Below are 144179 nucleotides of genomic sequence, written 5' to 3' on the forward strand. Positions count from 1 at the left end.
TCTAGTATTTGACAATGCTTTTGGCAGTTCATGATTCTGTAGAGTTTCAGCCCACACATACCACTCAGCATTCCCTATCAGGCATGACTAACTGAGTATCATCTACCAGGTGTCACGATTGTCGTAAGGAGTGGACCAAAACGCAGCGGGAAAATGTATACTCATCTTCATTTTTTATTTGAAAAAACAAAATAAACACGTATACAAAAACAAACGACTCCAAACAGTCCCGTCAGGTGGAACAACCACTAAACCAGGAAACAACTACCCACAAACCCCCATAGAACAAACACCCCTATAAATAGGACCTTCAATCAGAGGCAACGAGAAGCAGCTGCCTCCAATTGAAGGTCAACCCAATAAACACCACATAGAAATAGACCAACTAGAAATAACATAGAAATACACTAACATAGAACATAACCCAAACAACCCCGAAACACCCTAAACAAACACCCCCTGCCACGCCCTGACCAAACTACAATAACAAACAGCCCCTTTACTGGTCAGGACGTGACACCAGGCATGACTATCTGACTATCAAATGGACAATAAACCCAAGCATTCTTCCAAAGTTGTGACAAAATGGCTTAAGGACAACAAAGTCAAGGTATTGGAGTGACCATCACAAAGCCCTGACCTCAATCCCATAGAACATTTGTTGGCAGAACTGAAAAAGTGTGAGCGAATAAGGAGGCCTACAAACCTGACTCAGTTACACCAGCTCTGTCAGGAGGAATGGGCCAAAATTCACCCAACTTATTGTGGGAAGCTTGTGGAAGGCTACCCAAAACATTTGACCTACGTTAAACAATTTAAAGGCAATGCTACCAAATACAAATTGAGTGTATGTAAACTGCTGACCCACTGGGAATGTGATGAAAGAAATAAAAGCTGAAATAAATCATTCTCTCTACTATTAATCTGACATTTCACATTCTTAAAATAAAGTGGTGATCCTAACTGACCTAAGACAGGGAATTTTTTTACAAGGATTAAATGTCAGGAATTGTGAAAACCTGAGTTTAAATGTATTTGGCTAAGGTGTATGTAAACTTCCGACTTCAACTTTTCATTGTCTATACTGAACAACAACATAAATGCAACATGCAGCAATTTCAAAGATTTTACTCAGTTACAGTTCATATAAAGATATCAGTCAATTGAAATAATCTATTGATTTCACATGACTGGGAATACAGATATGCATCTGTTGGTCACAGATACCTTAAAAAATGAGGTAGGGGCATGGATCAGAAAACCAGTCAATATCTGGTGTGACCACCATTTACCTCCTGCAGCGCAACACATCTCCTTCGCATAAAGTTGTTCAGGCTGTTGATTGTGGCCTTTGGATTGTTCTCCCAGTCGTCTTACATGGATGTGTTAATTTCCTGGATATTGGCAGGAACTGGAACACGCTGTCGTACACAACGGTCCAGAGCATCCCAAACTTGCTCAATGGGTGACATGTCTGGTGAGTATGCAGGCCATTGAAGAACTGGGACATTTTCCGCTTCCAGGAATTGTGTACAGATCCTTGCGACATGGGGCCGTGCGATATCATGCTGAAACATGAGGTGATGGCGGCGAATGAATAGCACGACAATGGGCCTCGGGGCCTTGTCACGCTATCGCTGTGCATTCAAATTGCCATCCATAAAATGGAATTATGTTTGTTGTCTGTAGTTTATGTCTGTCCATACCAAAACCCCATCGCCACCATCAATCAATACATTTTTTTTTATAAAGCCCTTCTTACATCAACTGATGTCACAAAGTGCTGCACAGAAATCCAGCCTAAAACCCCAAACAGCAAGCAATGCAGGTGTAGAAGCACGGTGGCTAGGATAAACTCCCTAGAAAGCGCAGAACGTAGGAAGAAACCTAGAGAGGAACCAGGCTATGAGGGGTGGCCAGTCCTCTTCTGGTTGTGCCGGGTGGAGATTATAACAGCACATGGCCAAGATGTTCAAATGTTCATAGATGACCAGCAGGATCAAATAATAATAATCATAGTAGTTGTCGAGGGTGCAACAAGTCAGTAACACAAGAGTAAGTGTCAGTTGGCTTTTTCATAGCCGATCATTGAGAGTATCTCTACCGCTCCTGCTGTCTCTAGAGACTTGAAAACAGCAGGTCTGGGACAGGTAGCACGTCCAGTGAACAGGTCAGGGTTCAATAGCCGCAGGCAGAACAGTTGAAACTGGAGCAACAGCACGACCAGGTGGACTGGGGACAGCAAGGAGTCATCATGTCAGGTAGTCCTGAGGCATGGTCCCAGGGCTCAGGTCCTCCGAGAGAGAGAAAGAAAGAACGAAAGAAGAAAAAAAGAGAGAGAAAGAGAGATAGAGAGAGAATTAGAGAGAGCATACCTAAATTCACACAGGATACCGGATAAGACAGGAGATATAACAGACTGACCCTAGCCCCCCGACACATAAACTATTAAGGCATAAATACTGGGGTTCACAATGTTGACATCAGCATACCGCTCTCCTACACACTTCCATACACATGGTCTGCGGTTGTGAGGCCGGTTGGATGGACGTACTGCAAAATTCTCTAAAATCAAGGCAGTTAATGGTAAAGAAATTAACATTCAATTCTCTGGCAAAAACTCTGGTGGACATTCGTTCAGTCAGTATGCCAATTGCACACTCACTCAAAACTTGAGACATCTGTAGCATTGTGTTGTGTGACAAAACTGCACATATTAAAGTTGCCTTTTATTGTCCCCAGCACAAGGTGCACCTGCGTAATTGTCATGCTGTTTAATCAGCTACTTGATATGCCATACCTGTCAGGTGGATGTGTTACAAATTTTCTGTGTAGGATTAGCTTTGTCTGGCCTCAAATTGGGTGGCAAACAAACAAGTTCACTTCTGGATTCCAGTTTGACGTGTAAAGCATATTAGGAAAAATAAATGATACATTTTTGGATAATTCAGGAAGTAAGCATATGTTCTCAGTCTCTAGGAAGTAAATGTCATGGTAATTTCTCTCCCACTGAGACAGAAAGGACAGCTTCTCAGATCAGAGAGACAACACAACTGTCTCTTTCGCTCTTGCTCTCTCTCTGTGCTTCTCTCTCTCTCTCTACTTCTCTCTCTCTACTTCTCGCTCTCTCTCTCTCTCTCTCTCTCTAGTTCTCTCTAGATCTATCTCTCTCTCTGCTTCTCTCTCTCTCTCTGCTCTCTCTCGCTCTCTCTGCTTCTCAGTCTCTCTTCTCTCACTTTCTGGCTCTAGTTTAAACTCAGTAAACTGTATCGTCTCCCTGTAGACCGTGTGGGTGGGGGGTAAGGAAGGATGCTTCTGTCACCTCGTCTCAGTCGGGTAGAGGTACAGCTGAACCCACTTACACACACACACACACATTCACACATAGTGAGAACACATGGTGTCTGCCAGGAGAATGACATTAAATTAGTGCAGAGAAAACAAGCTTTAGAGATTTTCTTGGAAAGAGAGAAAGGATTATGTGGCTGGACAAGTGTCAAATATTAAGAGGAGGAAGAGGAGGAGGAGGAGGAGGAGGAGGAAGAGTACCAATGTGTAACAGTGTCAAATAGGAGGAGGAGGAGGAGAAGTAGGAGGAAGAGTACCAATGTGTAACAGTGTCAAATATTAAGAGGAGGAAGAGGAGGAGAAGGAGCAGGAGGAGGAAGAGTACCAATGTGTAACAGTGTCAAATAGGAGGAGGAGGAGGAGGAGGAGGAGGAGGAGGAGTTAGTGTCATAGGAGGAGGAGGAGGAGGAGGAGGAGGAGGAGGAGTACCAATGTGTAACAGTGTCAATTAGGAGGAGGAGGAGGAGGAGGAGGAGGAGGAAGAGTACCAATGTGTAACAGTGTCAAATAGGAAGAGGAGGAGGAGGAGGAGGAGAAGGAGGAGGAAGAGTACCAATGTGTAACAGTGTCAAATAGGAAGGAGGAGGAGGAGGAGGAGAAGGAGGAGGAAGAGTACCAATGTGTAACAGTGTCAAATAGGAGGAGGAGGAGGAGGAGGAGGAGGAGGAGGAAGAGTACCAATGTGTAACAGTGTCAAATAGGAAAAGGAGGAGGAGGAGGAGGAGGAGGAGGAGGAGGAGGAGGAGGAGAAGGAGGAGGAAGAGTACCAATGTGTAAGTGTCAAATAGGAAGAGGAGGAGGATGAGGAGGAGGAGGAGGAAGAGTACCAATGTGTAACAGTGTCAAATAGGAAGAGGAGGAGGAGGAGGAGAAGGAGGAGGAAGAGTACCAATGTGTAACAGTGTCAAATAGGAGGAGGAGGAGGAGGAGGAGGAGGAGGAGGCGGAGGAGGAGGAGGAGGAGGAGGAGGAGGAGGAGTACCAATGTGTAACAGTGTCAAATAGGAAGAGGGGGAGGAGGAGGAGAAGGAGGAGGAAGAGTACCAATGTGTAACAGTGTCAAATAGGAAGAGGAGGAGTAGGAGGAGGAGAAGGAGGAGGAAGAGTACCAAATAGGAAGAAGAGATGGAGGAGAAAGAGGAGAAAGAGGAGGAAGAGTACCAATGTGTAACAGTGTCAAATAGGAGGAGGAGGAGGAGGAGGAGGAGGAAGAGTACCAATGTGTAACAGTGTCAAATAGGAAGAAGAGATGGAGCATGAGTACCAATGCTCCTGAATCCTAACTTTAACCATTGAGGGGAAAAAGGTAAACTGACCTTGAATCAGTGCCTGAAGATACACTTTCTGTCAAAAACTCAATTTAGAACTTGACCCAGATCTAGGACTAAATTCCCATGCCCCCAAATCCTAATTTTAATGATTAAATAAAAAAATAAATGAAGTGAAATTCCTTTCTTGAAAGCTCTAAACCCAACAATGCAGTAATTAATATCAATGTAAAACTAACAATAACATAAGGTAGAACAGAAACACAGCGCTAGCAAAAGCAGTCCTGTAGCATAATCTTTGATTCTGATAACAATTTCTCAATGGAGCAAATCACGGGTACTTCATGATTGAACTTCAGCTTGTAGACAGGAAGCAGGAGTTCGGAGTCATTATCTGGTTTGCTGAGTGTGGGGGGATGAGGGAGGCCCTTGTGTGCTTGCTTGTGGGTAGAGTAACAGTAGTCTAGGACTTTACCGTGCCTAGTGGCGATGGAGACGTGTTGATGGAAGTTGGCTATCATGTGTTTTAATGACATAGAATTAAATTAGCCGGCAACAGGAAAAGATCTGGGTGCAAGTTTTCCTGCTTGTTCATAGCCTCATGCAGTTCGTTAATTAAGCGCCGGCTTGTTATTTTTCTTGTCCGGTTGAATGTATACAACAGTCACGATAACAGCTGAAAACTCCCTCGGGAGGTAAAAGAGTCCTAATTTGACCATTGGGTATTCCAAGACGGGTGAATAATGGCTGGAGACTTCCGCTGCGCTGGAGTCAATACACCATTTGTTGCTGATAAACAGGCAAACCCTTCCCCTCTCTATATTTCCCTGACTCCACTGTCCTATCCATTCAGTAAATGGAGAATCCATCAAGTTGGATAGCCATTCGAGGGGGTTATCTTGTCCCGAAAGCCATGTTTCAGATAGCAGAGAATTTTGCAGTAACGAGAGTCCGGTTGGGAGCAAATCCTCAATCAGAGGTCATCCATCTTGTTATTAAATGACCAATAGAACGGAGGGACGAGGTGGCCGGTTTCCCCCATCTCCTGCGTCTGTAACGCTGGCGTTTCCTCTTGGATTCTCACGAAGATTTGGTGGGAATTACAGAAAGAGCTCAGGGCAGATGAGTCGAAGTCTAAGCCAGAATTGAAGTAAGTAACTGCCAATCTGATGTTCAAAAGTAATTGTCGGTTGTAAGAAATGATCGGGGAAACATTTTCTTAAAATGAAATCCAAATAAACGCCAAAGAATCACAAAATTACAAAGTTGGGTCGGATCAATGGTGGCCATACAGTAAGACGCCATCTGTTTAAATCAGTTAATAAACAACCTCTTCGATAGCAATCACAAATCCAGGCATGTTCAAAATCAATATTATCCAATTACCATTTTATAATAGCGGGGGGAACCGATCTATTTACACTATGTTGAATACATGCAGAATATGTCTGTCAGTTTTGTCACTAGGAGCTACCAACACATTGATTGCATCCCAAATGGAACCCTATTCCCTATGTAGTTTTTGACCAGGGCCCTATGGGTAGTGCACTACTTTTGACCAGGGCCCTATGGGTAGTGCACTACTTTTGACCAGGGCCCTATGGGTAGTGCACTACTTTTGACCGGGACCTTATGGGTAGGTACCTACTTTTGACCAGGGCCCTGTGGGTAGTGCACTACTTTTGACCAGGGCCCTGTGGGTAGTGCACTACTTTGGACCAGGGCCCTGTGGGTAGTGCACTACTTTGGACCAGGGCCCTGTGGATAGTGCACTACTTTGACCAGGGCCCTGTGGGTAGTGCACTACTTTGACCAGGGCCCTGTGGGTAGTGCACTACTTTGACCAGGGCCCTGTGGGTAGTGCACTACTTTGACCAGGGCCCTGTGGGTAGTGCACTACTTTGACCAGGGCCCTATGGGTAGTGCACTACTTTTGACCAGGGCCCTATGGGTAGTGCACTACTTTTGACCAGGGCCCTATGGGTAGTGCACTACTTTTGACCGGGACCTTATGGGTAGGTACCTACTTTTGACCAGGGCCCTGTGGGTAGTGCACTACTTTTGACAAGGGCCCTGTGGGTAGTGCACTACTTTGGACCAGGGCCCTGTGGGTAGTGCACTACTTTGGACCAGGGCCCTGTGGATAGTGCACTACTTTGACCAGGGCCCTGTGGATAGTGCACTACATTGACCAGGGCCCTGTGGGTAGTGCACTACTTTGACCAGGGCCCTGTGGGTAGTGCACTACTTTGACCAGGGCCCTGTGGGTAGTGCACTACTTTGACCAGGGCCCTGTGGGTAGTGCACTACTTTGACCAGGGCCCTGTGGGTAGTGCACTACTTTGACCAGGGCCCTGTGGGTAGTGCACTACTTTGACCAGGGCCCTGTGGGTAGTGCACTACTTTGACCAGGGCCCTGTGTGTAGTGCACTACTTTGACCAGGGCCCTGTGGGTAGTGCACTACTTTGACCAGGGCCCTGTGGGTAGTGCACTACTTTGACCAGGGCCCTGTGGGTAGTGCACTACTTTTGGTCCTGTGGGTAGTGCACTACATTGACCAGGGCCCTATGGGTAGTGCACTACATTTGGTCCTGTGGTTGCCCTATAGGGAACATGGTGCCGTTTGAGATACAGGCCTCCTTCAACATTACTTTGCGTGTGACACATTGAGGACTGGGGCCCCTGACATAATTAAATCAATAGGAGGTCATTTAAACCCTCCATCTCACTGCATTTCACATTCATTTAAACCCTCCATCTCACTGCATTTCATGTTCATTTAAACCCTCTATCTCACTGCATTTCATGTTCATTTAAACCCTCCATCTCACTGCATTTCATGTTCATTTAAACCCTCCATCTCACTGCATTTCATGTTCATATAAACCCTCCATCTCACTGCATTTCATGTTCATTTAAACCCTCTATCTCACTGCATTTCATGTTCTACCTCATATCCATCACATTCATTTAAACCCTCCATCTCACTGCATTTCACATTCATTTAAACCCTCTATCTCACTGCATTTCACATTCATTTAAACCCTCCATCTCACTGCATTTCATGTTCTACCTCATATCCATCACATTCATTTAAACCCTCCATCTCACTGCATTTCACATTCATTTAAACCCTCCATCTCACTGCATTTCATGTTCATTTAAACCCTCCATCTCACTGCATTTCATGTTCATTTAAACCCTCCATCTCACTGCATTTCACATTCATTTAAACCCTCTATCTCACTGCATTTCACATTCATTTAAACCCTCTATCTCACTGCATTTCATGTTCTACCTCATATCCATCACATTCATTTAAACCATCCATCTCACTGCATTTCATGTTCTACCTCATATCCATCACATTCATTTAAACCCTCCATCTCACTGCATTTCATGTTCATTTAAACCCTCTATCTCACTGCATTTCATGTTCATTTAAACCCTCCATCTCACTGCATTTCATGTTCATTTAAACCCTCTATCTCACTGCATTTCATGTTCTACCTCATATCCATCACATTCATTTAAACCCTCCATCTCACTGCATTTCACATTCATTTAAACCCTCCATCTCACTGCATTTCATGTTCTACCTCATATCCATCACATTCATTTAAACCCTCCATCTCACTGCATTTCACATTCATTTAAACCCTCCATCTCACTGCATTTCATGTTCATTTAAACCCTCCATCTCACTGCATTTCATGTTCATTTAAACCCTCCATCTCACTGCATTTCACATTCATTTAAACCCTCTATCTCACTGCATTTCATGTTCTACCTCATATCCATCACATTCATTTAAACCCTCCATCTCACTGCATTTCATGTTCTACCTCATATCCATCACATTCATTTAAACCCTCCATCTCACTGCATTTCACATTCATTTAAACCCTCCATCTCACTGCATTTCATGTTCATTTAAACCCTCCATCTCACTGCATTTCATGTTCATTTAAACCCTCCATCTCACTGCATTTCACGTTCATTTAAACCCTCTATCTCACTGCATTTCATGTTCATTTAAACCCTCTATCTCACTGCATTTCATGTTCTACCTCATATCCATCACATTCATTTAAACCCTCCATCTCACTGCATTTCATGTTCTACCTCATATCCATCACATTCATTTGATATGTAGTGGATCGACAGAGGCTCTGGACACAGAGTTAAGAAGGACATTTACCAACTCTGTACCTGTGATTCAGACCTGCACCAAGGAGGATGTTTTATATCGGTGGTGTACAATGGGGAGTTTTGTTTACATGTGTAAAAATTGCTCTATAAACGCTATCTCTAGCTTTTTTTTGTGAGGAAGATTCTCATCAAGACATTCACGTTAAAATGTCACTTTCTTTCACTTTCTTGAACTATACTGAACAAAAATTATAAATGCGACATGCAACAATTTCATTTTTTTTTTTTACTGAAAATACAGTTTGTATAAGGAAATCAGTCAATTGAAATTAATTCATTAATCTATGGATTTCACATGACTGGGCAGGGGTGCAGCCATGGGCGCAGCCTGGGAGGGCATAGGGCCATCCACAGCCAGTCAGAATGATTTTTTCCCCCACGAAAGGGCTTTATTACAGACAGAAATACTCCTAAATTTCACCAGCTGTCCGCAATCCCGCAGGTGAAGAAGCTGGATGTGGAGGTCCTGGGTTGACATATTACACATGGTCTGTGGTTGTGAGGCCGGTTGGACATACTGACAAATTCTCTAAAACAACATTGGAGGCGACTTACGGTAGAGAAATGAACATTAACTTCTCTGGGCAACAGCTCTGGTGGACATTCCTGCAGTCAGCATGCCAATTGCACGCTCCGTCAAAACTTGAGACATCTGTAGCATTGTGTTGTGTGACAAAACTGGATATTTTAGAGTGGCCTTTTATTGTCCCCAGCACAAGGTGCACCTGTGTAATGACCATGCTTCTTGATATGCCACGCCTGTCAGGTGGATGGATTATCTTGGCAAAGGAGAAATTCTCACTAACAAGGATGTAAACAAATTTGTGCACAAAATTTGAGAGAAATAATACATATTTTATTTCAGTTTATGAAACATGGGACCAACACATTACAAGTTGTGTTTATATTTTCGTTCAATATATATTTGTTAGTAATGGCTGGTTATCTAATGCTTGTCAAATATCTCCACATTGATTGACAGCTGTGGTGTTGGAATCTACAGGCCAGCCTACAGTACTTAACATGTATCCATGTAATGTGGAATAGAGAGACTTGGCCCTACTGGCCCCAGTCTGTCAGTCTCCTCTGGGGGTAACTCCAACCCCTGTGTGTCTGACCTCACCAGCCCAAGGACAGCAATGTGCCTATTGTTTTCCCCACACACACAAACTGTCACACCCTGATCTGTTTCAACTGTCCTTGTTATTGTCTCTAGGTGTCGCTTATTTTCCCCAATGTATTTCTCCCTGTGTTTCCTGTCTCTCTGTGCCAGTTCGTCTTGTATGTTTCCAAGTCAACCCAGCGGTTTTTCCCGTTCTCCTGCTTTTTGCTATTCTCCCTTTTTTCTAGTCCTCCCGGTTTTGACCCTTGCCTGTTTCTGTACTCTGTACCCGCCTGCCTGACCATTCTGCCTGCCTTAACCAAGAGCCTGTCTGCCAATCTGCACCTCCTGGACTCTGATCTGGTTTTGACCTCTTTGCCTGTCCACGACCATTCTCTTTGCCTCCTCCATTTTGGATTATTAAACATCTAAGACTCCCAACCTTCTGCCTCCTCTGTCTGCATCTGGGTCTCGGCTTGTGTCACGATACAGACACACATCAGAGTAGTGTAGAATTAGTTCAACGAGAGCAGTCTGATCTGAAGAAGACATTTTTTTTAATTTTAATACTACTAATACCTTTGTTGTTGTACAAAAATGTCCTCAAAATGATGGGAAGATAATAATTGTCTCTCTTAGAAATGAAAAGGTACAGTCAGTGACTTCACATCATTTAGTCACATGGATTATCCCTATGACCCTGTACGTCTACGTGTATTTATTTACCGTAGTTCTCTTTGGAGGCCTATTTCTGGTGCTAATAGCCTTCTATAGCCCCGTTTAAACATGGTCCTTTGTCCTGATCTTGTCTACATTCTGAACTATGTTAGGTCATACCTCATCATTATGGTATGCTTCATACTCATACTATCATAGGACTCTGGTCAAAAGTAGTGCACTATATAGGGAATAGGATACCATGTGGGATTCAGATGGGCTTTGTTATGTCATCCTTACTAAATGCTTTGTACTCATACTCAAAATCATGTTGTTAAATCGTCATGGTTCTTTTGAGCCATGTTGCCTGTAGCCAATCATCTTGTAGAAGAGGGCAAGATGTATCTCAGAGTAGCCAATTATCTTGTAGAAGAGGGCAAGAAGGATCTCAGATTAGCCAATTATCTTGTAGAAGAGGGAAAGATGGATATTTGAGGAGGCTGAGATTGCAGACACATTACTCAGCTAACACGTTTGGATCTGTGGAAGTTATGGGAATGTATGTTTTTGGTTTCACAAGCCATAGGTTTCCTGACCGTCCAAGCACAGATAAGATGCATGGAAATACATTTTCTTAATGAATGCAAACACATTTCTTTTTTTATTTTGACACGAGACCAGTGAGATTCAAACCTGTAATGTTGTGTTCCCTATTCATGGAATTAGTCCACTGCGCCACCAGGATAAAGCTAACAACACATAAAAAGCTGTTCATTTTAGTCTATTCAAATAGACCCCATTTCAAAGAAAACAAGCACTCATTTTAATCCTTGTGTGGTGGTCAGGTCTGTGGGACCCATTGGCCTTGGCTCATTGGCTTTGGCTCATTTTCTGTGAAAAATATGTAAAATAACACATTTTCATTGAGTCCACACTGTGCACCCCCCTACACATTTATATTACATATGTGGTGTTCTGGTCCACTGGACCCCTCTACACATTTATATTATATATGTGGTGTTCTGGTCCACTGGACCCCTCTACACATTTATATTACATATGTGGTGTTCTGGTCCACTGGACCCCCCCTACACATTAATATCACATATGTTGGACCCGAGGGACCCGAGGGTAATAAAAGTGTAGGAAAGTGTGTGTGTAGGTGAAAACAAGAACAAATTCAACAAAAATGCTTGCTGTGTGCCTTCACTCTGTCTTCTTCCTCCCTGGACCTGCTGTTTCAACATAGCACCATGAACCTGTCTGTCTCCCTGCCTGTCTGCCTGTCTCCCGCTTTTCTCGCACTCTTTGCCCTTTGTAGTGTGTGGAACTACACAATGTCTTGCGTGAACCTGCACAATGTAAATATCCACTTCGATAACCGGGACACAAGACCAGCTTGGCGGCAGAGAGACAAGCTAGCTGCAATCTGGTCAGTTTGGGACAAGTGGGTGGACCGCCTTCCCCTGTTTTACAACCCTGGTTCCAACATTACTGTTGATGAGCAGCTTATGCAAGACAAAGGAGCTGATCGTGGACTACAGGAAAAGGCAAGCCGAACAGGCCCCGATTAACATCGACGGGGCTGTAGTGAAGCAGGTCGAGAGTTTCATGTTCCTTGGTGTCCACATCACCAACAAACTATCATGGTCCAAACACACCGAGACAGTCATGAAGAGGGCATGACTAAACCTTTTCCCCCTCAGGAGACAAAAAGATTTGGCATGGGTCCCCAGATCCACAAAAGGTTCTACAGCTGCACCATCGAGAGCATCCTGACCGGTGTGGCAACTGTTCAGGATCTGACCGTAAGGAGCTACAGAGGGTAGTGCGCATGGTCCAGTACATCACTAGGGCCAAGCTTCCTGCCGTCCAGGACCTATATAATAGGCGGTGTCAGAGGAAAGCCCATAACATTTTCAGAGACTCCAGTCACACAAGTTAAAGACTGTTTTCTCTGCTAAGGCACGGCAAGTGGTACCGGAGCGCCAAGTCTAGGACCAAAAGGTTCCTCAACAGCTTCTACCGCCAAGCCATTAAACTGCTGAACAATTCATAAAATGGCCACCGTACTATTTACATTGACCCCCCCTCCCTTTTGGACACTGCTGCTACTCGCTGTTTATTATCTATGCATAGTGACTTCACCCCCACCTACATGTACAAATCACCTCAACGAACCTGTAGCCCCGCACACTGACTCGGTACCGGTACCCCCTGTATATATCGTTGTTATTGTTATTCTTATTGTGTTACTTTTAATTAGAATTTTTTTACTTTATTCTGTTTGGTCAATATTTTCTTAACTCTTCTTCAACTGCATTGTTGGTTAAGTGCTTGTATTTAAGAATTTCACGATAAGGTCTACACTTGTTGTATTCGATTTTGTTTGATGCCATTTAGGGGCTGCTGCCCCCTCAGGCAGTACACACCATCTAAACCCGCAAAATATGGAAACAAGATCTGGGCTGTCTTTTGATGCTGCTTCATCATATGCGTGGAACTTGCAAGTGTTTACGGGGAAGTCAGATGGAGGAGCCCCTGAGAAGAACAAAGGGATGCAGCTTGTCCTGGACGTGACACAGGGACTCCGTGGCCACAACATCACATGCAATAACTTTTTTACTTCGCAAAAGTTGGGACAGGATCTCCTCAAGAGGAAGCTGACGATGCTATGAACAGTAGGACAAAAGAAGCCAGAGCTCCCACCTCAGCTGTTGAATACACAGAACAGGTCTATCAATTCCTCTAAGTTTGTGTTCACGGCCGACACGTCCCTAGTGTCCTACGTGCCAAAGAAAGTCAAAAAATGTGGTACTCATGAGTACGCTGCATAGGGATGGGAGAATATGTGGCCAGGAACATCAAAAAACTGAAATCATAATGGATGATTAACACAGTCTAGAGGTGTGTTGGGTCATTGTCCTGTTGAAAAACAAATGATAGTCCCACAAACCGCAAATCAGATGGGATGGTGTATCGCTGCAGAATGATGCGGTGGCCATGCTGGTTACAGTAAGTGTGCCTTTGAATTCTAAATCAATCCCTGATCGTGTCACCAGCAAAGCACCATCACACCATCACACCTCCTCCTCCATGCTTCACGTGGGAACCACATATGCAGAGATCATCTGTTCACGGTGGTTGGAACCAGAAATCTCAAATTTGGACTCATCAGACCAAAGGACAGATTTCCACCGGTCTAATGTCCATTTCTTGTGTTTCTTGGCCTGTGTGTGTGTGTGAGACGTTAGTCAAATTCCTGAATTATGTGTTTTCATAATTCTAGATTGCAGCCGACAGCAACAAGGAGAAGCGTTGCGATGTTTGTGGACCCAAGAAGGACAAGAAGACACGGTACACATGCTTCAAGTGCAAGAAATACATTTGCCACACACACACAGTACAACTCTATCTCTCAAATGGTGTGTAGACCAGCCTTGTTTTCAATGAGGCTCATTTATCATATCCGTAAAATACTGTATGTAAAATGTGCCCTTCCAATTTGTTCAGTTCAAAGCAATAGCCGTCAATAGTGATGAAAACCTTGTTCATTTATATTTGCTCAAGGTAACATGATTTATTCCACTTGTGTCTTTATTATAATTGATTTACTATAATTGAGCAGCTACAAGCTGCTCTCTCTCTATGGGGTTTAGCTACAAGCTGCTCTCTCTATGGGGTTTAGCTACAAGCTGCTCTCTCTATGGGGTTTAGCTACAAGCTGCTCTCTATATGGGGTTTAGCTACAAGCTGCTCTCTCTATGGGGTTTAGCTACAAGCTGCTCTCTATGGGGTTTAGCTACAAGCTGCTCTCTCTATGGGGTTTAGCTACAAGCTGCTCTCTCTATGGGGTTTAGCTACAAGCTGCTCTCTATGGGGTTTAGCTACAAGCTGCTCTCTCTATGGGGTTTAGCTACAAGCTGCTCTCTATGGGGTTTAGCTACAAGCTGCTCTCTATATGGGGTTTAGCTACAAGCTGCTCTCTCTATGGGGTTTAGCTACAAGCTGCTCTCTCTATGGGGTTTAGCTACAAGCTGCTCTCTCTATGGGGTTTAGCTACAAGCTGCTCTCTATATGGGGTTTAGCTACAAGCTGCTCTCTATATGGGGTTTAGCTGCAAGCTGCTCTCTCTATGGGGTTTAGCTACAAGCTGCTCTCTCTATGGGGTTTAGCTACAAGCTGCTCTCTCTATGGGGTTTAGCTACAAGCTGCTCTCTATATGGGGTTTAGCTACAAGCTGCTCTCTCTATGGGGTTTAGCTACAAGCTGCTCTCTCTATGGGGTTTAGCTACAAGCTGCTCTCTATGGGGTTTAGCTACAAGCTGCTCTCTCTATGGGGTTTAGCTACAAGCTGCTCTCTCTCTATGGGGTTTAGCTACAAGCTGCTCTCTCTATGGGGTTTAGCTGCAAGTCAAAGGAATACAGTGATCGTGTTTCTGTTTCCATTTTATATGTGAATTATTGTAAAAAAAAAATAATAATAATAAATAAATCTATGAATACAATGTTTTTAAAAAAGGAACGCGGTGACAGTAACCAACACGACTAGAACACTGACACAACCCACCGTTATGATGAAAATAAATCAATAAAATGTACAGACAGAATAAAGCCATGGCCCACCCATCGACTGAGCTACAGACATGCACAGAACAGAAATAAATAAAAAAAAATATGAAATTGTGTTCTGACCTCGAGAGACATCATCCATATTTATAAGAGCCTGTTACATGAGAGTATTATTTAGCATGTGTGTTTGTGTGGGGCTGGGTGGAGACGTGAACGATTCAGCCGAGACATTAGAGCGAAAGGTCAACCGCATGCAATCCACCCCTTTTCTCTCATCCATTCCCCCTGTTCTCTCTCCTCCATCCCCCAGCCACACAGTCCCTCGCTCGCCCACAACCCAGGACAGATTGCGTTTCTCCCCGACAACCCGGGACAGATACAGAAAATACACTGAATAGCTTAGCCTGATAAGAAATGTTATCAAATTAGCATCCAAATGGGTGTTAGTGTTTTAGGGTAATTATGATGATATCAATGGTGGTTATGATCAGTGTAGATAGTGTTTTCCGTTGTGAATATACACTGAAGAAAAAAATAAACAGGCAACATGTAAAGTGTTCGTCTCATGTTTCATGAGCTGAAATAAAAAGATCCCACCCAAAAATGTTTTCTTTCAAATGTCTTTGCACAAACTTGTTTACATTCCTCTTAGTGAGCATTTCCTCCTTTGTCAAGATAATCCATTGCCAAGATAATCCCTCCACCTGACAGGTGTGGCGTATCAAGAAGCTGATTAAACAGCATGATCATTACACAGGTGCACCTTGTGCTGGGGACAATAAAAGGCCACTCTAGTGTGCAGTTTTGTCACACTGCTCAATGCTACAGATGTCTCAAGTTTTGAGGGAGCGTGCAATTGGCATGCTTACAGCTTTTGGAGGCTAACTTACCTTGCTAGCTAACTGCTGAAGCTAACATCAATTCACTACCTAGGGAACTTTTTTTGTGACCAATCCATAACGCAAAATATTGCGAATTTCAAAGTTGATTGTCACCAAAAACTTTATTAATTCCCCCGCCTCACCTATCTCCCAGTCACCAACTGGTCGCTCGCGATCGACTGGCCAATCTCCAAGGCATTCCTAGTCGATCACTTAACATTTGTGAAAAGAAAACAACAATAAAGCCTTTCGTTCCTATTTTTATTTTTATTTGTTTTCATTTTGTGCTTTTGGTGGTAGGTGCACTTGATTCAGTAGCCCTAGTGCCAGGAAGGCAAAGTCTTCCCATTTTGAACCATTTCACATGAACTCCGCCCACCCGGCAGAACTCCACCCACCCGGCAGAACTCCGCCCATCCGGCAGAACTCCGCCCACCCGGCAGATCCAGAGAGCAGGTCCTGAGTACAAAGTGCACCTATAGGCCTACCACTGGCCAATCAGACAGCTCAGATCACCATGTCTGCAAAGGTTCCTCGGGCCATAGACTGTAAAAATAAACCTTGAACTCAAAACAATGTTGATAATGTGAGATTTCAAAACATTTAAAACCATGACTAAAGAGAGACAACAAATACAGCGAATGGCTGCTGTTTTTATGAGTAAGTTCATGTTTAGGTTGTTATTCAGCACTGTCAACACTTTGCTCAACACTTTTATAAGCCATAAAATGCATGTTCTCCCTACTTCCACTCACGCTACAACCAGCACTGCAGCTGCAATGAATGACTATAGCAAAGTGTTTTGATAAGCTTGCGTTGTTATTATTCGCAGCTTGTGTCTATTTTAATATTGAGGAATTTTTCACTTTCCCTGTTCATAGGAGTAACAACATTAATTGGTTCATGAGGCAGAAATAATGCTGTGCGACTTGAGTTTCGCCATCATCTGGAAAACTGTGTCCCCTTTTCTCAGCGGAGGGAGGGAGAGTGGAGGGACAGTGAAAGGCAACATCATGAGTCGGGAGTGAAACAGCCTCATCGCTTCTCCCTTTCCAGACCATCCGATGCAGGCCATCAGTCCACTTTTTTATTTTATTTTTTACAAATGATTATGCTCACTCAACTGTGCCTCACAAGTAATACACCAAATTATCTATTTACAGTTTGATCATTTACCATTTTTCTTTGTAAAACATCATTTCAAAATGGTCTGAGAACAACGACATCGGCAGGCCAATTCAAGCATAGCCAATATGCAGTGATAACCTGTTGGGGATAGGGGGCAGTATTTGTTTCCAATATGCAGTGATAATGCCTACTGCACCAACATCATTGCCATTGAACTGTTTTTAATTGGTTAAAGTTAAATAGAATTAATACATTTTTTAAGTCATTTTTCTAAAAACAAATCAGAGCGGTAGATCTCAGCATTTTGACTCAGAAAGAGATCTTGACTCACTGGTGACCACTGCTTTATGCAAATATTGTTGATCAGTACAATAAAATGCCCTTAATGGAAGCGAAACAGTTTGTCATCTGTAGCCTCATGAAATCAGCCAAAACATTGATGATATGATTGTATAATTGGTTCATTAAAGGAAAACTTCACCACTAGACACTGTTTGAAGTGTTTTTTCCGTTCTGTGTACATAATTATGAGTGTTGAGAGGGATTTCAGACATAATTATGGACCATATTTGTACATTTTCAATGAATGATGTCATTGCTTGATTGAGCCTGCTGTCAGATCTAAAAATGAATGTTTTCTAGCAATTATTTTGGCTTTTATGTTTCGCTGATTGCACAATTACGCGAGTAGCTAGTAGATATAGTTGTCCTTGTTCATTAAAGCCATTGGACTTGTCTCAACTATTTGTCAGGATATTGTAGGATATTCTAGGTTGACTCATTTTCTCTGGCATTGTAAAGACTACAGCCTGACGGGAGCGCTACTTCCTTGTCCAATTGTGTTCCCACCCGCTTTTTCGAAATGGAGGGTGGTTCTAGTTTACAGGTTCACAGGAGCTATGTTACCGTGCACTGTCTATCCGAGATGGCTAAATAATGGCTGCTTCTGATGAATCGTCTTGCCAAGAAGAGCTGGACCACAAAAAAAAAATGTGTGGGGGGGGGGGGGTGTTCATTTACACATGGACACAGTGTACATCCCGATTCACTGAGCCTGAATATACTGAAGACGAGTTGAGATAGCGAGAACAAAGATTTTCAGCCACCGCCGCCACTCCTGATCAGACTGACTGGTGCTGTGCCTATACAGGTGCTGTCCAGCAACGTTTACAGAACAAAACGGAACGTCTGCGCTGTAACAAATTAGATTGTGGACAGTTCTTACTGGATAGGTTCACTGCAGACTCCACTGTGTGTGTGTGTGTGTGTGTGTGTGTGTGTGTGTGTGTGTGTGTGTGTGTGTGTGTGTGTGTGTGATTGTGGGTGTGTGTGTGTGTGTGTGTGTGTGTGTGTGTGTGTGTGTGTGTGTGACAGAACATCAAAGTTTCGTTGCACATATGTATAGAGGGGAGCTGGAGACGTTCTTCAGAACCTCTGAGATAAACTGGCGACGGCAGCCTAGACCAGGAGGGGCAAACGGTAAATGAGTAAGTTATTTTGCTGTCGGTAGCTAGCTAGCAATATAAGCTCTCTTTTGACATGAGGCAGTGTTGTTCAGTACAGTATGTACTACCCAATAGAACTCCAGGCTGTATCACAACCGGCCGTAGGAGTCCCACAGGGTGGCGCACAATTGGCCCAGCGTTTTCCGGATTAGGCAATCATTGTAAATAAGAAATTGTTCTTAACTGACTTGCCTAGTTAAAAAAAAAGTTTAAATAAAATAAATTAAAAGTATAATTTCATGATCGATTTGGCCATAATGGGGCTTGCTAGTACCTCTACAAGCCACGCTAGTGAAGTTGAGCTAGCTAGCTTTGTTTGCTATACCCAAAATGTAGCAGCTAACGCTAACTAGCAGGCATCAGTGCCTCATTAGGATAAATATTTTGATGATGTTGACAGAGAGTAAAGGAATGACTTGATGACTCATATTAATCTTGTAGTAACTATACCTGTGTGTTGTAGCTAGCTAGCTAACGTGTTTCTGTGAGATTTCTCATATTCTACACCATGCTGATACAGTAGGAATACAGACAGTACACAACGATTGCCCATTCATGTGGAATAGCATTTTGTTACTCTCTTACAGACAATACCGCTTGGATACAAAGAAGTTGATGACTCTTAAGAGATGTGAAAGGTCCCATAACAACACTCTCTCTTTGTATCAAAGTGACTCTGAACACCTCACTGCACCACCCAAACTCATCACATGCCAGTATTCCCTTTGTAGAACTGCAGTATTTAATATAGTTTACATTTACATTTTAGTCATTTAGCAGATGCTCTTATCCAGAGCGACTTACAGTAGTGAATGCATACATTTCAATTAATTTCATGCGTTTTAATTTTTTTTCCTGCGACCAAAAACAAGCTACAAATGGACAGTACCAAAATAAATGATCTAATGATACTGCCTCTTCGCAGCAAAATCTGCAGAGCTGGGATGGTTGTATCCCCTATATATATATATATATATAGCAATATATATATAAAATCTCATTCTATTGGTTGCAAGAATTTTGTAAAATAATTTGAATTGAAAAACTCTGTTTTGAATCCAGCATTGTTTTGTGTATCAGTTCATAAACCATGTGCCATAGAATCGGTACAGTAAAAATCTCTTCTCAACTATTTTGCCATCTATACAGCACAACTGTAAAAAAAAATGTAAAAAAATAAAAGAAGTCCTCAAATGAAACTGGTATACATTTTTGATTTATCACAATTTTCTTTAACCACTTTTGGTCTTTTAATGCAGGGCCAACAGACAAGTTCCTTACTTTCTCCCCCTCCCAATTGCCTCTTCCATTTTTACGGTGTTCTGGAACATAGCCCTGTTTCTTTGTGTTCTGGAACGTAGCCCTGTTTCTTTGTGTTCTAGAACGTAGCCCTGTTTCTTTGTGTTCTAGAACGTAGCCCTGTTTCTTTGTGTTCTAGAACGTAGCCCTGTTTCTTTGTGTTCTAGAACATAGCCCTGTTTCTTTGTGTTCTGGAACGTAGCCCTGTTTCTTTGTGTTCTGGAACGTAGCCCTGTTTCTTTGTGTTCTAGAACGTAGCCCTGTTTCTTTGTGTTCTGGAACGTAGCCCTGTTTCTTTGTGTTCTAGAACGTAGCCCTGTTTCTTTGTGTTCTGGAACGTAGCCCTGTTTCTTTGTGTTCTGGAACGTAGCCCTGTTTCTTTGTGTTCTGGAACGTAGCCCTGTTTCTTTGTGTTCTAGAACGTAGCCCTGTTTCTTTGTGTTCTAGAACGTAGCCCTGTTTCTTTGTGTTCTAGAACGTAGCCCTGTTTCTTTGTGTTCTGGAACGTAGCCCTGTTTCTTTGTGTTCTGGAACATAGCCCTGTTTCTTTGTGTTCTAGAACATAGCCCTGTTTCTTTGTGTTCTGGAACGTAGCCCTGTTTCTTTGTGTTCTAGAACGTAGCCCTGTTTCTTTGTGTTCTGGAACGTAGCCCTGTTTCTTTGTGTTCTGGAACGTAGCCCTGTTTCTTTGTGTTCTAGAACGTAGCCCTGTTTCTTTGTGTTCTGGAACGTAGCCCTGTTTCTTTGTGTTCTGGAACGTAGCCCTGTTTCTTTGTGTTCTAGAACGTAGCCCTGTTTCTTTGTGTTCTAGAACGTAGCCCTGTTTCTTTGTGTTCTGGAATGTAGCCCTGTTTCTTTGTGTTCTAGAACGTAGCCCTGTTTCTTTGTGTTTTGGAACGTAGCCCTGTTTCTTTGTGTTCTAGAACGTAGCCCTGTTTCTTTGTGTTCTAGAACGTAGCCCTGTTTCTTTGTGTTCTGGAACGTAGCCCTGTTTCTTTGTGTTCTGGAACGTAGCCCTGTTTCTTTGTGTTCTGGAACGTAGCCCTGTTTCTTTGTGTTCTAGAACGTAGCCCTGTTTCTTTGTGTTCTGGAACATAGCCCTGTTTCTTTGTGTTCAGGAACGTAGCCCTGTTTCTTTGTGTTCTGGAACGTAGCCCTGTTTCTTTGTGTTCTGGAACGTAGCCCTGTTTCTTTGTGTTCTAGAACGTAGCCCTGTTTCTTTGTGTTCTAGAACGTAGCCCTGTTTCTTTGTGTTCTGGAACGTAGCCCTGTTTCTTTGTGTTCTAGAACGTAGCCCTGTTTCTTTGTGTTCTAGAACGTAGCCCTGTTTCTTTGTGTTCTAGAACGTAGCCCTGTTTCTTTGTGTTCTAGAACGTAGCCCTGTTTCTTTGTGTTCTGGAACGTAGCCCTGTTTCTTTGTGTTCTAGAACGTAGCCCTGTCTTTCATTTTTGTTAATTGATTTCACATGTGTTTGTTTCTCACCTGGTCTCATCAGCTCCCTATTCAGTTCGTATGGTTGTGAGGTATTGTTTGTTTTTGACGGCCTACCTGTGTATGACCATTGCCTGCGACCATGATTCCTGCGAAGGCTTAATAGACATCTGCCGCGCTCTGCACGTGAATCTACACCTTTTTCTCCCTGGGTATTCATTACAGATATCTTTAATGGTTTCTGATGCAGCTTGTCAGTACACTTGTATAAAATAGTTTATAAAACATTTCATCAAATTCCATTATATACATATGTACAACAGCTAGCAATATCTATACAAAAATGCAGTTGTGAATAAACTGGGTAACCTATATTACATCAGCTTGACTGAATATGGATGTTGTGTTGGATATTCCAGGCAGGTTCCAGAATGTTCTTCGGCTGGTGAACCTTGTCTTGTGTTGAGCAATGGCAGTTGGTTTAGCAGGCTTTGGCACTGTGGTGATGTTGGCAGGGATGTGGTGGAGCTGTCAATCTGGCTACTAGTAGATCACCGTCTTGTCCTTTCTTCGCTCCAATGCCAGGTGGACAAGCCTCTCCCTTAAGTGGTTCTGGGCTCGTACACTTCTTCACCCCCACCGATTTGACCTCGCAGATCATTTGTCTGTACTGCAGGTGTCCTGGAAAGACATGAAGACGGATCATGAGGATGCGTCAAACATGAAGACTGACTATGAAGATGTGTAACCATAGAATAAACTATTATTCATCTGTAAACAATAAAAGGGTACAGTATACTTATGTTTTATCACAGAGTCAATAATTGGGTATTGAGATGGGCTTTTAGCAAAGATATGAAAAGTCTGAGGGGGGCTTGAATTGTAGAAAGACTAGTCATTTATTGTTGTGTATGAGCACCTACAGTTGTGATGTTAAGCAGACAAACACTGCCAACAGTAGAGTAGAATAGGCTAGAAGATTATACTAATAGCCCCTCTCCTCCATGCCAAAGAACTGTCTGCAAGGGTATGAAAAGTTTGAAGAGCACTTGGCTTGCATATTGGTGATTTTGTTTTCTCAAGAGGTGATAATGCTTTCATAAATACCTTTTGGCTGTCCTTGCTTGTTTGCACCCACATTTTCATTAGGCTCCAGGATAGCAAGGTGCTCCTTCATGCCCAGGAGAATGCTGCCGCATTTACTAAGTGTCTCCAGTGCATATGGATCCGAGTTTTGGCGTTGAGAATGAACGCATTACAGTGAACAAGAAAAACACGTCAGAGCGGTTCTATCTGTTTCCTCAGGGTTTCCATTACACCTTTGCTACACAGCAAAAACAACACGTGGTTCACGAGGGAGCGTATCCAAGGACACAAGGCCTCGTTCCCTTTAGCAGAAGTTTCTTTTGGATACCTGTTTGAAAAGATATACGAGTGACTATTCAAACGTTTGTTTACAACACATTGAGCCGCCCTTGTTGATGATACTATGACCGAAAGCGATATGTGGAATTTCTGATATAATTTTTTTTTTTTAAGTCTTGTCAGTGCTCACCTTTTACTGTAAGCCACACATCTAGCTCATGTTGGATGTCCATCTTGCGTATACATTAGATGGGGAACGATCGGTTGTGACCTCATCTACTTTAGAGACCCCATATTGTCCCACAGCTCTGAAGCCAATTACCTCCATCACATCAAAGCTGGCTGCCTTCATGACCTGTAATGGGCAAAAGTTAAATAGAATAGAATTACAGGTGTTATAACACTTCATCTCATTGACCGTCATACTGTCAACTGTATTCATAGTACCTGTACCTGTATCAGTTCACTCTCATTGGCGCTATAAAGTAGATAATAGTATTATATTGAGCCCAACTTGGGAAATTGCTTTACAGTGCCTTCAGAAAGTATTACGGTTGTCGTAGAAAGGAGGAGCGGACCAAAATGCAGCGTGTGTGTGTCGTTCCACATTTTATTTACACTGTGAAACTATGCAATACATAAATAAACTGAATAACAAACCGTGACGCCAAGGTGAAACATACACTGACTCAAAGATAATCTCCCACAAACCCAGGTGGGAAAATACCCCTACTTAAGTATGATCTCCAATTAGAGACAACGAGGACCAGTTGCCTCTAATTGGAGATCATCCCAAACAAAACCCCAACATAGAAATACAAAACTAGACCCTGCCAACATAGAAATAGAAAACATAGAAGAAGAAAAAAAACTGTCACGCCCTGACCTACTCTACCATAGAAAATGACATCTTTCTATGGTCAGGACGTGCCATACAGTGCCTTCAGAAAGTATTAACCCCCCTTGTTTTACTCACATTTTGATGTGCCTGAATTTAAAATGGATTAAATTGATATTTTGGGTCACTGGCATAAACACAAAACCCCATAATGTAATTTTTACAAATGAATTAAACATGAAAAGTTGACATGTCTTGAGTCAATAATGATTCATCCCCTTTGTTACGGCAAGCCTAAATAAGTTCAGGAGTAGAACTTTTCTTAACGTCACATAATAAGTGGCATGGAGTCTCTCTGTGTGAAATGATAGTGTTGAACATGATTTTTGAATAACTACCTCATCTCTGTGGCAGAATGTTAAACACAGATTCAACCACAAAGACCAGGGAGGTTTTCCATTGTCTCTGGCAAAGAAGGGTACCTATTGGTAGATGGATAAAACAAACAGATATTGAATATCCCTTTGAGCATGGTGAAGTTATTAATTACACTTTGGATGGTGTATCAGTACACCCAGTCACTGCAAAGATTCAGGCGTCCTTCCTAACTCAGTTGCTGGAGAGGAAGGAAACTGCTCAGGGATTTCACCATGAGGCCAATGGTGACATTAACTTCTTTGGGATCAGTGTCCCTTCCACTGGACGGTTGAGCTAACCTAGGCTAATACAATTAGCATTAGGTTGTAAGTAACAAGAACATTTCCCAGGACATAGAAATATCTGATATTGGCAGAAAGCTTAAAACAGTTACAGAGTTTAATGGCTGTGATCGGAGAAAACATGATCCCAACATATGAAATGTCTGTAGAGATGATTGGCTGTCGACATGTCTAGCAGATCTTCATGAGCTCCATGACCTTGGACTCATAGACTAGACATTTTGTCTCTTGCTAGTCTCGTACACTATTTTCCTCTTCCGAGTGAAAACTTGTTCCCGACTGAAAGTTTTCATCCTACAGGATCCGTACAACGCACCAGCATCAACGGCAGCAGTCTCTAGGTCACATAGTAGTCAGTGATAAAACAACATTTTACTACTTTGTCCCCATCAATACACACTCAGACAAAGTACTATATCCACATACTAACCTTCACACACAATACCCAACAGACACCAGTCAATCACCCTCACCATCCCCTCCTTACTAATACCTCTACTTTTCTTCAATTCAGACTTCAAGCCTCCATAATCCAGTAAAAGTTGTGGCCTACTTATAAACACATCAACTATGAAACAAGACTAGACAGTGAACCATGTTTATTCCTATCTACAGTATATGTATTTTTCTTATCATGAAAACATGGAAAGATTTTGCAAATGTGTCTCTAGTTCCTTGTGCTGAGCTTGATGTTGATACAGGACTAAGATCGAATCGTACTACACCGGCTCTGACGCTCGTCAGATGTGGCAGGGCTTGCAAACCATTACAGACTACAAAGGGAAGTCCATGACGGGCCGCCCCCAGGTGGTAAGGGTAGGTAACAACATATCCCCATGGCTGAATCTTAACACAGGGGCCTCTCAGGGGTGCGTGCTCAGTCCCTTCCTGTACTCCCTGTTCACTCATGACTGCACGACCAAGCACGACTCCAACACCATCATTAACATTTGCTGAAGTCACAACAGTGACAGTGTGCTGTAGTCCTGTATCAACATCATACACAACCTGATCACAGACAACGACGAGACACTACCACTGTTCTCCGGCAGCTAACTGATGAAATGTAACCTCAGCAGCGTGTACTTGCTTTTGGTTTGCAAATCCAGGTATTGAGCACCACACCATGACTAAACTTTATGTCATGTCCTGACCTGACCATAGTAAGATGTGATTTTTTTTTATGGTAGAGTAGGTCAGGGCGTGACAGGGGGTGTTTTGTGTTTTTCTATGTTTTCTATTTCTATGTTTAAGTTCTAGTTTTTCTATTTCTATGTTGTTGTTTTTTTTGTTGGTTGATCTCCAATTGGAGGCAGTTGGTCCTCGTTACCTCTGATTGGAGATCATATTTAAGTAGGGGTTTTTCTTCCTGGGTTTTGTGGGTGATTATCCTTTGAGTAGTGTTTGTTTCTCTCTGCGTCACGGTTTGTTGTTTTGTAAATTCAGTTATTTATGTTTTGCAAAGTTTCACGGATTTAATAAAATGTGGATCTATAACCACGCTGCACTTTGGTCTGCTCCTTTCGACAGCCGTGACATATGGTGAATAATATAGCTAGTATTAAAAGGGTGAATAATATAGCTAGTATTAATAGGGTGAATAATATAGCTAGTATTAAAAGGGTGAATAATATAGCCAGTATTGATAGGGTGAATGATATAGATAGTATTAACAGATCCTTTAGACAGCCGTGACACTTTACATTTGTTGTCTACACAAAAACAGTTGTGTAAAATACTTAAGTACTTCTTAAAAGTAGTTTTTTGGGTATCTGTACTTTACTATTAATATTTTTGACTACTTTTACTTTTACTTCACTACATTCCAAAAGAAAATAATTTACTTTTTACATTTTCCTTGAAAGTACTTATTACATTTTGAATGCTTATAACAGGACAGGAAAATGGTCGAATTCACTCCCTTTTCAAGAGAACATCCCTGGAGGACTCACTAAACAGAGAACATCCCTGGTCATCCCTATTGCCTCTGATCTGGTGGACTCACTAAACAGAGAACATCCCTGGTCATCCCTACTGCCTCTGATCTGGAGGACTCACTAAACAGAGAACATCCTTGGTCATCCCTACTGACTCTGATCACTAACCAGAGAACATGCCTCTGATCTGGAGGACTCACTAAACAGAGAACATCCCTGGTCATCCCTACTGCCTCTGATCTGGAGGACTCACTAAACAGAGAACATCCCTGGTCATCCCTACTGCCTCTGATCTGGAGGACTCACTAAACAGAGAAAATCCCTGGTCATCCCTACTGCCTCTGATCTGGAGGACTCACTAAACAGAGAACATCCGCTCTGGATAAGAGCGTCTGCTAAATGACTAAAATGTAAAATGTAAAAAAAATTCTCAACTGGCGCCGTCTCGACTGGGGCGTTACAACTTCCTGAAATCGCGATGAATTCTGGATATTGTGGTAGATGGACCGTTTCTACCAGTGAGTTGAAGAAAATGCTCATATTTGCAAGTAGTGAGGAAAAATTCTAAATTTTAATGACATATAATATATGTTCATAACATATTATTAATGGACGTTCATAGTGATAGAGCATTCGTGACGTAAAGTGTCCCTTTAATCCATGTAAAGATATTGAACTCAAAAGTTCTGTCTGGATCAAGTGACAATTGTGAGACTTTGGCTAATAAGCCTTATTTTTTTGTTGTTGCCATGTTAACTTTTTTTGGTATCGTTTTGATATTATTTTGGTATCAGGTATCAGGATGGTATCGATACCGTGATACTAAACCTGGTATTGTTATCGAAGTCAAAATTCTGGTATCCTGACATCACTAAAATAGATCTTTTGCTTTGTCTTGTAATAAGTGAGGCTTATATACACATCCTGTAGATTTGTGTAATAAATAGATGCTTGGTCTCTGCTTGCTAACCCTGTTTATGTCATTCTAGGAGCTAGACAGGAAGTCAGTCGGATGCCATGACTACGGTGTCACAGCCATCGTTGTCCCCAAACTAGTGTTTCCCACTAAAGTCTGTTCCCCTAGAAAACGATCTCCTGTTAATCTTTGCTTCCTTACATTTTCCTTCCACCATCCTGCATTGTAAGTCTACAGACTTCTGGGTTAGACTGACTTAGAGTGTTTGAGGGAGTAGGGTTTGAGGGAGTAGATTTTGAGGGAGTAGTGTTTGAGGGAGTAGGGTTTGAGGGAGTAGTGTTTGAGGGAGTAGGGTTTGAGGGAGTAGTATTTGAGGGAGTAGTGTTTGAGGGAGTAGTGTTTGAGGGAGTAGGGTTTGAGGGAGTAGTGTTTGAGGGACTAGGGTTTGAGGGAGTAGGGTTTGAGGGAGTAGGGTTTGAGGGAGTAGGGTCCATCTGTAGGAGACGTAGTGAGCACTAACCTGAGCTAGTCTCTGTGTAAGGAGGCTATTCACCCGGTGCTGAACTAACACGGAGACTCCATAGCTTTGTGTGTCTGTGCCGATTGGTTTGCCAAGCAGTTTGGAGCTGTGTGTGTGTGGAGCAGGATGGAGCTGTGAACCCTGTCAAACCTCAATTCGCTGCTATTGATACATAGAGAATATGAACAGGCTGCTCTGATCCCGGCGTTCTCTCTCTCTCTCTCTCTCTCTCTCTCTCTCTCTCTCTCTCTCTCTCTCTCTCAATAATGTGTTCTCTCCACAGCTGTAACAGTACAGTAATAGAGGACATCCTCAGCTGTATCAATTACAGTACAGTTATAGAGGACATGCTCAGCTTTATCAATACAGTAATACAGGACATTCTCAGCTGTATCAATACAGTAATACAGGACATCCACAGCTGTAACAATACAGTACAGTAATACAGGACATCCACAGCTGAAATAATACAGTACAGTAATACAGGACATCCTCAGCTGTAACAATACAGTAATACAGGACATCCACAGCTGTAACAATACAGTACAGTAATACAGGACATCCTCAGCTGTATCGATACAGTACAGTAATACAGGACATCCACAGATGTAATAATACAGTACAGTAATACTGGACAAGAAAAGGGATAGACAGAAGTGCAGCAGTAGCCTGCGGGGCCACAGGAGAAGATGCTCAACCTCACAGCATCCCACATCCTCTCTCAGGGGAGGGTTTAGAGTGCAGCAAAGAGAACTCTGAGATGTGGGCCTTTTTTGTCCTTTACTGCAACACGGTTCAATAGCATCAGCCCTAGAAGACTCCTCCTGAAAAGAAAGTGGCTTCGAGGAAACGTAGGATGTATCCCTATGGGCCCTTGGTCTAAAAGTAGTGCACGACATATGCTGTTGGGTGCCATTTAGGACTCGTCCTTAGTTAACCTGAAATGGAAATGGGAAAGGTGAACTAGAGTTGAGAGACACAGTAGGAAGCTGTAAGGAAGCTGTGTCTGGGACATTTACTGTCATCTGTTCTGGAATGTGTGATGACTGAGTGTTTTTTAATTTTTTTTAGGTTTTCATTACATTGACTATATCAATGAGAGAGAGGGAGAGAGGAGAAAGAGAAAGAGAAAGAGAGAGAGAGAGAGGGAGAGAAATAGATAGAGAGGGCGGTCGAGAGAGAGAGAGAGAGAGAGAGCGAGAGAGCGAGAGAAAGAGAGAGAGAGAGAGAGAGAGAGACCTAGCTAGCACATTTGGTTCCTTGGAAGTTTTGGAAAGTATGTTTTTGGTTTCACATTGGTTGTGGGAATGAAGCCATATATACTGCTCAAAAAAATAAAGGGAACACTTAAACAACACATCCTAGATCTGAATGAAATAAATAATCTTATTAAATACTTTTTTCTTTACATAGTTGAATGTGCTGACAACAAAATCACACACAAATAATCAATGGAAATTCAATTTATCAACCCATGGAGGTCTGGATTTGGAGTCACACTCAAAATTAAAGTGGAAAACCACACTACAGGCTGATCCAACTTTGATGTAATGTCCTTAAAACAAGTCAAAATGAGGCTCAGTAGTGTGTGTGGCCTCCACGTGCCTGTATGACCTCCCTACAACGCCTGGGCATGCTCCTGATGAGGTGGCGGATGGTCTCCTGAGGGATCTCCTCCCAGACATGGACTAAAGCATCCGCCAACTCCTGGACAGTCTGTGGTGCAACGTGGCGTTGGTGGATGGAGCGAGACATGATGTCCCAGATGTGCTCAATTGGATTCAGGTCTGGGGAACGGGCGGGCAAGTCCATAGCATCAATGCCTTCCTCTTGCAGGAACTGCTGACACACTCCAGCCACATGAGGTCTAGCATTGTCTTGCATTAGGAGGAACCCAGGGCCAACCGCACAAGCATATGGTCTCACAAGGGGTCTGAGGATCTCATCTCGGTACCTAATGGCAGTCAGGCTACCTCTGGTGAGCACATGGAGGGCTGTGCGGCCCCCCAAAGAAATGCCACCCCACACCATGACTGACCCACCGCCAAACCGGTCATGCTGGAGGATGTTGCAGGCAGCAGAATGTTCTCCACGGCGTCTCCAGACTCTGTCACGTCTGTCACGTGCTCAGTGTGAACCTGCTTTCATCTGTGAAGAGCACAGGGCGCCAGTGGCGAATTTGCCAATCTTGGTGTTCTCTGGCAAATGCCAAACGTCCTGCACAGTGTTGGGCTGTAAGCACAACCCCCACCTGTGGACGTCGGGCCCTCATACCACCCTCATGGAGTCTGTTTCTGACCGTTTGAGCAGACACATGCACATTTGTGGCCTGCTTGAGGTAATTTTGCAGGGCTCTGGCAGTGCTTCTCCTGCTCCTCCTTGCACAAAGGCGGAGGTAGCGGTCCTGCTGCTGGGTTGTTGCCCTCCTACGGCCTCCTACGGCCTCCTCCACGTCTCCTGATGTATTGGCCTGTCTCCTGGTAGCGCCTCTATGCTCTGGACACTACACTGACAGACACAGCAAACCTTGCTACAGCTCGCATTGATGTGCCATCCTGGATAAGCTGAACTACCTGAGCCACTTGTGTGGGTTGTAGACTCCGTCTCATGCTACCACTAGAGTGAAAGCACCGCCAGCAGTCAAAAGTGACCAAAACATCAGCCAGGAAGCATAGGAACTGAGAAGTGGTCTGTAGTCCCCACCTGCAGAACCACTCCTTTATTGGGGGTGTCTTGCTAATTGCCTATAATTTCCACCTGTTGTCTATTCCATTTGCACAACAGCATGTGAAATGTATTGTCAATCAGTCTTGCTTCCTAAGTGGACAGTTTGATTTCACAGAAGTGTGATTGACTTGGAGTTACATTGTGTTGTTTAAGTGTTCCCTTTATTTATTTGAGCAGTGTATTTTCCTGACCGGTAAAACAGAACGTGAACATTCCACCTGTTCTGAGAAGGTTTATTTGTAGGTTGCAGGGAGGTTCTGAGAAGGTTTATTTGTAGGTTGCAGGGAGGTTCTGAGAAGGTTTATTTGTAGGTTGCAGGGAGGTTCTGAGAAGGTTTATTTGTAGGTTGCAGGGAGGTTCTGAGAAGGTTTATTTGTAGGTTGCAGGGAGGTTCTGAGAAGGTTTATTTGTAGGTTGCAGAGAGGTTCTGAGAACCTTGAAAGTTCACCTGGGATATTTTATTATTAACGCTCAGAGAACGGAAATGATAGATTATTTTAAAGGTTTCTGAATAACTGCCTTAAAACCAGGGGTTGGAACCAGTGTAGTTTGGTGGAAATTATCCAACCATTATGTAGAAATGATGTTGAATAATAATAAACTACATTTATCAATCTGACTCCGTTATTATGGGAATAAATGCGACAGGCCCTGTGCATCTCTGGAGGATCTAGGAAGAAAGTGAATCATTATTAAATCACCTCCCAGTATGACTATAATGAACATGTGTCTAACTTGCACGGTTATGCAATTATTAAGAGGCTAGATACTGATAGCTAATCCTGACTACCAATGTTCTAGCTAGCATTAATCTACTGTAAGTAAGCAGATCAGGGATGTAAAGTTAAGCATGCGCTATACATTTTACATTTTTTTTTCTCCTTTAGTGGAACCACAACTGCGTTGTCTCACCTTAGCTATGTGGATAGATGTCATTAACTACTACAAACAGACCGACTACATTATAGGCATATAGTCAATCAAAGAGTTACTCTGTAAAACGAGGAATACATTTACTCAATTAAACTAAACGTAATTTATTAGTCACAAAATAATGGACACTCAAACAATTCCACTGTACATGAAATACATGATACATTACAGTATAACACAGTAAATTACTATTCACCAACAGGGTTGATTTATTAACGTGGTTACACGTGTTTTAAGAATCACCTCTATGAGAAATAACTTGGTGTGTCTGATACAGGAGCTTGGTAGCAAAGTTCTCAAAGTATGAATTCACTGTCCTTTTAACCACATTCAACCAGGAACTCAGCCCCAACCTGAATGAACATTCCTTAGCACTTTGCTAGTGACGACAAAAGGCAGGAGCAACACACCCAGATTCTAATTTAATGAACTCAATTTAAATGTTATGAAGAGACAACAGATGATAACCAATTAACCAATAAACCCAACTCTCTATCAGCTCTTTCATCAGCTCTTTCATCAGGTCTGTATCAGCACTTCATCAGGTCAGGTCTGTATTAGCTTTTCATCAGGTCTTCATCAGCTCTTGAAACAAACAAAACACTACATCCATTTATTCAAGTCAAGTTTTCATTCATCTCTCCTGGCGTCAGTGACCCCAGAATTCCTGGAGTTTGCCATGGCAAACGTTTGACTCTCTCCTGTGAGATGCAAATATACAGCCATCCATCCGGACAATCCCAAATTTACAGCCATCCATCCGGACAATCCCAAAATATACAGCCATCCATCCGTACAATGCAAAATATAAAGCCATCCATCCGGACAATCCCATAGTGAACCAACATGCCAGGCTGGAGTCACCTTCATCACTTCGTCATCTTTCACATTTGTTCACTCTCTGTATTTTCCCAATAAACCGGTTCAGGGAACAGAACCAAAAACAACCACATTTTTTTAAGGGACAGAATCATAACCAGGAACGAATGTGATCCTTACTGTTCCGGAACATAACCTTTATTTTACAGCATGACAAATGGTTAATTTACATTTCAGACATTTTCTTTCAGTCCCACAAGAAAAAGTAACAAATGCCTATGAAAAGCCCTCCCACCGTCACTCAGAAACATCTTCCAGTATCTCTGCCTCCCAGCTGAAAGTCATAGCCAGTGTGTGTGAGTGTGTAGGCTACCTGCCCTCCGAAGCATGTACCCTACTGACGTTACAAGCGTGATTCAGAAGACAGGGAGAGAGATTTTTAATTAGAGAAAAATTGATAACGTTTTATTTTTTTTTATTTTTATGCAAGTTAAGGATACTTAAGGATACTTATAACGTATTTGCAGGGAGTCAGGAAGCAGGTGCACAAGGAGAGCTTAATAATAATAATACAAGGCAGAAAAACAAAACAGGAGAAGCGTACTGAACGAGACGAAACCAATACTGCCTGATGACTGAGGCTACTGAGGGATAAATAAAAGGAGAGTAATCAAGGGGATGATGAGGTCCAGGTGTACGTAATGATGGTACCAGGACCGGTAGTTAGTAGACCGGCGACGTCGAGTGCTGGAAAGGGGAAGCAGGCGTAACAGTACTATAGTCATTGAATGTATTAACTATAAAAAGGTAAGATGTGATTTTTTAAATTCTGGTGCCACTCTGCACACTAAATGTAATCGAACATGTAATCTACGTAATCCCCAAAGGTAATTAATTTCTTATGAGAGGGCCATAACCAATAACTAGTAATGCTGCATACTCAAAGAAAGATTAAAATATCACCTTTCTGGTAAAAAAAAAAATCATAAATTGCTAAGGTGTCTTCACTTTTTATTTATTTTAATTTAATTTGACCTTTATCACCTTTGAGGTCACAAGTTCAAGTACAAAACAGATAAAAACATGAAAATATGAAATATTCTGTATATTTCCTATTCAACATTAGTGTAACGAGGGTCGTACAAAGGGGACCAAGGCGCGGCGTGTAAAGTGCTCATATTTTACTTTAATGAAAACACTAAATCAAAACGACCGTCAACAGTTCCGTCAGGTTACAAGGAACAAAACAGAAAACAACTACCCACAAACCCCAAAGGAAAAACAGGATGCCTAAGTATGGTTCCTAATCAGAGACAACGATAGACAGCTGCCTCTGGTTAGGACCCAACACAAAGAAATACAACACATAGAATGCCCACCCCACACCCTGACCTAACAAAATAGAGAAATAAACCCTCTCTCTCAGGTCAGGGCATGACAATTAGGATCTCATATTAATATTTTCCATCTATGACAAAGATTTTTTTTTAAATCTATGAATTATTTTACATGAATGGCTTTAAATCGATGTCTGAATGTGCTACCATGATGAAACTTAATTTGTTGTGAAATATGTTATAAATGCATTTCAAATGTATAACTGCCTTAATTTTGCTGGACTCCAGGAAATATAGCTGCTGCCTTGGCATGAATAAAAATACAAACCACTTTCTCCTGCTGTGGTACGATGTAGTGATCGCAGGCATGTGTTTTGTCAGTGGCTTTGATGTAGGGTTCAGCCAGGAGTTGATGGACAGCCACGCTGGCTCAGAAAGAATACCACTGTGTGCGTGGGAACCAGAGCTATCACTCAATACAAGCCATTTCTATCTACTTTGTCCATTGATCAATTTATAAGACACCATGTCGGTCGAACCACACAGGTCCCTAAAACAGGGGACCTTACATATATGAATGTTTCTTTTGGTTTGAACTGGTTCAAAATGTTATTTTGGTTTGAACCGGTTCAAATTGTTTTTTTGGTTTGAACTGGTTCAAATTGTTATTTTGGTTTGAACTGATTCAAAATTTGATTTTGCTGTTCAGAACAGTGGAAAGGAACGAAACAAAGAACGGTTCTGCCACACTAACCCTCCGACACAGGAGCCCCTCCCAGTGGTTAGAGCGACGGGACAGTAACCGAAAGGTTGCTTGTTCGGATCACGAGTTGAAAAGGTGAAAAAAAAACGTGCCGTTCTGCCCTTGACCAAGGCAGTTAACACACACAGCAAGTGCTCCTCGGGCACCGATGATGTGGACATCGATTAAGGCAGCCTTCTGCACTGATTCTCTGATTTAGAGGGGTTCGGTTAAATGCCGAAGACACATTTTGGTTGAATTCATTCAGTTGTGCAACTGACTAGGTATCCCCCTTTCCCCGCTCTCTGTCTCTCTCTCTCCTTCTCGCTCTTAATTTTTCATTCACTTAGTCCCCTCCTGTACTCCCTGATCACCCATGACCACGTGACCGAGCAAGACTCCAACACCATCATTAAGTTTGCTGACGTCACGACGGTGGTAGGACCTGATCACCAATTACGATGAGACAGCCAATAAGGAGGAGGTCAGAGGCCTGGCAGTGTGGTGCCAGGACAACAACCTCTTCCTCAATGTCAGGAAGACAAAGGAGCTGATTGTGGACTACAGCAAACGGAGGGCCAAGCCAGCCTTCATTCACATCGATGGGACTGTAGTGGAGCAGGTCGAGAGCTTCAAGTTCGTCTGTGTCCACATCACTAAGGATCTATCATGGTCCACACACGCCATTACAGTTGTGAAGAGGGAATGACAATGCCTCTTCCCCTTCAGGAGGCTGAAAAGATTTGACATGGGACCTCAGATCCTCATAATGCTATACAGCTGCAACATATGGACTGGTTGCACCACTGCCTGGTATGGCGACTGCTTGGCATGCGAAACGCAAGGCTCTAAAGATGGTAGTGTGTATGCCCAGTACATCACTGGGGCCCAGGCTCCCTGACATTCAGGATCTCTATGTATGTCACTTCATTGCTAGTTATACCTGTCTACCTCAATAACCTTGTACCCCTGAACATCGATTCGGTACTGGTACCCCGTGTATATAGACAAGTTATCATTACTCATTATGTACAGTGAGGAGAAAAAGTATTTGATCCCCTGCTGATTTTGTACGTTTGCACACTGACAAAGAAATGATCAGTCTATCATTTTAATGGTAGGTTTATTTTAACAGGTAGAGACAGAATAACAACAAAAAAATCCAGAAAAACGCATGTCAAAAATGTTATAAATTGATTTGCATTTTAATGAGGGAAACCAATAATTCAAAGTTCTCAAACATAGGACTATTTTACACCATTTGAAAGATAAGACTCTCGTTAATCTAACCACATTGTCCGATTTCAAAAAGGCTTTACAGCGAAAGCAAAACATTAGATTATGTCAGGAGAGTACCCTGCCAAAAATAATCACACAGCCATTTTCAAAGCAAGCATATATGTCACAAAAACCAAAACCACAGCTAAATGCAGCACTAACCTTTGATGATCTTCATGAGATGACACTCCTAGGACATTATGTTATACAATACATGCATGTTTTGTTCAATCAAGTTCATATTTATATCAAAAACCAGCTTTTTACATTAGCATGTGATGTTCAGAACTAGCATACCCCCCGCAAACCTCCGGTGAATTTACTAAATTACTCACAATTAACGTTCACAGAATACATAACAATTATTTTAACAATTATAGATACAGAACTCCTTTATGCAATCGCGGTGTCAGATTTTAACCTGTTTAGGATGGGGGGCAGTATTGACACGGCTGGATAAAAAACATACCCGATTTAATCTGGTTACCACTCCTACCCAGTAACTAGAATATGCATATACTTATTACATATGGATAGAAAACACCCTAAATTTTCTAAAACTGTTTGAATGGTGTCTGTGAGTATAACAGAACTCAAATGGCAGGTCAAAACCTGAGAGATTCCTTTACAGGAAGTGGCCTGTCTGACCATTTCTTGAACTTCTTTTCCATCTCTATCATTTACTAAGGATCTCTGCTCTAACGTGACACTTCCCCGCGTCGTCCATAGGCGCTCAGAGCCCGGGGAAAAAACAGAATGTCGTCATTCCAGCCCCAGGCTGAAACACATTATCGCCTTTCTCAAGTGGCCGATCAAGGGACACTGGGCTTATGCTCGTGACCCGACCGCCCCGCCTTTGGGATTTTTTCCTCTGTTTGCCGAAAAGGAGATTCCCTGTCGGAATATTATCGCTTTCTACGAAAAATGTCGTAAAAATTGATTTTAAACAGCGGTTGACATGCTTCGAAGTACGGTAATGGAATATTTAGAATTTTATTGTCACGAATTGCGCCATGCGCGCGACACTTCTTTACTATTTCGGATAGTGTCTGGAACGCACGAACAAAACGCCGCTATTCGGATATAACGATGGATTATTTTGGACCAAACCAACATTTGTTATTGAAGTAGCAGTCCTGGGTGTGCATTCTGACGAAGACAACAAAAGGTAATCAAACTTTTATAATAGTAAATATGATTATGGTGAGTGCTAAACTTGCCGGGTGTCTAAATAGCGAGCCCGTGATGCCTGGGCTATGTACTTAGAATATTGCAAAATGTGCTTTCACCAAAAAGCTATTTTAAAATCGGACATATCGAGTGCATAGAGGAGGTCTGTATCTATAATTCTTAAAATAATTGTTATGCTTTTTGTGAACGTTTATCGTGAGTAATTTAGTAAAATGTTAGCGAATTCCCCGGAAGTTTGCGGGGGTATGCTAGTTCTGAACGTCACATGCTAATGTAAAAAGCTGTTTTTTGATATAAATATGAACTTGATTGAACAAAACATGCATGTATTGTATAACATAATGTCCTAGGGTTGTCATCTGATGAAGATCATCAAAGGTGAGTGCTGCATTTAGCTGTCTTCTGGGTTTTGGTGACATTATATGCTGGCTTGAAAAATGGGTGTCTGATTATTTCTGGCTTGGTACTCTGCTAATCTGAACATTATGCTTACGTTGTAAAGCCTTTTTGAAATCGGACAGTGTGGTTAGATTAACGAGAGTCTTGTCTTTAAATAGCTGTAAAATAGTCATATGTTTGAGAAATTGAAGTAATAGGATTTTTAAGGTTTTGAAAATCGCGCCACAGGCTGCCAGTGGCTGTTACGTAGGTGGGACGAATTCGTCCCGCCTAGCCCAGAGAGGTTAAAATAGCTTTTCGGCGAAAGCACATTTTGCAATATTCTGAGTAGATAGCCCGGCCATCACAGCTAGCTATTTTGACACCCACCAAGTTTGGCCCTCACCAAACTCAGATTTACTATAATAAAAATTGGATTACCTTTGCTGTTCTTCATCAGAATGCACTCCCAGGACTTCTACTTCAACAACAAATGTTGTTTTGGTTCCAAATAATCCATAGTTATATTGAAATAGCTCCATTTTGTTCGTGTGTTCTGGTCACAATCCGAAGGGTGACGCGCGAGCGCATTTCGTGACAAAACAATTCAAAATATTCCATTACCGTACTTCGAAGCATGTCAAACGCTGTTTAAAATACTTTTTTTACGCAATTTTTCTCGTAAAATAGCGCTAATATTCCAACCGGGCGACGTTGTATTCATTCAAAGACTGAAAGAAAAACATGGAGTCGTCTCGTGGACGCGCATCTCCAGTGTCATTGTTCCCTGCCTGACCACTCACAAAAACTCCTGCTGTTTTTCGCCCAGAGACTGCAGAGACGTCATTCCACTTTCTGGCGCCTTCTGAGAGCCAATGGAAGCCTTAGAAAATGTCACATTACAGCAGAGATGCTGTATTTTTGATAGAGATGCCACAGAAGGAGAACAAATTGTCAGACAGGGCACTTCCTGTATGGAATCTTCTCAGGTTTTGGCCTGCCATATGAGTTCTGTTATACTCACAGACACCATTCAAACCGTTTTAGAAAATTTAGAGTGTTTTCTATCCAAATCTACTAATTATATGCATATTCTCGTTTCTGGGCAAGAGTAGTAACCAGTTTAAATCAGGTACGTTTTTTTATCCGGCCGTGCAAATACTGCCCCCTAGCCCCAACAGGTTAAAGCCGCATTAGACAGGATTACCTACACATACTGCCCAGCTCAAATAGACTGAAGCGTGCTATATATATACAGACCAATCCGTACTCATCTCTCGACATGTCCAGCCCACTCATTATCTCAGCCAATCATAGCTAGCGTGAACGTTGCTGGATTTTTCTGTGGCTAAACCAATTAGGCTGTTATTAAGGCACATGAAAGTTCACATGTTCCAGAAGGCATTTCTGCCAAAAAAAACACACATTTTTATAAAAAGATTATGTTCAAATGGCTGTCGTGTGAAGTAGTGACCTGTGACATACGCCTAGTTCAATGAAATGGATCACATATAGTTTTTCTGCGGATTTCAGAATACATGGAAATCTGTCGCCAAACCTAACTACTGTGAGTGGAATGATCTTGTGTTTGATATGCAATTATATGCATTTTTTTAACTTAATTTGGCATATCCCCTGCCTGCCATACACCATGTCCCAATGGCACCCTATTTCCTACGTAGTTGGTTGGGAACTGAATAAAATAAGTGCCCTATAGAGGCAATTTGGTTCCGTTTGGAATGCCGTGAGTCTGTTGATCCTGTTAAAATTCCATTTGGAATGCCGTGAGTCTGTTGATCCTGTTAAAATTCCATTTGGAATGCCGTGAGTCTGTTGATCCTGTTAAAATTCCATTTGGAATGCCGTGAGTCTGTTGATCCTGTTAAAATTCCATTTGGAACGCCGTGAGTCTGTTGATCCTGTTAAAATTCCATTTGGAATGCCGTGAGTCTGTTGATCCTGTTAAAATGCCATTTGGAACGCTGTGAGTATGTTGATCCTGTTAAAATTCCATTTGGAACGCCGTGAGTCTGTTGCTCCTGTTAAAATTCCATTTGGAACACTGTGAGTCTGTTGATCCTGTTAAAATTCCATTTGGAATGCCGTGAATCTGTTGATCCTGTTAAAATTCCATTTGGAACACTGTGAGTCTGTTGCTCCTGTTAAAATTCCATTTGGAACACTGTGAGTCTGTTGATCCTGTTAAAATTCCATTTGGAACACTGTGAGTCTGTTGCTCCTGTTAAAATTCCATTTGGAACACTGTGAGTCTGTTGCTCCTGTTAAAATTCCATTTGGAATGCCGTGAGTCTGTTGCTCCTGTTAAAATTCCATTTGTAACGCCGTGAGTCTGTTGCTCCTCTTAAGTGCTATTCAGTTAAGTGATTATGCCAGAGAATCCAGTGTGTGGAGGATATATTGGCACGGGTGTTGTTAGGGTCGAGACGAAGTCGAAGGCCGGCAAACTTGCCGATTTATCATCCAAACAATGGCTTCGAGGGCATTATCAATTATACAGCAGGTTACCAACATATTCAAAAAAACGATTGACATATTTAGATTAATTTATTCATACTATTTCATTCTTTCACAACATATAGTCCCGACACAGATCTAGCTTTCTACCCAAGCCGGCTGGTTGTTCGTTCTATTGGTTCGGTTGCCAGAGACGCGACCCAGTCGTTCAGTCCTTTTGTTCTGTTTCTATGGACGTTAGTCGTTCCGTCTAAATGTTCCATTGTCATACTGGCTGTCAACATTCTTATCCCTTGCTTGCTAGCTATCCAACTACGGCTAACTTACAGTCACGTCAAACGTCGAAAAGATTAACAGCTTTAGCTGCATTTGTTTAAACTGTTTTCTAGTGACATTCTAGAAATCTAGTGATTTTGCCTGGAAGAGAAAATGTGCTCTCTCGTCAGGACACTTGTTCAGAGGAGCTAGCCAACACAATCACTTCAAACTGAAGCTGGAACGACAGCAAACTAACTGCACTTGGTTTTGTTTTACTTTTTTTCTTTGTATATTGCCATAAAAATTAAGCCAGCTGATTCATGATTTCGACTGGCTGAGAAACGCTTCCTGTTAGTCTCGTCCCAACTCCCGACACGTTCATTATTATGGGACAGCTGAAGATCGAATTTGAATATTGAAACAATGTTGCAAATGTCAGAGAGAGAATCTAAGGTTTATAAAAATCTCAGCTGCTGAAAACTAAATGTTAGTCTAATAGAAATGTGAGATAATGTCTAGATGCTTTTTGTAGTGGAGATCAAGTTTATAAATTGCCTGACTGGGCTGATGTGACAGTGGAATGCACAGTCAGATGGAACAGAGTAAATAGGCATTTTAACGTCATAGATTTAGCCGGTGGCAACTTGTAGAATAGACACCGGCTGGAATATGGTTTAACCAATCAGCATTCAGGATTAGACCCACCCGTATAAAACATTACATCCCAGTCTGTCCATCATTCCCACACCCCGCAGATGACAGTAAACAAATACTCACTTCCTCTTTCCCTCCCCTGCCAGCCTCTCTCTCTCTCTCTCTCTCTCTCTCTCTCTCTCTCTCTCTCTCTCTCTCTCTCTCTCTCTCTCTCTCTCTCTCTCTCTCTCTCTCTCTCCTTGGAAAGTCTCTCTATCTCTCTCTCTCCTTGGAAAGTCTTTATATCTCCTGGCAGTGTTTTCTGTGGGAGAAAGAGAAGGAGAGGGAGAGGTGGAGAGAGAAGGAGAGGTAGAGGGAGGTAGAGGGAGGTAGAGGGAGAGAGAAGGAGAGGTAGAGAGAGGTAGAGGGAGAGAGAAGGAGAGGTAGAGAGAGGTAGAGAGAGGTAGAGGGAGAGAGAAGGAGATGTAGAGAGAGGGAGAGGGAGAAAGAGTGAGAGAGAAGGAGAGGTAGAGAGAGAGAGGGCTGACATCAAGGTTGCCTCTTTTGGCAGAGACTTTAGCTTACTCCTCCCAGCTCAGATCCCGAACACAATTTAGGTGATTAAATCAACATCCTTTTATTTAGTGGCCAACAGTGCAGAGTTTACAGTGAATGCAGGGGAATGTGTCATAAGCAAAGCTATGCTTTTAAGGAAACTGTATTTCAGAGTTTGTTTTTATTAGCTTCTCTGTTTCAAATGTGTTTTCCTGTATATATCCCAAATGACACCCTATTCCCTATATAGTGCACTACTTTAGACCAGAGCCCTGTGGCACCCTAGTCCCTATATAGTGCACTACTTTAGAACAGAGCCCTATGGCACCCTATTCCCTATATAGTGCACTACTTTAGACCAGAGCCCTATGGCACCCTATTCCCGACCAGAGCCCTATGGCACCCTATTCCCTATATAGTACACTACTTTAGACCAGAGCCCTATGGCACCCTATTCCCGACCAGAGCCCATACGGACCAAACAAGGGCTGATATCAACCTTGCTGTCTCCGTAAAGGATGACATCACTGCTCCTTTTCTGTATTGAATTACATACATGTAATGTTGGATATACAACTAATCTATTCTAAATCTAGGGTATTAATTAATCTGATCTAAATCTAGGGTATTAACTAATCTATTCTAAATCTAGGGTATTAATTAATCTGATCTAAATCTAGGGTATTAACTAATCTATTCTAAATCTAGGGTATTAACTAATCTATTCTAAATCTAGGGTATTAATTAATCTGATCTAAATCTAGGGTATTAACTAATCTGATCTAAATCTAGGGTATTAACTCATCTGATCTACTGCTAGGGTATTAACTAATCTAAACTAATGCTAGGGTATTAACTAATCTGATCTAAATATAGGGTATTAACTAATCTGATCTACTTCTAGGGTATTAACTAATCTGATCTAAATCTAGGGTATTAACTAATCTAATCTAAATCTAGGGTATTAACTAATCTGATCTACTGCTAGGGTATTAACTAATCTAAACTAATGCTAGGGTATTAACTAATCTTCTAATGGTATTAACTAATCTGATCTACTGCTAGGGTATTAACTAATCTAATCTAAATCTAGGGTATTAACTAATCTGATCTAAATCTAGGGTATTAACTAATCTGATCTACTGCTAGGGTATTAACTAATCTAATCTAATGCTAGGGTATTAACTAATCTGATCTAAATCTAGGGTATTAACTCATCTGATCTACTGCTAGGGTATTCACAAGTCAAATCTAATGCTAGGATTTTTATTAATCTAATATCATGCTAGGGTATTCACTAATTAGTATTGACTTGTGTGTGCCAGATTCAAGAGGTAAAACCATGGTTGTTATGGCAGTTGCTATAGAACTGACATATACTTTGTGTCCTGCATAAGGCGGGTTGTCAAGGTAATGATTAGGTAATGATTATGGTGGGTATACGCCAATAAAACTAAGAGAACCCCACCAGAATGGTTCCATAGTGTTTCAAAATGGTTCCGGAATGGTTCCAGAATGTTTCAAAATGGTTCCGGAATGGTTCCAGAATGTTTCAAAATGGTTCCAGAATGGTTCCATAGTGTTTCAAAATGGTTCCGGAATGGTTCCAGAATGTTTCAAAATGGTTCCAGAATGGTTCCAGAATGTTTCAAAATGGTTCCGGAATGGTTCCAGAATGTTTCAAAATGGTTCCAGAATGGTTCCAGAATGTTTCAAAATGGTTCCAGAATGGTTCCAGAATGTTTCAAAATGGTTCCGGAATGGTTCCAGAATGTTTCAAAATGGTTCCAGAATGGTTCCAGAATGTTTCAAAATGGTTCCAGAATGGTTCCAGAATGTTTCAAAATGGTTCCGGAATGGTTCCAGAATGTTTCAAAATGGTTCTGGAATGGTTCCAGAATGTTTCAAAATGGTTCCGCAATGGTTCCAGAATGTTTCAAAATGTTTCCAGAATGGTTCCAGAATGTTTCAAAATGGTTCCGGAATGGTTCCAGAACGTTTCAAAATGATTCCAGAATGTTCCAGAACATTTCAAAATGGTCCCGGAATGGTTCCAGAACATTTCAAAATGGTCCCGGAATGGCCTAGCATGGCAAAACATGGTATTATCATGAACATTGAATACATAAAACAAACACTTGGGTATTTAATGTTTTCACAACAAGAGAACCGCTTCCAACTATCTACACTCTGATAGTAACATTGTCGAATGGCGTAAAAGCTGCACATCTAACAGCGAGACCTAGCTCTTTACCGTTGGCCTCTGTCTATTCCAGGACCAGCTATACCCCTTTATAATCACTTTGATAATTAACTTTTTTTAAGGGGAGGGACCTGGGTGAAAGATATATCCGTTTATGGTAGTTGACAAGGGACATTACACTAGAGACATTAGAACTGGCTTTCTGACAAACAGCCCATCAGACAATGATCAGGAAGTTATAGGAAGAACTTAGAGATGGAGGGAGGGAGGGAGGGAGGGAGGGAGGGAGGGAGGGAGGGAGGGAGGGAGGGAGGGATAGAGAGAGAAAGTAAGAGAGACAGACGGTCACAAACCCATTTCTAGAGGGCGAGAGGCAGGGCAGCAGACAGTGGGGCCGGCCAAGACTGGCTTCCTTTCCTCCTCTCCCCCATTCATCCGTTCTCTCTCTTAATCAGGACAGAACAGGCCACAATAAACAGCGGTGACATCAGAAACCTGATTACTAGGGGACTGCAGAGGACTCTGTCTGCGTACTAAAGAGGCCTTGTTCCTTCACACTGACAATCCCAAATGGCACCCTATTCCAAACATAGTGAACTACTTTTGACCTGGGCCTATGGGAATCCTATTGGCCCTTGTCAAAAGAAGTGCACTATGTAGGGAATAGGGCACCATTTGGCACAGCACCATCTCTGCTCTCTGTGAATTGGCAGGGGACCTGAGAGGCACATTCTGTTCTGTTCTAGTGGTCCTAATTATGACCTCTCCTAAACCACATCGACATGGCCACATTATGGATCTGAACATGAGTACTGATGACATGGTTATGGATCTGAACATGAGTACTGATGACATGGTTATGGATCTGAACATGAGTACTGATGACATGGTTATGGATCTGAACATGAGTACTGATGACATGGTTATGGATCTGAACATGAGTACTGATGACATGGTTATGGATCTGAACATGAGTACTGATGACATGGTTATGGATCTGAACATGAGAACTGATGGTGTATCCCTAATCTTCACTTTTGGTCTATCTTCATGATGAACATTATTGAAAAATGTAGATTTCCCACCTAAATGAACATATCCAAAAGTAATTATTATTAATCACGAGAAGATTATAAAAATAACTGGGAATGTTGTATAGTTCTAGAAAGGTCTGGAACTCACCTTTCTTGTAAAAAATAGTTCTACATTGCATTGAAGTAGTCACTTCTGAGGACACAAGCTCAAGTACATAGTACAAATTTTATAAAAAATATATAATATAAAAAAAACATATATTAATTGTTTTCTATTTTCAAGAATAATGGGAGAATAGGGCTTGAAATCTCTTAAATTATTACTAAAAATAGTGACAATCAAATTTTAAACAACTTACTACAATATTTCTCCTTCCTTGTAATTGTCAAATAAATATGATCACATTTAACAGCAATGTGGCTCCATTTCATATCTGACGATAGAGCTGGCCAGCCTCCTCTGTAACGACGCAGAACGACACCATTCACATTTCTTGCATACTCGGTACAACTTCAGCTTTACGCACAATGTGATTTTGTCCTTCTGTGACTAAGAGAAAGTGGTCGTGTTTCAATTCTACTAAAATATTTAGTGTATTTTTTTAATGTTTGAGAGCTGTAAAAACATTATAACCACAATTACTGAAATCGGGTGAGTATCCTCGACTGCAGGACAGTTTGAAGAGGTGTGATCAGACTGACTCAGGATGGGGGAGTCGTCACAGAGAGACAGAGCTTTATCTGCTGTTCTCTCTCTTTGATCCTGTAGAAGTCCTGCTGGAACTGCATGAAGATGCTCTGCACCGTTACTGTCCCAGACTTGTACACGTTGACAAAGGTTGTTTCAATTTCCTCAATGTCCAGTATTCTGAGTTTCCACCCTGGGCCAATACCCTCTCTAATGACATAGAGGTAGTGTGATCTTAGAGAACTGTGCAATGCCAGGGATGGTCTGTGTTAATATAGCACTGTGTCATGCCAGGGGATGGTCTGTGTTAATATAGCACTGTGTCATGCCAGGGGATGGTCTGGTTAATATAGCACTGTGTCATGCCAGGGGATGGTCTGGTTAATATAGCACTGTGCCAGGGGATGGTCTGGTTAATATAGCACTGTGTCATGCCAGGGGATGGTCTGTGTTAATATAGCACTGTGCCATGCCAGGGGATGGTCTGGTTAATATAGCACTGTGCCAGGGGATGGTCTGGTTAATATAGCACTGTGCCATGCCAGGGGATGGTCTGGTTAATATAGCACTGTGCCAGGGGATGGTCTGGTTAATATAGCACTGTGCCAGGGGATGGTCTGTGTTAATATAGCACTGTGCCAGGGGATGGTCTGGTTAATATAGCACTGTGTCATGCCAGGGGATGGTCTGGTTAATATAGCACTGTGCCAGGGGATGGTCTGGTTAATATAGCACTGTGCCATGCCAGGGGATGGTCTGGTTAATATAGCACTGTGCCAGGGGATGGTCTGGTTAATATAGCACTGTGCCATGCCGGGGATGGTCTGGTTAATATAACACTGTGTCCCAGGGGATGGTCTGTGTTAATATAGCACTGTGTCATGCCAGGGGATGGTCTGGTTAATATAGCACTGTGTCATGCCAGGGGATGGTCTGTGTTAATATAGCACTGTGCCAGGGGATGGTCTGGTTAATATAGCACTGTGCCATGCCAGGGGATGGTCTGGTTAATATAGCACTGTGCCATGCCAGGGGATGGTCTGGTTAATATAGCACTGTGTGCCAGGGGATGGTCTGGTTAATATAGCACTGTGCCAGGGGATGGTCTGTGTTAATATAGCACTGTGTCAGCCAGGGGATGGTCTGTGTTAATATAGCACTGTGTCATGCCAGGGGATGGTCTGGTTAATATAGCACTGTGTCATGCCAGGGGATGGTCTGGTTAATATAGCACTGTGCCATGCCAGGGGATGGTCTGGTTAATATAGCACTGTGTCATGCCAGGGGATGGTCTGGTTAATATAGCACTGTGCCATGCCAGGGGATGGTCTGGTTAATATAGCACTGTGTCATGCCAGGGGATGGTCTGTGTTAATATAGCACTGTGTCATGCCAGGGGATGGTCTGGTTAATATAGCACTGTGCCATGCCAGGGGATGGTCTGGTTAATATAGCACTGTGCCATGCCAGGGGATGGTCTGGTTAATATAGCACTATGCCAGGGGATGGTCTGGTTAATATAGCACTGTGCCAGGGGATGGTCTGGTTAATATAGCACTGTGCCAGGGGATGGTCTGGTTAATATAGCACTGTGCCATGCCGGGGATGGTCTGGTTAATATAGCACTGTGCCAGGGGATGGTCTGTGTTAATATAGCACTGTGATGCCAGGGGATGGTCTGGTTAATATAGCACTGTGCCATGCCAGGGGATGGTCTGTGTTAATATAGCACTGTGTCATGCCAGGGGATGGTCTGGTTAATATAGCACTGTGTCATGCCAGGGGATGGTCTGGTTAATATAGCACTGTGCCATGCCAGGGGATGGTCTGGTTAATATAGCACTGTGTCATGCCAGGGGATGGTCTGTGTTAATATAGCACTGTGCCATGCCAGGGGATGGTCCGTGTGGAAAATGAAATAGCTGATGGAGGGAAGCCATGGAGCAGGGGGATTTAAAGGCCTCTACATTTGGTTGGGGGGAGGCTGTGAAACTCTCCTGCCATTGTTGGGCTGAAGAATTTTCACACATCTCACTTCACACTTCAGTGCTAATTGAAGTGGCAGCCAGGTCTGTTCTGTCCTTGCAGCTCCGTAGCCTTATTTGTTAAGCTTTATATAACAAAATTACCTTGAGATTATAGTCTTTTACTTTTTGACTTCAGAAGTAGGTTCAGACTGAACCTCACTCGGTGTTGTGTTGGAGGTTATTTCCTGGTTCTGCTGTGTTTCTTCTGCAGGTTTTGGGTTTGTTAGAAGTATTTTCTTTCTCTCTTCTCCCTCCATCCCTAATCTCTTTCTCTCTACTTCTCTATTCTCCCTCTTTTCGTTTATGATGTTTATTCATCACCGTAATCACCTGCTTCGCCCTTAAGCCCGAGTGATTGATCGCAGGGGGGGGGGTGGGTATAGCGCTGGCCAGACCCTAATCTGCATCGGCCCCTAGGACTGAGTCCAGATGATTATGTTAATTAAACTCTGTGTCATTGGGAGACGCACACCTACAAGCAATAACAACACACACACACACACACACACACACAGAGAGAGAAACATACACAGAAACACACACAGACAGCCTCCCATTCAAAATGACGAGTTCTGTATCATCCAACCCACATCCTGATCCTACTCTCCTCTTGGTGATATTTGATATGTAAGTCAGGCAGCACACCCCCTGGTCAAAAAGAGAGAAAGAAAGGAAGTAGAAAAAGGGAGGTAGAGAGAATAGATTATTTTCCAGATGGACGGATGCCCAGACCGCTTGTTTTTTTGTTTTTTTTTGTAAATATTTGCCAATATTTTCCTAATCTCGCATAACTACTTCAGTGGCGCGTATCGAAAAGCATGTTTGCTATGCAAATCAGAGTTTTATAGTCAGGCAAAACGGATGGGTCTGGGGGACAGGCTGAAGGGTGTCTGAGTGGAATGGGGCGCATCAAAAATGGCATCCTATTCCCTAAATAGTGCACTAGGACTCTGGTCAAAATGTAGTGCATTATGTAGGGCATAGGGTGCTATCTGGGACACATCCATGGTGTGCAGTGGAATCCTCTTAGCCATCAACCCATCTCTCTTCTAATAAATTCTACTTCTCAATGTCTTGGTTATATTGTTATTTTCTGTCTTTCTCCTTCTGTCTTTATCCTCCCCTCTTTGTTCTCTCCTTTTGTGTTGCTTGTCGATCTATCGCTCCCTAGTTCCCTCTCATGGCCTTTCTTCCTCTTTCTCTCTCTTCATCACTCTGTTAGCAGATACAGTGTTTGACTATCCTCCTCCTCTCCTCCCTCCTCTCCTTCTCCCTGCCAGGCCATCCATGGGTCATTCTGAGTTTTACTGCCCGGATAATCTCCTCTCCTTCTCCCTGCCAGGCCATCCGTGGGTCATTCTGAGTTTTACTGCCCGGATAATCTCCTCTCCTTCTCCCTGCCAGGCCATCCGTGGGTCATTCTGAGTTTTACTGCCCGGATAATCTCCTCTCCTTCTCCCTGCCAGGCCATCCGTGGGTCATTCTGAGTTTTACTGCCCGGATAATCTCCTCTCCTTCTCCCTGCCAGGCCATCCGTGGGTCATTCTGAGTTTTACTGCCCGGATAATCTCCTCTCCTTCTCCCTGCCAGGCCATCCATGGGTCATTCTGAGTTTTACTGCCCGGATAATCTCCTCTCCTTCTCCCTGCCAGGCCATCCATGGGTCATTCTGAGTTTTACTGCCCGGATAATCTCCTCTCCTTCTCCCTGCCAGGCCATCCACGGGTCATTCTGAGTTTTACTGCCCGGATAATCTCCTCTCCTTCTCCCTGCCAGGCCATCCACGGGTCATTCTGAGTTTTACTGCCCGGATAATCTCCTCTCCTTCTCCCTGCCAGGCCATCCATGGGTCATTCTGAGTTTTACTGCCCGGATAATCTCCTCTCCTTCTCCCTGCCAGGCCATCCATGGGTCATTCTGAGTTTTACTGCCCGGATAATCTCCTCTCCTTCTCCCTGCCAGGCCATCCACGGGTCATTCTGAGTTTTACTGCCCGGATAATCTCCTCTCCTTCTCCCTGCCAGGCCATCCGTGGGTCATTCTGGATAATCTCCTCTCCTTCTCCCTGCCAGGCCATCCACGGGTCATTCTGAGTTTTACTGCCCGGATAATCTCCTCTCCTTCTCCCTGCCAGGCCATCCATGGGTCATTCTGGATAATCTCCTCTCCTTCTCCCTGCCAGGCCATCCACGGGTCATTCTGGATAATCTCCTCTCCTTCTCCCTGCCAGGCCATCCATGGGTCATTCTGGATAATCTCCTCTCCTTCTCCCTGCCAGGCCATCCACGGGTCATTCTGGATAATCTCCTCTCCTTCTCCCTGCCAGGCCATCCATGGGTCATTCTGGATAATCTCCTCTCCTTCTCCCTGCCAGGCCATCCACGGTTCATTCTGGATAATCTCCTCTCCTTCTCCCTGCCAGGCCATCCACGGGTCATTCTGAGTTTTACTGCCCGGATAATCTCCTCTCCTTCTCCCTGCCAGGCCATCCACGGGTCATTCTGGATAATCTCCTCTCCTTCTCCCTGCCAGGCCATCCATGGGTCATTCTGAGTTTTACTGCCCGGATAATCTCCTCTCCTTCTCCCTGCCAGGCCATCCACGGGTCATTCTGGATAATCTCCTCTCAGTCCTTAATTTGTGGCTTTTAACAAGCCTTTTATTTAATTACCTTGCGGGGGATATATTCACAGAATGAGTCACAAATGGCACCCTATTCCCTTTTTCTAGTGCACTACTTTTATCAAGGCCCTATGGCCATTTTCGGACAACCCCACCATAGCCGGCATAGCTAAAAATATTTAATTTCTTTATTGCACCGACCCTGGCCATTATTTACGACATCAGGCAAAGCAATTCAATGAACCCCAAACGAACCCGGCCAGATAGTGTTTTCTCCATTAGCTCCATGCGCTCCCCTCTCGATTGTCTCAGTAAATAAGAAGTATCAACTTCCATGGGCTGTATCTAACTGGGACGGCCACACCGCAGCACCTCCAAGTATCTCTGCCACACCGCAGCACCTCCAAGTATCTCTGCCACACCGCAGCACCTCCAAGTATCTCTGCCACACCGCAGCACCTCCAAGTATCTCTGCCACACCGCAGCACCTCCAAGTATCTCTGCCACACTGCAGCACCTCCAAGTATCTCTGCCACACCGCAGCACCTCCAAGTATCTCTGCCACACCGCAGCACCTCCAAGTATCTCTGCCACACCGCAGCACCTCCTAGTATCTCTGCCACACCGCAGCACCTCCTAGTATCTCTGCCACACCTCCAAGTATCTCTGCCACACCGCAGCACCTCCTAGTATCTCTGCCACACCGCAGCACCTCCTAGTATCTCTGCCACACCGCAGCACCTCCTAGTATCTCTGCCACACCGCAGCACCTCCTAGTATCTCTGCCACACCGCAGCACCTCCAAGTATCTCTGCCACACCGCAGCACCTCCTAGTATCTCTGCCGAAAGGAGCAGGTTGCATATTAAGGAAGAGAGATGAGGTGTGAATCACTTGCGATTAAGATCAGGTAATCACATTCAACGCTCCCTGTAATATCATCCCATGTCATTGTGCCTGAAATAGAGTACTATCTCCTCACACATGCATGGACCATTCTGTGGTACGATGCAACTCATCCAAATGGAAAGTCTGTAATCTGAGCACCCCTTCTTACCCCCTTTCCATTGGACCAGGGACTCCCCATTCATCTCATCCCACATGACACACTATTTCCTATTAAAGTGCACTACATTTGACCAGAGCCCTTTTAAGAATAGTGTGCCAATTGGGATGTAATGTATACATTTTCTTTGTGATCTCTCTCCATTGAGAACGTAGTGTCACAGAGAGAAACAACCAAAAGATCAAGGCCATTAATGTGTAGCTTCATGCCCAGACGTGCCCACAGGGATTTCTAGTACAGTCATGGAAAGTGTACCAAATGGAACCCTATTACCTATGTAGCCTTATGGGCCCTGGTTAAAAGTAGTGCACTACGAAGGGGATAGGGTGCCATTTGTGATGCAGACACTTTTATCTATTTAATTTATTTCAACTCAATTCCTTCTCTACCTCTCGTCTGGTATCCGATTCGCTCCCACGGTGGACCACTTCATCTCTTTTTGAGGAGATTGTCGAGTGGTCATTTCCCGTTAGGCCAATTGTTGTTGTTGTTGTTCCCCCCCCCTGCGACTAGCCTGTCATTGAGATAAAATGTTTACTATGTTCTATTGATCCGTTTACTTTATGTTCCTGTTCTTATATTTTACTATTCCTTATTGCTGTTGCGTTGTTGAGAAGGAACCAGGAAGTAAGCGTTTGGTAGGATGTGTGCACACCATGCCTATCTTGTACATACGACTAATACAACTGAAAGTGAAACTTGATAGGCATTACTCACATCAGTACGGACAGCTTGACTGAGACATGAGAGGTGTTGAGAAGGGGATAGCTACGCGAGAAATAGAAGGTAACTAGGGGTAACCATGAGTAACCAGGGGTTTCAGCCGCCTGCTACACAGCAGTGAGAAATACACTTGTTCTCAGGCTGGCTGGCTAGTTGGCTGGCAGACTGGTTGGCTGGCTGGCTGACTGGCTGGTTGGCTGGTTGGCTGGCAGACTGGTTGGCTGACTGGCTGACTGGCTGGCTGGCTGGCTGGCTGACTGACTGGCTGGCTGGCCGGCTGACTGGCTGGCAGACTGGTTGACTGGCTGGCTGACTGGTTGGCTGGCAGACTGGTTGGCTGGCTGGCTGACTGGCTGGCTGACTGGCTGGCAGACTGGTTGACTGGCTGGCTGACTGGCTGGCTAGCTGGCTGACTGGCTGGCTGGCAGGCTGACTGGCTGATTGACTGTCTAGCTGATTGATTGACTGGCTGATTGACTGGCTGGCTAGCTGGCTGACTGGCTGACTGGCAGGCTGGCTGACTGGCTGATTGACTGTCTAGCTGATTGATTGACTGGCTGATTGACTGGCTGGCTGACTTGATGATTGACTGTCTAGCTGACTGACTGGCTGGCTGATTGACTGGCTTGCTGGCTGACGGACTGACTGGCTGACTGGCTGGCTGGCTGGCTGACTGGCTGGCAGACTGGTTGACTGGCTGGCTGACTGGTTGGCTGGCAGACTGGTTGGCTGGCTGGCTGACTGGCTGACTGGCTGGCTGGCAGGCTGGCTGACTGGCTGGCAGACTGGTTGACTGGCTGGCTGACTGGCTGGCTGGCTAGCTGGCTGACTGGCTGGCTGGCAGGCTGACTGGCTGATTGACTGTCTAGCTGATTGATTGACTGGCTGATTGACTGGCTGGCTAGCTGGCTGACTGGCTGACTGGCTAGCTGGCTGACTGGCTGATTGACTGTCTAGCTGATTGATTGACTGGCTGATTGACTGGCTGGCTAGCTGGCTGACTGGCTGGCTGGCAGGCTGGCTGACTTGATGATTGACTGTCTAGCTGACTGACTGGCTGGCTGATTGACTGGCTTGCTGGCTGACGGACTGACTGGCTGACTGGCTGGCTGGCTGGCTGATTGACTGCCTAGCTGGCTGACTGGCTGACTGGCTGGCTGATTGACTGTCTAGCTGGCTGACTGACTGGCTGACTGACTGACTGGCTGGCTGACAGTAATCCTTCGCTCCACAGTCGTGTTGTCCCAAATTCCCAATCGTGTTGTCCCTATTCCCAATGCCCTATTCCTTATTCCCTTCAAAGTGCACTACCTTTGATTACAAAAGGGAATAGGGAATAAGGGAATAGGGAATAAGGGAATAGGGAATAAGGGAATAGGGAAAAGGGTGATTATAGGAGAGTGAGAGGGCACCAATCTGTCTTGAGTAGTTCACAGTTAACTACCACCACACACACACACACACACACACACATGTCACAGTTAACTACCACCACACACACACACACACACACACAACTATGTCACAGTTAACTACCACCACACACACACACACACACACACAACTATGTCACAGTTAACTACCACCACACACACACACACACACACAACTATGTCACAGTTAACTACCACCACACACACACATACACACAACTATGTCACAGTTAACTACGACCACACACACACATACACACACAACTATGTCACAGTTAACTACCACCACACACACACACACACACACAACTATGTCACAGTTAACTACCACCACACACACACACACACAACTATGTCACAGTTAACTACCACCACACACACACATACACACAACTATGTCACAGTTAACTACCACCACACACACACACACACACAACTATGTCACAGTTAAGTACTACCACACACACACACACACACAACTATGTCACAGTTAACTACCACCACACACACACACACACACAACTATGTCACAGTTAACTACCACCACACACACACACACACACAACTATGTCACAGTTAAGTACTACCACACACACACACACACACAACTATGTCACAGTTAACTACCACCACACACACACACACACACAACTATGTCACAGTTAACTACCACCACCACCACACTATGTCACAGTTAACTACCACCACACACACACACACACAACTATGTCACAGTTAACTACGACCACACACACACATACACACACAACTATGTCACAGTTAACTACCACCACACACACACACACACACAACTATGTCACAGTTAAGTTATTATTATTGATAGTAGATAGTATTATTATTGATAGTAGATATTATTAATTATAGTAGATATTATTATTGATAGTAGATAGTATTATTATTGATAGTAGATATTATTATTGATAGTAAATAGTATTATTATTGATAGTAGATAGTATTATTGATAGTAGATATTATTATTGATAGTTTATATTATTATTGATAGTATGTATTATTATTGATAGTAGATATTATTATTGATAGTAGATAGTATTATTATTGATAGTAGATAGTATTATTGATAGTAGATAGTATTATTATTGATAGTAGATAGTATTATTATTGATAGTAGATAGTATTATTGATAGTTTATAGTATTATTGATAGTAGATAGTATTATTATTGATAGTAGATATTAATAATATATAGTAGATAGTATTATTGATAGTAGATAGTATTATTATTGATAGTAGATATTATTATTGATAGTTTATATTATTATTGATAGTATGTATTATTATTGATAGTATGTATTATTATTGATAGTAGATAGTATTATTATTGATAGTATATATTATTATTGATAGTAGATAGTATTATTATTGATAGTAGATAGTATTATTATTGATAGTAGATAGTATTATTGATAGTAGATAGTATTATTATTGATAGTAGATATTATTATTGATAGTAGATAGTATTATTGATAGTAGATAGTATTATTGATAGTAGATAGTATTATTATTGATAGTAGATATTATTATTGATAGTAGATATTATTATTGATAGTAGTATTATTATTGATAGTAGATATTATTATTGATAGTAGATAGTATTATTGATAGTAGATAGTATTATTATTGATAGTAGATAGTATTATTGATAGTAGATATTATTATTGATAGTAGATAGTATTATTATTGATAGTAGATATTATTATTGATAGTAGATAGTATTATTGTATATATATATTGATAGTAGATAGTATTATTATTGATAGTAGATATATTATTATTGATAGTAGATATTATTATTGATAGTAGATAGTATTATTATTGATAGTAGATAGTATTATTATTGATAGTAGATAGTATTATTGATAGTAGATAGTATTATTATTGATAGTAGATATTATTATTGATAGTAGATAGTATTATTATTGATAGTAGATAGTATTATTGATAGTAGATAGTACTTCACCAGTTGGAATAAATAATGTCTACAAGAGAAGTCAAACCCTCCAGTGCAATTTTCCCTTTGGTTTTCAATGACACAAACTATGTTGTCTATGGATCTCATAATGGGAGAAGCCAGCTCGTATCAGTACTACACTGGAGTCATGCTATATTCAGATATGCTACCGTGCACCATGGCTTATCTCTGCCATAATTATCTCCTCGTCTACATCTGATTTGAATGGTATGACTTTTACTGAACGTTCTATTCCCTCTAAGAAAAGACACACTGGAAATCCAACAGCACAACAGAAGAAATGTCGATCATCGATCCGTATTGTGTAATATGTGTTCATATCCTGTGAACGTACAGCAGAATGGGTTTGTGTTTGTTTCTGAAATTGGATAACAAAAAAAAAGCTTTTCTTTTGTCGAATAATTACAATGACAAAACATATGACACAACTCCACTTCTGCCACACTGTCACGTGTGCTCCCTCTCCGGACCTCTATGTCACCAGGCTGCTCGTTAGGGCGCACACCTGTCACCATCGTTACGCGCATAATGACACTCACCTGGACTCCATCACCTCCTTGATGACCTGCCCTTTATATGTCAATCCCTTCGGTTTCTTCCCCAGTCGTCATAGTTTCTGTTCCTGTTTGTTTTATTTATTTATTTATTAAATGTATTCACTCCCTGAACTTGCTTCCCGACTTTCAGCATACATCGTTACACATACCCGTCCGTATAAGATGCCCATAGGCTGGCATCAGTACAGAAATAGATATGATTTGTTAAAGATTGTAATGAGGCTCCAATTTGACATGGTCCATTTCAATTAAACGACAATTACCCAAGAGCCCCCAAAAGACCAAATCTAAATGAACGTGTTAGATGAACTGGATGGGACAGGTTAAATGGCTCCTGACTCTCCTCTCTCTACCGTTATCCACAGCCTGGTCGCCAGGCAGGTCAGAAGGAGAATGGATGTTCCATACCCCAGGTCTCCCAACCTGTTACACACTATCCCCTGTTGGGTCAATGCTTTTCATTTCTTCACTCTTAGAAAAGAAAGGTGTTCTCTAGAACCTAAAAGAGCTATTTGGCTGTCTCCATAAGAGAACACTTTAATAAAGAACCCTTTGGCTGTCCCCATAGGAAAACACTTTAATAAAGAACCCTTTGGTTGTCCCCATAAGAGAACACTTTAATAAAGAACCCTTTTTGGTTCCAGGTAGAACCCTTTTTGATTCTAGGTAGAACCCTTTTTGAGTTCCATGTAGAACCCTTTACACAAAGAGTTCTACCTGGAACCAAAAAGGGTTCTACCTGGAACCAAAAACAGTTATCCTATGGGGACAGTCGAAGAACCCTTTTGGAACCCTTTTTTTGTAAGAGTGTAGTGTATATTGGTACAGGTAAATCCCCTATAATCCCATTTTAATGAATGATCTAATGGTTGTGTTCTAAATGTAATAATTCTAATTTCTTTGTAAAACATGTAATTAGGCAGCTAACCAGACACAGCTCCTAATGCTAGGTTCCCATAGTCTCAAAGGCATCCAGACTTCTTCATTAACGACATCCCTTCTCCTCACAGAGGTCCCAGACAGGTCATCCAATCAGTCAAAAAGTCAGGAGTCTGGCATGAACATCAATGGCTAAACTGGATTAGGGATGCCGCGCGGGAGGCATTATAACTACCCCAGTGGACACTGTAAAGGGCTATTAAGGAAGTAGGACAAAGGGAGATTAGATTACCAGGGACAGGCTGCCTCTAATATGGTTCCCTATCCTCTATACAGTGCACTACCTTTGACCAGAACCCTATGGGTGAGCTTTACAGTGACGCGGTCGACTCTGCCTGGCTGCCAGTCCAGAAGCAGTTGGACCATTACATGTTGTATCTGTTTGAGACGCAGCTGTAGTGTGGTGTGATGTGGTGTGGTGGTGTCAGGCCTCCAACTATCCTCACTAGATGGCACTGCTCCCACTTTACCAGCTACATATAGGAATTGAACTCTGAAATTCCACTCAGTCTGTATCCATCAGAGAGAAAGAGAGAGAAAGAGAGAGAGAGAGATTCAGACAGAGAGAGAGAGAGAGAGAGAGAGAGAGATTCAGACAGAGAAAAAGACAGAGAGATTGAGAAAGAAACAGACAGAGAGATTGAGAGAGAAACAGACAGATTGAGAGAGAAACAGACAGAGATTGAGAGAGGAACAGAGATATAGAGAGACATATAGACAGAAAGAGAGATGAGAGAGAGAGATAGATGAGTGAGAGTGAGAAGGAGAGAGATAGATAGAGAGTGAGAGAGATCGTGAATCTCAATGCTTCATATAAACCTCTTCTCCTTCTCCTTCCCCTCATCTGCTGTAGTCAGTCTGCAATGACCTAAATGATGGAAGAAATTCTACTGTATGACCCTCTGTCAATATGATGGAAACTTAGTTTATAACCCTCCTCTGTCAATATGATGGAAACTTAGTTTATAACCCTCCTCTGTCAATATGATGGAAGCTTAGTTTATAACCCTCCTCTGTCAATATGATGGAAACTTACAGGATAACCCTCCTCTGTCAATATGATGGAAACTTACTGTATAACCCTCCTCTGTCAATATGATGGAAGCTTAGTTTATAACCCTCCTCTGTCATTATGATGGAAGCTTAATGGATAACCCTCCTCTGTCAATATGATGGAAACTTACTGTATAACCCTCCTCTGTCAATATGATGGAAGCTTACTGGATAACCCTCCTCTGTCAATATGATGGAAGCTTACTGTATAACCCTCCTCTGTCAATATGATGGAAGCTTAGTTTATAACCCTCCTCTGTCAATATGATGGAAGCTTAATGGATAACCCTCCTCTGTCAATATGATGGAAGCTTACTGTATAACCCTCTTCTGTCAATATGATGGAAGCTTACTGTATAACCCTCCTCTGTCAATATGATGGAAGCTTACTGGGTAACCCTCCCCTGTCAATATGATGGAAGCTTACTGGGTAACCCTCGTCTTTCTTAACCTATTGACCTAACTAATGGCTTTTTATTGCTGTTACTAGTTTTTTGAGGGTTAGGGTTAACTTCTCCCCAATACCTGTTGTTTTCACATGGTTCTGTTGCTGCACGGGCCACCCGTCATAAATATACATTAATAACTACAGTACCATCGTTCCAATGTGCTTCATTGACATGGCGTATTGATACGCGTTACGGTATATTTCGTTTTACACGAGATCTTCTGCCTAATGGCTCATGTTCTCAGTAACACTACACCGGAGACCCTGAACGCTCTTCAATGCTCTCTAAAACTGAGTCACAAACACAAGACAAGCAGAAGACCTATATTGTAGACGCAATAGTCAAAGGACAGCTTGAGGGAGAATGAGAGAGAGAATGAGAGAGAATGAGAGAGAGAATGAGAGAGAGAGAGACGAGAGAGAGACGAGAGAGAGAGAGATTTGTGAGAGAGAGAGAGAGAGAGAGAGAGAGAGAGACGAGAGAGAGAGATAGACGAGAGAGAGATAGATGAGTGAGAGAGAGGGAGAGAGAGAGAGAGAGAGAGAGAGAGAGACGAGACGAGACGAGAGAGCGAGAGAGAAAGAGAGAGCGAGAGAGAGCGAGAGAGAGAGAGCGAGAGAGAAAGAGAGAGCGAGAGAGAGAGAGCGAGAGAGAGAGAGCGAGAGTACATTAGATACAGACATTATAGAGAAGGACAGATGGATGGCTGGAGGGAGGGATGGATGGATCAAGAGAGAGAGAAAGATAAAGAGAGAGAGAGGCTAGAGGGAAGGATTGAGGTGAGGGAGGGGATGGAGGGAAGGGAGGGAAAGGGTAATGAGAATCTGGATCATTGCTTACCAGCAACCTTTTGATTCCCCTCACTTCATGAGGCCGCTATCTGCATGTCTCGGGGCCACACAGACACAGAGACACACAGAGAGAGAAAGCAAACATTGCACAGCAGAGCAAACCAGCGTGTTGGGCCACATTCTCATGTTTAAGCATCACAACACACCAGCTCTCCTCCTTCAGGGCAAGTACACAGAGATAAGGCTACTGATGTAGAGACAGAGGGAGGGAGGTGGAGGCGGGTGTGGGGGCGAGGGTGGGTGGGTGGGTTACGATATTTGTGCGTATGTAACTTTTATTCAGGATTATCAATAATCATGGCAGTATCCACATTATTAGAGAAGTGTTTAGAAACATACTATATTCTCATTTACAACGGAAGAGAATCCCAAAAAAATGACACAATGCATTACTTAGCGTTCATTTCTATTGGGAACAGAATAATCTGAAACACAACCAAAACGAACTGCAAATGCATCTAACAAGTTTATAGATTCACAAGTGTTTGATGCGGTCATTGAGGGCTAGTAATATGGGTTGCGAATACTAAACTTTTGAGTATTTAATTTATAAGAATCTTTAGCGGTGTCAATAAATTTTGTCCGCTACGTTTTTGAGAAAGAAACTACCGTGACGCAAAAGCTCTTTCTCTGAGCATCTGTATTAGCATAAAGTAATATAATTTATAATTTGCTTATTTACATTTTAGCACATGCTCTTATCCAGAACGACTTACAGTAGTGAATACATACATTTAATTTTCATTTATTTATTATATATTTATATATATTTTTTTGTACTGGCCCCTCGTGCGAATCGAACCCACAACCCTGGCATTGCACACACCATGCTGGCGTTGCAAACACCATGCTCTACCAAGTAAGCCACATATAGCTGATCGTTTGAGTTATTTATTTCTATACAATCATTATTGCTGATCTTTATCAAGGTTGTGAGTCACTTTTCTGATCCGATTGTATGTACCCTGAAAAGATATAGATATGGATTAGGCCCCAAAAAATGTAAAATACGTACTGTATTTAGCTTCCAGTCAATGTCTCTATACCAAGATGAGAGTCTCATCTTTCAGAGGCAGTTGGATCTGAGTTGACATCCCATAGTGTTCCAAGGTTAAGGCTAAAGGCACCAGAGCCTGTAACGACAATATCGGCGGCCATTTTAAATTGTACCGGCTACATCAGATTAGCTCAATCGCCAAATTCCCTCAGCCTCTGAGTTTAACAGAACTGACGTTTTGAATAACTGACTTTTTTTTTTATGACAATTTGCTCTTAATGACAATTATCAAAATAACTGTTCAAAACATGAAAAACATTAAAAAAAAGAAATAAATGCTATTGTGAATTATTTAACATTTTTATATATGATTATTTTGGGGAATTATAGCAAATAACTTCTGGTACAAAAGGTTGCGGAAATAAAAAAAAAGTGTTTCTGTTTGACACACAATGTCACTTTGCAGTCAGAACCAATATAAGGTAAAGAATGACCCACATTGACACTTTTAATAGAAAAACTATGTTGGTGCTTTCAGAGTTAAACTGACACAGTTCACAGTGACTTGACTTCCCTGTACGTTTACTGTGAAGTGTCAACTACAAGTCAATAACAGTCGCTTGACAGTTTCATACTAGTGTCCCCCCGTTGTGTTGCCAGTGCCAACAGTAGTATCTGAGATTTTTTATTTTTTTTAAACTATTCAAAGCTTTTTTCTCTCCCGACCAACCTTTGACTCTTCTCGGGGGGGGTACAAACGAATCCCTCTAAGTTTGTGAGAAAAGCTTCTGAATGTTGGGAAAAAAAAGGAGAGAGCTTGGCCATTTTCTTCAATCTCCACTTCAAGAGACGCTTTTAGAACAAACAGACATGCAGTATTATTCACTCCCTTGTTTCTTAGACAGTCACTTCGTATAATCTATTGTTTAGATTAAAAATAAATTCATGTAAAAGCGACGAGTACGACGGGACAACACAAACACGCAAATACTCACACACCAACCCGCCCACCCACCACCACTCCCGATGTATGTAGCTGGCCTACTTCTACTTCTCATGCTTTGTTCTGTTTAGTGACGGTGGCATGAATTATGATGCAGTGTCCTACCCATTAACAGTACATCCCACTGTTCTCCCCCATTACATCCCACTGTTCTCCTCCCCATTACATCCCACTGTCCTCCCCCATTACATCCCACTGTTCTCCCCCATTACATCCCACTGTTCTCCTCCATTACATCCCACTGTTCTCCCCATTACATCCCACTGTTCTCCCCATTACATCCCACTGTTCTCCCCATTACATCCCACTGTTCTCCTCCATTACATCCCACTGTTCTCCTCCCCATTACATCCCACTGTTCTCCCCCATTACATCCCACTGTTCTCCCCCATTACATCCCACTGTTCTCCTCCATTACATCCCACTGTTCTCCCCCATTACATCCCACTGTTCTCCCCATTACATCCCACTGTTCTCCCCATTACATCCCACTGTTCTCCCCCATTACATCCCACTGTTCTCCCCCATTACATCCCACTGTTCTCCTCCATTACATCCCACTGATCTCCTCCCCATTACATCCCACTGTTCTCCCCCATTACATCCCACTGTTCTCCCCATTACATCCCACTGATCTCCCCATTACATCCCACTGTTCTCCCCCATTACATCCCACTGTTCTCCCCATTACATCCCACTGTTCTCCCCCATTACATCCCACTGTTCTCTCCATTACATCCCACTGTTCTCCTCCATTACATCCCACTGTTCTCCCCCATTACATCCCACTGTTCTCCCCCATTACATCCCACTGTTCTCCCCAATACATCCCACTGTTCTCCCCATTAAATCCCACTGTTCTCCCCATTACATCCCACTGTTCTCCTCCATTACATCCCACTGTTCTCCCCATTACATCCCACTGTTCTCCCCATTACATCCCACTGTTCTCCGCCATTACATCCCACTGTTCTCCTCCATTACATCCCACTGTTCTCCCCCATTACATCCCACTGTTCTCCCCCATTACATCCCACTGTTCTCCCCATTACATCCCACTGTTCTCCCCCATTACATCCCACTGTTCTCCCCATTACATCCCACTGTTCTCCTCCCCATTACATCCCACTGTTCTCCTCCATTACATCCCACTGTTCTCCCCCATTACATCCCACTGTTCTCCTCCCCATTACATCCCACTGTTCTCCCCATTACATCCCACTGTTCTCCCCCATTACATCCCACTGTTCTCCCCCATTAAATCCCACTGTTCCCCCATTACATCCCACTGTTCTCCCCCATTAAATCCCACTGTTCTCCCCATTACATCCCACTGTTCTCCCCATTACATCCCACTGTTCTCCTCCATTACATCCCACTGTTCTCCCCCATTACATCCCACTGTTCTCCCCCATTACATCCCACTGTTCTCCCCATTACATCCCACTGTTCTCCTCCCCATTACATCCCACTGTTCTCCCCCATTACATCCCACTGTTCTCCCCATTACATCCCACTGTTCTCCCCAATTACATCCCACTGTTCTCCCCATTACATCCCACTGTTCTCCCCATTACATCCCACTGTTCTCCTCCATTACATCCCACTGTTGTCCTCCATTACATCCCACTGTTCTCCTCCCCATTACATCCCACTGTTCTCCCCCATTACATCCCACTGTTCTCCCCATTACATCCCACTGTTCACCCCATTACATCCCACTGTTCTCCTCCATTACATCCCACTGTTCTCCCCATTACATCCCACTGTTCTCTCCATTACATCCCACTGTTCTCCTCCCCATTACATCCCACTGTTCTCCCCATTACATCCCACTGTTCTCCTCCATTACATCCCACGGTCCTCTTTCATTACATCCCACTGTTCTCCTCCCCATTACATCCCACTGTCCTCCCCCATTACATCCCACTGTTCTCCCCCATTACATCCCACTGTTCTCCCCATTACATCCCACTGTCCTCCACCATTACATCCCACTGTTCTCCCCCATTACATCCCACTGTTCTCCCCATTACATCCCACTGTTCTCCCCCATTACATCCCACTGTTCTCCCCATTACATCCCACTGTTCTCCTCCATTAAATCCCACTGTTCTCCCCATTACATCCCACTGTTCTCCTCCATGACATCCACTGTTCTCCCCCATTACATCCCACTGTTCTCCTCCATTACATCCCACTGTTCTACCCCATTAAATCACACTGTTCTCCCCCATTACATCCCACTGTTCTCCCCCATTACATCCCACTGTTCTCCCCAATTACATCCCACTGTTCTCCTCCATTACATTCACTGTTCTCCCCCATTACATCCCACTGTTCTCCCCAATTACATCCCACTGTTCTCCCCAATTACATCCCACTGTTCCCCCATTACATCCCACTGTTCTCCTCCATTACATCCTACTGTTCTCCCCATTACATCCCACTGTTCTCCCCATTACATCCCACTGTTCTCCCCCATCACATCCCACTGTTCTCCTCCATTACATCCCACTGTTCTCCCCCATTACATCCCACTGTTCTCCCCATTACATCCCACTGTTCTCCCCATTACATCCCACTGTTCTCCCCATTAAATCCCACTGTTCTCCCCCATTACATCCCACTGTTCTCCTCCCCATTACATCCCACTGTTCTCCCCCATTAAATCCGAATGTTCTCCCCATTACGTCCCACTTTTCTCCTCCATTACATCCCACTGTTCTCCCCCATTACATCCCACTGTTCTCCCCCATTACATCCCACTGTTCTCCCCATTACATCCCACTGTTCTCCTCCCCATTACATCCCACTGTTCTCCTCCATTAAATCCCACTGTTCTCCCCATTACATCCCACTGTTCTCCTCCATGACATCCACTGTTCTCCCCCATTACATCCCACTGTTCTCCTCCCCATTACATCCCACTCTTCCCCCATTACATCCCACTGTCCTCCCCCATTACATCCCACTGTTCTCCCCCATTACATTCCACTGTTCTCTCCATTACATCCCACTGTTCTCCGCCATTACATCCCACTGTTCTCCTCCCCATTACATCCCACTGTTCTCCCCCATTACATCCCACTGTTCTCTCCCATTACATCCCACTGTTCTCCCCATTACATCCCACTTTTCTCCCCATTACATCCCACTGTTCTCCCCATTAAATCCCACTGTTCTCCCCATCACATCCCACTGTTCTCCTCCATTACATCCCACTTTTCTCCTCCATTACATCCCACTGTTCTCCCCATTACATCCCACTTCTCTCCCCCATTACATCCCACTGTTCTCTCCCATTACATCCCACTGTTCTCCCCATTACATCCCACTTTTCTCCCCATTACATCCCACTGTTCTCCCCATTAAATCCCACTGTTCTCCCCATTACATCCCACTGTTCTCCTCCATTACATCCCACTGTTCTCCCCATTACATCCCACTACTCTCCCCCATTACATCCCACTGTTCTCCCCATTACATCCCACTGTTCTCCCCCATTACATCCCACTGTTCTCCCCCAATACATCCCACTTTTCTCCTCCATTACATCCCACTGTTCTCCTCCATTACATCCCACTGTTCTCCCCCATTACATCACACTGTTCTCCCCATTACATCCCACTGTTCTCCTCCATTACATCCCACTGTTCTCCCCCATTACATCCCACTGTTCTCCCCCATTACATCCCACTGTTCTCCCCATTACATCCCACTGTTCTCCCCATTACATCCCACTGTTCTCCCCATTACATCCCACTGTTCTCCCCATTACATCCCACTGTTCTCCCCATTACATCCCACTGTTCTCCCCATTACATCCCACTGTTCTCCCCCATTACATCCCACTGTTCTCCCCATTACATCCCACTGTTCTCCTCCATTAAATCCCACTGTTCTCTCCCATTACATCCCACTGTTCTCCCCATTACATCCCACTGTTCTCCCCATTACATCCCACTGTTCTCCCCACTAAATCCCACTGTTCTCCCCATTACATCCCACTGTTCTCCCCATTAAATCCCACTGTTCTACCCCATTACATCCCACTGTTCTCCTCCATTACATCCCACTGTTCTCCTCCATTACATCCCACTGTTCTCCTCCCCATTACATCCCACTGTTCTCCCCCATTACATCCCACTGTTCTCCCCCATTACATCCCACTGTTCTCTCCCATTACATCCCACTGTTCTCCCCATTACATCCCACTGTTCTCCTCCCCATTACATCCCACTGTTCTCCTCCATTAAATCCCACTGTTCTCCCCATTACATCCCACTGTTCTCCTCCATGACATCCACTGTTCTCCCCCATTACATCCCACTGTTCTCCTCCCCATTACATCCCACTGTTCCCCATTACATCCCACTGTCCTCCCCCATTACATCCCACTGTTCTCCCCCATTACATCCCACTGTTCTCCCCATTACATCCCACTGTTCTCCCCCATTACATCCCACTGTTCTCCTCCCCATTACATCCCACTGTTCTCCCCCATTACATCCCACTGTTCTCCCCCATTACATCCCACTGTTCTCCCCATTACATCCCACTTTTCTCCCCATTACATCCCACTGTTCTCCCCATTACATCCCACTGTTCTCCCCATCACATCCCACTGTTCTCCTCCATTACATCCCACTTTTCTCCTCCATTACATCCCACTGTTCTCCCCATTACATCCCACTTCTCTCCCCCATTACATCCCACTGTTCTCCCCCATTACATCCCACTGTTCTCCCCATTACATCCCACTTTTCTCCCCATTACATCCCACTGTTCTCCCCATTACATCCCACTGTTCTCCCCATCACATCCCACTGTTCTCCTCCATTACATCCCACTGTTCTCCCCATTACATCCCACTACTCTCCCCCATTACATCCCACTGTTCTCCCCCATTACATCAAAATGTTCTCCCCATTACATCCCACTGTTAACCCCATTACATCCCACTGTTCTCCCCCATTAAATCCCACTGTTCCCCAATTACATCCCACTGTTCTCCCCCATTACATCCCACTGTTCTCCCCATTACATCCCACTGTTCTCCCCATTACATCCCACTGTTCTCCCCCATTACATCCCACTGTTCTCCCCATTACATTCCACTGTTCTCCTCCATTAAATCCCACTGTTCTCCCCATTACATCCCACTGTTCTCCTCCATGGCATCCACTGTTCTCCCCCATTACATCCCACTGTTCTCCTCCCCATTACATCCCACTGTTCTCCCCATTACATCCCACTGTCCTCCCCATTACATCCCACTGTTCTCCCCATTACATCCCACTGTTCTCCCCATTACATCCCACTGTTCTCCCCATTACATCCCACTGTTCTCCCCCATTACATCCCACTGTTCTCCTCCATTACATCCCACTGTTCTCCCCATTACATCCCACTGTTCTCCCCCATTACATCCCACTGTTCTCCTCCATTACATCCCACTGTTCTCCCCATTACATCCCACTGTTCTCCCCCATTACATCCCACTGTTCTCCTCCATTACATCCCACTGTTCTCCCCCATTACATCCCACTGTTCTCCCCCATTACATCCCACTGTTCTCCCCCCATTACATCCCACTGTTCTCCCCATTACATCCCACTGTTCTCCCCATTACATCCCACTGTTCTCCCCATTACATCCCACTGTTCTCCCCCATTACATCCCACTGTTCTCCCCCATTACATCCCACTGTTCTCCTCCCCATTACATCCCACTGTTCTCCCCCATTACATCCCACTGTTCTCCCCATTACATCCCACTTTTCTCCTCCATTACATCCCACTGTTCTCCCCATTACATCCCACTGTTCTCCCCCATTACATCCCACTGTTCTCCCCCATTACATCCCACTGTTCTCCCCATTACATCCCACTGTTCTCCCCATTACATCCCACTGTTCTCCCCATTACATCCCACTGTTCTCCCCATTACATCCCACTGTTCTCCCCATTACATCCCACTGTTCTCCCCATTACATCCCACTGTTCTCCCCCATTACATCCCACTGTTCTCCCCCATTACATCCCACTGTTCTCCCCCATTACATCCCACTGTTCTCCTCCCCATTACATCCCACTGTTCTCCCCCATTACATCAAAATGTTCTCCCCATTACATCCCACTGTTCTCCCCATTACATCCCACTGTTCTCCCCCATTAAATCCCACTGTTCCCCAATTACATCCCACTGTTCTCCCCCATTACATCCCACTGTTCTCCCCATTACATCCCACTGTTCTCTCCATTACATCCCACTGTTCTCCCCCATTACATCCCACTGTTCTCCCCATTACATCCCACTGTTCTCCTCCATTAAATCCCACTGTTCTCCCCATTACATACCACTGTTCTCTCCATTACATCCCACTGTTCTCCCCCATTACATCCCACTGTTCTCCCCATTACATCCCACTGTTCTCCCCATTACATCCCACTGTTCTCCTCCATTACATCCCACTGTTCTCCCCCATTACATCCCACTGTTCTCCTCCATTACATCCCACTGTTCTCCTCCATTACATCCCACTGTTCTCCCCATTACATCCCACTGTTCTCCTCCATGACATCCACTGTTCTCCCCCATTACATCCCACTGTTCTCCTCCCCATTACATCCCACTGTTCCCCCCATTACATCCCACTGTCCTCCCCATTACATCCCACTGTTCCCCCATTACATCCCACTGTCCTCCCCCATTACATCCCACTGATCTCCCCCATTACATCCCACTGTTCTCTCCATTACATCCCACTGTTCTCCCCCATTACCTCCCACTGTTCTCCCCCATTACATCCCACTGTTCTCCTCCCCATTACATCCCACTGTTCTCTCCCATTACATCCCACTGTTCTCCCCATTACATCCCACTGTTCTCCTCCATTATATCCCACTGTTCTCTCCATTACATCCCACTGTTCTCCCCCATTACCTCCCACTGTTCTCCCCCATTACATCCCACTGTTGTCCTCCATTACATCCCACTGTTCTCCCCCATTACATCCCACTGTTCTCCCCCATTACATCCCACTGTTCTCCTCCCCATTACATCCCACTGTTCTCCCCCATTACATCCCACTGTTCTCCCCAATTACATCCCACTGTTCTCCCCATTACATACCACTGTTCTCCCCCATTACATCCCACTGTTCTCCTCCCTTACATCCCACTGTTCTCCCCCATTACATCCCACTGTTCTCCTCCCCATTACATCCCACTGTTCTCCCCCATTAAATCCCACTGTTCTCCCCATTACATCCCACTTTTCTCCTCCATTACATCCCACTGTTCTCCCCATTACATCGCACTACTCTCCCCCATTACATCCCACTGTTCTCCCCATTACATCCCACTGTTCTCCTCCCTTACATCCCACTGTTCTCCCCATTACATCCCACTGTTCTCCTCCCCATTACATCCCACTGTTCTCCTCCATTACATCCCACTGTTCTCCCCCATTAAATCCCACTGTTCTCCCCATTACATCCCACTTTTCTCCTCCATTACATCCCACTGTTCTCCCCATTACATCGCACTACTCTCTCCCCATTACATCCCACTGTTCTCCCCCATTACATCCCACTGTTCTCCCCCATTACATCCCACTGTTCTCCCCCATTACATCCCACTGTTCTCCCCATTACATCCCACTGTTCTCCCCATTACATCCCACTGTTCTCCCCATTACATCCCACTGTTCTCCCCATTACATCCCACTGTTCTCCCCATTACATCCCACTGTTCTCCTCCATTAAATCCCACTGTTCTCCCCCATTACATCCCACTGTTCTCCCCATTACATCCCACTGTTCCCCCATTACATCCCACTGTTCCCCCATTACATCCCACTGTTCTCCTCCATTAAATCCCACTGTTCTCCCCATTACATCCCACTGTTCTCCCCATTACATCCCACTGTTCTCCCCATTACATCCCACTGTTCTCCCCATTACATCCCACTGTTCTCCTCCATTACATCCCACTGTTCTCCTCCATTACATCCCACTGTTCTCCCCATTAAATCCCACTGTTCTCCAATTACATCCCACTGTTCTCCCCATTACATCCCACTGTTCTCATCCATTACATCCCACTGTTCTCCTCCATTACATCCCACTGTTCTCCTCCATTACATCCCACTGTTCTCCTCCATTACATCCCACTGTTCTCCCCATTACATCCCACTGTTCTCCCCATTACATCCCACTGTTCTCCCCCATTACATCCCACTGTTCTCCTCCCCATTACATCCCACTGTTCTCCCCATTACATCCCACTGTTCTCCCCATTACATCCCACTGTTCTCCTCCATTACATCCCACTGTTCTCCCCAATTACATCCCACTGTTATCCTCCATTACATCCCACTGTTCTCCCCATTACATCCCACTGTTCTCCTCCATTACATCCCACTGTTCTCCTCCATTACATCCCACTGTTCTCCCCAATACATCCCACTGTTCTCCCCCATTACATCCCACTGTTGTCCCCCATTAAATCCCACTGTTCTCCCCCATTACATCCCACTGTTGTCCCCCATTAAATCCCACTGTTCTCCCCCATTACATCCCACTGTTCTCCTCCATGACATCCACTGTTCTCCCCCATTACATCCCACTGTTCTCCTCCCCATTACATCCCACTGTTCCCCCATTACATCCCACTGTCCTCCCCCATTACATCCCACTGTTCTCCCCATTACATCCCACTGTTCTCCCCCATTACATCCCACTGTTCTCCCCATTACATCCCATTGTTCTCCTCCATTACATCCACTGTTCTCCCCCATTACATCCCACTGTTCTCTCCATTACATCCCACTGTTCTCCTCCATTACATCCCACTGTTCTCCCCATTACATCCCACTGTTCTCCTCCATTACATCCACTGTTCTCCCCATTACATCCCACTGTTCTCCCCATTACATCCCACTGTTCTCCCCAATTACATCCCACTGTTCTCCCCAATTACATCCCACTGTTCTCCCCCATTACATCCCACTGTTCTCCTCCCTTACATCCCACTGTTCTCCCCCATTACATCCCACTGTTCTCCTCCCCATTACATCTCACTGTTCTCCCCCATTACATCCCACTGTTCTCCCCCATTAAATCCTAATGTTCTCCCCATTACATCCCACTTTTCTCCTCCATTACATCCCACTGTTCTCCCCATTAAATCCCACTGTTCTCCCCATTAAATCCCTCTGTTATCCCCCATTACATCCCACTGTTCTCCCCCATTAAATCCCACTGTTCTCCCCATTACATCCCACTTTTCTCCTCCATTACATCCCACTGTTCTCCCCATTAAATCCCACTGTTCTCCCCATTACATCCCACTGTTCTCCCCATTACATCCCACTGTTCTCCCCATTACATCCCACTGTTCTCCTCCATTACATCCCACTGTTCTCCCCATTACATCCCACTGTTCTCCTCCATTACATCCCACTGTTCTCCCCATTACATCCCACTGTTCTCCTCCCCATTACATCCCACTGTTCTCCCCATTACATCCCACTGTTCTCCTCCCCATTACATCCCACTGTTCTCCCCATTACATCCCACTACTCTCCCCCATTACATCCCACTGTTCTCCCCATTACATCCCACTGTTCTCCTCCATTACATCCCACTGTTCTCTCCATTACATCCCACTGTTCTCCCCATTACATCCCACTGTTCTCCTCCATTACATCCCACTGTTCTCCCCATTACATCCCACTACTCTCCCCCATTACATCCCACTGTTCTCCCCAATTACATCCCACTGTTCTCCTCCATTACATCCCACTGTTCTCCCCCATTACATCCCACTGTTCTCCCCCATTACATCCCACTGTTCTCCCCCATTACATCCCACTGTTCTCCCCATTACATCCCACTACTCTCCCCCATTACATCCCACTGTTCTCCCCCATTACATCCCACTGTTCTCCCCCATTAAATCCCACTGTTCTCCCCCATTACATCCCACTGTTCTCCCCCATTACATCCCACTGTTCTCCTCCATTACATCCCACTGTTCTCCTCCATTACATCCCACTGTTCTCCTCCATTACATCCCACTGTTCTCCCCATTACATCCCACTGTTCTCCTCCATTACATCCCACTGTTCTCCCCATTACATCCCACTACTCTCCCCCATTACATCCCACTGTTCTCCCCCATTACATCCCACTGTTCTCCCCATTACATCCCACTACTCTCCCCCATTACATCCCACTGTTCTCCCCCATTACATCCCACTGTTCTCCTCCATTACATCCCACTGTTCTCCTCCATTACATCCCACTGTTCTCCCCATTACATCCCACTGTTCTCCCCATTACATCCCACTGTTCTCCCCATTACATCCCACTGTTCTCCCCCATTACATCCCACTGTTCTCCCCATTACATCCCACTGTTCTCCCCATTACATCCCACTGTTCTCCCCCATTAAATCCCACTGTTCCCCAATTACATCCCACTGTTCTCCCCCATTACATCCCACTGTTCTCCCCCATTACATACCACTGTTCTCCTCCCCATTACATCCCACTGTTCTCCCCCATTACATCCCACTGTTCCCCCATTACATCCCACTGTTCTCTCCATTAAATCCCACTGTTCCCCCATTAAATCCCACTGTTCCCCCATTACATCCCACTGTTCTCTCCATTACATCCCACTGTTTTCCTCCATTAAATCCCACTGTTCTCCTCCCCATTACATCCCACTGTTTTCCTCCATTAAATCCCACTGTTCTCCTCCCCATTACATCCCACTGTTATCCCCCATTACATCCCACTGTTGTCCTCCATTACATCCCACTGTTCTCCCCATTACATCCCACTGTTCTCCCCATTACATCCCACTGTTCTCCTCCCCATTACATCCCACTGTTCTCCCCCATTACATCCCACTGTTCTCCCCCATTACATTACATTATAGCAGAATTACCATGGATGCAACCACATGGCACCTTCTTTTCATATCAATTCAATTTCCATTTGTCACATGGCCAAATACAACAGGTGTAAACTTTACAAATGAAATGCTTACTTATGAATCCTGAACTGACAATGCAGTTATAAGGAAAAATAAGAGTTCAGAAAATATTTACTGCATAAAGTATAGAAAAAGAAAAAAGTTACACAATATAATAATAATAACGAAGCCCTATACAAGGGGTACCGGTTAGTTGAGGTAATTGAGGTAATATGTACATGTAGGTAGCGTTAAAGTTCCTATGCATAGATAAGAAACAGAGAGTAGAAACAGCGTAAAAGATAGGGTAGGGGGAGGCAATGCAAATAGTCTGGGTGGCCATTTGATTTGCTGTTCAGCAGTCTTATGGCATAGGAGGGGTAGAAGCTGTTAAGGAGCCTTTTGGGACCTAGACTTGGCGCTCCGGGTACCACTTGCCATGCGATTGCAGAGAGAGCAGTCTTTGACTGGGATGGCTGAAGTCTTTGACAATTTTTAGGGCCTTCCACTGACAACGCCAGGTATAGAGGTCCTAAATGGCAGGAAGCTTGGTCCCAGTGATGTACTGGGCCGTTCACACTACCCTCTGTAGTGCCTTGCGGTCGGAAGCCGAGCAGTTGCCATACCAGGCGGTGATGCAACCAGTCAGGAGGATCTCGATGGTGCAGCTGTAGAACCTTTTGAGGATCTGAGGACCCTTGCCAAATCTTTTCAGTCTCCTGACGGGGAATAGGCACTGTCGTGCCCTCTTCACAACTGTCTTCGTATGTTTGGACCATGATAGTTTCTTGGTGATGTGGACACCAAGGAAATTAAATCTCTCGACCCGCTCCACTACAGACCCGTTCAATGATGATGCGTGTGTAATCGGCTCTGTACCGGTACCTTTCTGCGTTGTGTTCTGGTGAGGTGTAGGTGGAAGACAAGGCTCTGGACACAATTCAGCCAGGTTGTAACCTGTTTTAATGACTGAAAGGAATGGATAGAAATACAAGGAAAAAGTTACTGCTGCCGTCTGGACTCCCATACAAGTCCATTTGAATAACACATACCTCTCCTCATCACGCGCAAACTGAGGAGTAAAAGCATAGCTTCAGTTGATGACGTCAAAGCATTAACACAATTTAGAAACAAAATACAATAAAATAGTTCACTATTGCAAAGTAACGTAATACATCTCAAAATAACGTTAAAATAATGAATAAAAATAAACCTGTAACACGTGCTCGACCTTCCCTTTTCCTGTAGTCCACAATCATCTCCATAGTCTTGCTCACATTGAGGGAGAGGTTGTTATCCTGGCACCACACCGCCAGGTCAATGAACTCCTGCCTATGAGGAAGAGCTCAGATAGGGAGGAGTACAGAGATTGCTGTCGGTGTACAGGCCTACCACCGCAGTGTCACAGGGTTATAGATACTACCTACCTACTACAGGGTTATAGATACTACCTACCTACTAAAGTGTTATAGATACTACCTACCTACTACAGTGTTATAGATACTACCTACCTACTACAGGGTTATATATACTACCTACCTACCTACTACAGGGTTATATATACTACCTACCTACCTACTACAGGGTTATATATACTACCTACCTACTACAGGGTTATAGATACTACCTACCTACTACAGGGTTATATATACTACCTACCTACTACAGTGTTATAGATACTACCTACCTACTACAGGGTTATGGATACTAACTACCTACTACAGGGTTATAGATACTACCTACCTACTACAGGGTTATGGATACTACCTACCTACTACAGGGTTATAGATACTACCTACGTACCTACTACAGGGTTATAGATACTACCTACCTACTACAGGGTTATATATACTACCTACCTACTACAGGGTTATATATACTACCTACCAACTACTGGGTTATAGATACTACCTACCTACCTACTACAGGGTTATAAATACTACCTACCTACCTACTACAGGGTTATAGATACTACCTACCTACCTACTACAGGGTTATATATACTACCTACCTACTACAGGGTTATATATACTACCTACCTACTACAGGGTTATAGATACTACCTACCTACCTACTACAGTGTTATAAATACTACCTACCTACCTACTACAGGGTTATATATGCTACCTACCTACTACAGGGTTATAGATACTACCTACCTACTACAGGGTTATAGATACTACCTACCTACCTACTACAGGGTTATATATACTACCTACCTACTACAGGGTTATAGATACTACCTACCTACCTACTACAGGGATATAGATACTACCTACCTACCTACTACAGGGTTATAGATACTACCTACCTACCTACTACAGGGTTATAGATACTACCTACCTACCTACTACAGGGTTATATATACTACCTACCTACTACAGGGTTATAGATACTACCACCTACCTACTACAGGGTTATATATACTACCTACCTACCTACTACAGGGTTATAGATACTACCACCTACCTACTACAGGGTTATAGATACTACCTACCTACTACAGGGTTATAGATACTACCTACCTACCTACTACAGGGTTATATATACTACCTACCTACTACAGGGTTATAGATACTACCTACCTACTACAGGGTTATATATACTACCTACCTACTACAGTGTTATAGATACTACCTACCTACTACAGGGTTATGGATACTAACTACCTACTACAGGGTTATGGATACTACCTACCTACTACAGGGTTATAGATACTACCTACCTACCTACTACAGGGTTATAGATACTACCTACGTACCTACTACAGGGTTATAGATACTACCTACCTACTACAGGGTTATATATACTACCTACCTACTACAGGGATATATATACTACCTACCAACTACTGGGTTATAGATACTACCTACCTACCTACTACAGGGTTATAAATACTACCTACCTACCTACTACAGGGTTATAGATACTACCTACCTACCTACTACAGGGTTATATATACTACCTACCTACTACAGGGTTATAGATACTACCTACCTACTACAGGGTTATAGATACTACCTACCTACCTACTACAGGGTTATAAATACTACCTACCTACCTACTACAGGGTTATATATGCTACCTACCTACTACAGGGTTATAGATACTACCTACCTACTACAGGGTTATAGATACTACCTACCTACCTACTACAGGGTTATATATACTACCTACCTACTACAGGGTTATAGATACTACCTACCTACCTACTACAGGGTTATAGATACTACCTACCTACCTACTACAGGGTTATAGATACTACCTACCTACCTACTACAGGGTTATAGATACTACCTACCTACTACAGGGTTATATATACTACCTACCTACTACAGGGATATATATATACTACCTACCAACTACTGGGTTATAGATACTACCTACCTACCTACTACAGGGTTATAAATACTACCTACCTACCTACTACAGGGTTATAGATACTACCTACCTACCTACTACAGGGTTATATATACTACCTACCTACTACAGGGTTATAGATACTACCTACCTACCTACTACAGGGTTATATATACTACCTACCTACCTACTACAGGGTTATAGATACTACCTACCTACCTACTACAGGGTTATAGATACTACCTACCTACCTACTACAGGGTTATATATACTACCTACCTACTACAGGGTTATAGATACTACCTACCTACCTACTACAGGGTTATATATACTACCTACCTACCTACTACAGGGTTATAGATACTACCTACCTACCTACTACAGGGTTATAGATACTACCTACCTACTACAGTGTTATAGATACTACCTACCTACTACAGTGTTATAGATACTACCTACCTACTACAGGGTTATATATACTACCTACCTACCTACTACAGGGTTATATATACTACCTACCTACCTACTACAGGGTTATATATACTACCTACCTACTACAGGGTTATAGATACTACCTACCTACTACAGGGTTATATATACTACCTACCTACTACAGTGTTATAGATACTACCTACCTACTACAGGGTTATGGATACTACCTACCTACTACAGGGTTATGGATACTACCTACCTACTACAGGGTTATAGATACTACCTACCTACCTACTACAGGGTTATAGATACTACCTACGTACCTACTACAGGGTTATAGATACTACCTACCTACTACAGGGTTATATATACTACCTACCTACTACAGGGATATATATACTACCTACCAACTACTGGGTTATAGATACTACCTACCTACCTACTACAGGGTTATAGATACTACCTACCTACCTACTACAGGGTTATAGATACTACCTACCTACCTACTACAGGGTTATATATACTACCTACCTACTACAGGGTTATAGATACTACCTACCTACTACAGGGTTATAGATACTACCTACCTACCTACTACAGGGTTATAAATACTACCCACCTACCTACTACAGGGTTATATATGCTACCTACCTACTACAGGGTTATAGATACTACCTACCTACTACAGGGTTATAGATACTACCTACCTACCTACTACAGGGTTATATATACTACCTACCTACTACAGGGTTATAGATACTACCTACCTACCTACTACAGTGTTATAGATACTACCTACCTACCTACTACAGGGTTATAGATACTACCTACCTACCTACTACAGGGTTATAGATACTACCTACCTACTACAGGGTTATATATACTACCTACCTACTACAGGGATATATATATACTACCTACCAACTACTGGGTTATAGATACTACCTACCTACCTACTACAGGGTTATAAATACTACCTACCTACCTACTACAGGGTTATAGATACTACCTACCTACCTACTACAGGGTTATATATACTACCTACCTACTACAGGGTTATAGATACTACCTACCTACCTACTACAGGGTTATATATACTACCTACCTACCTACTACAGGGTTATAGATACTACCTACCTACCTACTACAGGGTTATAGATACTACCTACCTACCTACTACAGGGTTATATATACTACCTACCTACTACAGGGTTATAGATACTACCTACCTACCTACTACAGGGTTATATATACTACCTACCTACCTACTACAGGGTTATAGATACTACCTACCTACCTACTACAGGGTTATAGATACTACCTAACTACTACAGGGTTATAGATACTACCTACCTACCTACTACAGGGTTGTAGATACTACCTACCTACTACAGGGTTATAGATACTACCTACCTACTACAGGGTTATAGATACTACCTAACTACTACAGGGTTATAGATACTACCTACCTACTACAGGGTTATATATACTACCTACCTACTACAGGGATATATATACTACCTACCAACTACTGGGTTATAGATGCTACCTACCTACCTACTACAGGGTTATAAATACTACCTACCTACTACAGGGTTATATATGCTACCTACCTACTACAGGGTTATAGATACTACCTACCTACTACAGGGTTATAGATACTACCTACCTACCTACTACAGGGTTATATATAGTACCTACCTACTACAGGGTTATAGATACTACCTACCTACCTACTACAGGGTTATAGATACTACCTACCTACTACAGGGTTATATATACTACCTACCTACTACAGGGATATATATACTACCTACCAACTACTGGGTTATAGATGCTACCTACCTACCTACTACAGGGTTATAAATACTACCTACCTACTACAGGGTTATATATGCTACCTACCTACTACAGGGTTATAGATACTACCTACCTACCTACTACAGGGTTATATATAGTACCTACCTACTACAGGGTTATAGATACTACCTACCTACTACAGGGTTATAGATACTACCTACCTACCTACTACAGGGTTATAGATACTACCTACATACCTAGTACAGGGTTATAGATACTACCTAACTACTACAGGGTTATAGATACTACCTACCTACCTACCTACTACAGGGTTATAGATACTACCTACCTACTACAGGGTTATAGATACTACCTACCAACTACAGGGTTATAGATACTACCTAACTACTACAGGGTTATAGATACTACCTACCTACTACAGGGTTATATATACTACCTACCTACTACAGAGTTATAGATACTACCTACCTACCTACTACAGGGTTATATATACTACCTACCTACTACAGGGTTATAGATACTACCTACCTACCTACTACAGGGTTATAGATACTACCTACCTACTACAGGGTTATAGATACTACCTACCTACCTACTACAGGGTTATAGATACTACCTACCTACCTACTACAGGGTTATAGATACTACCTACCTACTACAGGGTTATAGATACTACCTACCTACCTACTACAGGGTTATATATACTACCTACCTACTACAGGGTTATAGATACTACCTACCTACCTACTACAGGGTTATAGATACTACCTACCTACCTACTACAGGGTTATAGATACTACCTACCTACCTACTACAGGGTTATAGATACTACCTACCTACTACAGGGTTATATATACTACCTACCTACTACAGGGATATATATATACTACCTACCAACTACTGGGTTATAGATACTACCCACCTACCTACTACAGGGTTATAAATACTACCTACCTACCTACTACAGGGTTATAGATACTACCTACCTACCTACTACAGGGTTATATATACTACCTACCTACTACAGGGTTATAGATACTACCTACCTACCTACTACAGGGTTATATATACCACCTACCTACTACAGGGTTATAGATACTACCTACCTACCTACTACAGGGTTATAGATACCACCTACCTACCTACTACAGGGTTATATATACTACCTACCTACTACAGGGTTATAGATACTACCTACCTACCTACTACAGGGTTATATATACTACCTACCTACCTACTACAGGGTTATAGATACTACCTACCTACCTACTACAGGGTTATAGATACTACCTAACTACTACAGGGTTATAGATACTACCTACCTACCTACTACAGGGTTATAGATACTACCTACCTACTACAGGGTTATAGATACTACCTACCTACTACAGGGTTATAGATACTACCTAACTACTACAGAGTTATAGATACTACCTACCTACTACAGGGTTATATATACTACCTACCTACTACAGGGATATATATACTACCTACCAACTACTGGGTTATAGATGCTACCTACCTACCTACTACAGGGTTATAAATACTACCTACCTACTACAGGGTTATATATGCTACCTACCTACTACAGGGTTATAGATACTACCTACCTACCTACTACAGGGTTATAGATACTACCTACCTACCTACTAAAGGGTTATAAATACTACCTACCTACTACAGGGTTATATATGCTACCTACCTACTACAGGGTTATAGATACTACCTACCTACTACAGGGTTATAGATACTACCTACCTACCTACCTACTACAGGGTTATATATAGTACCTACCTACTACAGGGTTATAGATACTACCTACCTACCTACTACAGGGTTATAGATACTACCTACCTACCTACTACAGGGTTATAGATACTACCTACCTACCTACTACAGGGTTATAGATACTACCTAACTACTACAGGGTTATAGATACTACCTACCTACCTACCTACTACAGGGTTATAGATACTACCTACCTACTACAGGGTTATAGATACTACCTACCTACTACAGGGTTATAGATACTACCTAACTACTACAGGGTTATAGATACTACCTACCTACTACAGGGTTATATATACTACCTACCTACTACAGGGATATATATACTACCTACCAACTACTGGGTTATAGATACTACCTACCTACCTACTACAGGGTTATAAATACTACCTACCTACCTACTACAGAGTTATATATGCTACCTACCTACTACAGGGTTATAGATACTACCTACCTACTACAGGGTTATAGATACTACCTACCTACCTACTACAGGGTTATATATACTACCTACCTACTACAGGGTTATAGATACTACCTACCTACCTACTACAGGGTTATATATACTACCTACCTACCTACTACAGTGTTATAGATACTACCTACCTACCTACTACAGGGTTATAGATACTACCTACCTACTACAGGGTTTTATATACTACCTACCTACCTACTACAGGGTTATAGATACTACCTACCTACTACAGGGTTATAGATACTACCTACCTACTACAGGGTTATCGATACTACCTACCTACCTACTACAGGGTTATATATGCTACCTACCTACTACAGGGTTATATATGCTACCTACCTACTACAGGGTTATAGATACTACCTACCTTCTCCAGGGTTATAGATACTATCTACCTACTACAGGGTTATATTTACTACCTACCTTATTCACTACCTACCTTATATAAACTGGTGTGTGCCTTTCCAAATTATGTCCAGTGAATTGAATTTACCACAGGTGGACTCATATCAAGTTGTAGAAACATCTCAAGGATGATCAATGGAAACAGGATGCACCTGAGCAAACTTTCAAGTCTCATAGTTAATACTTATGTATACATATATGTAAATATGTTTACATATAGTATCATATAGTATCATATATATATATGTTAACATAAGTATTAACTATGAGACTTGAAATTTTGCTCAGGTGTATCCTGTTTCCATTGATAATATATATATATATATATATATATATATATATATATATATGTATATATATATTACATTAGCAGACATTTCTAAAAACCTGTTTTCACTTTGTTATTATGGGCTATTGTGTGTAGATTGAAATGACTTTTAAAACAATGTTGAATCCATTTTAGAATAAGGCCATAACCTAACAAAGTGACATGTCTCTTCCTCTGAGAGGGAGTAGCATTCTGTCCCAAATAACACCCTATTCCCTGTAATGTGCACTACGTTTGACCAGTTAGGCAACAGGGGTTCCATTTACATTTGAGATGCTACATGAGACCGATGCCCTTCCTTCAGAAGCCCTCCAAAGTGTGTTTATACATCAGTTAGATGAGGTATAACTCTGTTTATGAGTACTATAAAGCTTTATTGGTCAAAGCATGACTCCGCCGTGGGTTTCTGGGCAAACTAGAAACCTGGAATGGGCCGGGGCGGCTGACATTGCATTACAGTGTTCATCATCGCTAGTTCCAGACAGAAGTTCATTTACCTGCAATAGATCATCATTTTCAAAGTGTTTAAAATATTTAAAAGACACCTGAAAGTGAATATTGACAAGTTTTCATTAAAAAAAAACCTACCCTATTGATTCCATCAGGTCCTAGTCAGTGCTTAGCCTGGTCCCACAGACTGGTACCCAAGCTAATCAGTGCTTGCTTCTGAAGTCTCTCCATCTTTGGAAATGTACTGCTTGTCTGGCCTAAATCTACACATCCCAGGTGACCTCTGAACCCAGAAGGTCAGAGTTCAGAGGTATTGACATCTTGGTGTACTACATAAGCGGCGATTCAATTGGCACTGGAACATTTGTGTTGAATTGAGCAACGACAAATTAATAAAAAACTCAGTGTTTGTTTTCAATAAACGTTTTTATTAAAAGTATACATTTCAGCACCTCGAGGAAAGGCCCCATCATTTTCTTTAGGAACGTAGTGAAGTAAAAGTAAATGTTATCAAAAACATAAATAGCAAAGTAAAGTACAGATGTCCAAAATAACTACTTAAGTAGCACTTTAAAGTATTTTTACTTAAGTACTTCACACCACTGAAGCCACCCGCTTACATCACTAAGATGCGGGCAGTACAGGATCATCATGGCAAAAACTGGAAGACTGGTAAATAGTTTTTAACCCCAGACGACTAGTCCGCTCACAATGTAAGTTACTGAATGTATATCCCTCTAACTCCCCTTAATGACTCTGTCGATCCTACAGCTATTGTATACAGTAATCATAAGCCTATGAAACAGAGTAATACAGTTAGCACCGAGGCCGTGAACCCTAGTAGAAAGTCTAATGTGTGCAGCTCACCAGCTCAAACATAAATAACAGTGTCATGTCTACTCTACTGATACAACCTAGAGTTATGTAGTATCAGTAGAGTTATGTAGTATCAGTAGAGTTATGTAGTATCAGTAGAGTTATGTAGTATGTAGTATCAGTAGAGTTATGTAGTATCAGTAGAGTTATGTAGTATGTAGTATCAGTAGAGTTATGTAGTATCAGTAGAGTTATGTAGTATCAGTAGAGTTATGTAGTATGTAGTATCAGTAGAGTTATGTAGTATCAGTAGAGTTATGTAGTATGTAGTATCAGTAGAGTTATGTAGTATGTAGTATCAGTAGAGTTATGTAGTATCAGTAGAGTTATGTAGTATGTAGTATCAGTAGAGTTATGTAGTATGTAGTATCAGTAGAGTTATGTAGTATCAGTAGAGTTATGTAGTATGTAGTATCAGTAGAGTTATGTAGTATGTAGTATCAGTAGAGTTATGTAGTATCAGTAGAGTTATGTAGTATGTAGTATCAGTAGAGTTATGTAGTATGTAGTATCAGTAGAGTTATGTAGTATCAGTAGAGTTATGTAGTATGTAGTATCAGTAGGGTTATGTAGTATGTAGTATCGGTAGAGTGATGTAGTATCAGTAGAGTTATGTAGTATGTAGTATCAGTAGAGTTATGTAGTATCAGTAGAGTTATGTAGTATCAGTAGAGTTATGTAGTATGTAGTATCAGTAGAGTTATGTAGTATCAGTAGAGTTATGTAGTATCAGTAGAGTTATGTAGTATGTAGTATCAGTAGAGTTATGTAGTATCAGTAGAGTTATGTAGTATGTAGTATCAGTAGAGTTATGTAGTATCAGTAGAGTTATGTAGTATGTAGTATCAGTAGAGTTATGTAGTATCAGTAGAGTTATGTAGTATGTAGTATCAGTAGAGTTATGTAGTATCAGTAGAGTTATGTAGTATGTAGTATCAGTAGAGTTATGTAGTATCAGTAGAGTTATGTAGTATCAGTAGAGTTATGTAGTATCAGTAGAGTTATGTAGTATCAGTAGAGTTATGTAGTATGTAGTATCAGTAGAGTTATCTAGTATGTGGTATCAGTAGAGTTATGTAGTATCAGTAGAGTTATGTAGTATGTAGTATCAGTAGAGTTATGTAGTATGTAGTATCAGTAGAGTTATGTAGTATCATTTGAGTTATGTAGTATGTGGTATCAGTAGAGTTATGTAGTATCAGTAGAGTTATGTAGTATCAGTAGAGTGATGTAGTACCAGTAGAGTTATGTAGTATGTAGTATCAGTAGAGTTATGTAGTATCAGTAGAGTTATGTAGTATCAGTAGAGTTATGTAGTATGTTGTATCAGTAGGGTTATGTAGTATGTAGTATCGGTAGAGTGATGTAGTATCAGTAGAGTTATGTAGTATGTAGTATCAGTAGAGTTATGTAGTATCAGTAGAGTTATGTAGTATGTAGTATCAGTAGAGTTATGTAGTATCAGTAGAGTTATGTATTATCAGTAGAGTTATGTAGTATCAGTAGAGGTATGTAGTATCAGTAGAGGTATGTAGTATCAGTAGAGTTATGTAGTATCAGTAGAGTTATGTAGTATCAGTAGAGTTATGTAGTATCAGTAGAGTTATGTAGTATCAGTAGAGTTATGTAGTATCAGTAGAGTTATGTAGTATCAGTAGAGTTATGTAGTATCAGTAGAGTTATGTAGTATGTAGTATCAGTAGAGTTAAGAAGAGAGGGAGAGGGAGAGGAGAGAGGGAGAGGAGAGTGAAGGAAGGGAGAGAGAAGGAGGGCAGAGAGGGAGAGGAGAGAGGGATGGGAGAAAGGGAGAGGAGAGAGGAGGGGAGAGAGTGAGAGGAGATAAGGAGAGGAAAGAGAAGGATGGGAGCGAGGGAGAGGAGAGAGTGATGGGAGAGAGGGAGAGGTGAGAGGAAGAGGAGAAAGGAGGGGAGACATGGAGAGAAGAGAGGGATGTGAGAGAGGTATAGGTGAGAGAAGGAGAGGAGAGGAGGGTGGGGAGAGAGGGAGAGGAGAGAGAAGGAGGAGAGAGAGGAAGAGGCAAGAGGGAGAGAGGGGATAGGAGAGTGGGATGGGAGAGAAGGAGAGTGGGATGGGAGAGAAGGAGAGGAGAGATGGAGAGGAGAGAGAAGGAGGGGAGAGAGGAGGGGGGAGAGGGAGATTAGAGAGGGATGGGAGAGAGGGAGAGCAGAGAGGGATGGGAGAGAGAGAGAAAGAGAAAAAGACAGGGTGAGGGGTGGGGGCCGAGAGCAGCTGAGAGAGAGATGACAGCCGTCAATTTGAAATCAGACAATCTGTCTTTGAGGACTCAAGTATGCTAATCCTCAGGATGGGGTTATAGATGTGTGTGTCGAAACCTCTGTGTCTCAGTGTGAGTCTATGTATGTGGGTGTACAGTTGATTGTGTGTGTGTAGTTGATTATATAAGTGTTTTTCCAGTTGTGTGTGAGAGAGAGAGAGAGAGAGAGAGAGAGAGAGAGAGAGAGAGAGAGAGAGAGAGAGAGAGAGAGAGAGAGAAGAAGATGGTAAATAAGCTGATGAGAGTGTTCCCAGGGGTTCCATGGTTAGCTGCAGAATTTATAGTGGCTATGCACTGCGCTATCCACATTTACATGCTAGTCATTTAGCAGACACTCTTATCCAGAGAGACTTAGAAGAAATTAGGGTTATGTGCCTTGCTCATGGAGGCGTGAACAGATGTTTCACCTAGTCGGCTCAGGGATTCAAACCAGCAACCAAAAGCTTTTAACTGCTAGGCTAACTGCCGCCCGCTATGCTCGGCTCGGGGCTAGGCTCGGTGACGATGTGATTTGTGCCCGTGCTAAAGGTTAATAGATGTTTTGTTACACACACACAGCCGACACGTAGCGGAGAAAATAAACACCAGAACATCCACTGAATCCCTCAGCACTACAGCGACTTTTATAACTCAAAACCTAAACATTTTCTTCACTTCTAAGAACAGTTCTCAACACTTTAGTCTGCTAAGAAAATATTCGCTAGGTATGTCAGCCTTCTGTCCTGAACAGGAGTGAAAGTGTTTTAACCCTTGTGTAGTCTTAACATTCTGTATATTCCCCTCGTCCAAAAGGTCAAAAATTACCCGCCTTCACTAAACCCCTACAATAAAGCAATTTAACCCTTGTGTTATCTTAACGGTCAAACATGACCTGCCACTATGTTTAACCCCCTAAATGTATTTTTTCAACTTGAAATTTGATGACTTTTCCTAGCATGACCCCAACATTATAAAAATTGAAACATCACCTTTGTTCATATTTCCATGAAAGATGTACACCACCAGACTACAAAGATTTGTCTTAGGATCCTTTTTGAACCGGTAGTTATTAAATCATCTACACACCACAAAATCCACAAACACACACACAAACACACACACACACACACACAATGACAAATTGAGATTATGTGCTACTGATTGAACTCAGACAAAACTAAAACATTCTTGTGCACGTGCAGCATCTCTCCTCCACGACCTCCACACACGACTCAAGTTCACAGACAAAATCAAAACAATTTCAGACAAAATAAACAGGTCTTGAAAGCTTTGTTTACTAATGGGGAATGCAGTCAGAGGCTATAAAGGCGCTGCAGATGACAGATGACAGTCCCCCCCAGTTCTCTCTTTGCTGAAGCCATGAGTGCACGTTTCAGTGCCCAACAGGTCGTAGATCAGATTTTTTTTTCAGATGTCCAGGAGGAACAAAAGACCAATGATTTAGAAGAGGAGGAGGTATCTGACGAAGAAGATGGGGAAGAAAACAACCCAGAGCACAATGAACCATCTTCAGATGAAGAACAAATCCACACAAGTTGAAAGAGAGATGTTTTTTGTCAAAGAAAAGCAAAATAACATGGTCCTTGTCACCATATGACAACCAGGGCAGGATGGCAGCACAAAATGTCATAAGGATGACCCCAGGGCCCACAAGACATGCAGTTGAACTGAGGGGGCACAACATCAGGTGTGACAACTTCTTCACCTCTTATGAACTCAGCAGCTCCTGAAGAGGAAGATCACCATGGTTGGCACAGTTAGAAAGAACAAGCCTGAGCTCCCCCCTGCACTCCTCGCAACATGGGGGAGAGAGACCTTCTCATCAAAGTTTGCCTTCACTCCCACCACCACTCTAGTTTCTTACCTCCCAAAGAGGAACAAGAATGTGGTCCTCCTGAGCACACTGCACAAAACGGCTGAGATCAGTGATCGTGAGGACAGGAAGCCAGCCATCATCCTGGACTACAACCACAACAAAGGAGGTGTGAACAACCTGGACAAGGTGATTGGAACTTACAGCTGGAGGAGGATGACTGGCCCCTGGTCATCTTCCATAACATCATTGATGTGTCCTCATATAATACTTTCATGATATGGAACAAGAGGAGGGTGTTCCTGGAGCAGCTGGGAAAGGCACTTGTAACCCCACACATTCAATGAAGGGAGCGCCTCCCCAGCACAGCAGCCTCTGCAGCGCTTGTGAAAGCAGTTCAGGGGGCTGAATCTTGTCCTGATCCACCTGAGGCTGCAGCTGGGGGCAGGCAAGAGGAGGAGATGCCAATTCTGCCCACCAAAGAAAGACTGTAAAACAAATACTATGTGCTGCACATGTGAGAAATACATCTGCAAAGTCCATGCACACACTTGAATACTCTCCTACATGTGCTAACTGGAGTTGATTGATTTATGTTCTTCACATTTTTGTTTTGTTATTTCATTTTATTCTTATTTATTGTTGTTGTTTATTACACCTTGTGTGTGTGGGGGCAATGGTTAAAAAAATGGGAGAAGACTAGTATTTTGTAGTTGAATTCCTCATTGTACAGTATATAAGAATATATCACTATGTTGCCAAAAAAATGCCAAGACTGTTATTGATTCCCTTCAATAAAATTATTTCTATACATTTCGGATACTTTCTTAGGCTATATAAGTGCTATCTCTAGCTAAAACATTTATGTTACACCTACGCAGTACCTTTAGCAATAATATTAATAAACCTCTACTTTAGTAAAGAAAACAATTATGACGTGTGTTGGAATAAAAACAAGTGGTGTCCACTGATTAAATGCAGTCTTTCTACATTGTGAAGAGGGAAAACCCAGATACTCACAAAGTTTGTGATGAATGGCAGGTTGTTTCTTGATGAAAAACAGATTTGGGGGTTAAAATACAATTAATATGTATGTATTATTGTCTAGGTATGTCAGTCTTCTGTCCTAAACAGGAGGGAAAGTGTTTTAATGTTTATTTCATCAGAAATAATTATGACAGAATTTGTCAAAATCCACAACCAATCCATCTATAGCAACACAATGTACTATACTGAATGACGAAGGCAGCTTCCTGTTATTGAGACATGGTTAAGTAAAATGACAATGGTTTGCTCTGCTGCCTTGCAGGTCTTGTTAGGGTCGCCTTATTAAGTATATTGAAACTTAGAAACATTAAACACACTTAGGCATGTGTACTGTAAATAGTGGAACATACTGTACATCAATTTCTTCAATCACACCTACATACAATAACCCATTTCACACAGACTTGGAATCACACAAACACATACACACACACACACACACACACACACACACACACACACACACACACACTGATCACATGATAAACCCACTGATCACATGATAAACCCACTGATCACATGATAAACCCACGATCACATGATTAACCCACTGATCACATGATAAACACACTGATCACATGATAAACCCACTGATCACATGATAAACCCATTCACTCAAAGGTAAATGCTGGACTTGAATGAATGCCAGGGATACATTCCTTCATACATAAACACACAAAGTGCTCTACAAACAAAACTGCATCAACTTATTTACTCTCTCGCGTCTTCTTAAAAACTCAAACGTACAATTCTCTTCACTTAACTGTGTATTTATCTCAGCCGCTCAAACACAGAGTTACACACGCAAACAAAGAAATACAGAGGTAGGTGGCAAATAAGAAATGTCTGGCACCTGGCTGACATTTGTGACTTAACTATTCCTCTGCAGACCCTGGGGATCTCTCTCTCTCTCTCTCTCTTTCTTTCTTTCTTTCTTTCTTTCTTTCTTTCTTTCTTTCTTTCTTTCTTTCTTTCTTTCTTTCTTTCTTTCTTTCTTTCTTTCTCTCTCTCTCTCTCTCTCTCTCTCTCTCTCTCTCTCTCTCTCTCTCTCTCTCTCTCTCTCTCTCTCTACCCTCCCTTTCCATATCTGTCTCTCCCCCCTCTCTCCTTCCCTCCTCTTCAATTATTCAGTCTATATCTCAGCTAGTCTTCACCCAGACATCATCACTCCCCCTCATAATCATCCATTTCATAAGCCCTGCATGGCTGGCTGGCTGGCTCTGTAAGGATCAGTGTTGTAATAAGATCACTGTTTAAGCATGTTACAGGGGCAGATGCAAGAGTTTGAAGGAGTGTGAATACTATGGGGGGGGGGGGGGGGGGTACATGTTTCCATTTGTGAGCCTGTGAATTATCATTAAATGTGTAATTTTTGTGATTATGTGTTTAAGCACAATTCACATCTTAACCCTCCTGTTGTGTTCGTTTTCATGTTAATTCATTCTGTGTTCCCGATCCAAAATGGCCGCCCCAAATATAACTGATTATAAATCCATAATAATACATATATTATCACCTAATGTTGTGTTAGATCTTTTTATCAACTTAAGTTCTTGTGAACGTTACACATTTTGAACTTCTATTTGCTATTCGTGTCCTGTAGGCCTCATTGACCTGAGCTCATACAACTTGTTACTGAGTAAAAAAAAAATCATGTATGGATTATTTTGACTATAACAAATACTCAGATGAAACATATTGTGCTATTTATCACAGACTATGCTGCCACAGAATTACAGTTTTTAACAATCACTTTGGCACTAATTTCAGAACCTTGTGGGCATTTTTCTAAACTCTAGACACAAAACTCAAAACTCAAAACGGTCATAACTTGTAACACAGGCTGTCCGATGTTCAAAACATTGCATTGTGTCTTCATATCTTTAAATAAACCTTCCACTTGCAGAATCATGGGTTCAAATAACTAATTTATCATGAAATACCATAGGAACATTCATTTAGATCACCCACACACAATATACCGATAGTTTCACTGTGTAGTTGTTCGTACAATCATTAAATATTGAATATTGTAGTACAAAATATGTGATACACGTTTCATTATGGTACTACACGTAAATACATCACTGTAAAATAACTAGTGAAGAGAATACTACAGACACAGTGGAATCATTGAAGAAAAAATTAAATTTATTGATGATATACAATAAAATCACAACATGGGTTTCTTTGAATCAAAGCAAAAAATAATTAGCTACAAAAAAGAAAAAAAACTACACTAAAACGTCAACTGCAGTGTTCCTCACCTGGCTTACTGTCAAAAGCAAAGGATTGATTACTGTACTTCTATATTTCCATCAAACCTGTCTTGTGCATTTGGACACAGGTTCTCATCCACATCACAATGGATGTTTTCATTAGCCAAACATCTTGGGAAGAATCTTCCGACGAATCCAGGCCTGACACTGGTCTGCCGTGGTGTCATTGCATGCGTCATCCATGGCCTGGAGAAGAGCGGCTTGTTCGTGAGGGCGCCTATCATATACCTTCCACCTCCATGTGGAGAAAAATTCCTCAATCGGGTTAAGGAAAGGAGAGTATGGGGGTAAGTACAGGGTGGTAAATTGTGGATGGGCCTGAAACCATGCTTGCACCATTTGAGCACGGTGGAACCTGACATTATCCCCACACAATGACATAGGTCACACCATCAACTCTACAGACCTGATTTAGCTCATCAAGGAAGGATACATTCGAACAGCGAATCATGTGGCTGCCCTGCAACTCCATATATAGAGTCTATAGAGTAGAGAACTTTAGTTGTTGTTCGACCAAACATTAGAACGGGCAAGATGCGTAATCTAAGCAACTTTGACCGTGGTATGATTGTTGATGCCACACATGGTGATTCCAGCATCTCAGAAACAGCTGCCCTTCCTGGGATTTTAACGCACTACAGTCTCTAGAGTTTACAGAGAACGGTGCGATAAACAAAACACATTCAGTGAGCGACAGTTCTGTGGGCAAAAACACCTTGTTAATGAGAGAGGTCAGAGGAGAATGTCCAGACTCATTCAAGCTAACAGAAAGGCCACAAATGCTCAAATAACAGCTGTTTAAAACAGTGGTGTGCAGAAGGGCATCTCTTAACGTACAACACCGTCAATAATCCAGGCTGTTGTGGAGGCAAAAGGGGGTCCTACCCAGCACTAGATAGGTGTACCTAATAAAGTGGCCGGTGAGTGTACAGTGAGTGTACAAATCTGAAAACACTGTCTGGATAAGTGGTACATGGGACCATAGAAACAGTGTCTGATAAAGAATGATGATGAAATATTACATCCATAGATAATGTAGTCCAACTGGTTCATGGTCCACAGTAATTGGTGTCAATGGATCTCGTTATCCTGAAACTTTCATAATCTAAACCTGGAATATTGTAAGTCAGTTTCCATAAAACTATGCATTAGGAGTAATGCAACTGTTACATATCATTTTGATCAGTTGTATCAATTGATAGTTAGATCATTGTAATGAAATGAATAGACAGTCATCTCAGATGTAATGTGTGAACTGCATTTTGAAATGGTAAAACTTTGATGTTCATAAGTTGTGTCATTTTAAACAGGTGATTTTAGTTCAATGAACAAATGATCTTAGCTTTATGTGCATTGTATCCAAGCAATTGGAAAAAGTGTCCAGAGTTTTGAAAAATTAGCATTTTGATCATTGGTTGTGAGTTTTGTGTCTAGAGTTTTAAAAAATGACATCAATGTTCCCGAAGTTAGTGCCAAAGTGATTGTAAAAAACTGTAATTGCGAGCAAGGCCTCAAAAAAGCTTTATATACCAGAGCTGCGAGAAAAGTTCTATATATTATTGAAACAAGGTTGTGATTGTTTGTGAGAATGCCGATAGGTGTTGTTCCCATGGGGGGAAAGATTCTATTGGGGAAAGGTTCCCGTGGGGGGAAAGATTCTATTGGGGAAAGGTTCCCGTGGGGGGAAAGATTCTATTGGGGAAAGGTCGTGGGTGTGTGCTTGGGCCAAGAAGGGGAGTGAGGTGTGTGTGTGTGTGTGTGTCAATCACAATTCACATGGTAATAAACAGATCTGGCCTTAAATCAATGTGTGAGAGTGTACAGTCGCTATGTGAAAGTCTACACACCCTTTACACAGTCTAAACATGTTGCTGCCTTAAAATGTAATCTAAAAAGTATTAAACACATTTTTATCCTATCGATCTACACAACACATTTTCAAAGTTTAAGAAAAATTTAGAACATTTTCCAAATGATTACGATTTATTTTATTATTTTTTTATTTATTTCACCTTTATTTAACCTGGTGGGCCAGTTGAGAACAAGTTATCATTTACAACTGTGACCTGGCCAAGATAAAGCAAAGCAGTTCGACAACATACAACAACACAGAGTTACACATGGAGTAAACAAACATACACTCAATAATACAGTAGAAAAGTCTATAAATTCTATATAGAGTGTGTGTAAATGAGGTAAGATTAGAGAAGTAAGGCAATAAACAGGCAATAGTGGCAAAATAATTACAATTTAGCATTAACACTGGAGTGATAGATGTGCAGAAGATGAATGTGCAAGTAGAGATACTGGGGTGCAAAGGAGCAAAAAAATAAATAACAGTATGGGGATGAGGTTGTTTGGTGTGCTATTTACAGATGGGCTGTGTACAGGTGAAAAGATCGGTAAGCTGCTCTGACAGCTGATGCTAGTGAGGGAGAAATAAGACTTCAGCTTCAGTGATTTTTGCAATTTGTTCCAGTCATTGGCAGAAGAGAACTGAAGGAAAGGCGGCCAAAGAAGGAGTTGGGGGAAATCAAATCAAATCCAATTTTATTTGTCACATACACATGGTTAGCAAATGTTAATGTGAGTGTAGCGAAATGCTTGTGCTTCTAGTTCCCGACCGTGCAGTAATATCTAACAAGTAATCTAACCTAACAATTTCACAACAACTACCTCATACACACAAGTGTAAAGGAATGAATAAGAATATGTACATAAAAATATATATGGTGAGCGTTGGCCGAACGGCATAGGCAAGATGCACTGGATGGTATAGAGTTCAGTATATACATGTGAGATGAGTAATGTAGGGTATGCAAACATTATATAAAGTGGAATTGTTTAAAGTGGCTAGTGATACATTTATTACATCAATTTTTTCATTATTAAAATGGCTAGAGATGAGTCAGTATGTTGGCAGCAGCCACACAATGTTAGTGATGGCTGTTTAACAGTCTGATGGCCTTGAGATAGAAGCTGTTTTTCAGTCTCTCGGTCCCTGCTTTGATGCACCTGTACTGACCTCGCCTTCTGGATGATAGCGGGGGGAACAGGCCGTGGCTCAGGTGGTTGATGTCCTTGATGATCTTTTTGGCCTTTCTGTGACATCAGGTGGTTGCCCACTTGAAGCACGTGTGCAGACTGGGATAAGGATTGATTGAATATGTCCGTAAACACATCAGCTATCTGGTCTGCGCATGATCTGAGGACCCTGCCACATACCTCTCGTGTCTGAGCCATTGAATTGCGACTCTACTTTGTCTCTATACTGACGCTTAGCTTGTTTGATTGCCTTGCAGAGGGAATAGCTACACTGTTTGTATTCGGTCATGTTTCCGGTCACCTTGCCCTGATTAAAAGCAGTGGTTCGCGCTTTCAGTTTTGCGCGAATGCTGCCATCAATCCACAGTTTCTGGTTGGGGAAGGTTTTAATTGTCACCATGGCTACAACATCACCGATGCACTTGCTAATAAACTCGCTCACCGAATCAGCGTATACATCAATGTTGTTGTCTGACGCTATCCGGAACATATCCCAGTCCACGTGATCGAAGCAATCTTGAAGCGTGGAATCAGATTGGTCGGACCAGCATTGAACAGACCTGAGCATGGGCATTTCCTGTTTTAGTTTCTGTCTATAGGCTGGGATCAACAAAATGGAGTCCTGGCCAGATTTGACGAAAGGAGGACGAGGGAGGGCTTTGTATGCGTCGCGGAAGTTAAAGTAACAATAATCCAGAATTTTTCCAGCCCGGGTCGCGGATTCGATATGCTGATAAAGTTCAGGTAGCCTTGTTTTCAGATAAGCCTTGTTAAAATCCCCAGCTACAATAAATGCAGGCTCAGAATATGTGGTTTCCAGTTTGCAGAGTCCAATGAAGTTCTTTCAGGGCCCTCGAGGTGTCTGCTTGGGGGGGATGTACACGAAGTGTGTCTAGTGTGACAGGTAGGGTGGAGGTGATATGATCCTTGACTAACCTCTCAAAGCACTTCATGATGACAGAAGTGAGTGGTATGGGGCGGCAGTCATTTAGTTCAATTATCTTTGCCTTCTTGGGTACAGAAACAGTGGTGGCCATCATGAAGCATGTGGGGACAGCAGACTGGGATAGGGAGTGATTGAATATGTCCGTAAACTAAACACACCAGCCAGCTGGTCTGCGCATGCTCTGAGGGCGTGGCTAGGGATGCCGTCTGAGCCAGCAGCCATGCAGCTGCCATGCAGCAGCCATGCAGCAGCCATGCGAGGTTTAACACGTTTAAATGTTTTACTCACGTCAGCCACGGAGAAGGGGAGGGGGGGACGCAGTTCTTGTTAGTGGGCCGCGACGGTGGCACTGTATTTTCGGCACTGTAACCTTGCGGAGGGAATAGCTACACAGTTTGTATTTGGTCACCTGAGTGCTACGATTGGGTGCTGCGATGGTGACCAGTGAGCTGAAATAAGGCAGGGTTTTACCTAGCAAAGACTTATAGATGACCTGGAGCCAGTGGGTTTGGCGACGAATATGAAGCGAGGTACAGCCAACGAAAGTATACAGGTCGCAGTGGTGGGTAGTATATGGTGCTTTGGTGACAAAACGGATGGCACTGTGATAGACTACATCCAATTTGCTAAGTAGAGTGTTGGAGGCCATTTTGTAAATTACATCGCCAAAGTCAAGGATCGGTAGGATAGTCAGTTTTATGAGGGTAAGTTTGGCAACATGATTGAGGGATGCTTTGTTGCGAAATAGGATGCCGATTCTCAATTTAATTTTGGATTGGAGATGCTTAATGTGAGTCTGGAAGGAGAGTTTACAGTCTAACCAGACACCTAGGTATTTGTAGTTGTCCACATATTCTAAGTCAGACCCGTCCAGAGTAGTGATGCTGGTTGGGCGGGCGGGTGAGGGCAGTGATCGGTTGAAGAGCATGCATTTTGTTTTACTAGCGTTTAAGAGCAGTTGGAACGGGAATTGCCCATTTAGTTTTGCTTGCATTTAAGTGCAATTGAGGCCACAGAAGGTGTGTTCTATGGCATTGAAGCTCATCTGGAGGTTTGTTAATGCAGTGTCCAAAGAAGGGCCAGAGGTATACAGAATGGTGTCGTCTGCGTAGAAGTGGATCAGAGAATCAACAGCAGGAAGAGCGACATCACTGATATATACAGAGAAAAGAGTCGGCCTGAGAATTTAACCCCATAGACACTGCCATAGGTCTGGACAGCATGCCCTCCGATTTCACACACTGAACTCTATCTGAGAAGTAGTTGGTGAACCAGGCGAGGCAGTCCTTAGAGAAACCAAGGCTATTGAGTCTGCTGATAAGAATGTTTAAAGCCTTGGCCAGGTCGCTGAAGATAGCTACACAGTACTGTCTTTTATCGATGGCGGTTATAATATCATTTAGGACCTTGAACTTGGCTGAGATGCACCCATGACCAGCTCGAAAACCACATTGCATAGCGAAGAAGGTACGGTGGGATTCGAAATGGTTGGTGATCTGTTTGTTAACTTGGCTTTCAAAGACTTTAGAAAGGCAGGTTTGGGTCTAGGCTGTCTCCCCATTTGAAGAGGGGGATGACCGCGGAAGCTTTCCAATCTTGAGGGATCTCAGACGATACGAAAGAGAGGTTGAACAGGCTAGTAATAGGGGTTGCAACAATTTTGGCGGATCATTTTATAAAGAGAGGGTCCAGATTGTCAAGCCCAGCTGATTTGTAGGGGTCCAGATTTTGCAGCTCTTTCAGAACATCAGCTATCTGGAATTGGGTGAAGGAGAAGTGGAGGAGGCTTGGGCAAGTTGCTGTGGGGGGTGCAGAGCTGTTGACTGGGGTAGGGGTAGCCAGGTGGAAATGCATGGCCAGCCATAGAAAAATGCTTATAGAAATTCTCGATTATCGCAGATTTATCGGTACAAAATGATGATGGTTGGATTGCATATGCCTTCACAACCCAGAGTTAACATTTGGTAGAAGCACCTTTGGCAGCCATTACAGCTGTGAATCTAATCAAATCAAAGTTTATTTGTCACGTGCGCCGAATACAGTGAAATGCTTACTTACAGGCTCTAACCACTAGTGCAAAAATGGTATTAGGTGAAAAATAGGTAGGCAAAAAGATAAAAATAACAGTAAAAAAGACAGGCTATATACAGGCTAGAGAGGCTATAAAAGTAGCGAGGCTACAATCAGACACCGGTTAGTCAGGCTGATTGAGGTAGTATGTACATGTAGGTGTGGTTAAAGTGACTATGCATATATGATGAACAGACAGTAGCAGCAGCGTAAAAAGAGGGGTTGGCAGGTGGTGGGTGGCAGGACACAATGCAGATAGCCCGGTTAGCCATTTGATTACCTGTTCAGGAATCTTATGACTTGGAGGTAAAAACTGTTGAGAAGCCATTTTGTCCTAGACTTGGCACTCCGGTACCGCTTGCCATGCGGTAGTAGAGAGAACAGTCTATGACTGGGGTGGATGGGGTATTTGACCATTTTTAGGACTTTCCTCTGACACCGCCTGGTGTAGAGGTCCTGGATGGCAGGCAGCTTAGCCCCAGTGATGTACTGGGCCTTAAGCACTACCCTCTGTAGTGCCATGCGGTCAGAGGCCGAGCAATTGCTATACCAGGCAGTGATGCAACAAGTCGGGATGCTCTCGATGTTGCACTAATACCGCACTCAGACAGCTGTTTAACCTCTTGCATCTAGACTTTCCGCTAGCGGAACACCTGCTCCAATATCCAATGATAGGCGTGGCGCGAATTACAAATTCCACAAAAATACAAAAACTTCAATTTTTCAAACATACGACTATTTTACACCATTTTAAAGACAAGACTCTCCTTTATCTAACCACACTGTCCGATTTCAAAAAGGCTTTACAGCGAAAGCAAAACATTAGATTATGTCAGCAGAGTACCCAGCCAGAAATAATCAGACACCCATTTTTCAAGCTAGCATATAATGTCACAAAAAACAAAACCACAGCTAAATGCAGCATTAACCTTTGATGATCTTCATCAGATGACACACCTAGGACATTATGTTATACAATACATGCATGTTTTGTTCAATCAAGTTCATATTTATATCAAAAACCAGCTTTTTACATTAGCATGTGACGTTCAGAACTAGCATACCCCCTGCAAACCTCCGGTGAATTTACTAAATTACTCACAATAAACGTTCACAAAAAACATAACAATTATTTTAAGAATTATAGATACAGAACTACTTTGTGCAATCGAGGTGTCCGATTTTAAAATAGATTTTCGGTGAAAGCACATTTTGCAATATTCTGAGTAGATAGCCCAGCCATCACGGCTAGCTATTTAGACACCCACCAAGTTTAGCCCTGACCAAACTCCGATTTACTATTAGAAAAGTTTGATTACCTTTGGTGTTCTTCGTCAGAATGCACTCCCAGGACTTCTACTTCAATAACAAATGTTGGTTTGGTTCAAAATAATCCATTGTTATATCCAAATAGCGGCGTTTTGTTCGTGCGTTCAAGACACTATCCGAAGTGTAAATAAGGGTCACGAGCACGACGCATTTCGTGACAAAAAAATGTCAACCGCTGTTTAAAATCAATTTTTATGCCATTTTTCTTGTAAAAAAGCGATAATATTCCGACCGGGAAAGCGTGTTTACGTACAAAAGAGAGAGAAAATAAAAGCATGGGATCCCCTCGTGCACAAGCCTGAGTCTCATAGTACTGTGACTGGCCACTATCCAAACGCGCCACTGTTTTTCAGCCAGGGGCTGCCTCAATATCATTCAGCTTTTTGCCGCCTTCTGAGAGCCCATGGGAGCCGTAGGAAGTGTCACGTAACAGCAGAGATCCCCTGTATTGGATAGAGATAATCAAGAAGGCCAAGAAATGGTCAGACAGGGTACTTCCTGTATCTTCTCAGGTTTTGGCCTGCCAAATGAGTTCTGTTATACTCACAGACACCATTCAAACAGTTTTAGAACCTTTAGGGTGTTTTCTATCCACAAGTATTAATTATATGCATATCCTAGCTTCTGAGTTTGAGTAGTAGGCCGTTTAAAATGGGCACGCATTTTTTTCTAAATGCGCTGTGGCGTCCCCTATCCTAGGCGACCGTCAAGAGGTTAAACATGTCCCTGATTGAGTCTGTAATACCAACATGTTTCAAGCAGACCACCATAGTCTCTGTGCCCAAGAATATTAAGGCAACCTGCCTAAATGACTTCAGACCACCTACGTGAGAATGCTATTCATTGACTACAGCTCAGCGTTCAACACCATAGTACCCTCAAAGCTCATCACTGAGCTAAGGATCCTGGGACTAAACACCTCCTTCTGCAACTGGATCCTGGACTTCCTGACGGGCCGCCCCAGGTGGTAAGGGTAGGTAGCAACACATCTGCCACACTGATCCTCAACACTGGAGCCCCTCAGGGGTGCGTGCTCAGTCCCCTCCTGTACTCCTTTTTCACCCAGGACTGCATGGCCAGGCACGACTCCAACACCATCATCAAGTTTGCAGATAACACAACAGTGGTAGGCCCCATTCTCATTGACGGGGCTGTAGTGGAGCAGGTTGAGAGCTTCAAGTTCCTTGGTGTTCACATCAACAACAAACTAGAATGGTCCAGACACACCAAGACAGTCGTGAAGAGGGCACGACAAAACCTATTCCCCCTCAGGAAACTAAAAAGATTTGGCATGGGTCCTGAGATATTCAAAAGTTTCTGCAGCTGCAACATCGAGAGTATCCTGACTGGTTGCATCACTGCCTGGTACAGCAATTGCTCGGCCTCTGACCGCAAGGCACCTCCGACAGCAAAAAGGCTTCTCAACAGTTTTTAGCCCCAAGCCATAAGATTCCTGAACAGGTAATCAAATGGCAACCGGGACTATTTGCATTGTGTGCCCCCCCCAAACCCTCTCTTACATATTTTTTTTAAACTTACCTATTGTTCACCTAATGCCGTTTTTGCACTGTTGGTTAGAGCCTGTAAGTAAGCATTTCACTCCAAAGTCTACACCTGTTGTATTCGGCGCACGTGACTTTGATTTGATTTATTCAAGGTACTCCTCCTCCTCTTTTGTTTGGGTTTCAACCCTGTGTTTTTCTTACATGTTTGTTTGGTATTTGTCCCCGTGCCTTTACACAGCAAGCCCTAAATCTGGCTGAATTTGGCTGAATAATAATCCCATTACGCATTCCTGAGTCTGTCTCCCGAATCCAGTATGCCAACGTGGCAGAATAATCGGTAATGGCCCATCAGCGGGAACGGGAATTGCCGATCCGACGACTCTGTGACTGGACCGTCCGGCGCCGCCACAAATTCGGCAAATTCGGCAGTCTTCCGACGCCACTCCTACCGGTCCGTCCAATGCCGCGGCAACTTCGGCAGCGGCAACTGGCCCGTCCGGCGACGACGCAACTTCGGCAGCTGCATCGGGTCCTGATCGACCCGCACTGCGTTCCTGTGATCGTCCTTGATGCCGGTGTCGTTGTCGTTGCACTGCAGCGCGTCGGGGGTTGGGGGGGAGGATCTGTCACGGTTCCTTCCGGAACGTTCATTATGCTCACCTGTCCCCTATTCCCACTGATTAGCACTTGTATAAGTGTGCCCTTTGTTTTCCATTGGGCTGTCGATTATTGTTCCAATGTCCGTTGGTGTGTGTGAGTACCTGTGCTGTGTGTTTTGGCTTTCGTGCCATTGTGGATTGCGCAGATGATTACGGGTCTCGTCCCGTGTGTTAAATATGGTGCAGGTGTGTTATTTATTCGAGGTACTCCTCGCTCTTTTGCTTTTGGGTTTCTACCCTGTGTTTTGTGGCGTGTTTGTTTGGTCTTCGTCCCCAGTGTCATTACACGGCACCCTGTAATTTGGGTTTAATAAAAACCCTTATTATGCATTCCTGCACCTGTCTCCCGAATCTCTTTATACCAACATGATAAGCAAGACATTTACACACACATTTTAATGCAAAAGTCAGACCAGAATGGCTTTCCATTTAATTGCTTTTAAAATCAGAGACAATATTATGAATATTGCTGTCCATCAATGATTCCCAACAAGGGGTGTGTAGACTTTCACAAGGCACTGTATGTGTGGGATCATGTAAATATGAGCATATTTATCAGTGTGTGTGTGTTTATGCGCGTCTGTGTGCATGTGTGTGCGTATGAGATATATACAAAAGAATGTGGACACCCCATCAAATTAGTGGATTCTGCTATTTCAGCCACACCCATTGCTGACAGGTGTATAAAATCGAGCACACAGCCATGTAATCTCTACAGGAAAACATTGGCAGTAAAATGACCTTACTGAGAAGTTCAGTAACTTTCATCATGGCACAGTCATAGGATGCCACATTTCCAACAAGTTAATTGGTCAAATTTCTGCACCGCTAGAGCTGCCCCGGTCAACTGTAAGTGCTGTTATTGTGAAGTGGAAACATCTAGGAGCAAGAACGGCTCAGCCGCAAAGTGGTAGGCCACAAACTCAACGAACGGGACTGCTGAGTGTTGAAGCGCGTAGCACGTAAAAATATTCTGCACAAAGGGAGGTCCATACAAAGTAATATCCATAAAGTTTGTTGAGAATGGTATGGAAGAACTTGACTGGCCTACAAATAGGCATTACCTCAACCCCATCGAACACCTTTGGGATGAATTGAAACGCCGACTGCTAGCCAGGCCTAATCATCGAACATTGTGCCCAACCTCACTAATGCTCTTGTGGCTCTATGGAAGCAGCCCACCAAGAGTCCAGAGAGTTGAGAGAGTCCAGAGAGTAGAAAGTCCAGAGATTCCAGAGAGTAGAGAGTTGAGAGTCCAGAGTCCAGAGAGTAGAGTCCAGAGAGTCCAGAGAGTAGAGAGAGTAGAGAGTCAAGAGAGTCCAGAGTCCAGAGAGTAGAGTCCAGAGACTCCAGAGAGTAGAGCGAGTCTAGAGAGTCCAGAAATTCCAGAGAGTAGAAAGTTCAGAGAGTCCAGAGAGTAGAGAGTCCAGAGAGTTGAGAGTCCAGAGAGTCCAGAGAAACCAGAGAGTAGAGAGTCCAGGGAGTCCAGAGAGTCCAGAGAGTAGAGAGTCCAGATAGTATAGAGTCCAGAGAGTAGAGAGTCCAGAGAGTTGAGAGTCCAGAGAGTCCAGAGAGTCCAGAGAAACCAGAGAGTAGAGAGTCCAGGGAGTCCAGAGAGTCCAGAGAGTAGAGAGTCCAGATAGTATAGAGTCCAGAGAGTTGCGAGTCCAGAGTGTAGAGCGTCCAGAGAGGAGAGAGAGTAGAGTCCAGAGAGTCCAGAGAGTCCATAGAGTAGAGAGTCCAGAGAGTCTAGAGAGTAGAGAGTCTAGAGAGTAGAGAGTCCAGAGAGTAGAGAGAGAAGAGAGTCAAGAGAGTCCAGAGAGTCCGTAGAGTCCAGAGAGTCCAGAGAGTAGAGAGTCCAGAGAGTCCAGAGATTAGAGATTAGAGAGAGTAGAGAGAGTCCAGAGAGTAGAGAGTCCAGCGAGTAGAGAGTCCAGAGAGTAGAGAGTCCAGAGAGTCCAGAGAGTCAATTGTAGAGAGTCCAGAGAGTCCAGAGAGTAGAGTCCAGAGAGTCCAGGGAGTAGAGAGTTCAGTGTGTTCAGAGAGCAGAGAGTCCATAGAGAAGAGATTCCAGAAAGTCCAGAGAGTCCAGAGAGTCCAGAGATTCTAGAGAGTAGAGAGTTCAGAGAGTAGAGATTCCAGAGAGTCCAGAGAGTAGAGAATCCATTATGTAGAGAGTCCAGAGAATCCAGAGTGTAGAGAATCCAGAGAGAAGAGAGTCCAGAAATTCCAGAGAGTCTAGAGAGTAAAGAGTCCAGAGAGTCCAGAGAGTTGAGAGTCCAGAGAGTAGAGAGATTGGAGAGTATAGATAGTGGAGAGAGTGTAGAGAGTCTAGAGAGAGTGTAGAGAGAGTGTAGAGAGTCTAGAGAGAGTGTAGAGAGAGTCTAGAGAGAGTCTAGAGAGAGTGTAGAGGGTCTAGAGAGAGTGTTGAGAGTCTAGAGAGAGTCTAGAGAGAGTCTAGAGATAGTCTAGAGAGTCTATAGAGAGTCTAGAGAGAGTGTAGAGAGTCTAGAGAGAGTGTAGAGAGTGTAAAATGAGAGTTGAGAGTCTAGAGAGAGTGTAGAGAGTCTAGAGAGAGTAGTCTAGAGAGAGTAGTCTAGATAGAGTATTGCGAGAGTAGAGAGAGAGTAGAGAGAGAGTAGAGAGAGTCTAGAGAGAGTCTAGAGAGTGTAGAGAGAGTCTAGAGAGTAGAGAGTGCAGAGTGTAGAGAGAGTATAGAGATATTCTAGAGATAGTCTAGAGAGAGTAGAGCGTGTAGAGTGTAGAGAGAGTCTAGAGAGAGTAGAGAGTGTAGAGAGAGTCTAGAGAGTAGAGAGTGTGGAGAGAGTCTAGAGAGAGTAGAGAATGTAGAGAGTAGAGAGAGAAGAGATAGTCTAGAGAGAGTAGAGGGTGTAGAGTGTAGAGAGTGTCTGGTGGGTGTAGAGAGTCTAGAGAGAGTAGAGAGTTTAGAGAGAGTCTAGAGAGAATAGAGAGAATAGAGAGTGTAGAGAGAGTAGATAGTCTAGAGAGAGTAGAGAGTTTAGAGAGAGTCTAGAGAGGATAGGGAGTGTAGAGAGAGTAGAGAGTCTAGAGAGAGTAGAGAGTGTAGAGCGTCTAGAGAGAGTGTAGAGAGAGTCTAGAGAGTCTAGAGAGAGTCTAGAGAGAGTGTAGAGAGTCTAGAGAGAGTGTGGAGAGTCTAGAGAGAGTGTAGAGAGTCCAGAGAGTCCAGAGAGTCTAGAGAGTCTAGAGCGAGTCTAGATAGAGTGTAGAGAGAGTCTAGAGAGAGTCTAGAGAGAGTCTAGAGAGAGTTTAGAGAGTCTATAGAGAGTCTAGAGAGAGTGTAGAGAGTTTAGAGAGAGTGTAGAGAGTGTAAAATGAGAGTTGAGAGTCTAGAGAGAGTGTAGAGAGTCTAGAGAGAGTAGTCTAGAGAGAGTAGTCTAGATAGAGTATTGCGAGAGTATAGAGAGAGTAGAGAGAGTAGAGAGAGTCTAGAGAGAGTCTAGAGAGAGTCTAGAGAGAGTAGAGAGAGTCTAGAGAGAGTAGAGAGTGTGGAGAGAGTAGATAGAGTCTAGAGAGAGTAGAGAGTGCAGAGTGTAGAGAGAGTCTAGAGAGAGTAGAGTGTAGAGAGAGTATAGAGAGAGTAGAGAGTGTAGAGAGAGTCTAGAGAGAGTAGAGAGTGTGGAGAGAGTCTAGAGAGAGTAGAGAGTGTAGAGAGAGTCTAGAGAGAGTAGAGAGTGTGGAGAGAGTCTAGAGAGAGTAGAGAATGTAGAGAGTAGAGAGAGAAGAGATAGTCTAGAGAGAGTAGAGGGTGTAGAGTGTAGAGAGAGTATGGTGGGTGTAGAGAGAGTAGAGAGTTTAGAGTGAGTCTAGAGAGGATAGGGAGTGTAGAGAGCGTAGAGAGTCTAGAGAGTAGAGAGTGTAGAGAGTCTAGAGAGAGTCTAGAGAGAGTCTAGAGAGAGTCTAGAGAGAATAGGGAGTGTAGGGAGAGTAGAGTCTAGAGAGAGTAGAGAGTCTAGAGAGAGTAGAGAGTCTAGAGCAAGTAGAGAGAGTAAAGAGAGTAGAGAGAGTCTAGAGAGAGTAGAGAGTCTAGAGCAAGTAGAGAGAGTAGAGAGAGTCTAGAGAGAGTAGAGAGTCTAGAGAGTAGAAAGTCTAGAGAGTAGAGAGTCCAGAGAGTCCAGAGAGTCCAGAGAGTCCAGCGAGTCCAGAGAGTAGAGAGTCCAGAGAGTCCAGAGAGTCCAGAGAGTAGAGAGTCTAGAGAGTATAGAGAGTAGAGAGTCCAGAGAGTAGAGAGTCCAGAGAGTCCAGCGAGTCCAGAGAGTCCAGAGAGTAGAGAGTCTAGAGAGTATAGAGAGTAGAGAGTCCAGCGAGTAGAGAGTCTAGAGAGTCCAGAGAGTCCAGCGAGTCCAGAGAGTAGAGAGTAGAGAGTCCAGCGAGTAGAGAGTCTAGAGAGTCCAGAGAGTCCAGAGAGTCCAGAGAGTAGAGAGTCCAGAGAGTAGAGAGTCCAGAGAGTAGAGAGTCTAGAGAGTCCAGAGAGTCCAGCGAGTCCAGAGAGTAGAGAGTCCAGAGAGTAGAGAGTCCAGAGAGTAGAGAGTCCAGAGAGTCCAGAGAGTAGAGAGTCCAGAGAGTCCAGAGAGTAGAGAGTCCAGAGAGTCCAGAGAGTAGAGAGTCCAGAGAGTCCAGAGAGTAGAGAGTCCAGAGAGTATAGAGAGTAGAGAGTCCAGAGAGTAGAGAGTCCAGAGAGTAGAGAGTCCAGAGAGTCCAGAGAGTAGAGAGTCCAGAGAGTATAGAGAGTAGAGAGTCCAGAGAGTAGAGAGTCCAGAGAGTCCAGCGAGTCCAGCGAGTCCAGAGAGTAGAGAGTAGAGAGTCCAGAGAGTAGAGAGTCTAGAGAGTCCAGAGAGTCCAGAGAGTAGAGAGTAGAGAGTCCAGAGAGTAGAGAGTCCAGAGAGTAGAGAGTCTAGAGAGTCCAGAGAGTCCAGAGAGTAGAGAGTCTAGAGAGTAGAGAGTCTAGAGAGTCCAGAGAGTCCAGAGAGTAGAGAGTAGAGAGTCCAGAGAGTAGAGAGTCCAGAGAGTAGAGAGTCTAGAGAGTCCAGAGAGTCCAGAGAGTAGAGAGTCTAGAGAGTCCAGAGTGTCCAGAGAGTCCAGCGAGTCCAGAGAGTAGAGAGTCCAGCGAGTCCAGAGAGTAGAGAGTCCAGAGAGTCCAGAGAGTAGAGAGTCCAGAGAGTAGAGAGAGTAGAGAGTCCAGCGAGTCCAGAGAGTAGAGAGTCCAGAGAGTCCAGAGTGTCCAGAGAGTCCAGCGAGTCCAGAGAGTCCAGAGAGTCCAGAGAGTCCAGAGAGTAGAGAGTCCAGAGAGTATAGAGAGTAGAGAGTCCAGAGTGTCCAGAGAGTAGAGAGTCCAGAGAGTAGAGAGAGTAGAGAGAGTCCAGAGAGTCCAGAGAGTCCAGAGAGTCCAGAGAGTAGAGAGTCCAGAGAGTCCAGAGAGTCCAGCGAGTCCAGAGAGTAGAGAGTCTAGAGAGTCCAGAGAGTCCAGAGAGTAGAGCCCAGTGTCCCCATAGAGCAACAGCCAAGAGTATCCCCAAAGAGTTTCAATATAGAGTATCCCCATAGAGTATCCAAACAGAGTATCCCAACAGAGAATCACCATAGAGTATCACCATATACTTTCACCATAGAGTATCCCCATAGTGTATCTACACAGAGTTTCACCAAAGACTATCCACACAGAGTATCCCCACAGAGTATCCCCATAGAGTATCCCCATAGAGTATCCCCATAGAGTATCCCCATAGAGTATCCTATTAGAGTATCCCCATAGAGTATCCACACAGAGTATCCCCACAGAGTATCCCCATAGAGTATCCCCATAGAGTATGCACACAGAGTATGCACACAGAGTATCCCCACAGAGTATCCCCATAGAGTATCCCCATAGAATATCCTATTAGAGTATCCCCATAGAGTATCCCCATAGAGTATCCCCATAGTGTATCCCCATAGAATATCCTATTAGAGTATCCCCATAGAGTATCCCCATAGAGTATCCCAATAGTGTATCCCCATAGAGTATCCCCATAGAGTATCCCCATAGAGTATCCCCACAGAGTATCCCCATAGAGTATCCCCATAGAGTATCCCCATAGAGTATCCCCATAGAATATCCTATTAGAGTATCCCCATAGAGTATCCCCATAGAGTATCCCCATAGTGTATCCCCATAGAATATCCTATTAGAGTATCCCCATAGAGTATCCCCATAGTGTATCCCAATAGAGTATCCCCATAGAGTATCCCCATAGAGTATCCCCATAGAGTATCCCCATAGAGTATCCCCATAGAATATCCTATTAGAGTATCTCTCTCTCTCTCTCTCTCACACTTTTGAGACCTACTGTTTCTGCAAGTAAGAAGCTGACGTGTATGTTCTAAAGTAGTGCACTATGTAGGGAATAGGGTGCCATAGGGCTCTGGTCTAAAGTAGTGCACTATATAGGGAATAGGGTGCCATAGGGCTCTGGTCTAAAGTAGTGCACTATATAGGGAATAGGGTGACATAGGGCTCTGGTCTAAAGTAGTGCACTATATAGGGAATAGGGTGCCATAGGGCTCTGGTCTAAAGTAGTGCACTATATAGGGAATAGGGTTCCATAGGTCTCTGGTTAAAAGCAGTGCGCTATATAGGGAATAGGGTGCCATCGGGCTCTGACTTAAAGTAGTGTACTATGTAGGAAATAGGGTGCCATTTGGGACACGTCCTTGGCTGGGTTCCAGCTCTAGAAGTGTCCACTTATCAACAACCCTTCTCCATTCTCTCAGAAGGGTTAAGGGGTCAAACGGCCATTACCCATACGTAAGGGCATTTTCCTCCACTTTTTTTGCTCGCTAGGCACTTTGATCCTCACTAAATCACATTACACAGCCATTAGTGAAGCATTATGAAGCAGAGTTTATATGACAGAGCAGAGAGAGAGGGAGAGACAGAGGGAGAGAGAGAGGCAGAGAGGGAGGGGGAGAGAGAGAGAGGGAGAGAGAGAGGCAGAGAGGGAGGGAGGGAGAGAGAGGGAGAGAGAGAGGCAGAGAGGGAGGGAGAGAGAGGGAGAGAGAGAGGGAGAGAGGCAGAGAGAGAAAAACAGAGAGAGGGAGAGAGAAAGAGAGAGAGAGGGAGAGGAAGAGAGAGAGACAGAGAGAGAGAGAGAGAGAGAGAGAGAGAGAGAGAGAGAGAGAGAGAGAGAGAGAGAGAGAGAGAGAGAGAGAGAGAGGGAGAGTGGATAGGGGATGCTGTATTGCTCAACCCTGGCAAGTTGAAGAGCTAGGGGTGTGTGTCAATTGTCTATGGATAGTTCCCTTCATTCTGTCTATCGTGTAGGTCATGGAGTTTATCCTGGACATGTTATGTGGAAAATCTCCTGATCCTTACTCCTGACCCTAATTGTATGAACTGAACTGAAAAGGTTGTTTAAATATAGTACAAATATAATAGAAACCTGCAAGAGTATTACCCTTTCCTGTTGTGTCAGAAGTGTGTGTGGGTGAAGGAAAGGAGATGAGGAGAGCAGGCTCCTTCACACTATCGAGATGCACCCCTTGGCCAGATTGAAACTGACCCTGTCCCCAATAAGTTCCTCTCCAGGTTGAGAGGAGGCTTCGAGGTTGTAACTGACCCTGTCCCAATAAGTTCCTCTCCAGGTTGAGAGGAGGCTTCAAGGTTGTACCTTGGGGAATGTTTTTTGGCCAGAAGGTCCCCACAACCCCAGAGGCTCCTGTGATAATTTTATTGGAGAATCAGTCTGTGCAAATACAATGAAAATGGGTTTGAATTTTAAACACATCAGGAAAAAGATGGTAAAAGAATTAAGGAAATGCCAGAAAGGTGACTTTTTCTGACCTATACTAATCCTTGGATGAAAAGTAGAAATGTGACATTTGCAAGTTCTGAAGAAACTCTTGAAATCCCTAATATCTCCCCTCATGAAGGTATAATTTAAAAGTGTCTAATGATAGGGGAAGCAGAGGGAAATGCTTTTCATGGACTGGGACACGATGTACAGTGTGCCTAAAAGCCTATTTTTCTGAAGAGGGAGGTAATGGATCATGCTGGCAGAGGCCAGGAGAGAGGGAGACAAAAAGAGAGAGGAGAGAGGGAGGAGAGGGAGGGGAGTAAAAAAAGAGAGAGATGGATAGAGAGAGAGAGCAAGAGAGAGAGAGTGGGAGAGAGTAAAATAGATATCTCTCTTTCTCTCTCTCTCTCTCTCTCTCTCTCTCTCTCACTCTCTCTCTCTCTCTCTCTTTCTCTCTCTTCCTCTCTCTCTCTCTCTCTCTCTCTCTCTCTCGTTGTCTACTCCCCTCCTTCTCCTCCATCTCCTCTCTCTCGCTCTCTCTTTGTCTCCCCGTGATCCATTACCCTCACCACCTGGGGGGTGGAACGTCAGGAAGTCCAGGATCCAGTTGCAGAGTGAGGAATTTAGTCCCAGTGTCCTTAGTTTAGTGATGAGCTTTGAGGGCTCTAGGGTGTTGAACGCTGAGCTGTAGTCAATGTGTAGCATTCTAACGTAGGTGTTCTTTTTGTCCAGGTGGGAAAGGGCAGGGTGGAGTGCAATAGAATTTGCGTCATCTGTGGATGTGTTTTGGCGGTACACAAATTGGAGTGGGTCTAGGGTTTCTGGGATAATGGTGTTGATGTGAGCCAGGACCAGCCTTTCAGAGCACTTTATGGCTACAGATGTGAGTGCTAGTCATTTATGCAGGTTACCTTGGTGTTCTCGGGCACGGGGACCATGGTGGTCTGCCTGAAATATGTTGGTATTACAGACACGGTCGGGGACATGTTGAAAATGTCAGTGAAGACACTTGCCAGTTGGTCAGCACATGCTCGGAGTACATGTCCTGGTAATCCGTCTGGCCCTGCGGCCTTGTGTATGTTGACCTGTTTAAAGGTCTTACTCACATCAGCTACAGAGAGATTGATCACACAGTTGTCCGGAACAGCTGGTGCTCTCATGCATGCTTCAGTGTTGCTTGCCTCAAAGCGAGCATAGAAGTAATTTATCTCATCTGTTAGGCTAGTGTCACTGGGCAGCTCGCGGCTGTGGTTCCCTTTGTAGTCCGTAATAGTTTGCAAGCCCTGCCACATCCGACGAATGTCGGAGCCGGTGTAGTACGATTCGATCTTAGTCCTGTATTTTACGATTTGCCTGTTTGATGGTTTGTCAGAGGGCGTACCGGGATTTCTTATAGAGCTGCCGCTCCTTGAAAGCGGCAGCTCCACCCTTTAACTCAGTGCGGATGTTGCCTGTAATCCATGGCTTCTGGTTGGGTTATGTACACACAGTCACTGTGGGGCAAACATCATCGATGCACTTATTGATGAAGCCATTGATTGATGTGGTGTACTCCTTAATGTCATCGGAAGAATCCCGGAACATATTCCAGTTTGTGCTAGCAAAACAGTCCTGTAGCTTAGCATCTGCATCATCTGACCACTTCCGTATTCAACGAGCCACTGGTACTTCCTGATTTAATGTTTGCTTGTAAGCAGGAATCAGGATATAATTATGGTCAGATTTGCCAAATGGAGGGCGAGGGAGAGCATTGTACAAGTCTCTGTGAGGAGTAAAGGTGGTCTAGAGTTTTTTTCATCTGGATGAGGATATTCCTGTTTGCTTATACAGCTTGTTGAGTGCAGTCGAAGTGCCAGCATCAGTTTGTGGTGGTAAATAGACAGCTACAAAATAAATATAGTTGAAAACTCTCTTGGTAAATAGTGTGGTCTACGGCTTATCATCAGATACTCTACCTCAGGCGAGCAAAACGTTGAGACCTTCTTAATTTGAGATTTCGTACACCAGCTGAAATTACAAATAGACACAGACCTTCACCCCTTGTCTTACCGGAGGCAGTTGTTCTTTCTTGCCCGATAAACAGTAAACCCAGCCAGCTGTATGTTGTTCATGTTGTTGTTCAGTCAGACTTGTGAAACATAAGATATTACATTTTTTATGACCCGTTCATAGGATAGTCTTGATCAGAGCTCATCCATTTTATTATCCAATGATTGCATGTTAGCTAATAGAACTGATGGTAGAGGTGGATCACCGTCAGATCCTTACAAGGCACCCCAACCTACATCCCCAATATCTCCTTCTTCGTGTGAATTTGAGTCTTGTCCGGTGTCTGAATACGTAAATCCTTCGCTTCCGACTGTCTAATACGAGGTGAGTAATAACTGTCCTGATAGCTAGAAGCTCTTTTTTGGTGATAAGAGACGGTGGCAGAAATATTATATACAAAATAAGTTACAAATAACGCAAAAAAAGAATAAAGTGCAATGGGTTCCTTAACTAATTAAAGTATTTTTTGCTAGATCCTAATTGAGATGTCGAATTTTATGTACCTTTTGATGGCGTAGAAAGCCCTTCCTTGCCTTGCATCTCAGATCGTTCACAGCTTTTGTGGAAGGTACCTGTGGCGCTGATGTTTAGGCTGAGGTAGGTAGGTCATCGCCAATTCGTTGATTTATACAGTATGTTGAACAGGGTGGGGCTCAAGCTGCATACCCGTCTCACCCCACGGCCCTGTGAAAAGAAATGTGTGTATTTTTGCCAATTTTAACTACACACTTGTTGATTGTGAACATGGATTTTATAATGCTGTATGTTTTTCCCACAACACTACTTCCATCATTTAGTATATCAGATCCTCATGCTATATTAAATCAAAAGCTTTTTGAAATAAACAAAGCATGACTTTGCCTTTGTTTTGGTTTGTTTGTCAATTAACGTGTGCAGTGTGAACAAGTGGTCTGTTGTACAGTAATTTGGTAATTTGGTCTGTTGTACAGCCAATTTGACATTTTCTCAGTATATTGTTTCCACTGAGGACATGTACGAGTCTGCTATTAGAGATAATGCAGAGGGTTTTCCTAAGGTTGCTGTTGATGCATATTCCACGGTAGTTATTGGGGTCAAATTTGTCTCCACTTCTGTTAATTTGGGGTGATCAGTCCTTGGTTCCAAATATAGGGGAATACGCCAGAGCTAAGGATGATGCTGAGGAGTTTTAGTATAGCCAATTTTGAATTTGTGGTCTGTATATTTCATCATTTCATTGAGGAAACCATCTACACCACAGGCGTTGTTTTTGGGTTGGAGGGTTTGTATTTTGTCCTGTAGTTCATTCAATGTAATTGGATAAATTCAGTGCGTTAGTCTTTAATAGCTGACTTTGAGATTTCTATTTGACATGTTTTTGTATTTAATAATATATTTGTTTTTGCTGTTTGCTCTTTGTTATAGAGCCAAAAAGATTGGAGAAGTGGTTTACCCAGACATCTCCATTTTGGATAGATAACTCTTCGTGTTGTTGTTTGTTTAGTGTTTTCCAATTTTCCCAGAAGTGGTTAGATTCTATGGATTCTTCAATTACATTGAGCTGATTTCTGACGTGCTGTTCCTTCTTTTTCCGTAGTGTATTTCTGTATTGTTTTAGTGATTCACCGTAGTGAAGGCACAGATTTTCTTGGTGTCTATGTTTTTTGGTTGGATAGGTCTTTTGCATTCTTCATTAAACGATTGTCATTGTTGTTAATTTTCTTACGTAGTCTGATTGAGATTTTAAGATTTGATATAGAAACTGAAAGGTCAAATATACTATTAAGGCTTTCTTCACTATAACAGAGACATTTCTTTTGTCCAGGAAATTGTCTAAAGGGAATTTAAATGTTCTTTGGTTCCTGCACTGATTTCCTTCCATCTCTAGTGTTTCTTAATATTATGTAGTACCATTGGCTTTGATACCTCATGATTAGACTGTGATTTTTTTTGGTGTGATCTGAAAGGTGTGTAAGTGGGCTGACTGTGAACGCTCTGAGAGACTCTGGGTTGAGGTCAGTGATAAAGTAGTCTACGGTACTACTGCCTAGGGATGAGCTGTAGGTGTACCCACCGTAAGAGTCCCTTCGAAGCCTACCATTGACTATGTAAAGAGCCCAGCATGCGACAGAGCTGTAGGAGTTGTGACCCATTTTTGTTGGATTTTTTATCTCAGTTGTGTCTAAGGGGGGCATATTTGGGAAAGAATACTGTCACCTCCAGGTGTTTGTTCCCCTGTGTACTGAGAGTGTCAGGTTCATGTCCAGTTCTGGCATTTAGGTGGCAAAAGACTAGTACAATAATTGATCTCCTCCTTTAGAATGGAGAAGCTGTCATCATTAAAGTATGAAGATTCTATTGTGGGGATTCTACTGTGAGGATTCTACTGTGGGGATTCTACTGTGGGGATTCTGCTGTAGGTAGCACACATCTCTGTTGAGATTTTTTCCTTATTCTTCTCTAGCCAGATGTAAAATATTCATTTTTTGACTAATTTAATAGAGTGGGTTAGGACTGCTCTATACCAAATTAGCATACCCCCTGAGTATCTTCCCTGTTCCACACCTGGTAGTTTAGTGGATGGGACTACCAGCTCTCTTTAATCTAGAAGGCAACCAGTGGGTCCGTCTCCTCTATACCACCCACCTGGTAGTGTGGTGGATGGGACTACCAGCTCTCTGTAACCTAGAGGACAACCAGTGGGTCCATCTCCTCTATACCAGGTTTCTTGTAGGATGACAACGTCTGTATTTCCAATTTCTTTGATGAAGTCTGGATTCCTGCTCTTTAGGCCAAAGGAAGATGACCTCAGTATATTCAAGGAGGAGATAGGAAAATATTTGTGTTCCATAGTGTCTAGTGCTCTCTCTCTCTCTCTCTCAATCTCTCCTCAATCCCTCCGTCTTGTGTGTCTTCAGAGGGGGAACCCCAGAGAGGGGTTTAATGAGGGAAAACAATGGGAGCTGATCTTTTCCTTATATTAGGAGGACCACACAAACACCCTGCTGCCGTCTGATCGCTGGCATTCCTCTGTTCTCTCCTTCTCTCTTTTCTCTCTTTCTTTGTCTTTATTTCTATTTCGTTCATTATAATTGTTTCTTTCATCAGATTTCTTCTCTCGCTCTCTTTCTCTCGCTTTCTCTCTCCCTCTCTCTCTCTCTCTTTATCTCTCTTTCTGTATCTCTGTTTTTCTCTCTCTCTTTCTCTCCTCTCAGTAGATATGTTTTAAAGCAGTCCTAATCACTACTTAAAACAGACAAGATGGCGCTCCCAGTCTGTTTTTTGTGTTATTATCTACAGCTAAAAATAACTTTGGACATTAGATTAGCTTTCACTCGCCAGATATTCAAGTAGAAATTTGACTTCCCTGACCTGGTTCCCTGGTTTGAATTTCACGAGGCAGCACTTTTCATCCCGGGGGGGTGAAAACCAAAATGCTGTGCCGTAGAAGAAGAAAAAGAAGTGGGGCCCTAGTCAGACTCAGGAGGCGTGACATATGTGGCATACCATCCAGTAGCACTCACTCACTTCTGTCATCATGAAGTGCTTTGAGAGACTAGGAGGATCATGTCACCTCTACCTTACCTGACAGCCTAGACCCATTTCAATTTGCTTACCGCTCCAATAGATCCACAGGACGATATAATCGCCATCGCACTGCACACTGCCCTGTCCCGTCTGGACAAGAGGAATACATACGTAAGAAATGCTGTTTGTTGACTACAGCTCAGCATTCAACACCATAGTACCCTCCAAGCTCATTATTATGCTTAAGGCCCTGGGTCTGAACCCTTCCCTGTGCAACTGGGTCGTGGACTTCCTGAAGGGCCGACCCCAGGTAATCCTCAACACCTTAAGGGTGCGTGCTCAGACACCTGTACTCACTGTCTACCAACTCAATGACTCAGCAGTACTAGGCCAACAATGACGAGAAAGCCTAGTTGACGGCCCTGGGAGTGCTGTGTCAGGAAAATAACCTCTCACTTAACGTCGGTTACAGCTCAGCATTTAACACCATAGTACCCTCCAAACTCGTCATTAAGCTCGAGACCCTAGGTCTCGACCCCGCCCTGTGCAACTGAGTCCTGGACTTCCTGACCGGCCGCCCCCAGGTGGTGAGTGTAGGTAACAACATCTCCACCCCGCTGATCCTCAACACTGGGGCCCCACAAGGGTGCGTTCTCAGCCCTCTCCTGTACTCCCTGTTCACCCACAGCTGCGTGGCCATGCACGCCTCCACTCAATCATCAAGTTTGCAGACAACACTACAGTGGTAGGCTTGATTACCAACAATGACGAGACAGCCTACAAGGAGGAGGTGAGAGCCCTGGGAGTGCTGTGTCAGGAAAATAACCTCTCACTTAACGTCAACAAAACAAAGGAGCTGATTGTGGACTTCGGGAAACAGCAGAGGGAGCAGCGTATCCACATCGAAGGGATCGCAGTGGAGAAGGTGGAAAGTTTCAAGTTCCTCGGCTTACACACCACTGACAAACTGAAATGGTTCACCCACACAGACAGTATGGTGAAGAAGTTGTAACAGCGCCTCTTCAACATTAGGAGGCTGAAGAAATGTGGCTTGGCACTTAAAAATCTCACAAACGTCTACAGATGCACAATTGAGAGCATCCTGTCGGGCTGTATCACCGCCTGGTACGGCAACTGCACTGCCTGCAATTGCAGGGCTCTCCAGAGGGTGGTGCGGTCTGCCCAACGCATCACCGGGGGGAAAACTAACTCTTACAGCACCCGATGTCACAGGAAAGACAAAAAGATCACCAAGGACAACAACCACCTGAGCCACTGCCTGTTCACCCCGCTATCATCCAGAAGGAGAGGTCAGTACAGGTGCATCAAAGCTTTGACCGAGAGACTGAAAAAAACGCTTAAAAACGGTTAAATAAACATCACTAACACGTTATAGACTAGAAATGAATGGTCACTTTAATAATGATAAACTAGTCACTTGAATAATGTTTACATATTTTGCATTACTCATCTCATATGTACTGTATATACTGTATTCTTGTCTAATGTATTTTAGTCTATGCAGCTCTGAAACATCCATATATTTATATGTGACCCGATTCAGGAAACCAGGTGTATGTCGCAAGTCACAACTTCCCAGGAGAGCCGTTTGAAAGTAAAACATATTTTTTTATCCAACTGCGTTTTTTTGGCAGAAATGCCTTCTTGAACATATGAACTTTCATATGCCTTAATAACAAACTCATATGCCATCTGTAAATATGAATACAATTGTTAACCTCTCTAGGGGGTGTGGGACGCTACCGTCTCACCTGGCCAACATCCAGTGAAATTGCAGAGCGCGAAATTCAAAAATACTCAATTCAAATATTTAACATTCTTGAAAATATATGTGTTATACATGAAAATAAAGCTTAACTTCTTGTTAATCCAGCCACCATGTCAGATTTCAAAAAGGCTTTACGGCGAAAGCAAACAATGCGATTATCTGAGGACAGCGTTCAGCACACAAAACATTACGTACAGTTACCAGCCAAGTAGATTAGTCACGAAAGTCAGAAATAGCAATAAAATTAATCACAATAATCATTAATCACCTTTGATGATCTTCGTATGGTTGCACTCACAAGACTCCATGTTACACAATAAATGTTCGTTTTGTTTGATAAATTCCCTCTTTATATCCAAAAACCTCCATTTTGTTGGCGCGTTTTGTTCAGTAATCCAATGGCTCAAATGCGATCACAAGAGGCAGACGAAAATTCCAAATAGTATCCGTAAAGTTTGTAGAAACATCATGTGTCAAACAATGTTTATAATCAATCCTCAGGTTGCTTTTAGCCTAAATAATCAATAATATTTCAACCGGACAAAAGCTTCGTCAAATAAAAAAGAAAACAAGAAAGGCGTGCTCTCGGTCGTGCGCAGTAAACAGCTCTGAGGACATCCCAGGGTCCATTCACTCAATATTGTCATTCTCCCTCATTTTTCAGAATAAAAGCCTGAAAAAATGTCTAAAGACTGTTCACAACTAGCGGAAGCCATAGGGAACGGAATCTGGGTCCTATCCATTTAAATGGTGAATAGGCTTTCATTGGAAAAACAAGTATTTCAAGGTAATGGCACTTCCTGGATGGGTTTTCCTCATATTTTTGCCTGCCATTTCAGTTATGTTATACTCACAGACATTATTTTAACAGTTTTGGAAACTGTAGAGTGTTTTATATCCAAATCTACCAATTATATGCCTATCCTAGCTGCTGGGCCTGAGTAGCAGGCAGTTTACTTTGGGCACGCTTTTTACCCAGAGGTGAAAATAGTGCCCCCTACCATTTCAGTTCTCTTACACTCACAGACATTATTTTAACAGTTTTAGAAACTTTGGATTGTTTTCTAGCGCACGCACTCGTCTGGTTTATGAGGCTGCCTCTGTGCTTTGGTACGAAAACCAGATTAGAGTTTTAGAAAAGATACAGTTGGCACTTAAAAAATCATTAAGCTTTGAAAACCAATTCCTCCAGGATTTTTGCTTAAGAAATGGAAGGTTGGAATATTGCCCAAAATTGCTGAGAGCTGAACAATCTAGATTCCTTTTCTTCAGAAGGGGTTTCACCATAGCAGTTTTTAGTGCCGTGGGGAAAGTGCCTGTGAACATGGAGTTCAGTAGCTTGCACTTTTTCAGATATGCAATTAAAAACTGTTTTGAAGAAGCTGGTGGGGATAGGATGGAGAAGGCAGGTAGAAGGCTTAAGTTGTGATATCACTTTCCTGAGCATGTCTGTGTCAACCAGGGAAAATAGATCCATTGTGCCTTTGCGTGGTAGACTAGGGCACATATCATGAAACTTTTTTCCTTTTTTTTTAGTCCGTTAGGAAAGCAAAGGCTAGCTTTTTCAAACAGAAACTTGATTCCTGTAACACTAATTCCAAAATGTTTTGGGACACTAATGTTCATGGAGAATAAGAGCACCTCCTCCCAGCTGCCCACTGCACTGAGGCTAGGAAACACTGTCACCACCAATAAATCCACGATAATCGCGAATTTCAATAAGCATTTTTCTATGGCCTTCCACCTGGCCAACAGCTCTGCACCCACTGCAGCAACCCCTCGCTTCTCCTTCACCCAAATCCAGATAGCTGATGTTCTGAAGGAGATGCAAAATCTGGACCCCTACAAATAAGCTGGGCTAGACAATCAGTACCCTCTCTTTCTAAAATGACTTGCGAAATTTCTTGCAACCCCTGTTACTAGCCTGTTCAACATCTTTCGTATCATCTGAGATCCCTAAAGCCTGGAAAGCTGCTGTGGTCATCCCCCTCTTCAAAGGGGGAGACACTCTAGACCCAAACTGTTACAGACCTATATCCATCCTGCCCTGCCTTTCTAAAGTCTTCGAAAGCCAAGTTAACAAACAGATACAACACTCCTTCTGCGGCCTCCAACTGCTCTTAAATGCTAGTAAAACTAAATGCATGCTCTTCAACCAATCGCTGCCCGCACCCGCCCGTCCGACTAGCATCACTACTCTGGACGGTTCTGACTTAGAATATGTGGACATCTACAAATACCTAGGTGTCTGGTTAGATTGTAAACTCTCCTTCCAGACTCACATTAAGCATCTCCAATTCAAAATTAAATCTAGAATCGGCTTCCTACTTCGCAACAAAGCCTCCTTCTCTCATGCTGCCAAACACTCGCAAAACTGACTATCCTACCGATCCTTGACTTCGGCGATGTCATTTACAAAATAGCCTCAAACACTCTACTCAGCAAATTGAATGTAGTCTTTCACAGTGCCATCCGTTTTGTCACTAAAGCCCTATATAATACCCACCACTGCGACCTGTATGCTCTCGTTGGCTGGCCTTCACTTCATATCCGTCGCCAAACCCACTGGCTCCAGGTCATCTATAAGTCTTTGCTAGGTTAAGCCCTGCCTTATCTCAGCTCACTGGTTACCATAGCAGCACCCACCCGTAGCACACGCTCCAGCAGGTATATTTCACTGTTCATCCCCAAAGCCAACAGCTCCTTTGGTTGCCTTTCCTTCCAGTTCTCAGCTGCCAATGACTGGAACAAATTGCAAAAGTCACTGAAGCTGGAGACATATCTTCCTCACTACCTTTTAAGCATCAGCTGTTAGAGCAGGTTTCTGATCATTGTTCCTGTACATAGACCATCTGTAAATAGCCCACCCAACTGCCTCATCCCCATATTGTTATTTTCTTTACTCTTTTGCACCCCAGTATGTCTACTTGCACATCATCATCTGCACATCCATCACTCCAGTGTTAATGCTAAATTGTAATTATTTCGCCACTATGGCCTATTTATTGCCTTACCTCCTTACTCCATTTACTCCATTTGCACACACTGTATATAGATTTTTCTATTGTGTTATTGACTGTGCGTTTGTTTATGTGTAACTCTGTGTTGTTTTTGTCGCACTACTTTGCTTTATCTTGGCCAGGTTGCAGTTGTAAATCAGAACATATTCTCAACTGGCCTACCTGGTTAAATAAAGGTGAAATGAAAAAATGAAAAAATATTGTATCAAAGCTTAAACATCCTTATTTAGTTTCTTGACACGCTCAAACCGGTGCGCCTGGTACATACTATCATACCCCATTCAAAGGCACTTAAATATTTGTGTCTTGCCCATTCACCCTCTGAATGGCACACACAAACACAATCCATGTCTCAATTGTCTCAAGGCAATTAAAAATCCATATTTAACCTGTCTCCTCCCCTTCATCTACACTGATTGAAGTGGATTTAACAAGTTACATCTGTAAGGGATCATAGCTTTCACCTGCATTCACCTGGTCAGGCTATGTCCTGTCTGTACATATTTATATTCCGGACTCTGACACGGCTCGTTCTGATATTTCTTAATTTCCTTATTTTTATTTTGGGGGATTTGTGTGTATTGTTTTGCATTGTTCGTTATTGCTGCACTGTTAGAGCTAGAAACATAAGCATTTCACTGCAGCTGTGGTAAGATATAGTAGTGGGTTGAGTTTTGAGAGTATGGCAGTATACATCGGCTCTCTGCCTCAGAACTGGGTTGAGTTGTGCGAGTGTTGCTAGACTAGCGGTGTTGGCTCAGGGACATATATGTACACTAACATGAACTTTGTCCATCCATGTCATCACTGCAACTCATTTAGCAGGGCAATATCATGTAAACATTACCAACACTTTAAGACGCTGACACAGTTTAACAAAGTTTTCACTCTGAGAGAGAGAGTATTCAGCCAGGAATCCTGCCGGCATTACTGCCGCTCTGCCAAGACTTCAGGAAGGTTGAAGATGATTCAGAATTGTGGCGATGATCTTGGATGTTTAAGACATTCTAGAACGTAGAAGAAAATCTCGTAAAAAAAAAAACGTTTCCCCGCTTTTTCTCCCCAATGACGATCTTGTCTCATCTCTGCAACTACCCAACAGGCTCGGGAGGCAAAGGTTGAGTAATGTGTCACTTCTTAACACCTGCCCGCTTAACTCGGAAGCCAGCCGCACCAATGTGTCGGAGGAAACACCATTCATCTGACGACTGAGGTCAGTCTGCAGGTGCCCGGCCCGCCACAAGGAGTAACTAGAGTGCGATGAGTCAAGTAAAGCCCCCCCCCCTTGGCCAAACCCTCCCCATAATGCGGACGACGCTGAGCCAATTGTGCACAGCCCTATGAGACTCCCGATCGCTATACAGCCCGGGAACGAACCAGGGTCTGTAGTGACGCCTCTCGGGAGTCGGAAGAGCTAAATGTGTTTTGTTACACTTCTCTCTTTCTTTCTCTCTTTGTGGTTGTTGTGAGTGTAACCAGAGCTACGCTAGAATGATGATTAGCATACTGATCACCGCTGGGCCGGTATTGTTACTGCTGCTCACACCACCATCATTCCTGTCTGACGATCATTGATGATTTTAATTTTCCTGTGTTATTTCTTTACGCTCTGAAGAGTGCTGGAATGGATTTTCCGCCTGTTGATCTGTTGTTGTTTTTGGCCCTGGATCAATTTGGCAAGCTGGAAATAATGATCCAGCCTTTCTCCCCCTATCATTTCGCTGGAGACCAGACAGCTAAGCTCATTCCTCTCTCCTCTGCACTCCCCTCTTTTCTCTTGTTGAAGATCTCCTCTCTCTCTCCATATTTCTATTCTCTCTCTCTCTCTCTCTCCATATTTCTATTCTCTCTCTCTGTCTCTCCCTGTCTCTCTCTCCCTCCATGTCTCTCTCTCTCTCCCTGTCTCTCTCTCTCTCTCTCTCTCCCCTTCTTCTCTCCCTTCTCTCCTCTTTATTTTTCCTTTCTCTTCACCTCTACATGCTCTCTCTTTTCTCCTCAATCCCTCCCTCCTTCCTTCCTTCCCTCCCTCGCTCTCTCTCTCTCTCTCTTCCTCTCTCCCTTTCTTCCTCTCTCCCTCCCTCCATTTCACCATCTCTCACTTCCCTCTTTCTCCCTCCGTCTGTCTCTTCTCTTTTCCCTCCCTCCTTCCATCCGTCTCCCTCCCTCCCTCCGTCTCTCTCTTCCCTCCCTACTTTCCTCTCTCCCTCATCTCTCCTCCCTTCTCTCTGTCTCTCCGCAGGGCTGAGCAACGGTGTCCGTGGAGAGTTAAGAGGAGAGGGCCGGAACGCCGGAACACAGCGAGGGGCTACTAGTTCATTCCACTCCACTGTCTGTGGTTTAATAATGACATATAATCCAGCCTTCACTCTACTCTGCTCTGCCCTTCAGTTAAGTGTGTGTGTGTGTGTGTGTGTGTGTATGGGCAGGACATAATACGAGTGTGTGTGTATCCGTGTCATTCTGTGGCTGTGTGCTTCTGAGTGATGGGCGAGGTCTATGGCAGCGCTTGGACATTGACAGAGAGTGTGTGAATGTATGAGCCAGGGCCATGGAGACATGGAGTTTGTAAGGTTGCGTGTGTGTGTGTCCATCAGCGAGGCTCAGACCACAGCAGGAAGTGCTTTAATTCATAGAAGTCTAAGCCATGGGGGAGGCGAGCTTCTAAGCCATGGGAGAGGAGGGATATAAAGTTTTAGATTTTTCGCCTTTACTACTAAAGACCATAAGTAGGCATTGAATAACACATTCATACAGGGCAAATATAGCTCTTGAGTGGCGCAGCGGTCTAAGGCACTGCATCTAGGTTCTAGAGGCGTCACTACAGACCCTGGTTCGATTCCACTGTGATTGGGAGTCCCATAGGGTGCCGCACAATTTGTCCGGGCTTTAGCAGGACGTCTTTTTAAATAAGAACTTGTTCTTAACTGAGTTAAGGTTCAATAAAAAAATCAAGGACAGTCAAAAAAAGTAAATGATCAGAAATAATGTTTTCAAGTGTCTATAAGAATTCATTACCCTTGACTTTTTCCACATTTTGTTATTATGCGTTATTCTAAAATGTATTCAATTGTTGTTGGGTTTCTCACCCATCTACTCACAATACCCTATCACGACAAAACAGTTGTTTAACCTGTTAGGGGTAGGGGGCAGTATTTGCACGGCCGGATAAATAAACGTACCCGATTTAATCTGGTTATTACTACTGCCCAGAAACTAGAATATGCATATAATTATTGGCTTTGGATAGAAAACACCCTAAAGTTTCTAAAGCTGTTTGAATGGTGTCTGTGAGTATAACAGAACTCATATGGCAGTCAAAACCCTGAGACAAATCCTGACAGGAAACTGAAATCTGATGTGTGGATATCACTTCAAACATTTGCCATTGAAACACACAGTGGCTTGCGATTCATTTAGCACTTCCTAAAGCTTCCACTAGATGCTACCATCAAAATTGACTGAAAGAGAGGATGTTTACCTTGGTCACAGGAAATGGGCCATTACTTTTGTGACGTCGGCGCCCATGGGTACTCTCCCTTTTCGAAAGGTTTTGAAAGACAATGAAACCATCCCAATGGAATATTATTGAAGCCCTGGTTGAAAAAGCCCCTAAAGATTTATGTTATACAACGTTTGACATGTTTGAACGAACTTAAATATATATTTTTTGCTCATTCCTGACGACAAGTCAGACGCACACGGTACATTTTCACTAGCCTTCGGAGCGCGCTAACGCTATTGGGACATAAATTATTAACTTTTTTGAACAAAACTACATTTGTTATGGACCTGGGATTCCCAGAAGTGCCATCTGATAAAGATAATCAAAGGTAAGGGATTATTTACAATAGTATTTTTGATGGTTGATCGTTCCAAGATGGCTCAAAACATGTATAGCCTAGACTATTTTTCTGGGCATACCACGTCGTTTATTGCAAAGTGTGATTTCCCAGTAAAGTTCTTTTTAAATCTGGCAAAGAGATGGCATTCAAGACATGTTAATCTATAAGTCTTTGACTGACAATATTACATTTTAACAATGTTTTCGAATAGTAATTTTGTAAATTGTAGAGCTAATAAACCGGAAGCATTTGAGGCAAAAGATTTTCTGAACGTCATGCGCCGATGTAAAATGCTGTTTTTATATATAAATATGAACTTTATCGAACAAAAAATGCATGTGTTGTGTAACATGATGTCCTAGGAGTGTCATCTGATGAAGGTTGTCAAAGGTTAGTGCTGCATTTAGCTGTGTTTTGGGTATTAGTGATGCATGCTAGTTGCTTTGAAAATGGCTGTGTAATTATTTCTGGCTGGGTACTCTGCTGACATAATCTAATGTTTTGCTTTTGCTGTAAAGCCTTTTTGAAATCGGACAACGTGGTTCGATTCAGGAGAGGTGTATCTATAAAACGGTGTAAAATAGTCATATGTTTGAGAAATTGAAGTTATAGCATTTATGAGGTTTTGCATTTAGCATGACGCGATTCCACTGGCTGTTGTTTAGGGTGGGACGCAAGCGTCCCACTGGCACAGAGAGGTTAATATTAAATAAAATAATAAATACAAATACATTAGTGTTCAGACCCTTTACTCAGTACTTTGATGAACACCTTCGGCAGTGATTACAGACTCGAGTCTTCTTGGGTATGACGCCACAAGCTTGGCACACCTGTATTTGGGGAGTTTCTCCCATTCTTCTCTGCAGATCCTCTCAAGCTCTGTCAGGTTGAATGAGGACCGTTACTGCACAGCTATTTTCATTTCTCTCCAGAGATGTTTGATCGGGTTCAAATCCAGGCTCTGCCTGGGCCACTCAAAGACAATCAGAGACTTGTCCTGAAGCCATTCCTGCGTTGTCTTGGCTGTGTGCTTAGGGTTGTTGTCCTGTTGGAAGCTGATCTATCTGTTTCGCTCTGTTCATCTTTCTCTCAATCCTAACAAGTTTCCCAGTCCTGCTGAACAACATCCCCACAGCATGATGCTGCCACCACCATACTTCACCGTAGGGAAGGTGTCAGGTTTCCTCCAGATGTGACACTTTGCATTCAGGCCAAAGAGTTCAATCTTGGTTTCATCAGACCAGGTCTGAGAGTCCTTTAGGTGCATTTTGGCAAACTCCAAACGGGCTGTCATGTCCCTTTCATAGAGGAGTGGCTTCCATCTGGCCACTCTACCATACAAGCCGGATTCGTGGAGTGCTGCAGAGATGGTTGTCCTTCTGGAAGGTTCTCCCCTCTCCACAGAGGAACTCTGGAGCTCTGTCAGAGTGACCCTCCCTTCTTCCCGGCAGGTGTCTTCACTGAAATGTTCAACATGTCCCTGATTGAGTCTTTAATACCAACATGTTTCAAGCAGACCACCATAGTCCCTGTGCCCAAGAACACAAAGGCAACCGGACTAAATGACTACAGACCCGTAGCACTCATGTCCGTAGCCATGAAGTGCTTTGAAAGGTTGGTAATGGCTCACATCTACACCATTATCCCAGAAACCCTAGACCCACTCCAGTTTGCATACCGCCCAAACAGATCCCAAGATGATGCAATCTCTATTGCACTCCACACTGCCCTTTCCCACCTGGACAAAAGGAACACTTATGTGAGAATGCTATTCAATGACTACAGCTCAGCGTTCAACACCATAGTGGCCTCAAAGCTCATCACTAAGCTAAGGATCCTGGGACTAAACACCTCCCTCTGCAACTGAATTCTGGACTTCCTGACGGGCCGCCCCCAGGTGGTGAGGGTAGGTAGCAACACATCTGCCACGCTGATCCTCAACACTGGAGCCCCTCAGGGGTGCATGCTCAGTTCCCTCCTGTACTCCGTGGTCAGTCATGACTGCATGGCCAGGCACGACTCCAAAACGATCATTAAGTTTGCAGACGACACAACAGTGGTAGGCCTGATCACCGACAACAACAAGACAGCCTATAGGGAGGAGGTCAGAGACCTGGCCGTGTGGTACCAGAATAACAACCTAGCCCTCAACGTAACCAAGACTAAGGAGATGATTGTGGACTACAGGAAAAGGAGGACCGAGCACGCCCCATTCTCATCGACGGGGCTGTAGTGGAGCAGGTTGAGAGCTTCAAGTTCCTTGATGTCCACATCAACGACAAACTAGAATTGTCCAAACACACCAAGACAATCGTGAAGAGGGCACGACAAAGCCTATTTCCCATCAGGAAACTAAAAAGATTTGGCATGGGTCCTGAGATCCTCAAAAGGTTCTACAGCTGCAACATCGAGAGCATCCTGACTGTTTGCTTCACTGCCTGGTACGGAAATTGCTCGGCCTCTGACCGCAAGGCACTACAGAGGGTAGTGCTTAAGGCCCAGTACATCACTGGGGCCAAGCTTCCTGCCATCCAGGACCTCTACACCAGGCGGTGTCAAAAATTGTCACCCCAGTTATAGACTGTTCTCTCTACTATCGCAAGGCAAGCAGTACCGGAGTGCCAAGTCTAAGACAAAAAGGCTTCTCAACAGTTTTTACCCCCAAGCCAGAAGACTACTGAACAGGTAACCAAACGGTTACCTGGACTATTTGCATTGTGTGCCCCACCCAACCCCTCTTTTACGCTGCTGCTACTCTCTGTTTATCTTATATGCATAGTCACTTTAACTATACATTCATGTACATACTACCTCAATTGGGCCGACCAACCAGTGCTCCCACACATTGGCCAACCGGGCTATCTGCAATGTGTCCCACCACCCACCAACCCCTCTTTTACGCTACTGCTACTCTCTGTTCATCATATATGCATAGTCACTTTTACCACACCCACATGTACATACTACCTCAATAAGCCTGACTAACCGGTGTTTGTATATAGCCTTGCTACTGTTATTTTCAAATGTCTTTTTACTGTTGTTTTATTTCTTTACTTACTTTACTTACTTACTTGCCTACCTACACACACACACACACACACACACACACACACACACACACACACACACACACACACACACACACACACACACACACACACACACACACACACACACACGCCTTCTATTCGCACTATTGGTTAGAGCCTGTAAGTAAGCATTGTGACAAATACACTTTGATTTGATTTGATTTGAAGGAGATGTGTTCTATCTCCTAGAGATGAACGTACTTTGGTGCGAAAGTGCAAATCCATCCCAGAACAACAGTAAAGGACCTTGTGAAGATGCTGGAGGAAACCGGAACAAAATAATCTATATCCACAGTAAAATGAGTCCTATATTGACACAACCTGAAAGGCCGCTCAGCAAGGAAGAAGCCACTGCTCCAAAACCACCATAAAAAAGCCAGACTACGGTTTGCAACTGCACATGGGGACAAAGATCATACTTTTTGGAGAAATGTCCTCTGGTCTCATGAAACGAAAATAGCACTGTTTGGCCATACTGACCATCGTTATGTTTGAAGGAAAAAGGGGGAGGCTTGCAAGCCGAAGAACACCATCCCAACCGTAAAGCATGGGGGTGGCAGCATCATGTTGTGGGTGTGCTTTGCTGCAGGAGGGACTGGTGCACTTCACAAAATAGATGGCATCATGAGGATAGAAAATGATGTGGATATATTGTAGAAACATCTCAAGACATTAGTCAGGAAGTTAAAGCTTGGTCGCAAAATGGTCTTCCAAATGAACAATGACCCCAAGCATTCTTCCAAAGTTGTGGAAAAATGTCTTAAGGACAACAAAGTCACGGTATTGGAGTGGCCATTACAAAGCCCTGACCTCAATCCCATAGGAAATTTGTGGGCAGAACTGAAAAAGCGTGTGCGAGCAAAGAGGCCTACAAACCTGACTCAGTTACACCAGCTCTGTCAGGAGGAATGGGCCAAAATTCACCCAATTTATTGTGGGGAGCTTGTGGAAGGCTACCCGAAACATTTGACCCAAGTTAAACAATTTAAAGGCAATGCTACCAAATACTAATTGAGTGTATGTAAACTTCTGACCCACAGAGAATGTGATAAAATAAATAAAAGTTGAAATAAATCATTCTCTCTACTGTTATTCTGACATTTCACATTCTTAAAATAAAGTGGTGATCGTAACTGACCTAAGACAGATAATTTTTACTAGGACTAAATGTCAGGAATTGTGAAAAACTGAGTTTAAATGTAGTTGGCTAAGATGTATATAAACTTCCGACTTCAACTGTATATTTATTGTATATTTTCCCTTTTAAAAATATATATTTTTTTCATATATACTTTAGTCAAACCAGTGAATATCATTTACTATTAATGAGATCATTAACTATCAGCTCTAGGAATATCCAGGGCCTATTGTCACATTTGTCGTACGAAGGAGACCAAGGCGCAGCGTGTGTATCGTTCCACATTTTATTATAACTGTAAAACTATGCAAGACATACAAATAAACTACTAAACAAAATAACAAACCGTGACGAAGAGGTAAAATATACACTACATCAAAACAATCTCCCACAAAACCTAGTGGGAAAAACAACAACTTAAATATGATCCCCCAATTAGAGACAACGATGACCAGCTGCCTCTAATTGGAGATCATCCCCCCCCAAAAAAACATAGAAATACAGAAACTAGAACCCCACATAGAAATACAGAAACTAGACAAAACCCCTAACATAGAAAAAAGACAAACTAGAACCAACATAGACATAAAATAACTAGACAAAACCCCATGTCACGCCCTGACCTACTCTACCATAGAAAATAAAGGTTTTCTATGGTCAGGACGTGACACCTATACTCTTCACATTTTGGTTATAAAACAACAAATCCAGAATGGATTAAAAACATCAAGGGACAGGACATCATAATCCTACTGGGAACATGGTGTCGTTGAGACATAGATACTCAGTGTCTCTCAGGCTATAGAGAAAGTTTACTACCATAAATCAAAACATAAAGATGTTAAACGGGGCCGAGACTAAAGTGAAATCATTATTTGGCATAAGTAGAACATAGCGTTGAATACATTCTAATTTTTTTTATATTTTTATCATTATGTGGAGATTGATGAGGATGTTGTTTTTATTTAATACATTTTAGAATAAGTAACGTAACACAATGTGGGAAAAAAATAATTGGTTTGAATACTTTCTGAAATGCATTTATGGGGGTCGTAGAGTAAAACGTAGAACGCCATCGTGTTCGTCAGAATCTACAAACAGAAGTTAGCACATCCACGATACCGACAATTGTGAGGGTCATAGAGCAAAACGGAGAGAGTCTCCCTTTTCCATGGAGGGGTCATCATATTTTTGTAGGTCAAATCATTCAGACGCTACAGACATTTTTTTGTGAGAAGACTGATTTTCGGGACATCTCATGGTCTGACAAACACCTCTCTAGCTCTGCCACCTTTCACCACAGATGGGATGTCTCCTGGTCTGAGCAACACTGCTCTAGTTCTGTCACCTTTCACAGCAGATGTGGAACTGCGATATTGGTGTATGTGGTGGATTCAGACACATTATTATGTTTGTAATAATGTAACAACAACAAATAATGTCAATAAATCTGATATCTGTATGACATGTACTGTATCATATAGGGCTGGGTTCAATCAAGACATGACATGTACTGTATCATATAGGGCTGGGTTCAATCAAGACATGACATGTACTGTATCATATAGGGCTGGGTTCAATCAAGACATGACATGTACTGTATAATATAGGGCTGGGTTCAATCAAGACATGACATGTACTGTATCATATAGGGCTGGGTTCAATCAAGACATGACATGTACTGTATCATATAGGGCTGGGTTCAATCAAGACATGACATGTACTGTATAATATAGGGCTGGGTTCAATCAAGACATGACATGTACTGTATAATATAGGGCTGGGTTCAATCAAGACATGACATGTACTGTATCATATAGGGCTGGGTTCAATCAAGACATGACATGTACTGTATCATATAGGGCTGGGTTCAATCAAGACATGACATGTACTGTATCATATAGAGCTGGGTTCAATCAAGACATGACATGTACTGTATCATATAGGGCTGGGTTCAATCAAGACATGACAGGTACTGTATAATATAGGGCTGGGTTCAGTCAAGATATGACATGTACTGTATCATATAGGGCTGGGTTCAATCAAGACATGACATGTACTGTATCATATAGGGCTGGGTTCAATCAAGACATGACATGTACTGTATCATATAGGGCTGGGTTCAATCAAGACATGACAGGTACTGTATAATATAGGGCTGGGTTCAATCAAGACATGACATGTACTGTATCATATAGGGCTGGGTTCAATTAAGACATGACATGTACTGTATAATATAGGGCTGGGTTCAATCAAGACATGACATGTACTGTATAATATAGGGCTGGGTTCAATCAAGACATGACAGGTACTGTATAATGTAAGGCTGTATAAGGCTGGGTTCAATCAAGACATGACAGGTACTGTATAATATAAGGCTTTATAAGGCTGGGTTCAATCAAGACATGACAGGTACTGTATAATGTAAGACTGGGTTCAATCAAGACATGACATGTACTGTATAATGTAAGACTGGGTTCAATCAAGACATGACAGGTACTGTATAATGTAAGACTGGGTTCAATCAAGACATGACATGTACTGTATAATATAAGGCTGTATAAGGCTGGGTTCAATCAAGACATGACATGTACTGTATAATATAGGGCTGGGTTCAATCAAGACATGACATGTACTGTATCATATAGGGCTGGGTTCAATCAAGACATGACATGTACTGTATAATATAAGACTGGGTTCAATCAAGACATGACATGTACTGTATCATATAGGGCTGGGTTCAATCAAGACATGAGGCTTTTGTGAGTTGAATCAAGCCTGACATATTTGTTTTTCATTGTACTGGTAACCTTGTGCTCCCAAGATGGACACACTTACCACTGTCCAAATATCGGTACTTTCTTAGAAGTAGTAATCAACAGGATCCCACTTGACAACACTCCAAATCAGTAGCCACTAGTTTATGTAAGGCTGTCATAAAGTCTAGGCTACTGGGTGTCACTGCAGTGAAGAGTTGTTGACAGGGCGCTGCATCTGAAATGGCTCCCTATTCCCTATATATATATAGGGTATTACTATGCAACTAGCTCTCACAGTCTCACGTTTCAATCAGACGTTCACACATGTTTCTCCAACCTCAAATAGAAGTTGTTGCAAACGTAACATTTTGACATTTTTTAAGGTTAAGATTTGGAATAGGCTTAAAACAAAACAAACAAAAAAATCCTCTAAAACAACTTTCTATTTGTTAGATTTTAACTTGCAACCTTTGGAATCAGAAGAGGATGCCCGTCCGCCATCCCTGTCCACAACGCCACAGCAAAAACCAAACTTACTTGAATCTAACAGTGCTCACTCTTGCCCCTAGTGGCCGATTTCTACAACGGACATCAAATACTGACTTGTATCACAGGTGACCTGGCTGACAATGTTACCAGGGTCTATTGTGATGTCATGGCCTGGTCTCAGCCACTCAGGGTCTATTATGATGTCATGGCCTGGTCTCAGCCACTCAGGGTCTATTATGATGTCATGGCCTGGTCTCAGCCACTCAGGGTCTAGTATGATGTCGTGGCCTGGTCTCAGAAAAATAATACATTTAGAGAAATAAAGACAGAGAAGAAGAGAGCAGAGAAGAACGAGAGAAGAGAGAGGGGAAGAGAGAAGAGAGAGGAGAATATAAGAATGAGAAGAGAGAGAAGAAGAGAGATAAAATAATAGAGAGAAGAGATTAGAGGAAAAGAGAAGAGAGGAGAAGAGAAAAGAGAGAGGAGAAGAGATAGATGAGAGAAGAAGAGAAGAGAGGAGAAGAGAGAAGCGAGAGAAGAGAAGATGGTGAAGAGAGAGAGAGAGAGGAGAGAGTGGAGAAGAGAGAGTAGAGGGAGAAGAGAGAATAGAAAGAGGAGAAGAGAGAGGAGAATAGAGAGAAGAGGGAGGAGAGGAGAGAGGAAAAGATATGAGAAAAGATTGGGGAGAGAGGAGAGAGAGCGGCAAAGAGAGAAGAGAAGATAAGAGAGAGAAGAGGGAGGAGAAGATAGAAGAGAGGAGAATTGAAGAGAAGAGAGGAGAAGAGAAGAGGACAAGAGGACAAGAGAGGAGACAAGAGAGGAGAAAAGAGAGGAGACAATAGAGGGGACAAGAGAGGGGACAAGAGAGGGAACAAGAGACAGGAGAGAGGAGAGAAAGGAGAAGAGAGAGGAGAGAAGAGAGAGGAGAGAAGAGGACAAGAGAGAGGACAAGAGAGAGGACAAGAGAGAGGACAAGAGAGAGGAGAAGAGAGAGAAGAAGAGAGAGAAGAAGAGAGAGGAGAAGAGAGAGTAGAGAGGAGAAGAGAGAGGAGAGAAGAGAGACGAGAGAGGAGAGAGAGGAGAAGAGAGTAGAGAGAGGAGAAGAGAGAGTAGAGAAAGGAAAAGAGAGTAGAGAGAGAAGAATAGGGGAAAAGAGAGAGAGAGAGGAAAAGAGAGGAGAGAGAGGAAAAGAGAGGAAAAGAGAGGAGAGAGAGGAAAAGAGAGTAGAGAGAGAAGAAGAGAGGAAAAGAGAGGAAAAGAGAGAGGAGAGGAGAGGAGAGGAGAGGAGAGGAGAGGAGAGGAGAGGAGAGGAGAGGAGAGGAGAGGAGAGGAGAGGAGAGGAGAGAGAAGAAGAGAGGAAAAGAGAGAGGTGAAAGGAGAAGAGAGAGTAGAGAGAAGAGAAGAGAGAGGAGAGAGAGGAAAAGCGAGTAGAGAGAGAAGAAGAGAGGAAAAGAGAGGAAAAGAGAGAGGAGAGGAGAGGAGAGGAGAGGAGAGGAGAGGAGAGGAGAGGAGAGGAGAGGAGAGGAGAGGAGAGGAGAGGAGAGGAGAGGAGAGGAGAGGAGAGAGAAGAAGAGAGGAAAAGAGAGTAGAGAGAGGAAAAGACAGAGGAGAAGTAAATCACATAATGAAACCCTCCAGGGAGATCCACTAATTGCGTCTTCCTGTGCTGTTGTTGGATGGGTTAAATAATACATATTTTATATCTAATGAATTAAAGCTGCAAGACAATAGAATCATGACTTAAATATGCTTTTTATAAACATTGTTTATTTTCTTCAAAATAAAATCCTGTTTGAGTTTGTTTGGATCTATAGATGTCTATTTATACAGGGAAATACAGAAAGTTTAGGAAGTGACATGTGACATGAATACAGCTCAGCAATCTCAGTTGTTCAGTGTATTCATCAAAGGAGTGTGTGTGTGTTTGTGTGTGTTTGGTTTTACTATCCTTGTGGGGACCTCACTAGGACAATACAACAAGGAAAAGTTGGACAAGCGGGGACATTTCACCGGTCCCCACAAGGAAAAAGGTTTGGTCTGTCTGTCTGTCTGTCTGTCTGTCTGTCTGTCTGTCTGTCTGTCTGTCTGTCTGTCTGTCTGTCTGTCTGTCTGTCTGTCTGTCTGTCTGTCTGTCTGTCTGTCTGTCTGTCTGTCTGTGTCTCTGTCTCTCTCTCTCTCTCTGTAGTTTGGGATTTGGTGAAGTACTCGTCTTCCTCTCTGTCTCTCTGTGTCTCTGTCTCTCTGTCTCTCTGTCTCTCTGTCTGGCTGTCTGTCTCTCTGTCTCTCTGTCTCTCTGTCTGGCTGTCTGTCTCTCTGTCTCTCTGTCTCTCTGTATCTCTGTGTCTCTGTGTCTCTCTCTCTCTCTCGGTAGTTTGGGATTTGGTGAAGTACTCGTCTTCCTCTCTGGCCTGTGTGGGTCTTTGATTTGTGGGAGATCTGAAAATGTCGGCAGCAGTGCCTTGAAAACACATCGCTGCAGAGTTCACTTTGATAAACACATATCTTTAGGCTAGAATAAACCAGAAAGCACCACGGCACAGACGAGTGAGAGCACTGCCCTGTTTGATCAACCTCTCCTGGGAACAACATAATGCCCTCTCCTCTCCTCTTCTCTCGTCTCCTCTCCTCTCCTCTCCTCTCCTCTCCTCTCCTCTCCTCTCCTCTCCTCTCCTCTCCTCTCCTCTCCTCTCCTCTCCTCTCCTCTCTCCTCGCTTCTCTTCTCCTCTCCTTTCCTCTCCTTTCTCCTCGCTTCTCTTCTCCTCCTCTTTCCTCTTCAACTAACTTTTCTTCATTTTTTTTTATTCCACTCCTCCCGATGTTGACATGAAGTTGGACACATAATAGAGAAGAAGAGGAGGAGGAGAAGAGGAGGAGGAAAGTAGCAGAAGAGTTTGATAAAACAGACTTGTTCTGACACAAAACTAAATAAGTTGAACCTGTTTTTTGTTCATCTGAATAAAGGTGTATCACCCCCTCTTTAATGTGCTGTACACTAATAGAACAATACAAAGCTGCTACCGTTTCATCTAACAGTACTTTTGTGTAACTGTCAGCTAGGGTGCGTCCCAAATGGAACCCTATTCTCTATATAGTGCACTATGTTTGACCCGGGCCCATAGGGAATAGGGTGCCATCTATCAACCTCCTTTGAGTGTCTGTGTGTTTCTACACCCCATTTATATTCAACACAACCTCTACTCACACACTGACAGGGAGAAAGAAACAGGCAGGTAGAGCGAGAGAGAGAGAGAGAGAGAGAGAGAGAGAGAGAGAGAGAGAGAGAGAGAGAGAGAGAGAATGAGAGAGAGAGAGAGAGAGAGAGAGAGAGAGAGAGAGAGAGAGAGAGAATGAGAGAGAGAGAGAGAGAGAGAGAGAGAGAGAATGAGAGAGAATGAAGGTGAAAGAAAGAGAATGAGAGAGAATGAGAGAGAAATAGAGCAAGAGAAAGCGAGAGAGAGAGATAGAGCGAGAGAAAACAATAGGGATGACAGACAATAAATAATGAGTCCTCTCCTCTTTTCTCTGTTTCACCCCATCATCCTCTCTGTGAAAAACTCTGTGATTTATTCTGTTTTTTTCTGCCATTCACACCTCCAATTTCTCCCTGTGAACTTCTTTAATCCCACTGATCCCTCTTCCGTTTATTATTCCTCTCCTCTCCTCTCCTCTCTTCTCCTCTCCTCTCCTCTCCTCTCCTCTCCTCTCCTCTCCTCTCCTCTCCTCTCCTCTCCTCTCCTCTCCTCTCCTCTCCTCTCCTCTCCTCTCCTCTCCTCTCCTCCCCTCTCCTCTCCTGCCTTCCCCTTCTCCAGCGTGCCAATTGCCATCGAAGGTGAGCATTTACACACTGAAGTCGGTTACGATGCTGAACTGCAGTCAGGTCAAGATCCTGGTGAGGATGACGAGCACGCAGATGAGCTTCCCTGAGACAGTTTCTGACAGTTTGTGCAGAATTTTTCGGTTGTGCAAACCCAAAGTTTCATCAGCTGTCCGGGTGTCTGGTCTCAAAAGATCCTGCAGGTGAAGAAGCCGGATGTGGATGTCCTGGGCTGGCGTGGTTACACATGGTCTGCGGTTGTGAAGACATTCTGCCAAATTCTCTAAAAAAACGGACTGTCTTCCCGAAATGGTAAACAGTGTTGTTTTAAACTATAAAGAACATCCAATAAGGATCTCAAATGTGAACTTATAATAAACAATTTGCAATTATTTCAATACTTAAACAAATAAATAAGGTATTTCAAAATATCTTTCATAATAACGAAAATAATGTGCTACACTTAAATTAAAGGAAACAAAGGACCATCCAATGTCAACTTTAAAAGTAAAGCTTACTGTAAATTAAAATATATTCAAGTAAAATGTAATGCCCTGCTGAAGCGTGTGCTACGGGTGGGTGCTGCTAAGGTGACCAGTGAGCTGAGATAAGGCCATGCTTTCCACCTGGCTTTCCAGAGAGCAGAGCCTACCTGGTTAAATAAAGGTGAAATAAATAAATAAATAAATAAATAACAGTATGATGGGGATGAGGTAGTTGGATGGGCTATTTACAGATGGGCTATGTACAGGTGCAGTGATCTGTGAGCTGCTCTGACAGCTGATGCTTAAAGTTAGTGAGGGAGATATGAGTCTCCAGCTTCAGTGATTTTTGCCATTTGTTCCAGTCACTGGCAGCAGAGAACTGGAAGGAAAGGAGGCCAAAGGAGGAATTGGCTTTGGGGGTGACCAGTGAGATATGCCTGCTGAAGCGTGTGCTACGGGTGGGTGCTGCTAAGGTGACCAGTGAGCTGAGATAAGGCGGGGCTTTGCCTAGGAAAGACTTATAGATGACCTGGAGCCAGTGGGTTTGGCGACGAATATGAAGCCAGGGCCAGCCAACGAGAGCATACAGGTCTTAGTGGTGGGTAGTATATGGGGCTTTAGTGACAAATCGGATGGCACTATGATAGACTGCATCCAGTTTGTTGAGTAGAGTGTTGGAGGTTATTTCGTAAATTACATCGCCGAAGTCAAAGATCGGCAGGATAGTCAGTTTTACGAGGGTATGGCAGCATGAGTGAAGGATGCTTTGTTGCGAAATAGGAAGCCAATTCTAGATTTAATTTTGGATTGGAGATGCTTAATGTGAGTCTGGAAGGAGAGTTTACAATCTAACCAGACACCTAGGTTTTTGTGGTTTTCCACATATTCTAAGTCAGAACCGTCCAGAGTAGTGATGCTGGATGGGCGGGCAGGTGCTGGCAGCGATCGGTTGAAGAGCATGCGTTTAGTTTTACTAGCATTTAAGAGCAGTTGGAGGCCACGGAAAGAGTGTTGTAAGTCATTGAAGCTTTGTTAATAATAACACAGTGTCCAAAGAAGTGCCAGAGGTATACAGAATGGTGTAAATTGCGTAGAGGTGGATCAAAGAATCACCAGTAGCAAGAGCGACATCATTGACGTACACAGAGAAGAGAGCAGATTTGACACACTGTGCTCTATCTGAGAAGTAGTTGGTGAACCAGGCGAGGCAGCCATTTGAGAAACCAAGGCTGTTGAGTTTGCCGATAAGAATCTGGTGATTGACAGAGTCGAAAGCCTTGGCCAGGTCGATGAATACGGCTGCACAGTAATGTCTCTTATCGATGGTGGTTATGATACCGTTTAGGACCTTGAGCGTGGCTGAGGTGCACCCATGACCAGCTCGGAAACCAGATTACATAGCGGAGAAGGTACCGTGGGGTTCGAAATGGTCTGTGATCTATTTGTTAACTTGGCTTTCGAAGACCTTAGAAGGGCAGGGTTGGATAGATATAGGTCTGTAGCAGTTTGGGTCTAGAATGTCTCCCCCTTTGAAGAGGGGGATTACCACGGCAGCTTTTCAATCTTTAGGGATCTCAGACAATACGAAAGAGATGTTGAACAGGCTAGTAATAGGGGTTGCAACAATTTCGACTGATATTTTTCTGGATTTGGTGAAGGAGAAATGGGAGAGGCTTGGGCAAGTTTCTGTGGGGGGTGCAGGGCTGTTGACCGGGGTAGGGGTAGCCAGGTGGAAAGCATGGCCAGCCTTAGAAAAATGCTTATAGAAATTCGCAATTATAGTGGGTTTATCGGTAGTGACAGTGTTTCCTAGCCTCAGTGCAGTGGGCAGCTGGGAGGCGGTGCTCTTATTCTCCATTGACTTAACAGTGTCCCAGAAATCTTTGTAGTTTGTGTTGCAGGATGTACATTTCTGTTTGAAAGAAGCTAGCCTTTGCTTTCCTAACTGCCTGTGTATATTGGTTCCTAACTTCCCTGAAAAGTTGCATATCGCGGGGGCTATTCGATACTAATGCAGAACACCACAGGATGTTTTTGTGCTGGTCAAGGGCAGTCAGGTCTTGAGTGAACCACGGGCTATATCTGTTCCTGTTTCTACATTTTTTTTGAGTGGGGCTTAGGAAGGCACTTTTAAAGAATAACCAGGCATCTTCTACTGACGGAATGAGGTCAATATCCTTCCAAGATACCCGGGTCAGGTCAATTAGAAAGGCCCGCTCGCTGAAGTGTTTTAGGGAGCATTTTAGAGTGATGAGGGGTGGTCGTTTGACCTCAGACCCATTACGAACGCAAGCAATGAGGCAGTGATCGCTTCGATCCTGGTTGAAGACAGCACTAATTGACCTGACCCGGGTATCTTGGAAGGATATTGAAATCACACTCAGAAAAATAGGCTAGCAATACAGGTCTGCGCCATCTTGGAACAATCGAATATCAAATCTACTCTTGTATATTATTGTAAATATTCCCTTACCTTTGATTATCTTCATCAGAAGGCACTTCCAGAAATCCCAGGTCCCCAACAAATGTAGTTTTGTTCGAAAAAGTTCATAATTTATGTCCCAATAGCTTCTTCTTGTTAGCGCGTTCCGAAGGCACCTCAAAATGTTCCGTCGTGCATGGGACTTCTCCTCACGAAAGCCCCAAAAAATAATATTTATGTTCATTCAAACATGTCAAACGTTGTATAACATAAATCTTTAGGGCCTTTTTCAACCAGAGCTTCAATAATATTCCATGGGGATGGTTGCATTGTCTTTCAAAACGTTTCGAAAGGGGAGGGTAGCCAGGGGCGCCCGCGTCATAATGGTGATGGCCCTCCCCATGTGACCAAGATCAACAGCCTCTCTTTCAGTCAGTTTTCACAGTAGAAGACTCAAACCACTTTGTAAAGACTGGGGACATCTAGTGGAAGCCATAGGAAGTGCTCAATGAACCATAGCTCACGGTGTGATTTATAGGCAAAGTGCTGAAGTTGAGTCCGCAAATCAGATTTCCACATCCTGTTAGAAACTGTCTCGGGGTTTTGACTGCCATATGAGTTCTGTTATACTCACAGACACCATTCAAACAGTTTTAGAAACTTTATGGTGTTTTCTATCCACATATATAAATTATAAGCATATCCTAGCTTCTGAGTTTGAGTAGGAGGCCGTTTAAAATGGGCACGTATTTTTTTCAAAAATCGCTGTAGCGCCCCCTATCCTAGGCGACCGTCAAGAGGTTAAGCATGTCCCAGTTTAGGTCACCTAACAGCACGATCTCTAAAGGTATATAGGGGGCAATTAATTCACACATGGTGTCCAGGGCACAGCTGTGGGCAGAAGGTGGTCTATAGCAAGCGTCAACAGTGAGAGACTTGTTTCTGGAAATGTGGATTTTTAAAAATAGAATCTCGAATTGTTTTGGTACAGACCTGGATAGTAAGACAGAACTCTGCAGGCTATCTCTGCATAGACTGCAACTCCGCCTCCTTTGGCAGTTCTATCTTGTCGGAAAATGTTATAGTTAGGGATGGAAATTTCAGGGTTTTTGGTGGTCTTCCAAAGCCAGTATTCAGACACGGATAGGACATCAGGGTTGGCAGTGCTAAAGCAGTGAATAAAACAATCTTAAGGAGGAGGCTTCTAATGTTAACATGCATGTATCCAAGGCTTTTACGGTTACAGAAGTCAAGAAATGAGAGGGCCTGGGGAATAGGAGTGGAGCTAGGCTCTGCAGGGTCTGGATTAACCTCTACATCACCAGAGGAACAGAGGAGGAGTAGGAAAAGGGTACGGCTAAAGGCTGTAAGAACATCAATTAAACCAGGTGAGGTTACCGCATGTGTGGGAGGTGGGACAAGAGGGTTAGCTGAGGCATATTGAGCAGGGCTGGAGGCTCTACAGTGAAATAAGACAATAATCACTAACCAAAACAGCAATGGACAAGGCATATTGACATTAGGGAGAGGCATGCATAGCCGAGTGATCATAAGGTCCAATGAGTAGCTGTCCAGGCTAAAGGTGATGACCACTAGCAGTGGCTAGCTGACTACTAGCTAGTAGCTAGTTAGCTGGCTAGCTTCTGTTGGGCGTACCGGTTCTAAAGTAAAGAAAAATAGCAGATCCATACCACATTGGGTGAGGTGGGTTGCAGGAGAGTATGTTGAAGTTGGGGTTAAGAAAAATATTTGGAAAAATATATACAAAGAAAAAAAGGTATAAAAAGATATATATAAAGATATATACACGGGACACGACAAGATGAAGACAAAAAACACCTGACTGCTACGCCATCTTGGATTAAGTACTTGCCAGACCATTGCAACGTCCATCGGCTTTGTATAGCTTCCTTGCGCTGATAGAAGAGTCATATTTAGTGGTTAACTCCAGACTTATAGCCTAAGTAAGTACTCTTTAAGTACTAAGTATATATTTAAGTATCATAGATTTGAGTATAGATATAGACATAGATAGAGGGTAGTGTCAAAGTCATACGGTGGGCTGCACTGCTTCTTTTTTTTTTACATGACAAATACACCCTGACTGTCTTGCTTTGATTTCAGTAATTAATACAGGTCTTAATATGCTAGTCAGATCTAGGAAACTCTGTTCTTTCAACTGGTTGAACGTGGCTCGTGTGTAACTTCAACCATTAGCAAGTTGGACGTCAGTTTCCTAGTTCAGACTAGCACATGAAAGTGGCATATTACTGAGCAGGACACAGTCAAGAAACTGTATGAATGAGTGCCTAAGCATGCCTAACCTCCCACAGGACACCAGCTAAGTGGTTGAGAAAGTCGTCTGCAGAGAGGGAGGAGAAAAGAGGAGGGGGGATGGAGGATTAATTTATTTGTATTTAACCTTTATTTAACGAGGCAAGTCAGTTAAGAACAAATTCTTCTTTACAATGACGACCTACACCGGCCAAACCCGGACACTGAGATGCTACTCGGGAGCCCTAAGGAGGAAGGAGAAGGTGGGGAACACTTTCCTAGGTTTAGAGGCAGAAGCTTGAAATGTAGAGTGAACAAAAGTGGCTTTAGCAGCAGACACAGAGGAAGAGAAGGTAGAGAGGAGGGAGTGAAAGGATGATAGGTCCTCCGTGAGTTTAGATTTCCTAAATTATTTGCTCAGCTGCCCACAGCCCTGTTCTGTAAGCTCGCAATGAGTCACTCAGCCACGGAGCAGGAGGGGAGGGCCGAGCCAGCAGGGAGGAAAGGGGACAGTGAGGAAAGGGAGGAGAGCAGGGTTGAAGAGGCAGAATCAGGAAGGAGGAGGGAGGATTTAGTAGAAGGGAGAGATGATAGGATAGAAGAGGAGAGAGTAGTGGGAGAGAGAGAGCGAAGATTGCGAAGGTTCTTGACCATCTGGATATGGGCTGAGTGGTAAGAGTTGGAGTAAAGGGATACAAAAGGAAACAAAGTAGTGATCAGAGACCTGGAAGGGGGGTTGCAGTGAGATTAGTAGGTGAAAAGCCTCTAGTAAAGATGAGGTCTCTGATTGCCTGCCTTGTGAGTGGGAAAGGGTGAGGTAAAAAGGAGGAGAAAAGAAGAGGTAGAAATGAATCAGACGTCGGGAGGTTGAAGTCGCCCAGCACTAAGAGCAGTGAGCCATCTTTAGGAAATTAGCTTCTCAAGGTTTCAAGCTCATTGAGGAACTCTAAGGTCATTTGGGGGCCGATAGATGACAACAATGTTAAGCTTGGGCGGACAAGTGACAGTTATAGCCTTACCTATACCTACTTCCGGTTTGGAGCGAGCAGTCGCACTACGCTTCACTCCACAGGTAATATCACACTTCATTACATTACAACGGTTTGATTTGTTTGATCTGAGCAATTTTTCTTAGCTAGCTACATAGCTTTGTATCAAAGATAATTGTGTAGTTTAGAGTAATTAGAGTAATTATCGAGGTTAGCTATCTTCGTCCTCCTAACGTAGTCATCACTGCTAGCTAGCTAGTCAACACTGCTAGCTAGCCAACCAGCCAACTTCTACCGACTAGCAGCACTGTAGAAACTATTACATTACAACGGAACGACTTGATTAGTGTAGTGTTAGTGTTAGTTAGCCAGCTACATAGTTATCTTTGCTGTCTTTGCATCTAAGATAATTGTGTAGTTAGAGTAATTATCGAGGCTAGCTAGCCAGCCGCGACGCGACGCCAGACTTAGTCAACACACCTAGTCATCATTAACCCACTGCTAGCTAGCCAACCGTTACCGACTAGCAGCGCTGTAGATACTAATACTTTACAACGGAACGATTTGACTAGTGCAGTGTTAGCTAGCTAGCTACATAGTTGTCTTTGTCATAGCTTGATAATTGTGTAGTTTAGTAATTATCGAGGTTAGCTAGCCAGCTATTTCCGTCCCCCGCGACGCCATTTTTCCAAACCCAGCCAACTATTACCGACGAGCAGCATTGTAGAAACTAAATACATTACAAAGGAACGTCTTGATTAGTGTTATGTTAGCTAGCTACAAAGTTACTTTTGTATCATGACAAGGTGTAGTACTGAAACTATCGAGGTTACCTAGCCAGCTACACGTTCAAAGTCAACAACGCAGCCACTGCTAGCTAGCCTACTCCACCAGCCAGCAGTACTGTATCATTTTAGTCATTTTAGTCAATAAGATTTTTGCAACGTAAGCTTAACCTGTTGGGTCTAGGGGGCAGCATTTGCACGTCTGGATAAAAAAAATGTACCCGATTTAATCTGGTTACTAATCCTACCCAGTAACTAGAATATGCATATACTTATTATATATGGATAGAAAACACTCTAAAGTTTCTAAAACTGTTTGAATGGTGTCTGTGAGTATAACAGAACTCATTTGGCAGGCAAAACCCTGAGACATTTTCTGACAGGAAGTGGATACCTGATGTGTTGTATTGACTTTAAACCTATCCCATTGAAAAACACAGGGGCTTAGGAATATTTTGGCACTTCCTATTGCTTCCACTAGATGTCACCAGCCTTTACAAAGTGTTTTGAGTCTTCTGGAGGGAGATCTGACCGAACAAGAGCCATGGAACGATGATGTCCCATTAGACACCTGGCGCGCGAGTTCATGTTGGGTACCCTCGTTCCAATACGTTATAAAAGAGTATGCATTCGTCCACCTTGAATATTATTCATGTTCTGGTTAAAAAGGCCCTAATGATTTATGCTATACAACGTTTGACATGTTTGAACGAACGGAAATATATTTTTTCCCCTCGTTCATGACGAGAAGTCCGGCTGGCTTACATCATGTGCTAACGAGACGGAGATTTTTGGACATAAATGATGAGCTTTTTTGAACAAAACTACATTCGTTATGGACCTGTGATACCTGGAAGTGACATCTGATGAAGAGAATCAAAGGTAATGGATTATTTACATAGTATTTTCGATTTTAGATCTCCCCAACATGACGTCTAGTCTGTATCGCAACGCGTATTTTTCTGGGCGCAGTGCTCAGATTATTGCAAAGTGTGATTTCCCAGTAAGGTTATTTTTAAATCTGGCAAGTTGATTGCGTTCAAGAGATGTAAATCTATAATTCTTTAAATGACAATATAATATTTTACCAATGTTTTCTAATTTTAATTATTTAATTTGTCACGCTGACTTGACTGCCGGTTATTGGAGGGAAACGATTTCCTCAACATCAATGCCATAGTAAAACGCTGTTTTTGGATATAAATATGAACTTGATAGAACTAAAAATGCATGCATTGTCTAACATAATGTCCTAGGAGTGTCATCTGATGGAGATTGTAAAAGGTTAGTGCATCATTTTAGCTGGTTTTATGGTTTTGGTGACCCTGTCTTTGACTTGACAAAACATTACACACAACTCTTGTAAATGTACTGTCCTAACATACTCTAAATTTATGCTTTCGCCGTAAAACCTTTTTGAAATCGTAAAACGTGGTTAGATTAAGGAGATGTTTATCTTTCAAATGGTGTAAAATAGTTGTATTTTTGAAAAATTTGAATTTTGACATTTATTTGGATTCAAATTTGCCGCTCTTGAAATGCACCTGCTGTTGATGGAGTGCACCACGGGTGGCACGCTAGCGTCCCACCTAGCCCCAAGAGGTTAACTTTCCGAACATTCGAGACGTGTAGTCCACTTGTCATTCCAATCTCCTTTGCATTAGCGTAGCCTCTTCTGTAGCTTGTCAACTATGTGTCTGTCTATCCCTGTTCTCTCCCCTCTGCACAGGCCATACAAACGCTCCACACCGCATGGCCGCTGCCACTCTAACCTGGTGGTCCCAGCGCGCACGACCCACGTGGAGTTCCAGGTCTCCGGCAGCCTCTGGAACTGCCGGTCTGCGGCCAACAAGGCTGAGTTCATCTCAGCCTATGCTACCCTCCAGTCCCTAGACTTCCTGGCGCTGACGGAAACATGGATTACCAGAGATAACACTGCTACTCCTACTGCTCTCTCCTCGTCTGCCCACGTGTTCTCACATACCCCTAGAGCATCGAGCCAGCGGGGTGGTGGCACTGGAATCCTCATCTCTCCCAAGTGGACATTCTCTCTTTCTCCCCTGACCCATCTGTCTATCTCCTCATTTGAATTCCATGCTGTCACAGTTACCAGCCCTTTCAAGCTTAACATCCTTATCATTTATCGCCCTCCAGGTTCCCTTGGAGAGTTCATCAATGAGCTTGACGCCTTGATAAGTTCCTTTCCTGAGGATGGCTCACCTCTCACAGTTCTGGGTGACTTTAACCTCCCCACGTCTACCTTTGACTCATTCCTCTCTGCCTCCTTCTTTCCATTCCTCTCCTCTTTTGACCTCACCCTCTCACCTTCCCCCCCTACTCACAAGGCAGGCAATACGCTTGACCTCATCTTTACTAGATGCTGTTCTTCCACTAATCTCATTGCAACTCCCCTCCAAGTCTCTGACCACTACCTTGTATCCTTTTCCCTCTCGCTCTCATCCAACACTTCTCACTCTGCCCCTACTCGGATGGTATTGCGCCGTCCCAACCTTCGCTCTCTCTCTCCTGCTACTCTCTCCTCTTCCATCCTATCATCTCTTCCCTCTGCTCAAACCTTCTCCAACCTATCTCCTGATTCTGCCTCCTCAACCCTCCTCTCCTCCCTCTCTGCATCCTTTGATTTTCTCTGTCCCCTATCCTCCAGGCCGGCTCGGTCCTCCCCTCCTGCTCCGTGGCTCGACAACTCACTGCGAGCTCACAGAACAGGGCTCCGGGCAGCCGAGCGGAAATGGAGGAAAACTCGCCTTCCTGCGGACCTGGCATCCTTTCACTCCCTCGTCTCTACATTTTCCTCTTCTGTCTCTGCTGCTAAAGCCACTTTCTACCACTCTAAATTCCAAGCATCTGCCTCTAACCCTAGGAAGCTCTTTGCTACCTTCTCCTTTCTCCTGAATCCTCCTCCCGCTCCCCCCCCTCCTCCCTCTCTGCGGATGACTTCGTCAACCATTTTGAAAAGAAGGTTAACGACATCCGATCCTCGTTTGCTAAGTCAAACAACACCGCTGGTCCTGCTCACACTGCCCTACCCTGTGCTTTGACCTCTTTCTCCCCTCTCTCTCCAGATGAAATCTCGCGTCTTGTGACGGCCGGCCGCCCAACAACCTGCCCACTTGACCCTATCCCCTCCTCTCTTCTCCAGACCATTTCCGGAGACCTTCTCCCCTACCTCACCTCGCTCATCAACTCATCCTTGACCGCTGGCTACGTCCCTTCCGTCTTCAAGAGAGCGAGAGTTGCACCCCTTCTGAAAAAACCTACACTCGATCCCTCCGATGTCAACAACTACAGACCAGTATCCCTTCTTTCTTTTCTCTCCAAAACTCTTGAACGTGCCGTCCTTGGCCAGCTCTCTTGCTATCTCTCTCAGAATTACCTTCTTGATCCTAATCAGTCAGGTTTCAAGACTGGGCATTCAACTGAGACTGCTCTTCTCTGTGTCACGGAGGCTCTCCGCACTGCTAAAGCTAACTCTCTCTCCTCTGCTCTCATCCTTCTAGACCTATCTGCTGCCTTTGATACTGTGAACCATCAGATCCTCCTCTCCACCCTCTCCGAGCTGGGCATCTCCGGCGCGGCCCACACTTGGATTGCGTCCTACCTGACAGGTCGCTCCTACCAGGTGGCGTGGCGAGAATCTGTCTCCGCACCACGTGCTCTCACCACTGGTGTCCTCCAGGGCTCTGTTCTAGGCCCTCTCCTATTCTCGCTATACACCAAGTCTCTTGGCTCTGTCATATCCTCACATGGTCTCTCCTATCATTGCTATGCAGACGACACACAATTAATCTTCTCCTTTCCCCCTTCTGACAACCAGGTGGCGAATCGCATCTCTGCATGTCTGGCAGACATATCAGTGTGGATGACGGATCACCACCTCAAGCTGAACTTCGGCAAGACGGAGCTGCTCTTCCTCCCGAGGAAGGACTGCCCGTTCCATGATCTCGCCATCACGGTTGACAACTCCCTTGTGTCCTCCTCCCAGAGTGCTAAGAGCCTCGGTGTGACCCTGGACAACACCCTGTCGTTCTTCACTAACATCAAGGCGGTGACCCGATCCTGTAGGTTCATGCTCTACAACATTCGCAGAGTACGACCCTGCCTCACACAGGAAGCGGCGCAGGTCCTAATCCAGGCACTTGTCATCTCCCGCCTGGATTACTGCAACTCGCTGTTGGCTGGGCTCCCTGCCTGTGACATTAAACCCCTACAACTCATCCAGAACGCCGCAGCCCGTCTGGTGTTCAACCTTCCCAAGTTCTCTCACGTCACCCCGCTCCTCCGCTCTCTCCACTGGCTTCCAGTTGAAGCTCGCATCCGCTACAAGACCATGGTGCTTGCCTACAGAGCTGTGAGGGGAACGGCACCTCCGTACCTTCAGGCTCTGATCAGGCCCTACACCCAAACAAGGGCACTGCGTTCATCCACCTCTGGCCTGCTCGCCTCCCTACCTCTGAGGAAGCACAGTTCCCGCTCAGCCCAGTCAAAACTGTTCGCTGCTCTGGCACCCCAATGGTGGAACAAGCTCCCTCACGATGCCAGGACAGCGGAGTCAATCACCACCTTCCGGAGACACCTGAAACCCCACCTCTTTAAGGAATACCTGGGATAGGATAGTTATCCTTCTAACCCCCCCCCCCCCTTAAAATATTTAGATGCACTATTGTAAAGTGGTTGTTCCACTGGATATTATAAGGTGAATGCACCAATTTGTAAGTCGCTCTGGATAAGAGCGTGTGCTAAATGACTTAAATGTAAATATAAATAGCCTGGAATTCAAATGAGGAAATGGACTGGTGAGAAGGAAAACATTTAAAATCTACACTTAGGATAAATGAGGTGCCCTGTGCCACCACAGTGACGACCAGTTTGTACACATAGTATGATGAATCAGTGTTCTCTGTGGTTATCTATGTCCCCATTAGGGCCAAAAAGTTTAAGGACTAAAGGGGAACATAGGCTGAGATTAACTCTTCGTTCCTGACCGCAGATCGGAAGTTCCTGACACTGGAGACCAGGAATTCCACATGGGTACACTAAGTTAGAAGGGTTGCAGCCAGAAGGGGAGTGTCTGTAAATCCTACAGGGAGAGGAGCAAACAGGTATAGAACACACACACATAGTTGCCAAAGCTACAAAAGAGCAAAATTAGATGTAAATTACTAGATAAAATACTGAAGTGAGAGAGTGGAGCTTTTCTCTCTTTCCTTCCCTCCAACAACTCGGCAGAACAACTCCGCAGAACAACTCGGCTGGACAACTCGGCAGAACAACTCGGCAGGACAACTCGCAGGACAACTCGCAGG

Source organism: Salmo salar, chromosome ssa14, assembly GCF_905237065.1.
Source record: "Salmo salar chromosome ssa14, Ssal_v3.1, whole genome shotgun sequence".
In the NCBI taxonomy this organism is placed as follows: Eukaryota; Metazoa; Chordata; class Actinopteri; order Salmoniformes; family Salmonidae; genus Salmo; species Salmo salar.